Below are 144,179 nucleotides of genomic sequence, written 5' to 3'. Positions count from 1 at the left end.
TACGTTTTACGATTTACGTAAAACATTTTACTGTTGCGTAAACCTTTTAACGTTTTACGTAAAACTTTTTACATTTTACGTTTTACGTTAAAAAGTTTACGTTTTTACGTTAAAAAGTTTACGGACAGAGTTTCCTCTGTTTTTGGAGTAAGCCGACTACTCAAGTTGTCGTTATCTTTTCAAAACTCAACAATATAAACACAATATATAAAATTTCTATCAAAATGCCAAACGTAACAAGTCACTAAAGTATCGGTTCGAGCTCGGTGCGCGTTAACTAAATAAAATCTTAACTAACGTAATAATAACTCGCTACCGAACTGCCAGACCAGAATCGAGACCGAGCCGAAGCTTTACCCGAACAACTCTAAATCTAACCCGGTTTGACTGAGCCGTCGACCTGATGCTTCCGAACCGGGTGGAACCAAACCTGCACCCACTGACCCGAAACTCGACCCACGGCTGACCTGTATATTAGAACACATTAGTATACAGTTAGAAAATTATTTTGAACTACGTTTAAAGAGCAACAAATAACATATATTCTTTCAAATAAACAAAAGATTTTAACTCTCTGAAACAAACAAAAACAAGTCTCTTGAAGAAGCAATTCAACCAGAAACCCATGATAATACGTATGCGCTGAGCAATCACTAGCCATAACAAATGGATTTAGAGGTTAACACCTATAACAAAACAAAAATAAAGTGCAGAAAGTAATTTTTGCAGCACTCATTTAGGAGAAGGAAAAAAAGATAAGCGATGTTTCGAGGCTTACCCGGAGTGTAACGTCACTGCTTGTCGGCCAGACCCTGTAATCTGAACTACTTTTTTGAGCCGACCCAAAATGAGACTCGGTTCCCGAACATAACTCAAATCCGAGCCAAACACATCTCGAATCTTTGAACCGACTGAGCAAAACTAAAATACAACAAAAACCACCACGATCGTCGCTGCAAACAGATTTTTTTTTAATTTTTTTACGTTTTACGTTTTACGTAAAACTTTTTTAAAAAATAGATTTTTTACAAAAACAATTTTAAAAAAAACTACTTTTTTACGGGTTTAAACCTGTTTACAAAAAACAAAAAAAATTACGTCACGTTTCCCCATTTTTTATGCCCCCATTTAACGGAAAACGGATAGAGTTTTTGAACGATCCCGACAACTAAAATAAAAGATGGGTTTGATGTTAAAGGTTCTCACTTCGCCATCATGACCTTCACGAATTCCTCGTAGTTGATCTGACCATCACCGTCGACATCAGCCTCACGGATCGTTTCATCAACTTCCTCGTCGGTCAGCTTCTCACCAAGATTAGTCATAACATGGCGAAGCTCGGATGCAGAAATTAATCCATTTTGATCCTTGTCAAACACGCGTAAAGAAAATTTATATAAAACAAATAAATCCCTAAAAGCAAAAATGCACTGATTCTACTAAACAAAAACTAACTGTAGAAACTGACCCTTTAGCTTCGGGAATTGCTACTGTCTTCTGTAACATCTAAAGAAAACAAACAAGTTAATAAGCACACCACATATTTAGCTTGTCAACTAATACTATTATAACAAGAACAGAAGCTAAATTTCCCTATCTAGTGCCAGAACCAAATTGATCTTAACAGATCTGAAAGGAAATGGAGAATGATAAGGGGTTAGGCTTACCGGAGTGAAAAGATGCTTGCTCCGCCGGCTGCCGGAGCTGGAACACCACCGCTGGTGTCAAACTTCTTGCCGGAAAAATCGGCCCGACCGCCGTTCGTTGTTGTCGGTGTCAATACTTCTTGCCGGATTAACGGTTGTTTTACCGTGAAGCCCACCGCTGCCGTTCGTTGTTGTCGCTGTTTACCGTGAAGCCCACTGTCGCCGTTCGTTTGTTGCCGTTGTATTCCAACCGCCGTCGACCACCGTCACCATGAAAACACCATTACACTCCCCCCACCGTCTTCCCCGAACACCATCACACCACTCACCGTCGAACCACTGCCGGATCTTGAAAGATCTAGAAAGAGAGATAGGCTCTAGAGAAAAGAGAGACAGAGGTCTGAATTTTAATGGTGGAAAGGAGCAGGGGATTCAAAATGGTGAAAGAGAAAGAAGATCTTTATTTAAAATGGTGGAAAAAAGAGATAGAAGTATATGAGAGATGAGAGAGGAGAGAGGAGAGAGGAGAGAGGTATTTAAAATCAGGTGATTTTAATGAAGAGAGAGATAGAGATTGGACATTTGAGGTAAATGACCATAATACCCTTTGGGTTGTCAAATTCTGATTGGTTGAGAGTGGTTCTCGCGGTTCTTACAACTGGAGGTGGTTTCTATTTTAGCGGCTCCCTATATATATATATATATATAGGGTAATGCTAGACAAAAAACCCTAAAAATTTTAGGAAATTCTGGAAACTCAAAGCTCCCGACTTTTTTTTTTGAAAAAAATAACACATGTAATATACATGTTTTTAAGAGTTTTGGGCCAAAAAAAAAAAAACAAAAAAGCGCCGAGTACTTTTTAAAAAAAAAATAAACAAGTTCCAAAAACTTCGTTGACTAACATGTGTTAGACAAAAAAATGCTGAAAGTTGCTGAAATTTGTTTTTTTTTTTAAAAAACCCTTCGGCGCTTTTTTGATTTTTTTGGCCCAAAACTCTTAAAAACATGTATATTACATGTGTTATTTTTTTCAAAAAAAAAAAAAAAAAGTCGGGAGCTTTGAGTTTCCCGGGTTTCTTAAATATTTAGGGTTTTCTATATAGCCCAACCCTATATATATATATATAAATTAGTTATATTTAAGTAAAAAAAACGTAAAACATAAAAACAAAGATGCAAATATTATTTTAGTTATGATAAATTAGATGGTTACATAACCATATAGGGTACACGGCGCCCCAAGTTCCACGGCCGTGATGAGTTGTGATAGTGAAATCCAAACACGCCACATGCGGTTGTTTCGCGGTAGTAGTGATGAATTGCACCATAATATACATCACGATCGTGGAATGTGATGGTTATAATTGGGGGTGAAATGTGATGGAACTTGATTCAAGGGTTATGATTGGGTGTGGGTTAATGATTGTGGTTGGGTTATAGGTGTTGATAGTGAAAATGTGATGAAATGTGAAAAGTGATGTGGCAAATGGTGATTGGGTGAGTGTGATGAGGTGAAAGGTGCCCCAGCCACCTTAAGACGAATGAGGCGAGTGGATGAGGCACCCATCACAACCATCACACAATTTTTCTTCGCACTCAATCACTATTTTCACATTCCATCATATTTCACTCATCACACTTGCAACACGCATCACATTCCAAATTAAATATCATAACAAATCACAGTTTAAAATCCCATTTCTTTTTTCAATATCAAGGCCAACCCTACTCGATACGCTCTCTTCACACCGTCATAGCGATCATGAAAAAACTCATCCCAGCCGCCAGGAGCACTTGCAGTGGTGTTTCACATTCGTTACACCCGTGATGAGGAGTTTCATATGGGCGCCACTTGCACCCTAATAGTGTTGTTTTTTTTCTCTACCACTATATCTAACAAACATTACATATGAATACATATTTAATTATTATATTTAAAATTTGTTTTACATGGGGCGAGCCCATATACATTATAAAGACTAGGTTAGAGACCCGCATAATGATTGAATGAAAGATTTATCTCACTATTACATATCAAAATGGCTTTCACTCATAACATACTCTAGCTATGCTTTATTAATTTGTACCATTTGCTATCTGGTTTGTACATTTCGCTCTTTTAACTTTTCTTCTCTTAGACTCTAGTTAATAAACACTTACTAATGAAGATTTAGGATTATTAACTGAAATTCTAAGATAATATATACTTAAAAAATACAAAATATGAAAAAGTGAAACAAAAGAACCAAAAAATTTTGTATTTAATCTCATAATCCTATCACGTATCACAACCAAATCCTTATTATTTATATACTATGAATTAGTAACATGTATGTGTGATGGGTGTTTGTACTATGTCGTGTTGGGTTTGTTTATGTTGTTTGGGCTTATAACTTAGGCTTTTTAGGTTGTAATTTCGTTTGGTATTTAACTTTGTATTTTGTTGCTGAGTGGCTTCATTTGGAAGCCTCGCCCTCTCTCTCATCCGTGTGTTTCTCTCTCTCTTATCTAGCCACCGCATAACCACAATGTCACTGTTGCCGCTGTCATCTTTTGTTGGCTTTCTGATTACCGATATACGTTGGTTTTGGTTTAACGAGCAACATTTTGTTGGATTAATTTAGATGGTCGATTAAAGACTTTGTGTTGTTTGCGAGGTTTTCGATCTAGTTTTTTTGTAGATATGTGTTCTCCGGCCGCCGTAGCTTGCTATTTGGGCTTTGTTTACCGGTTTCTTTCAAGATTGTGTGTTTTTATTGAGTTACATGTTGTTTTTTATGGTATTCGTTGTTCCTATTGTTGTTTTTTTAAGTGGATTTCGTTGATTGTGATCCCTAATCGGAATGTTTAGGCTTTGTTGGTTACCCGAGACTATGTATATGCGTGTTTATCACCTGCTAACTGTCGATGAGGATGACTTTTTCTGGTTCATCCGAGACTAAATATGAGCTCTGTATCACTACAATTCGGTCGGTTTTGTGTTGGTGTTGATGGATTTTGTAGCTTATTCTTTTAGCTAGTGTTCGTGTCTATGATGATGGTGCATGTTTGTTCATCGGAGACTTGTTTGGGGACAACGGGTATTTTGTTTGTGTATAAGGTTTTTCTTGGTTAATTGATGTTGGTTTTGTCTCGATGAAGATACCGTTGTCATCTAAGAGCGTAGCTGCGATAGTAGTTTGGTTTTGGCATGGCGCTTTGTTGCAGCCGACTGAAGTTTCTGACCTTTGGTTTTTTGAGACAGTGTTCGGAATGTTCATGTGCTTTTGTATATTACTTGTTCGTAACATGTTTGTGCATATGGGTTGTATTATTGTGAATTAGTAACATGTTTGTGCAATGGGTGTTTGTACTGTGTGTTGTTGGGTTTGTTTATGTTGTTTGGGCTTGTAATTTGGCTTCTTGGGTTGTAACTTGGTTTGGTATGTAAGTTTGGATTTTGTTTGGTGGTTGGTTTCATTTTGAAGTTGTGGATTGTCTCGTTGGCTTGATGAGTGTGGCTTTGTACTCATCTGATAATGGTCATATTGATTGGGTTTCTTAGCTATGATGATACACGTCATATGGCGTGGCAATTTTGGTTACAACCGTGTCGTGTCTAAGCCTTATTATATATACATTCGTTTCGACCATTTGCACAAACATATTGCTAATTTATAGCATATAAAATCTTTATACATGGGTTTGAAGTCGATAATTGTATTATTGTCGCTTTTTCGGTAAGCGGGCAATGACTTCAAAGATCTTGTGTTAGGAATTTTTTAATCGTGATAGCTTTTTATAAGCAACCGGTGAAACTGAGATTTTTGAGCCTTACTAATACACGTTACACACACGTTAAAGCTTTTAGTATTTGTGACATTTTTCTCATTGCTTTTGTTTTTTTTTTCAAACTTATGTTATGTTTTCTTTGGAGATGACAATTTTGATCACAACAAAGAAGCCTAATAACATTATGTGAATGAGCCTTTTTTTCTTTAGAAAAATTAACTATCCTTATTTTGTTCCTACGTTTAATAGAAATTTCAATGACATATAACATATACATTAACTTGTAGGTAAATAATGGCTAACTCGAACGAAGAAGCTCACGTTTTTGAACAACTTGGTCAAATTCTGCAACAAGTAATAGATTCAAGAGTTAATAGCCAAAATGGTCTCTGAGGTTTGCTCACTTTTGTCACTTTGGTCCAAAATCCAAAATTTTTAAAACTGAGTCCCTAAGGTTTGCATTTTGTTGCCATTTTAGTCCAAATTTCAAAAACCCCATTTTTTGACTGTTGCAGCCAGCCTATTTTATCCTTTTGTGCAGGGGTATTTTGGTCATTTTTATGAGTTATTATAACAAACCCAAATCATTTCTTTCAAAGCAGATCATCAAACAACTGAATCATCATCATCTTCTCAAACAACTGAACATCAACACCTGCAACTATGACGAATCAACAACACTAATTAACCCCGAAAATATCAAGTCAAAACCCTTGATAAAAATAAAAACGAAAATATGAAAAAGAAGAATTAGAAGAGGCTCAGATCTGTTAATAATAATCAAAACAAAGAGGAACCAACCGCCATGGCTGCAAACATCGCGGCTGCTTCAACAGCCGGATATTACCCCGCCAAGATAAGGTAAGTCTCAAGCTTCACTCGATTCACTCAGACAACGAAAAAATCATCATCGCCTCTGATCATTGTTGTTGTATCTCATATCAAGTCAAAACCCTCTAATCGTTGCTGTTGTATCATCATCACCTTCGGCGAGGTTTAGAGAGAGAAAGAGAGGGTAAAAGCTATAGAGAGAGAGAGAAAAGAGAGAGCAAGGTGTGTTTAGAGAGAGAGAGAGAGAGGAGGTGCAGAGAGTTGTTATATCATCATCGCCTCCAGCGAGGTTTAGAGAGAGAAAGAGAGGGTAAAAGCTAGGGTTTTAGAGACGGGAGAGAACGGGGGTGGTTGTGCTCTGAAGAGGTGGTGCTTGTGGGGTGGGTGTTGATGGTGGTGGTGGCGGTGGTGGTGGTGCTATAGAGAGAGAGAAGAAAGAAAGTTGATCTGGGTTCTTGATCTGCTTTGAGAGAGATGATCTGGGTTTGTTATAATAACTCATAAAAATGACCAAAATACCCCTGCGCAAAAGGACAAAATAGGCTGGTTGCAACAGTAAAAAAAGGGGGTTTTTGAAATTTGGACTAAAATGGCAACAAAATGCAAACCTCAGGGACCCAGATTTAAAAATTTTGGATTTTGGACTAAAGTGGCAAAAGTGAGCAAACCTCAGGGACCATTTTGGCTATTAACTCTAGATTCAAATTGTAGAATAAATGAGAAGCTCGCTGAAGCAACTAAGCACACTACAACTTGAAATATATGCGCTTTGTGCGCGTTATGCTTCCCAAAAAGATGTAGTTAAAAATTAATATATTTAGTTGTATTAGTTTATATGATCGTTGAAGGTAAGTTTTGTTATAATTTATATAGCAATCAATGATATAATATGATGTTTTCGTATATGTTTACTGATTAAGTGTACAACCTTTATCTATTAAACAAATGAAACGCGACTAAGGGATGTTTGTTACGTATAATTATCCAATAGTTGGCCGATAAATAAACAAGTTTTTGATTACGTCTTATTTTGTAAGCCCATTGCCACACCACAACGAAGACTTCTTCCATCTGGTTATTATTTATTAAACCATCACTAGTGCTCTAGTGGTGGTCACGTAGAGGTGTACGAATCGGTTTTTTTGAAAACCGGTTATGGTTATTAACCAGACCGGTTTTTTTATCCAAAACAAAAACCGGTTTTTTTAATAACCGGTTTCGGTTACTAACCGATTTTCAAGTCCAAAACAGTAACCGGTGTAACCGGTTGGGATTGGTTTTTAACCGGGGTTTTTCCAAAAAAAAAACCGGTTTTCTTAAAACCGGTTTCGGTTATTAACCGGTTTTTCAGATCAATAATACTAACCGGTCACCAACCGCCGGTTCGGTTTAGTTCTAAAACCGGTTTTAAAAAAAACGGTTAAAAATAAAACCGGTTTCGGTTTTCTTTTCCGGTTACGGTTCTAAAACCGGTTTTTTTGTACACCTCTATGGTCACGAGTATTTAAGTTCCACCTATGGTGGGCCCGGTGAGTTTTCCTCTACAGGTCTCAAGTTCGAGCCCGGGTGATAGGGGTTTCTCATTGAGGGGTTTAAATTGGAGATCTATTGTGCGAGAGGGCTCTCTAGCGCAGACTCAGTTAAGACAATGTATGCTAGACCTTCCGACATTCGCGAATAATTCACACAATTAAAAAAAAATTATTATTTATTAGGTACTTGGTGCAATATCCCTTATATATTCGCTTTTTCAATCCGAGACTTATTTACGTATCACTTAGTCTGTGGTTTGTCGGAAAAGAAAAAGGAGGCGGATCGAGGCATCATTACGATTACCTGCTGGATTATATGGCGGACTAGGAATAAAGTCAAATTCTCAAATGGAACGGCCAACATCAATAGCATAGTCAGTGAAGTTAAGGCCTTAAGTTTTTTTTGGTTTTCAAATAGATCAAGGTTTAAAGGTTTAGAGTGGAGGGATTGAATGTCATTTGTAAATATGTAAGTTTGTTTGGTGTTGGCGGCCTGTTTTGAGTCGTCGTTTTTCTGTGAATGAAGTTTACCTTAAAAAAAAAAAAAAAAAACCATGAGAAAAAACCACCGATTTTTCCTAGTAAATGAATCCCAACAAAGTCACATGCATTGCTCTTTTTCGCTCCACCTGTTCATACTACAGAAAAAAAAAAAAAAAAAAAAAAAAACCATTCACTCTTCAATTTTCCCAATAATTAGGTATAACTAATAAAATATTAATTCAAACAAACACATTAATTACTCATCTTCCCCTTCATCTCCCCATATATATACAACCCTTCCCTCCACCTTCTTCCCCAACTCTCCATCTCTTTTCTCTCTCTAAAACCCACTTTAATCTATAAGTTTACACCCACATTGCCATTTCAGTTGAATTTGGTGTCTGTTTGTTCAATGGGACTTTGTTCAATGGCAAGTGCTCTGTTGTTTATGCTTGTGGGTGTTGTACCTTTGGCTTTAGCGGGTGGACATGATTACGGTGCCGCATTAAGTAAAAGCATTCTGTTCTTTGAAGCTCAGAGATCCGGTTATCTTCCTGGTAATCAGAGAGTTAAATGGAGAGGCAATTCTGGGCTCTATGATGGCAAAGCCAATGGGGTAACAATTCATTTCACTTTTACTTACATTTTGGTTCAAATTCAACTTGTTGAAATTACACGAGCTTAGCCGACTCTGAGTTTGTGCTTGTTTAACTTACGAAAGCTTGAGCTTTAGCTTTGCTTGGTTCAAGCTTTAATTTTCAAGTTTAAGTTTGGCTAGGTAGTAGTTTTTCATGTTAGAGCCTTGCTTGTTTATTATTTTAAATTAATTATATGTATTTATAACTACTTTACTTTTTTTTTTTCTAATTATAATTTTGTTACATAACATAATATATGGTATTTAGTTTTTAATGAATTTATACATAATCATTATTATTTATACAAATATATATTAATTTAACAGATAAATAATTATTTTGTTTAATTTATTTATATTTAATTTACATTTTGCCAATTTTAATTTTTATACCTAACTTAATATATATTATTTATTTATTTATTTATTTTTATATTATTTTTTATTTAATAAAATTATATAAATAATAGTACTGTTTTGGCTGGTGTGGTTTGAGCTCGTTTACTGAAGAAGCTTATTTTTAGGCTTGTCCTCAATTAGAACTTTTTAGCGAGCCGGCTTGACACCACGACCTAAAATCTTCAAATTCTCGAATTGGGTATTGTTGTAAACATGTAATTGATTAGAATTTTGTAATTGTGAAGGTGGATCTGGTGGGAGGATACTATGATGCAGGGGATAATGTGAAATTTGGGCTTCCAATGGCATTTACAGTGACAATGATGTCATGGAGTATTTTGGAATATGGTAACCAAATGGGGGCTACTGGTGAGTTGGGTAATGCAATGGATGCTGTCAAATGGGGTACTGATTATCTCATTAAAGCTCACCCTCACCCTCATGTTTTGTACGGAGAGGTAACTAACATTTGTTGTGTTTTTTGTTGTTGTTGTGACAATGTTGTTATTTGGTTTTATTGATGATGGGTTATTGTAGGTGGGAGATGGTAATACTGACCACTACTGTTGGCAAAGGCCAGAGGACATGACGACGTCTCGGTATGCTTATCGAGTCGACCAGAATAACCCTGGTTCGGATCTTGCTGGAGAAACTGCCGCCGCTATGGCTGCTGCTTCTATGGTGTTCCGCCACGCTAACCCCGCTTACTCTCGAGAGCTTCTTACCCATGCCGGACAGGTATTTCACCTCTCTTAGCTTTATTGTACATGAATATTTTTTCAAGCTTGACGTTGGCTTGTTCATTATCTATTAATTTTTTTAATTATTATTTGATGTATTTATATTTATATGTTTTTTTTAATAAATTTATAGTTATAAATTTTAAAAATAACAAAATATGTACTATTTTGTTTTGTTACCACAGTTTTTATACATCATAATTATTACTTAAATATTAATAAACATCAAGTTATAATATTAAATAATATTATACAAATAGCGTACCCGTTAGTCTCGCAAGCCTAGTTAAGTTTGATAAAAGCCTAGTTAAGTTTGATAAATAACAATGCGGTTCACACTCTTGTAAGCCCGACTCGATTCAAATTTTTAACAAGCGGATTTCAAATAAGCAACTAAATATAGTGTAAATTCAAGTTCTTATAATTGCAAAATTAGGCAAAGACAGTTTAAGTTACATATTAGTGATGCGTAAGTTAGCAAAAGACAGGCGTGTGTTAGATATTCAAGGTGTTGGTGTGAAAACAGTTACTGTTTTTAACTTTATTATCTGTCAGGCTTTTGGTCGTTTAAGTTAGCAGCGGTAGCTTGGTGTGTAGGTAGCACCCTTTTATCATACGCCTATCATACAACAACACATTTATTTCACTTTCTTGTTTTAGTTCATTTTCCAGAATATTAATGTACAACAATTAATGCATTGGATACAACTACAATCAAAAAGGGTAATTGTGGAATTGCAATTTTGCATGATAATTTATTCGGCGCACATGTTTGGTCATAAAACTTTAGGTATAAATGCTGTCCAACACACCGTACACATTTAATCGCTTACTGTCGGTGGTAGTACCGTACAACACCACAATGCACACCACATTTTTTCCTGTTTTACCCTTACAACCTGTCACTAATTACAACTCTTTTTCTCTTCAGTTGTTTGATTTTGCGGACAAGTACAGGGGCAAATATGACAGTAGCATTACTGTGGCTCAGAAGTACTACCGATCTGTCAGTGGATACGCTGTATGTGATTGCAATCTTTTTTAACAACTAATCTTAACTGTTTTACCTGCCTTTTTTTAAATTACATATTTACCCTTTTAACGTTTTTATTTTTATTTTTATTTTGAATATTGGCAGGATGAATTGCTTTGGGCAGCTGCTTGGATGTACAAGGCAACAAACAATGAGTACTACTTGGATTATCTTGGTGAGAATGGGGATGCCCTTGGTGGGACCGGGTGGGCCATGACGGAGTTTGGTTGGGACGTTAAGTATGCCGGTGTTCAGACTCTTGTTGCTAAGGTATTGATTATAGCGGTGTAAATAAGTTTAGCTAAGTCTAAGATCGTCTAAGCTTGAACCTGACTTGTTTAACTTTAATGAGCTAGACTTCGTCTTGTTTATAGCTCTGTTTTCAAAACTAAAGATATGTTTGTGAGTAATTTTGAAACTCCAACTTGGCTATGGCTCAACTCATTTAGTATTTATTATTAATTTAAAATATTATATAATATATAGTAAGTATATATAATTTTTTGTTATTCTTATCAACACATATATATAATAACAAAAGTTTTGTAAATATATATTTACTATATTGAATGCAAAGTTTATAAGCTCGATTCGAGTTTTGACTTGGCTCATTTACACATCTCCAATTGATTTTTAAAAAGTTCCAAAACAATTCTTGCATTTTATATATTTTTTTCTCAAAAAGGGTATTAAAGATTTTGTATTGTGGTTGATTTGATGCAGTTTTTGATGGGAGGGAAAGCCGGCAGCCATGCTCCGGTGTTCGGAAAGTATCAAGAAAAGGCAGAATCTTTCATGTGTTCATGTCTTGGCAAGAGTAGTCAAAATGTTCAAAAGACTCCTGGTGGTCTCATTTACAAGCAAAGATGGAACAACTTGCAGTTCGTCACAAGTGCATCTTTCCTACTCACAGTCTACTCAGATTACTTGACATCCGCCCGAAGAGACCTACATTGTTCTTCGGGCCCTGTCGCCCCATCAGAGCTACTTGCATTCGCCAAATCTCAAGTAAGAAAACTAGCCTTTTACTAATTTAAGTCATTATGATTGAAAATAGTCTAAAAGTTTTTTTTTTTTTTTTTTTTTTTTTTTTTTTTTTTTTTTACTTTTTGTTAGGTGGATTACATTCTTGGTGACAATCCAAGGGCAACAAGTTACATGGTTGGATATGGCAACAACTACCCACAACAAGTTCACCACAGAGGTTCATCAATTGTTTCGGTTAAGGTTGACCCGTCGTTTGTTAGCTGTAGAGGTGGTTATGCAACATGGTTCAGTAGAAAAGCGAGTGACCCGAATCTTTTGACTGGTGCCATTGTTGGTGGGCCTGACGCTTATGACAATTTTGCTGACCATAGAGACAATTATGAGCAGACCGAGCCTGCTACCTATAACAACGCACCGCTTCTTGGTATTTTGGCTAGGCTACATGGTGGTCAAGGTGGTTACAACCAACTGCTTCCGGGTATGTTTCAAGTTTGGTGCATTTGATGTTTTTGTTTAATGTTTAGGTTTGTTTCAACTAAACACGTTTGATATTGTTTGCAGTTGAAGTTCATGTTGCTAAGCCTATTGCCGCTCAACCAAAGCCTAATCCAGTTAAAGAAACTCCATTTGCAGGTAAATTTTGAACCCCTTTAGATCAAAGTTTTGTTTTTATTTACTATTTTTTAGGGATTATAATCTTTTTGACAAAATTTATTCAAGATCTTATCTTTAGTTATTTGAATACTAAATGAAAAGTCTTGATCTTTTTTTTATCAGTTTGTGGATAAAATGTAAAAGTAATGCTTTCTAGATTAAAAAAAAATGATGCATAATTTTGAATATGTAATAAAAATTTGTAATTTTATGAAGAAATGCTACAAATTCTGATTCAAGATTTTATCTTCACTTTGTTTAGCTCCGGTTGTCATTGAACAAAAGCCGACAACTTCATGGGTAGCAAATGGGAAAACATACTACAGATACTCAGCTATAGTGACCAACAAATCAGGGAAGACGATCAAGAACCTTAACCTATCGGTCTCCAACCTCTACGGTCCTCTATGGGGTCTAACCAAGAGCCCAAGTGGTTCATACGGCTTCCCAACATGGGTTAGCTCATTACCAGCTGGCAAAAGCATGGAGTTTGTTTACATCCATGCGGCTTCACCCGCACAAGTTTCACTCTCAAGCTACACATTGGCGTAAAAGGTTACGAATGTGATCATTAGACGAATTAATTTGAGGTATATTTTTCGAGGTTTTAAACATTTACGCAGCCATACAAGAAGCTACCAAGGGAAGTGGTTTTCTAAGTGTGATTTTTAGGTTATTTTATAATTTAAGGTGTGTAAGAATGGAGGAAGAAAGGAGTGAAGAGAGGATTTTAAAGAAGTGCTCATCCTCTTTCTCATCCTCTTTGATTAGCATAGGGTTTGAATGATATAGATTAGAGCTAATGTTTGTTTTCACTTCAAGTTAGCTTTTTGGAGTTATCTTCACTTGTTTTTTGTGTGTTTGGTTGTGAAAATTTGGCAACATCTCAAGTTCTAATATAAACATAGATTATGCAACACATTTGTGTTCTTGTTCTTGTTATTGCTTTTATGATTGGTATGTGATAAAATCCACACATTACTTTTTGGTATTACTTATTAAAAACTACCATAACACTGAACAAATGAGAGACAGATCACCACTAATTAACATTTCTTATAGTTATTTTATGTACAAAAAAACAAGATTTATTTTACATTAAAAGATTATATTACATATAACACAAATGTACAATCGCATACCGAAAAAAATATAGGGTGCAAAACAGATAGAGAATCGCGCTAAAGATGATAATGAACCGTTAGCCAAATAGAGAGAAGAAGATATCATATCTATGTCGTGATTCACCTTTTGTTTATAGTCTTGTACATGTTATCAATTACATTCTGTAAAAAGGATAGATATATTCATTAGAACACGATGCAGAAATTAAAACGATAGTAGTAGTAATAATAATATTACCTGGTAATATTTGAGCATCTGAGGTCGCTTCTTCTTAAATGTTGGGGTCAGAAGGTCACGTTCCAAGTCGAAAGGGACCGGGTCAAGATGAACAGTTTTAACAGATTCAAAACTTTTTAACTGCAAGACAAGACCTCTTAAAGATCGCTTCAAAAAATATGGAAGCATTAGTATAATGTTGCAGTGTTAAAAGAAAAAGAAAAAGAAAAATGACCTTTTTCTCTTTTCCAATTCTATTGAGCTCTCCCAGTATGTATTCTTTAATCTTGGGGTTTTCACATAAGGAATCAAAATCCCCAGAAATATTATGAGTTTCTGCATAATGTTCTATCGCTTGTTTATGCGGGTTCACAACACCAACAAGACAAGACTCAAAGCTGTTCCCATATATCCACACCTGAAGTAGTAAGTAAACGTTTCTTCATATCGCGTGCACAACCCGGGTTGGGCCCAACACCAGTCCGAAAAACTTTTTTGACCTGGTCCCCCAAAGCCCAAAGCCTAAAACCCCAAAAGACCGGTCCTTTTTTCAATAAGTCGGGTCCAAACAGCTACTTATTGCATAATGATCAAATTATAATTAACAAAATAAATAGAGGTACTTTTTTTTTAATCTTAATGGGTAATAGTTTATAATATCATCTGTCAAATTTAAGTAACATTATAATTTATGCTATAAACTTTACAATATTAGTTTGAGAAAAAAGCCCAATCAGGCCCAATTTTTTTTGTAGAAAAATGGGGATTTCTTAGGACCGGGCTTTCCGAACCCAGGCTCAGGCCCAATTAGAATGATACCATAAATTTAAAACGCATACCGCATCAATGTCGGGAACAAGTCCATAAACATTCTCTAGATATTCAACAGCCACATATTCTCCTTGAGAGAGCTTGAAAATGTTTTTCTTGCGGTCAATAATTTTCATGCTACCGTCTGGTTGCCACTCACCAATATCGCCTGTAACATAATACATAATACGATGCATATATTAATGTGTTATGAGCAAAATAATATAATTTAAACCCTAAACGCTAAACCCTGAATCTACTAGCTTCAAATATAGAGACACAAACCTGTATGGAACCAACCATCGACTAAAACTTCTTTTGTAAGATCTTCACGCTTGTGGTAACCTGCAAATAGAACGTCCCCTCGTATACATACTTCCCCTTGCGGTTTGCTTGAAAGTGCATCATAATTCATCTCGGGAACAGACACCAAACGGGCATCCAAATTTGGAATCGGTGGGCCCACTGTACCCAACATATCCATTTCGTTTGGCATCGAGACAAATGATCCACCACAGGTTTCTGTCAGGCCTACATTGTAGGTCAAGTGGAGATATTATATGTATCAATATTGGATGAAACGCGTAAATAAAAATAACAAAATACATCATGGGGGGGGGGGTTACCGTATCCTTGAAGGACATGAGAGCATGTGACTACTTTCAGGTAAGCTTCTACATGTGGAGCTAGTGGAGCACCACCAGATAGAATAATCCGCACTCGCCCTCCAAGCCCCTGCTTAACCTGCAAAAAATGAGTCATGACATAATCGCCTTTTAAAGGCACAAGAGCGAAAAAGGAAAAACATATATATTACCTTGCTAAAGATGATTTTATCACTAAGAGGAGATGCCTTTGAATGTTCTATCCCTGCGTTCATATTACGTAACTTGCTGCACAAGATCAACACGCAAATTCAAATGAATAAGACTGGAAACAAAACTAAAAAAGAAAAGAAAATGATGTTTAATCTTAGGTCATGTATTATACAAATGCTTACTATGAATACGCCAGATTAAATAAGTTGCGTTTGATAAAACCGCCAGCAGAAATTTTCTGTTGTAAACCTAACAAAGAATGGAAACGGTTACTAACAATAACATGAGTATCATACAAAAGAACTTTGTGACTAACAGAAAAATACCTGAATAAATTCTTTCCAAAACTCGAGGAACAGCACAGAAAATAGTAGGTTTCAGCTCCCCTATGTCTTCAATCAGCATTTTAACATCCTGCATATATGATACATCTGATATAAGTCGGGACAGATCATGTCATTAATCACTCCGATATGCTACCCTTTGAAAAACTGAATATAAAGTATTATTCAGTTAGTAATCAGCTTACCCCACGCCAAAATCCTATAGACGCCCCATGATTGAAAAAACATTCCTCAATCAGCCGATCAAATATATGTGCCAGAGGTAGAAACGAGAGATAGACGTCGTTTGTGTTTAACTGAAATAATATTATTAATCACATGTGTGAAAACATCATATAGGCTATATTTTCCATCAAACAAAGTGTGGGAACTCACTGATACTTGTGCACTATCCAGCAGATGATTGACACCAGCGATAAGCGTTACCATGCAGTTGTTGGAAATCCGTACACCCTTTGGATCACTAGTCGTTCCACTAGTGTACATTATGGTACAAATGTCGCTTTTCTTCTTTAGTGGCAAGTTGAAGTTTTTATCATCACCCTACAAGTAGATAAAAACCACCAACACTAAAATTTAAGTACACATCACTCATCTGAAAAGTGAAAATAGCAAAGACAAAGTAATAAAAATATATTAAAGAAGAGTCCATATTAATAAATAATAAATAAATTGATAACTAATAAATAATAAAAAATTAGCATACCAATGACAAGAACTGATCCCATGAATGAATTGCCAAACCAAACTTTTCAACTTGTTCTCTTTGTACAAGGGTAACTTTCCCAAAGCTCACAATTGCTAGAAGAATGAGATGCATGTTTGTATATTAGTATTTATAAAAATACATATATATGTTTAAGAAATGCCCCGCTTGCGGTATGTGCATATAATGTATATATGTGTTGGCGCTCGGGGAGCAAAAGTGAAAGTGCACTAATTTTAACGTTATTTTTCTAATATCGTGAAAATAACGTTAAAAAGGGGGATGGTTAATCATGCATCAAGTGGTGGCGTTGAAAGTGGTGGCGTTGATAGCCGAAAGACAAGGGAGTACATGCACTATCGGCCTTTGTCTTAATTGCTAAGTGTTATGTGCCTTATGTCCAAGGCTTAATGCAAAACTACTATCAAGCCGGGGGTCTTACTGGAAGCAACCTCTCTATTTCTACGGGGTAGAGGTAAGGCTGTCTACATCTTACCCTCCTCAGACGCTCTGTCTTAGCTTTGCTATTGGTATGATTTACCGAGTATGATGATGATGATGATGATGTATATGTTTAAGAAATTACTAAATTAGAGATGATGAGTAACTTACTTTTCAGATGTTCTCTAGCCTTGGGAATTACTTTTAACAACTGAACAATCAACAGAAGTTTATTAATTCAGCAACACAGTTAAATGATATCTGGTCATATTACTTAATAATGAGCATGACCAATTACCTCGCAGATCTTTTTCTCGTCTGCAAAAGCTATTGTAACCTCAGCATGACAAATAACGAATTCGATTGCATCAGCACCTATATGTACAAAAATGGTTAAGTAAACTAATAAACTATATATACTAAATAACACACAGAAATAAAGTAAATACACAATCTTGTGAAAACCAATTCAGTAACAACAATGAATACTTACCTAAGGTATCATATAAAGGTACACAATACAACCCATGAGCATTACATGCCTGCATTAAATTGTGAATATTAGAACAATGATCAGTTAGGCTCCCATGCAAAGTTAATTAAGTTAAAGAGAAAATACAAATAAAACATTACCAAACGATAGTTAAGAGAAAAACTAATAAAAGTTAAAAGTTTTTGGTATATGGTTCAGATAAACAAGTATATAATTTCGGGTAATTGGGCCGGGTGTCACCTAATTCCATACCCGTCCCACACCCGCAAAATATTTTTTTACCAATCCCATACCCGTCGGGTATATTACCTCCATGCTTATAACCCATTCTGCACAATTGGCACCATAAATCCCACACCGTCCCTCCTACATCATCAGAAAAAAATAAATAAATAAATAAAATTAAGATATGAAAAATTATTGTTCTTGCAATGTATAAATTTAACATAAAGGTCAAGCAAACAATACTCAAGAACGCGAAAATAAAAAACCAAATAGATGATGTTATAATCATTGTCATCAGCAGGTCACTCACAGGCTCGACGCCACATGAACGGATAGCATTTCCAACGTGTATCACCTTGTCATATACTTGTTTGTAAGTCAACCATTTGTATGCTCCATGCTGCAGGGTTAACAAGAGTTCTTTTATAACAAGTCAAAACGAAATCAATGAGAGGGAGGGAGATTTAAAAAAAGTTTAAGTGTCATCCATAGCATAGCATCAACAATGTACCTTTCCATTCACGAATTCACGGGTACCAAGCATTGGGTTATCGGGGTATTTCTCAACTGACAAGCTGTAAAAGTACCAAACAGACATTTTGGAAGCTGTCACAACAGAACAGATATAAAGAAAAATTAACAAACACACTATGATACTTCTGTTCAAAACTACACAAAAGCGGTTTTCTGTTATTTCCTCAACTGAAAAATTAAATAAGTCTATAGGACAACAAATAGACCCTCTGCTCTCAAATTTAGATTACCTGCAATTAAGCATTAGGGGTGTGAACTTTCGATATGACACGAAGCTAACACAAAATTCATGGACATAGCTTTAGTCTAAGGTAGCAGGTCAGGCTCAGTTTTAAGTTGACCAGGGAACACTTTAGCTAAACGGGCCGCGTTTCGATCAACACGATAAGTTTATATTTGTTTTTTAATATGTGTTTTATGTCATAACTTAGATTGAGTATTTTATGCCAAAATTTAAATAAACCTAAGAGAAATAAGCATCAAGATGTATTGTGACGCGTTCAGGCTAGATGGTGTAGATGGAGAGCATCTTCTGGGGTATTGTGTGACAAGAGATTCCCAACTAAATTAAAGGGGAAATTCTATAGGGTTGCAGTTAGACCTGCTATGTTATACGGTACAGATTGATGGGCCATCAAGAAGACACAAGCGTGTAAGCTGGAGGTAATAGAGATGAGGATGCTAAGGTGGATGCGTGGGCACACTAGGTTGGATAGGATAAGAAATGAGGTTTAGGGAAAGCTTGGGAGTGACTAGTATTTCAGATAAGATAAGCGATGGGAGATTGAGATGGTTTGGGCATGTAACGATGAGACAAGTGACAACTACGGTTAGATCAATAGAAACTCTCAATGTGAAGGGAAGGAGGAGTAGAGGCAAGCCGAAACTAACTTGGGAGGAGCGAGTTAGAAAGGATTTATTCACCTTTCTAAGGATATGGTCAAGGATAGGAGTTTGTGGAGACATAGAATTAATGTTAAAGATTTGTAGGGAGTTTCTTGTCTTAGAAGCTTTAGCTTTTGTAGTCATTTTTTGGGTGTGATTTTAAACCAAGTGTGTTTTTTCTGCTTTTTTTATGCGTAGATGCGTGCGTATGTATACTGTTGTGACTCTTATATCTTGATTTGTCTTTGGAGTTGCGGGTCTTGCAGAAGCAGCTTTTCTATTCCCTAGGATAAAGGTAAGGTGTGCCTATATCTCACCCTTCCCAAACCCTACTAATAGCTTTATAGCTATAGGTGGGACTAACTGGGTAAGGTGATTGTTTGTGGTTGTTTGAGATCCATCAAATTGTAGGTGTTCTTATTTCTTCCGGGATTAGAAATTCAACCTAGTAGGATTGTAAAAGACAAGACTTCTGAAATATCCTGTAGTTTATGCCATAAACTTTATGGATTCAACTTTAATTACAGAAGCCATTTAGATGAATGTAGCTTTGTAATATAATTCATCTGGCATAATCATATGATTTTAAATGCTAAAACAACATATTTTAGACTGAAGGCAAAACAAAAAATTATCTTTATCATCATGGTTTTTTCCTTTGATATATATTCAAAAGAAAGGTGATCTATAGGAATGAAAAAAAGGTCAAAAAACATGGAAACAATTTGATATGTTAGACTGATTTTGAGCAATTGCATATGGTCATAAGAGGAATAATCAGCTAGATCAAAGAGCATGCATGTAACATTTTTTTACTATTATCTCAACAAGATGATGTTCATCATAGAAACTTCACAACTTTCACAATCAAATGTTTGCAATGAAGAAGTTAATCTTCACAACAAGAGTGGAAACCTTTTTTTATTCAATCACATCAAGCCACGTCACCCATCTTTTTTTTATTAGATCATAACACACTTTTAACAAAACAAAGTTAGTGAGAGCCCTACATACAAGGTAGTGACGCATCAATCAATTTTCAGTTTTTAGTTAAACCATTACACATAGTCTAAGAGAGAGTTCAAATAAGCGCTCACCGGAAAATATCCCAACAGGATTCCAAACCGTCAACCGGAGCCGGAAAACCGTGTTTAGCAAACACACTCCGGTAAACCGGTCCCATTGATGGAGTTCCGTCTTTCACCGCTACCGCGGGCTCCACCTGGACTATGAACTTCTTCTGTGACATTCTCTGATGATCTCTCTACCTCTTTTAACAGCTTATATTGATGTGTATGTATATATGTTATAACAATTGTAAGTGTTTTAAGAACATGTTCTTATAGTAGTGTGTGAAGCTGGCTACCCCACTTGGAGAATAGTTATATAATTATTAAACTTGAGTTTGGAATAATAAAAAAAAAGGAGGCAAGATGAAGATATTGAAGGATATTTTATCCTTACAATAAAATATTATTATAACAATATTTTTTTAACTGCCGGTGTTTTTGTTAGAATATAAAACAGGCTGCCCATAGGATCATTATACCAAGAATTCTAATTCTAATCTAGATGATTTATTAAACGATAGCGACTTTGCGTACCACATGACTTCCTTTGGGCGTTTCACTTTCGTGTTGAAGATTATCCCATCCTTTTCTTTCCAAATACATCATATTATATTATTAGAGCATCCTCAATAACTCATTTTTAGGATGTTTTATGTTTTTGCTACCTCATTCGTTTTTATCATTGGTGGTTGTTTTTAGGGATGGTTTATGATGGTGAGTTGTTTTTACACAAAAACAAGTTAGTGGTGGGCCCTTGTAAATTTTTAATATGTCTAATGTACTAGTCGGGAGCTCGTACAATCCGGCGGACTGCAAATCACCCCATAAACTCCACCAACCTAGGGTTTTATCACACACCCGCACCTCACTCACACACACTATAATATAAATCTTATATTATAGAACAAGATGAATCGGTATCGAACGAAATACACTATAAATATTATATACATAAATAATATATTAAATAATCTCATGTGATTATCTGTTGCAGAGAAAGAAAAGCAACTAAGCCTAATGAATAGAGTGAAAGAATATAACAAAAGATAGAAACATAAAAGTCTAACACACATTAACACATTAATGAATAGAGTGAAAGAATATAACAAAAGATAGAAACATACAAGTCTAACACAAATATCATATACAAGGTCTAATGTCACAAAGTCTACATAATAAATATGAGGATGGATGATCAGAAAACTAGTTAAAATGAAAAAACTAAAAAACTAACTAAAAAAAGCGTAAAAACATTACATTTTTTAAAATTTTTTTAATAAAAATCGCTATATTTTATGTATAAAAAAAATTTTTTTTCAAAAAAAAAAGTTGTACTGCACATATTCATTAATGTGAAATCCCCTGTGCGATTCGGCGGGAATTCAATTTCGATCGATATCGGTTTAGTCGTTATGGTAATGACACTCTGTATAACAACTGAAAGAAAAAAACAAAGAAATAAAGTCGTTAAACTTCAGAGTATAAAAATTTTGCGGTCATTTTTAAAAATGTAAATGTCTTGTCATAAAAACATACAAGAAAATAAAATATTATATTAAAATGAAAACCGTTAATTAAGTTTATGCTCAAGCTGATGTTTAACATTTGGAAGTACTAGCATGTTATTCATGTTAATGTTCCATTTCAAATTATTTATAATTAAAGTTGTCTAAATCGTAAGTTTTAACTTATGTATTTAATAATAATTAGCAATAATTATCTGTTATATATTGGTCTTTTAATATGTGTAAATTTATTTCAAAATTATTATATTTTTCTTTAAATTACAAAGAAAAAACTTTGACATTTTCTTGATTATAAGTGGTTTTAAGTAATTTTTATACGATATTTTATCATCTTTAACTTATTAAGATATTTTATTTATTCAACCAATGTAATACATGGATCTATAACCTAGTACGTTAATAAAATTATATGTTTTACTTTAAAGATATTAATGACATGACATTTAAGAAAATAAAATAAAAAAATACATTTAAAAACAAATGACATGATTAATTTTGTATTTATAATTGTAATGTAAACAAATACAAATGAGTCTTAACATACAAAATATCGTTAATATGAGAAGAAAAGATTTTGTTTTTATGCTTTTTTTACTAACTACATAAGTAAGATGTTTAATGGAAAAGGAGTAAATTACGTTTTTGGCCCCTGTGGTTATATCACTTTTACTATATTAGCCCAAAATAAGAATTTTTAACATATCTGCCCCTATGGCTCTATAACTAACCATTTTAGCCCCTAAGTCTAACTATTTTGGTCCTCATGGTCTCTATAACTAACCATTTTGGCCCCAATGATCTCTAGATTTAGAGGCCTAATGGTTAGTTAAAGAGACCATGGGGGTAGATATGTAAACAATTCTTATTTTGGGCTAATATAGTAAAAATGATATAACCACGGGGGTCAAAAACGTAATTTACTCAATGAAAAGTGTAAAAAAGATTCATGATTTTACATTAATAAAGTAATTATGTAATTTTTATTGAGTAATTATAATTACTCTACTCTACTAGTAGAGTAGTAAAATCACTATTTTTTTGTTTAGATTCTGGGACTAAAATACATGCTTAATAAGTAGGACAGTTCATTTTTATCCAAAACCTGAAACCTGACCCGAATTTACGGCCACTCGAACCCGAATTGGCGAATATCCGGAAAACCTGAACCCGACCAGCCCGAACTTTAAATGATTCGGTTATCGGGTCACCTTTTCCCCACCAAAAACCCGAACAACCTGACACGAAAAACCCGAAAAAAAAAAACTGAACATTTATTGTTTTTTTTCTTGGTGTCTTTAATATATGAAACATTAAGTTTTGAGACTTATAAATATTATAATAGCATATTGTCAAATAATGTTTGAACTTTGATGATATTTTTAAAGTAACAATAAGAATTCTAATAATATCTTGTAAAAAAATAGTTATTTTTCATTTCACATCTAAACCCAAAAACCGAACAACCCGAACCTGAATAACCCGAACCCTGACTAACCCAAACAAATATCCGATATCAATATATTACTATATTTAGGGGACAGCCGGCATGGTAGAATGGGAATTTTTTATATATTTTTTTTGAACGGCAAATTTTTTTACTTTTGTCGTTTGTGGGACTTGAACCCAAGATCTCCCCCTCTTATGGTGTTTAAAGATATTGTCTGTCAATTGACCACCACCCCAATTGATAGGGAATTTTTTATATAATACACCATTTATATATATTTATATATACTCTAATTTGTAACATAAATAGGCAATAGGTGGTTGTAACTTATGTTTAATGGATTGTATGTGTATTGTGTAGTTGTAAAACAATTCTTCAAAAGCATGTGATGACGTGTTGTCTGTCGGTTTCTTCATATATGGATATACATATGTATGCCCACTGTCTTTTTCTTTCTCTCTCTAAAAATCACCCGACGTTGAAGACCTCCAGCAACACTGGCTGCGTTACCTAGCGGTAGAGAGAGTTTCTTTCACGAAGGACAGGAACGAAGAGTGAACCGCTGCTACCATGTTTCCAGTGTAAGATTAAATATATTATGTAATAATATTTAATCTATAGCCATTATAATCATTTACATGATAGAGATCAAAATATATTATAACCTATTAAATAATTAGTTGGTAATTGTTGATGGACCATATTACCCTTATTAACTAATTAGGTTTCCTCCTGGGTGCTTATATAAGGATAATTATGTGGAGGTTAAGGGGTTACTCAGTTACACAATTACACACACCCCATTAGCCATAACATCATAATTTCGACCTCCTCTCCTATAGCCGATATCCCTTTTCGGTTTTCTAAGTCCCCATCATTAGTCAGCACCCTAAGGAGGAACCAGATCACGATGACAAGCATGTCGAACTCCATTACTGGATTCTCCAACGCACTGTCTGCTATAACAGGTATGTTTTAATGTTTTCCTTCATGTATAAACAGAACTGAATCAACATGTGGTATCAGAGCATATGTTGATTAGTCAGTTCTGTTTTTGTAATCCATAATTCTGGGATTGAAACTTGGAAAACGGATTTTTTTTGTAACTTTAAAACTATAACAGCCGGTTTCGAGTCATGAAGATCGACTCGAGATCTCTGTTTTCGGGAAAAAGATTAATTATATGTTCACTCAAATTCAACTGGGTTATGTTTTTAGCCGAAATCTGTTTAGAAAAACTATTAATATTCAGGTTTCGGGTTCCAGAATTTATGTTTTATGTTTTTAGGGTTCATCACGTTCTTGGGAATATTCAAAAATTCTGTTATGTTTTGGAATGTTTTAGGATTAATGAGTGTTTTTCCATGTTTGATCCAATTTTATCTTTTAACTTTATTCGAAAACTGTTATTAGATAAACAGTTACAATTTTTTCGAAATATGTTGATAAAATTAGATCATCTTAAAACAGGAAATAATATCTCATAATCCCTTAGATTTCGAATTTTCAGTTATGTTATCACAATAAACAGCTGTTAACAGGAAGCTTCGAGATCATCAGATTACGACTCGAGACCATCAGTCTCGACTCGAGACCATAAGGTCTCGACTCGAAATCATCAGGTCCTTAGACCTTCACAACTCGAGACCAACAGATCTCGACTCGAGACCATAAGGTCTCGACTCGAAATCATAAGGGCTCAAAGGTCTGCAACTCGAGACAAAGGTCTCGACTCGAGACCATAACGTCATAACTCGAGACAAAGGTTGCGACTCGAGACCATAACGTCATAACTCGAGACCATAAGGTTGCGACTCGAGACCTCATCATGACTCGAGATCTCATAAGATGATATAGTAGTCGAGACCATGGTTCCGACTCGTGACAACAAGGTTGCGACTCGAGACCTCATAACTGACTCGAGATCTCATAACTCAGTAGAGACCTGACTCGAAACCTCATTATTTTAGGCTGTTTAAACCTGACTCGATCCATGCTAACGGGTAGTTTGCTATTAAATAATTGGTTTTCTAGTTATTTAGTTAATTAATCAGAATCAGATAATGTTTTGCAAAACCAAAATAGCTTAACTTGAATGAGCTTCTGATGTATCATTTCTGGCCAAAGCTGACTTGATACATCTACTTGTCATTCAAGTATTACGAAAGCTATGTTAGGTGTGCATCATAAGCATGAATGTTTTAATATCTGGCCAAAGCTGATTTAATTCTTTCATAGATGGCATACTTAACAAGTGCATAACTAAAGTGATTGTCTCAATTTCTGGCCAAAGCTGATTTGTTACAACCACTTTGCACATATGCTTAAATGATTACACTTCTGGCCAAAGCTGTTTTGTCTTCGTTTAAGTAGAATTTTAACTAAGTCTATTATTTTGATGTTAGTAATAGACAATATCACAGCTTCATAACGTAAAATGGTCATTATTTATGCCTGCCTTAGTTTAACGTGCCCTTAGATCACATTAGGACTTCTTCCTTAGTATCATAACTTGCTCATCTTATTTCTACTATCAGCACCAAATCAGGGGATTCCATCTTTGACTGGTGATAACTTTTCTGCATGGAAGGATGCTCTCATGCTTACGCTTGGGCTGCTGGATTTTGATTATGCTCTAAGGGAGAATAAGCCAGCGGACCTTACCACTCAGAGTACTGCTGCTGAGCAGATACTTCATGAAAAGTGGACTAGGTGTAACCGCATGTGTCTCATGTTTATGAAGCAGTCCATAAGCAATGCTATCAGGGGAGCTATTCCTGATTCTGACGATGCTAAAACCTACTTGGCTTCTGTGGAGGCACAGTTCAAGGGGACGTCTAAACCACACGCTAGTACCCTTATTCTCAAGCTAGTGACAACTAAGTATGATGGGAGGAGCGGCATTCGCGAGCACATCATGATGATGAATGACATGGCCAATAAGCTGAAGGGGCTGGAAATGGAAATCAGTGATGGTTTCCTTGTTCATTTCATCATTACTTCGTTTCCTTCGTCCTTTGAAGCATTCAAGATCAATTACAACACTCAGAAGGACAAATGGACAATGAGTGAACTGTTCGCTATGTGCGTACAGGAGGAAGAGCGTATGAGGATGGATCGCCATACTGATGTTGCAAACTTCACTACCTCCAATTCTAAGAAAAGGAAGAACAATTATCAGAGGAAGGATGCTTCAAAAGTCCAAAGGCCTAATCCTAATCCTAATACAAGTGCACCTTCCAGCTCTAAGAACTCCTTAGGCAGTATCCGCTGCAAGTTCTGTAAAAAGACAGGACACATGTAGAAGGAATGCCCTGACTTTAAGGAGTGGCTGGCTAAGAAAGGTAACAATTATTTTATGATACTTGAGTCCTATAATTTAAGTGTTCCTGCTAATTCTTGGTGGTTTGATTCTGGTTCTATGGTTCATGTTACCAATTCTACTCAGGGATTCCTTTCAATCCGGAAGCTGGAAAGAAACCAAAGAACGCTTAAGGTTGGGGATGATCGAGAATTAGAAGTGAAGGCCATTGGAACATTACAATTAGTTATGAAAACTGGTTTATGTATTAAACTTTATGATACCTTATATGTTCCTGAGGTAACTCGGAACCTTGTATCAGGACCAAAGTTAGACATGGACGGTTTTATTGTTTCCCATGGTCATCGCAAACTCTCTATCCTCTATGATTCTGTTCTTTATGGTACTGGTGTTCTGGATGGTGGTCTCTATAGATTAGAACTAGAAGATAACTTTTCCAAATCTTTGTTGTCATATAACATTAATGAATCACTCACAAAGATGGAAGAGAAACGAGACTTAGAGACTTCATCCATGTTGTGGCATCAACGTTTAGGCCACATTTCAAGAGAACGATTAAATCGTCTCGGAAAGGATGAAGTCTTACCTCCTCTCGATTTCTCTGATTTTGGAACATGTGTCAAATTTCTTAAAGGTAAAATGACATTAGCGAATAAGAAAGGTGCCACTAGGAGTTCTAATTTATTAGAACTCATTCACACTGACATTAGTGGTCCCTACCAAATCGCTGGCATAACAGGACATACTTCATTTATCACTTTCATTGACGATTATTCTCGTTACATGTACTTGTATCTTATTAAGGAGAAATCTGAATCTCTTACAACTTTTAAAGATTATAAGGCTGAAGTTGAAAAGCAATTAGATCGTCAGATTAAAGTTGTGAGATCAGATAGAGGCGGTGAGTATTATGGAAGACATACTGATGTGGGTCAAGCTCCTGGTCCATTTTATGAGTTTTGTAAGGGCCAGGGGATTGTGAACCAATACACCATGCCTGGTACACCTCAGCAGAACAGTGTCGCTGAAAGAAGAAACCGTACCCTTATGAACATGGTGCGCAGTATGTTAGCCAACACTAATTTACCATTATTCCTCTGGACTGAAGCGTTAAAAGCAGCTGTTCATATACTCAATAGAGTTCCTTCTAAGTCTGTCCCTAAAACTCCTTATGAACTTTGGATAGGAAGGAAACTGAGTCTTAAATATATGAAAGTATGGGGCTGCATTGCTGAAGCAAAACTTTACAATCCTTTCCTAAGGAAACTTGACCCTAAAACAGTTACCTGTTTCTTTATTGGGTATCCTGAGAACTCTAAGGGTTATCGTTTCTATTGTCCTTCCCATATCACCTGTATTGTTGAAACCAAGCGTGCCGTGTTCCTGGAGGATTTCAAGGTCAGTGGGAGCAGTACCAACCCTTACGAAGAATTGCAAGAAGTACAAGACGCGGGGGGGGGGGGGGGGGGGGGGGAGATTCGTCGCTTACCATTACTCCGATTACTCCTCTTGTACCCAATGCAACTACTGCACCTGAAGCTACTGCACCAACTCCAAATTCACCTCTACAATCAGAACCCATTATACCTCATGACGAAGGCACATCAAACGCTCATAACCAAGACAACGCTGCCACTCAGGAGGTCATCTAGGCAAAGAAGGCCTACTAATTGGGATGATTATGTTACCTACCTGACTAAAATGGATCCCGGAAAGCTCAATGATCCTATCTCTTACAATGAAGCCATTAGCAGTGATCAATCTTCTGAATGGAATAAAGCGATGATTGATGAGCTTGAATCCATAAAGAAAAATGACGTTTGGGATTTGGTAGAATTACCCAACGGAGTCAAACCCGTAGGATGCAAATGGGTGTTCAAAACAAAACTGGATCCGAATGGGAACGTTGAACGCTACAAAGCGAGATTGGTTGCAAAGGGCTACACTCAGAAAGAGGGAATTGATTATCAAGAGACGTTTTCACCCGTCTCTCGTAAAGATTCATTAAGGATCGTCATGGCCCTAGTAGCTCATTTTGATTTGGAGTTACATCAGATGGACGTTAAAACCGCTTTCCTTAACGGAGATTTGGATGAAGATGTTTACATGAAACAACCTGAAGGCTTTAAACCTGAAGGTCAGGAGCATCTAGTCTGTAAGTTGAAGAAATCCATTTACGGGTTGAAACAAGCATCACGTCAGTGGTACCTCAAGTTTGATGAAGTCATGAAGAGGCAAGGTTTTATGAAGAATCAAGTGGATCAATGCACCTACCTCAAGATGAGTGGGAGTAACTTTACTATACTTGTCCTTTACGTAGATGATATTCTATTGGCAAGTAATAGTTTAAACATGTTGCATGAGTCGAAGCGGTTACTTTCGCATAACTTCGACATGAAGGATCTCGAAGATGCTTCTTACGTCATTGGCATCGAAATTCACCGAGATAGAAACAAAGGGATCTTAGGATTGTCCCAAAAGGCTTACATAGATCGTGTCCTTACACGATATAACATGCAACAGTGCAAACCCTCCGTCGCTCCAGTAGTTAAAGGAGATGTTTTTGGTTCATTCCAGTGTCCGACAACAGAGGTTGAGAAGGAGCAAATGAGCCAGATACCTTACGCGTCAGTAGTTGGGAGCCTGATGTATGCTCAAGTCTGTACTTGTCCAGATATCGCTTATATTGCTAGAATGCTAGGCTGTTATCAGACTAATCCTGGCCTAGATCACTGGAAAGCAGCTAAGAAGGTACTTCGATATCTGCAAGGGACGAAAGACTATAAACTGACTTATAGAAGAAGTGATCATTTAGAAGTGGTGGCCTATTCTGATTCTAACTTTGCCAAATGCAAAGATGACAAGAAATCCACTTCGGGCTATATGTTAGCAGGCGGCCCTATCTCTTGGAAGAGTCATAAACAACAGTTGACCACAACTTCCACAATGATGGCGGAGTACATTGCTGTTTATAACGCAACCTGTCATGGAATGTTGCTTAGAAATCTGGTCACTGGACTCAAAATTGTTAATTCCATTTCTAGACCATTGAAGCTTTACTGTGATAATTCAGCTGCCGTTAGTTTCTGGAACAGTAACAGTTCGACTGGAGCTGGTTTATATCTCGATACAAAATATCTATTTGTACGTGAACGAGTTAAGGAAAATAATCTTTGTATCGAGTATATTAGTACTAAGGATATGCTTGTAGATCCGATGACTAAAGGTCTCCCTCCTAAGGTTTATGAAGAACATGTTCGGAATATGGGATTTAGTAAAGACCTTATTTAAGCATATTGTACTAGCTTATGTTTTATGATTAATGAAATTTTCCTCAGTTTGATTTTGTATGTCTGTTAGAATATGTTCAACCGGTATAATGGCATATAGACAAATAAAGTTACAAATCAAACAAAGGGCTTACGCGTATTTTGATCATGATGATTAGGTTTTAAATTAAGGCTATATGATTAATGGCGGTCCTGAGTCGCATAATGATTCAACGGCTGTATTTCTCTGCTATAGTGCTTGTTTAAGGCTAAAATGAGTGTTAACTCCTGATCAGGCTTATCTAATACTCATAGTAAATGATTACTCGGCTAGGTGGGAGAATGTAAGATTAAATATATTATGTAATAATATTTAATCTATGGCCATTATAATCATTTACATGATAGAGATCAAAATATATTATAACCTATTAAATAATTAGTTGGTAATTGTTGATGGACCATATTACCCTTATTAACTAATTAGGTTTCCTCCTGGGTGCTTATATAAGGATAATTATGTGGAGGTTAAGGGGTTACTCAGTTACACAATTACACACACCCCATTAGCCATAACATCATAATTTCGACCTCCTCTCCTATAGCCGATATCCCTTTTCGGTTTTCTAAGTCCCCATCATTAGTCAGCACCCTAAGGAGGAACCAGATCACGATGACAAGCATGTCGAACTCCATTACTGGATTCTCCAACGCACTGTCTGCTATAACAGGTATGTTTTAATGTTTTCCTTCATGTATAAATAGAACTGAACCAACATCCAGCAGCAGCGGCGGGTGGCAACCGCATTTGTCACGGTGACCTAGGGTTCTGACTTCGATCATAGGCGAAGGTTATGAACTCTGATGTTGATGAAGATGTCTTAGAAAGGTCGAGCGGTGTCATGCAGTCGAACTTAGGGTAGATCGGAGATGGTAACCGGTTGTAACGCCCGGCTCTTTTGTACTTTCCATTTATAGAAAGTTTTATTCGTATTTCTATTTTTGGAAACCTTGTATTCTTGTAATCGTTCCTTTCGTTGTAATCATTGTCAAACCGAGACTGGATCATTAATGAAACTTGTATTTTGTTACATTTATGTTGTACGCACTCTAATTATGCTCGTATGTTCGATTGGTGAATCAAATTGTGCTTGAACGTTATTCTTGGAAACTATGTGCTAAACTTGTAATTGAACTAAACTTATGCATTGAACGTGTTTTGAACGAGAACGATACTTGGTTATGACATTTATACGCTTAATTATACTTTGATTATGATCTTCGTACTTGATTACACCTTATACTATGCCTTTATGACCAAACAAGTCCCTAAACTATCAAAAAGGCATCAAAAAAGAATCAAACTCAAACTTCAGGGGCCTAAATGTCAAAATATCAAACTTAATTTCAGAACCCATGTGCTAGCGTAGCGCGACGGGTAAGGCCTGGTTGCTAGCGCTACGCGAGCGCCTTGTTTCGGCAGAAAGTGTGTTTCTTGAGCTGTTGTGCACGAAATCCAACTCTCCAACCTCACCCAATCACCTTTAATCCACCTCTAATCACCTCCAATCACCTTCTAACTCATTCATTATAAATACCCACCTTCTCCAACCCATTTGACACTTTCACAACTCTCTAATCTTCACAAATTCACTCTCAATCTGCAACAAATCTGAGTTTTGGACAGATTCTTGTAACTTCACTAAAGTGAGTGTAACTTGCTTATTTCTTAGCCAAATCACTTGGTTCTTCTTTCTATTGCTTTGTTATGTCCTTGGGTTTGAATCCTTGGTTTTTCCTTGGAAGAATCAGGCTTGGATTTGCCCTAAAATGGACTAAAACTTTCTGTTTTGTTTACTATTAATCAACAACATGTTATTTCTTATCCAACTTGTGTGAAACACATCTCAAACCAATGTCCTAATGCTTACAACCCCTCTTATGGTTGGTTAAGCTTAAAAACATGGTTGAGACATCTAAATCAGAGGCTAAAACCTCATAAACTTTCTGTTTTTAATTAGGGTTTTACCCACAAGTAATGTTCAAGTGTGAAACTTGTTGAATGTGTGATGGTTGGATTAGCTTGGGCTATCCTTCATAAGAATCCACTCATTACTTGATGTTTTGCTATAGATTAGTTGTTGTTAATACCTTGATACTTGTATGTTCATGACCCTCCTTGTTGTTTATAACAACAAGTGTAGTGGTGAACAATAAAGGTGCCTAAATGGAAGCTTGTTCTTCCTACCTCATGTATGTATTCTATGACACAAAGAGGTACCTAAATGGAGACATTAATCTCCTACCTCATGCTTGAATCATAAGACTTGTAAACTATATAATATCTAAGTTATTCTATATGTATACATCTAAGTAACTAAGACTTGATGATGACTTAATAGTTATTTGTTAAGTGGACGTTACATCATCTATGACCATGCTCTCATTACGACTCTAATGGATCTTGGAATCCATGAAATCATACCAACTCTTTTGAGTTTAATAGTGTCAAGAACAAGAGTTATGTGTACAAGATGATTATTTTCACCTATGTTACTTTCTATATATTTTAAAAACTCCGAATCTATAATCTTCCGTTATACGCCAAACTCACACACCTACGTTTCCTTGTGTAGAAGGACAAGGTGCTCCGAACTAATTCATCTACAAACTTGCTCTCGGAACTTCAAGTCACCACTTGTAAACCGTGAGTATACTCGTACGTTTCCCCTTTTTTCTTTTACCACTTTTGGGGTGTAACATGTTTACCTATTGAAACTTACACATGAACTTTTGTCTAAACACATGAACATTCCTATAACATGCTTGTATATGTGATGGCTTGATACTTTAAATTTGGGTGATTCTTATGTGTTGAACTTATCATTAACTTCGTACGAGCCAAACCTTGACATATGTAGCGCTATAGGATTAACGACCCGCCTCTACTGAAACTTTGGTTATGTCATGAGCAAGTTGCGTTTTCTTGGTTTGATATGTTAGACACATGCCATATTTAATGTTTATCTTGAATCGCATGCTTGCTATGAGGGATTGTTCACACTTTTATCTTATGCTATGTATGTACCAAACTTGTATACTCGCCTTTGCTTTTGCATTGAATTGTATTTTAAACATGTTACAGGTTGATGATGATGAAATGAAAGAGGTAGCACGATGCCTAGATACACACTTTAGACGTTAGGTTTAATATGTTGTATCGAATTTTGGTTATGTTGGTTTGTTATTTTGATTAAACTTGTTGTTATTTGGATCTTGTATTGATGACTACTTGAAGTTTGGAAATGAAATTTGGATTATTAAATTATTGTCACAAATAGCGTTATGATGTCTCGAGCAATCTTCACACTTCGTCTCATCCCGATGTTTCCGCCATTGGTTGGGGTGTGACACCGGTGATCCTCAGTCTTCCGGCGCATCAGGTAAGATATATTTGTTGTATTGGTATTTGGTCTTTCGATTTTAAGTTTTGTAGAGTTGTTGATTTGGGGCTATTAGATTTCCTATTTTGTTGTAGATTTGATTTAGGGCTGCTCTTTGTTGAAAGTTGTTTGCTTACTGTTTGTAATGGTGGTGACAAAGTGGCCCTTGCCGCTGGTTCGCGACGTTAGCGGTGTTTTGAGCTTTAACAGGTCCAAACGAGAATAAGGTGCCGACATAGGCGGAATTGAAGCTGGCACCGGACGAGTTGAGGAGATTAAGGAGTTTGGGGATTGCGATTAAGACGAGGTTGAAGATTGGCAAGGCTAGGATTACTAAGGGGATTGTTAATGGGATACATGAGAGGTGGGGGAGGACTGAGCTTGTGAAGATTGTTTGTGAGGATTTGTGTAGGTTGAATATGAAGAGGACTCATGATTTGCTTGAGGTTAGATGAGTAATATGTGTTGTTTTTAGTAGTGTATCATTGTTGTGAATAAAGAGCTTCAAGCATACTTCAATGTGAGAAATTATACATCCTTTTAGAATCATTTTGTAACATTTTTTTCACAGAGAAAAACCGGGGGTCTGGTTATTTGGAGAGCTGGAAGTATCATAATATTGTACAGAGGAGCTGATTACAAGTATCCTTATTTCTTTATTAATAAAAAAACCAAATGATGCATCTGCTGATGACCCAACGAGTCCAGCTACAGACTCTGAAGAGGGTGGTGGTGAAGAAAGCGACTCAATCGGTTCATAGTGAAAAACTGTGGTGGTTTGCCCTTGGCTTTGATAGCACTTGGGAAATCACTTAGGGCAAAAAAAGATGAAGATTCTTGGGAGGAAGTGTTAGAAAGTGAGATATGGAGGTCAAACGATGGAGGGGTAATTGTCCCTGCCCTTAGACTGAGCTACATTGATCTTTCTGCATGCTTAAAGCAGTTGTTTGCATACTGCTCCTTGTTCCCTAAGGATTTCCTGTTTGACAAGGAGGAATTGGTTTTATTGTGGATGGCGGAAGGGTTTTTGCACCATTCAACTCTAAGCGATTCAATAGAAGAAGGACTGGGCCATGAATACTTTGACGAGCTGTTGTCAAGATCATTTTTACAATGTGCACCTAATAATGAATCATTGTTTGTGATGCATGACCTCATGAGTGACTTGGCGACATTTGTTGCTAGCAAGTTTTATGTAAGGTTGAGCAATAAAACGGGGGAGAATATTAGGAAGGAGACGCTGGAGAAGTACCGCCATATGTCATTTGTTCATGAGTACTATGTAACTTACAAGAAGTTCGAAGCATTTAAAAGAGCTAAAAGTTTGAGGACATTCTTGGCTGCGTCTGTTGGGGAGGCGAGAAGTAGGCAACACTTATCGAACAAGATATTGGTTGACTTACTTCCTGAGTTACAGTTATTAAGGGTTCTAAGTTTGAGTGAATTTCAAATACAAGAGCTACCCGAGTCCATTGGTACTTTGAGACACTTGAGATATCTTAATTTATCTCGAACTAGTATCACACATTTACCAGAAACTGTTTGTAATCTCTATAATTTAGAGACGTTGATCGTACTTGGTTGTTTGAGTTTAGCTACGTTTCCCAACAACTTCTTGAAGCTTAAAAACTTGCGACATCTTGATATTAGGGACACCCCACTTCTGGATCAGATGCCCTTAGGGATTGGTGAGTTGAAAGGTCTACAAACTCTCTCCAAGATCATTATTGGAGGTGAAAACGGATTTGAAATAGCCAAACTTAAAGACTTCAAGAATCTACATGGGAAAATTTCCATTTTAGGTTTGGACAAAGTGCAAAATGCAATTCATGTACGTGAGGCGAACTTTTCACAAAAGAGGTTTAGTGACTTAGAGGTTGTATGGAGTGATGTGTCAGATGGTTTTCGAAACGAAATGCTTGAAAAGGAGGTCCTAAATGAGCTAAAGCCTCGTAATGATAAGTTAATGCAACTCAAAATTCGGTCATACAAGGGATTAGGGTTTCCAAATTGGATTGGAGATCCCTTGTTTCTTCGGTTGAAACATGTAACAATTCATGGCTGTGAAAAATGTGTATTTCTACCGCCTCTCGCTCAGCTACCGTCACTTAAGGAGTTGTTTATCGGGGGTTTACATGGGGTGGAAGTTGTGGGTTTGGAGTTATTTGGAACTTCTCTTGCATTTCCTTCACTTGAAATTCTAAGTTTTGAAGATATGTCTGGGTGGAAGAAATGGTTAACCAATAATGGGGTCATGTTTCCGTGCTTAAAACAACTGGTTATAGAAGACTGCCCTAATTTGGTTGAAGTCACACTTGAAGCACTACCTACACTGAATGTTCTAAATATAATAAACTGTGACAGTGGTGTGTTGAGAAGGATGGTTGAAATAGCTTCAGCAGTCACTAATTTAAAAATAAGGGGTGTTTCAAGGCTTAATGATTTGATGTGGAGAGGTGTTACAGAGTTTCTTGGGGAAGTTGAAGTATTAAGCATCAGTGATTGTAACGAAATAAGATGCTTGTGGGAATCAGAAGCAGTTGCGAGTCAGGTTCTTGTGAATTTAAGGAAATTGGAAGTGACAGGTTGTGACAATTTGGTGAGTTTAGGAGAGAAAGAGGAGGATAGTTGTAGGAGCGACTTCCTAACATCTCTGAAGATGTTGGATGTAAGTGGCTGTAGAAATATGGAGCGTTGCAGTTGTCCGGATAGCATTGAGACGTTATATGTAACTCATTGTAGTTCAATTACAACTATCTACTTACCAACAGGAGGGCAGAAGCTCAAGTCCCTTTACATTATTCATTGTAATAAACTATTGGAACAGGAGTGGGGAGGACAAAAGGTGAACAACAGAAGTGGAATGCCAATGCTTGAAGATGTGCGTATATATGGATGGGCAAATCTGAAGTCAATTACTGAAGTGAATCACTGGGTTCATCTCACTAAATTGACAATATGCCGTTGTGAAGGGCTCGAGTCATTTCCTGACATTGCGCTGTCTAGTTTGACCTCTTTAAAGTCTCTGCTGATATGTTATTGTCCAAGTATGGATGCTTGTTTTCCTCGTGGGGTTTGGCCTCCCAATTTGAGGTCCTTATCAATTGGGAAGTTGAAGAAGCCCATCTCAGAGTGGGGCCCACAGAATTTTCCAAAATCGCTAACTGCACTAGCGTTACACTGTGATGAAGATGGAGTACGTAGTTGCAGTCAAATTTCTCATCTTCTTCCTTCATCTCTTATTTATCTTCAAATAATAGAATTTGAGAAACTGGAATCACATTCAATGGGACTCCAACACCTCACCTCCCTCCTACACCTCTGTTTTAATGATTGCCCAAACATGATGGATCTACCAGAGGTGTTGTTTCCTTCACTTTTGAGTTTAAGAATCTGGGGTAACTGCCCAAATTTGAAAGAAAGGTACAGTAAAAGAGGCTCTTACTGGCCCCTCATCTCCCATATCCCGTGGATCCCACACATAGACCCTGAACCATGAAGTTGATATGAAGGTACTTCTCTCCCTTTAGTGATTTAAAGCTGATTCATTTTGCTTTTTTTTTTTTTTTTTTTTTTTTTTTTCAAACAAACAGTTTTAAATATGAATTCAATATCTGATTGTTAACTTAACGTGGACATGCTTATCGATTATTCATTTTTCTTTGTGAATATGATGAGAATAGATGATAAATTAAATTAAATTGTTTGTTTTATTTATTTAGTTTGTGAATATGTAGAAATCGTGAGAATGCCACTCCGTGTTTCGTTGTATGAGTAGTAATCTCTAATGCTAAACCAGTACAACCTGGTTAAAGTCATGTTGGTCAAGTGGATGGATATTCCATCAAATTTATCGATTTTGGCACTTCTAAACATGATTTTATATATTTGTATATCTTTCTGTTTTTCTGAAGATGATTTATTATATGCGTTTAACTGCATATGATTCATTATCCAATTCTGCCTTTTTATTGGTATATTGAGTTCTGAATTCATTTATTTTCTGCCTTTTTATTGGTATATTGAGTTCAAAAAGAGGTAGCGGCGCAGCTTGTAGCCCGTTTACCAACTGTCTCGATGTAAATTATTTTTCCATGCAAAACCGTATTAATTAAACAACTTATAGAATTAGTGGCACTGCTCACTCACTGCATATTGATTTCATTATAATAATATATTTGGGGCTTTTCGTGCTTGTAAATGGTCTGACTTTGTAATTTTACACAGAAAGAATAAGAAAAGGAAGTGAGAGAATTCGAAAGGAACCAGGCAACAGAATCATTATTGAAGCAGAGGATTCGGAAAGTTATTTTGATATACTAGGGACATTTTGTGATGTTACATAGAGGAAGGTGAAGAGCGCAAACCAATGAAGGTAACATTATTCACATATGAACAAATATGGTTACAGTTTACTCGAATCTTATGTTTTTATGGGTTTCAAAATAACTAATATTACAGGGGCAAATATGACAGTAGCATTACTGTGGCTCAGAAGTACTACCGATCTGTTAGTGGCTACGCTGTATGTGATTGCAATCTTTTTCAACTACTAATCTTAACTGTTTTACCTGCCCTTTTTATGAAAATTACATATTTACCCTTTTAATGTTTTTATTTTTATTTTATTTTGAATATTGTCAGGATGAATTGCTTTGGGCAGCTGCTTCTATGGTGTTCCGCCACGCTAACCCCGCTTACTCTCGAGAGCTTCTTACCCATGCCGGACAGGTATTTCACCTCTCTTAACTTTATTGTACATGAATATTTTTTCAAGCTTGACGTTGGCTTGTTTATTATCTATTAATTTATTTAATTATTATTTGATGTATTTATATTTATATGTTTTTTTTAATAAATTTATAGTTATAAATTTTAAAAATAACAAAATATGTACTATTTTGTTTTGTTACCACAGTTTTTATACATCATAATTATTACTTAAATATTAATAAACATCAAGTTATAATATTAAATAATATTATACAATGTTGCAGAAATCGGCCCAGGCGGCCGATTAATCAGCGCCTAGGCGCTAGGCGGTGAGTTACTGACTAATTTTTAGCTAGTCGGTCCAATTAGGTGGATATGGTCAAAATCGGTCTTAGGCGGTCAAAATCGGTCCCAGGCGGTCAAAATCGGACTAATCGGTCCATGTTTTACAGCCCATTAAACACAAAATTTGACCCATTTTTGAATCTGGCCCATTGTTTTACAGCTCAAATATTACTTATAAACCTATTTTAACATTTAATTTTACGTATTTTAACATTTAACCCCCTCTATCTTTCACTAGTTTACATATGGTTCCTAAACTTTTAAATTTATTAATAAAAAGTATAAAGTTATCTCCTAAACTTGTAAATTTATTAATAAAAAGTATAACGTTATCTATATATATAAAAAAATTTGTAAAATTATACTTAAAAAGTCCAATCCGATTAATCCCTATTAATCCCGGTTAATCCCTAGGCGGTACCTCACCGCCCGACTAGCGCCTAGCGCCTTCTACAACATTGATATTATACAAATAGCGTACCCGTTAGTCTCGCAAGCCTAGTTAAGTTTGATAAAAGCCTAGTTAAGTTTGATAAATAACAATGCGGTTCACACTCTTGTAAGCCCGACTCGATTCAAATTTTTAACAAGCGGATTTCAAATAAGCAACTAAATATAGTGTTAATTCAAGTTCTTATAATTGCAAAATTAGGCAAAGACAGTTAAAGCTACATATTAGTGATGCGTAAGTTAGCAAAAGACAGGCGTGTGTTAGATATTCAAGGTTTTGGTGTGAAAACAGTTACTGTTTTTAACTTTATTATCTGTCAGCCTTTTGGTCGTTTAAGTTAGCAGCGGTAGCTTGGTGTGTAGGTAGCACCCTTTTATCATACGCCTATCATACAACAACACATTTTTTTTTTTGAAAGATCAACAAAATTTTATTCCATTTCACCTGGGCAACCAAAACGTTAGCCAGATGATATCCCATTACATTACACCAAAAACCGACTACTACCTTTCACTACACACCAATACTTATTAAATTAAACTCACACCAATCCTCCCATGATATATTTGTACCCTTGACTCTACTTTTTAACCACATGTACCCGAACATCTTTATTTCCTCCTTCATCCTGTTTACATGAGGTTGCTTTCCTTCAAAGACCGCACCATTCCGACTTCTCCAGATTACCCATATAGCCGCTTGAGTCACCATGTTAACTACTTTTTTCCACCTCTGTGATCCTCTATTACTTTTATGGATGTTTGCCAAGTCTTTTAATTCTAACGCAAAGATTTGACGTATTCTACACCATCGAGAAACGAACTCCCAAATCTGCTCCGCAATCGAACACGAGACAAACAAGTGGGCCGTCGTTTCTGCCTCACATCCACACATTTTACATCGGTTGTCTTGAACGATAACATTTCTCCTAGCTAATGCCGAACATGTCGGGAGCTTGTCTTGCACCAGGCGCCAAATCAGGAAGTTAACTTTTTTGGGGGCCCAATTGTTCCACTCAAAGGCCAGGTTTAAGTCTACAAAGATTGAGTTTTGGAGCTTAACTTTGAGGCTATTCACCGAGAAAGAACCCGAAGGATCCAGCATCCAGCTCCACTTGTCCTCTCCCGAACCGAATACGAAACTTGACAAAGCATTTGAAAGCTCTTGTAGTTCCGAAATTTCCATCGACGAGGACGGTTGCCCAGCCCACACGAACTTTGATTCCACTCTTCCAGCGACAAACTCCAGCCGATCCATTATTGTTGCATTCTTATGACTTTCCAACAAAAACAAAGCTGGAAATTTCTCGCATAAAGGGACCTCAAATAACCACCGATCCTTCCAAAAAGCTATGATGCTTTCACTACCCGGAGCTCCCCGAAACATCGATTCCAAGCTTAATCCCAAAGTCTCAAAGTCATCACTTATTTTACATATTTGCTTCCACGGACTTGTTATGGATAATTTAACTGGAATAAAACTCCATGTTCTCGAATTTTTATGTATCTCCCAAACCACTTTTTTCCATAGACTATCCCTTTCCACTTTGAACCTCCACCACCACTTTGCTAATAGCGCCAAATTCATTACCCGGAGTGATCCAAACCCCATCCCACCAAAATCTTTGGGCGTCATCATATTTCTCCATGTGACCCACTTCATTTTTTCTTTTTCCGGATTCGAACCCCATAAGAATTCTCTTCTCAACTTTTCAAGCTTCTTTATCACTCCTAGTGGTGCTTTAAATAACGAAAAATAGTACGTAGGTAAGGCATTAAGAACGGAACTTACTAATGTGATACGTCCACCAAAGGAGATTGTGTTAGCTTTCCAAAGGGCTAGTCTTCTCTTGAAAATTTCCACGACTGGGTCCCAATTTTTTGTCAAATTCATGTTGGCACCCACTTGCAACCCCAAGTATTTGAACGGAAGCGAGCCTCTAGCACACCCCAGCATATTTGCCATCAATTGGACTTGATTATCATCCACCCCGACTCCGTAAAGACTGCTTTTTTCAGATTCACTTTCAAACCCGAACTCAAATAGAAGCATCTGAGTAACCGCTTTAGATTTATCATATTATCATACGACCAATCGCCTAAAAAAACCACATCGTCTGCATATAGAAAGTGAGATATTGATACCCCGTTTGCCGATAATCCCAAGCCTTTAAACATCCCTGTGTCGCATGCCTTTTTCATTATGCCTGTGAGAGCCTCCATTGCTAATACAAATAAAAACGGTGATAACGGATCTCCCTGTCTCAAGCCTCTCGAACACGTAAATTCCTGCGTAGGGGACCCATTCACTAGTACAGAAGCACGGGCCGACGATACAATAGACATAATCCACCTCTTCCACTTTTCTGGAAAATTCATTTGACCAAGCATCAAGTTCAAAAATTCCCAACTTAGAGAATCATACGCCTTTTCGATGTCCACTTTTAATATCATTCCTTCACGTTTGTTTTTCTTTAGCCATGGAATTAGCTCATTCAAAATGATGACCCCATCCAATATACTTCTTCCTGATAAGAAACCCGTTTGCTCCTCCGAAACCAACTTATGAATAACAACTTTCAGCCTATTCACTAATACTTTTGATACCACTTTATTGATGCAGCCAATCAAGCTGATCGGCCTATATTCATGAAGGCCGCCTGGATCCGACCTCTTCGGAATGAGAGCTAAAAATGACGACATGCAGCCGCTATTTAGCTGTTCTGATTCAAAAAAATGCTGAAATAGTCCCAAAAAATCTGCTTCCAATTCATTCCAGAACCTTTTTATGAACTTTAGATTTATCCCGTCCGGACCGGGAGCCCGATCCCCATCACACTCCCAGACCGCATTCTTAATTTCAGATAGAGTAAACGGACATACCAGTGCATTTGCTTCCTCATTGGATAATTGAGCTAGATATGGACATTGCAGAACCGGTCTGGCATGTAGTGGCTCCACAAACTTGTCCGCAAAAAAGGAGAAGACGTGATCCTTTACCAATGGCGGATCCGCGACCCAAACACCATCAATATGCAGACCGTGAATCCTATTACTGCTTGTATTTGCATTGATAACCCCGTGAAAATATCTCGTGTTTTCATCACCCTCCTTTGCCCATCGGACCCTAGACTTTTGTTGCAGATCCATTGTTTTCAATCTATCCGACTCTGTGATGAACGTTTTACATCCCATTCTCTCCTCCAATTCATCCTGATCCAGATTCCTTTGCTCCGCCATTGTCTCGAGTTCTTCAAGTCTCTTTAACTTTGCGTTATATGAGCTATCCAACTCTGATTTTTTATCAAACACCCATTCTTTTAACCGTCGCTTCACCCATTTTAACTTCACATCTAATGCTAAATCGGGTAAACCCTCAAATTGAAAGCTCCCCATTAATTGTACCGCTTTTTCAACCGCCCCCGGGATTTCAAACCAAGAGTTAAACATTCTCGATGGAATCTTCCCATAGTCCGTCTGAACCGTTGATAATAGAATAGGACAATGATCCGACACCAGATTTGATAGTGCCATACACGATGCCATAGACCATTTCCCCATAAAATTTCGGCATACGAGAAATCTATCTATCTTACTCATTTTGACCCCATTATCGGACTTATATGTATACTGTCTTCCCCCCATTTGGTATTCCACTAAATCGGCCTCCGATATAAATTGGTTAAAGAACTCTGCATTTACAGCAACAAACTCCGAATTCCATCGTTCTTCCGGGCTTCGAACATCATTAAAGTCTCCCAAAAATACCCATAACCCATTAATTGATCTTTTTAGCTGAACCAATTCCGCCCAAAGGCCTCGTCTTTCCCCCGGGTCGTTAGGTGCATAAACATTAACAATAACAATTTCTTCACCCGTCGAGACCATGTTACCTGACACTGCTAGATAATTCCTATTTTTTACACTTCCAGATTTGGAAAACAATGATGGATCCCAAATAGTCAACAGGCCGCCCGATCTACCCGCAGACTCAACCGCATCGTACTCGAAAATTGATCTACCCCAAAACCGGTTTACCATAAAGCTAATGTTACCTGGGACTTTTGTTTCTTGTATTGCTATAAAGTGTGCTCCGTGTGTTGTCTTTAAACCTCTAACCCAGTCCGCCTTTCTGGAGTCCCGAACTCCCCTGAGATTGATTGATAGGTAATTCATGTTAGATTGTTTCTTCCGCCTTCTTCCATAATTACCTTCTCCAACTGCTCTTTGGCTCCATTTAGGTCAAAGCCCAAAATCCTTCCTATCTCCAAAGTTTCTTTGATCTCTTTTACTATGCCGGAATCCGCCATCGGTTCTTGGGCAGTTGCTTCTGTTGTTCCGGTTGCCCCCTTCCGAGTACCCGCACTTGCTTCCGATTCTGCAGTTTGGACTTCCTGTGCACCGTCTCCTTCCCCTGAATTCTCTGCCCCTATACTCTGATCCATGTTCAAATCATTGTTTCTATCGATCGGGTCTGCCCTAACCGGATCATTTAAATCCAGCCCATCAGGGAGTTTGTACTTTTGAGCCCATACGTCATCCTCTCCTCTATCTGATCTCACTGGGCTTCTATTACACCTTCTCCTTTTCCTTGTGTTGGGCTCTTGTCTCTGGCCCAATTCTTTATTGCAGCCCATGTGGAATTTATCTCCAATATTTTCATTCCCAAATAACCTGGACCCACCTACATTTAAGTCAGCCGCCTTTCTAGGAGGGAAAGATACTGGTCCCGAGTCATTTGCTTCCCCATGCAATCCATTCGTATTCCCATGCATGCTCACCGACTTCTCGACTACCCCCACCCCTTCTCCCACCATCATCTCCGGCCTATTTTCCGGCGGGTCTGGACCGACGGACCTGATTTCACCTTCCTCCATAACATCATTATCTCCGGCCACCGACTCTTCCGAACATTTCGACTCCGACTCTTCCGACACTCTTTCTGACGTAAGATCCACCAGAATATGGTCAATGTTGTGCTCGTTAGTCTCAGATACCCATATACGAAAATTACGGTTCTCCCACTCCACTTCAACTTGTTCCTCAATCCGTTCCCCTCTATCTACCACGACTGCGCACACCGCCTCATGTGTTCTTACCGTTTCCCATGAGAATTCTGACCTAATGACGACTTTTCCAAAATGCTCCGCAACTGTATTGTAGAACTGTTCATCCCTTAGTTGTAAAGGAGCACCTGTGATTCTGATCCATACCACTCTATCGTTGCCCACGTCCTGCCCTTCCCATAATACTGCAGACACAAACATTTTTTTCCACCAATCCTCTTTCTCCCTTATAAAAATCAAAGCCTCTCTTTTTCCTTTGAAAATGATTAAAAACTTTAAACCCCCGATGTAAGTAATCGCATTATCTTCGTAACCTTCTTCATCCAGTGCACTTCTCAATCGTTTTATTATATCCAAAGATATGGCTTCAACCACGACGGATCTCATCATGCAATGGTTTGGATATAACGCTGCTCTTCCCTTGTATTCTATTTTCTTATCACCACCTCCTCCCTCCTGTTTCTCGCCTGGCTCCGTCGACGTACCCACTAACGACTCCTTAAAAGATACCCCTTTTTTAATGTAGTTATGCTTCATATTGTTATACGTTGCCTGCTGTGCTTTGTGCGGATCAGGTGCATTCCTATACGACTGTCCATGTTGATTCACCTGTTGGTTAACCCTTTTATTGCCTTTGCCAAACTTTGCCGGAAAGACCTTTAGCTTTGCTTCGTAGATAGTAACCGTGTTCATACTCTCCACTGTTCTCTCCATATTCACAACCCCTTGGAGTCTTATGAAGCCAAAGAAATTTCCCCGGGCGTCTCTCTTCTTTGCCACATAAGCATCCTTTACTATCCCATGCGGCTGGAATGCCTTCCATAGTAACGACTTTGATATTTCCCCCGGAAGATTTCCCACGTAAAAAGTCGTCACGTTTTGATCCTGACCACCATTATAGTAAGAGCTCCCCATTCTGACCAAAATCAGCCAAACACTCCTATCCCCTCCAGTAAAACAAACGAAAACAGTGGATTCCCGACTCTAAGGGTGTTAATGGGATTCGAATCGATCTAGCTTAACTATACTCGGATAGCCGCGACCAATATCAGACCCACTAAGCCCCGAAGAAAAATCGAAAAAAAAACCACTGCGGGAACGAGGGGAAAAAAAGCGTAATACAAGAATCACGATAAGAAGGATACCGGCCGAAGCAAGGAGACGCTGAACTCGAGAACAAGATAGAAGGAGAGGTCAGACCGAAGACCAGGTTGTGGAAGCGGGACCTTTCGCTCTATTTCGACGAAAAACAGCAGTTCTCCGGTGAAGGAGCTCCGGCGACGGTTCAGTTTCTCGAGAGGAATACACGAGTACGCACTCGGAAGCTGTTATTTTGAGTCATTTGAAGCAATTGTTCCCACCAATACTGGTATGTTATTTTAACATCGACTTCTCTGTTTTTGGTTCAAATCTTTTGGTTTTTGTGTTTTTATTTCTGGGTTTCATTGTTTTTCAAAAGAGATTCTTGTTTAGATGTATACAACAACACATTTATTTCACTTTCTTGTTTTAGTTCATTTTCCAGAATATTAATGTACAACAATTAATGCATTGGATACAACTACAATCAAAGGGGTAATTCTGGAATTGCCTTTTTGCATGATAATTTATTCGGCGCACATGTTTGGTCATAAAACTTTAGGTATAAATGCTGTCCAACACACCGTACACATTTAATCGCTTACTGTCGGTGGTAGTACCGTACAACACCACAATGCACACCACATATTTTCCTGTTTTACCCTTACAACTTGTCACTAATTACAACTCTATTTCTCTTCAGTTGTTTGATTTTGCGGACAAGTACAGGGGCAAATATGACAGTAGCATCACTGTGGCTCAGAAGTACTACCGATCTGTCAGTGGATACGCTGTATGTGATTGCAATCTTTTTTAACAACTAATCTTAACTGTTTTACCTGCCTTTTTTTAAATTACATATTTACCCTTTTAACGTTTTTATTTTTATTTTTATTTTGAATATTGGCAGGATGAATTGCTTTGGGCAGCTGCTTGGATGTACAAGGCAACAAACAATGAGTACTACTTGGATTATCTTGGTGAGAATGGGGATGCCCTTGGTGGGACCGGGTGGGCCATGACGGAGTTTGGTTGGGACGTTAAGTATGCCGGTGTTCAGACTCTTGTTGCTAAGGTATTGATTATAGCGGTGTAAATAAGTTTAGCTGAGTCTAAGATCGTCTAAGCTTGAATCTGACTTGTTTAACTTTAATGAGCTAGACTTCGTCTTGTTTATATATAGCTCTGTTTTCAAAACTAAAGATATGTTTGTGAGTAATTTTGAAACTCCAACTTGGCTATGGCTCAACTCATTTAGTATTTATTATTTAATTATTATTATAATTTAAAATATTATATAATATATAGTAAGTATATATATTTTTTTGTTATTCTTATCAACACATATATATAATAACAAAAGTTTTGTAAATATATATTTACTATATTGAATGCAAAGTTTATAAGCTCGATTCGAGTTTTGACTTGGCTCATTTACACATCTCCAATTGATTTTTAAAAAGTTCCAAAACAATTCTTGCATTTTATATATTTTTTCTCAAAAAGGGTATTAAAGATTTTGTATTGTGGTTGATTTGATGCAGTTTTTGATGGGAGGGAAAGCCGGCAGCCATGCTCCGGTGTTCGGAAAGTATCAAGAAAAGGCAGAATCTTTCATGTGTTCATGTCTTGGCAAGAGTAGTCAAAATGTTCAAAAGACTCCTGGTGGTCTCATTTACAAGCAAAGATGGAACAACTTGCAGTTTGTCACAAGTGCATCTTTCCTACTCACAGTCTACTCAGATTACTTGACATCCGCCCGAAGAGACCTACATTGTTCTTCGGGCCCTGTCGCCCCATCAGAGCTACTTGCATTCGCCAAATCTCAAGTAAGAAAACTAGCCTTTTACTAATTTAAGTCATTATGATTGAAAATAGTCTAAAAGTTTTTTTTTTTTTTTTTTTTTTTACTTTTTGTTAGGTGGATTACATTCTTGGTGACAATCCAAGGGCAACAAGTTACATGGTTGGATATGGCAACAACTACCCACAACAAGTTCACCACAGAGGTTCATCTATCGTTTCGGTCAAGGTTGATCCGTCGTTTGTTAGCTGCCGAGGTGGTTATGCAACGTGGTTCAGTAGAAAAGCGAGTGACCCGAATCTTTTGACTGGTGCCATTGTTGGTGGGCCTGATGCTTATGACAATTTTGCTGACCATAGAGACAATTATGAGCAGACCGAGCCTGCTACCTATAACAATGCCCCGCTTCTTGGTATTTTGGCTAGGCTACATGGTGGTCAAGGTGGTTACAACCAACTGCTTCCGGGTATGTTTCAAGTTTGGTGCATTTGATGTTTTTGTTTAATGTTTAGGTTTGTTTCAACTAAACACGTTTGATATTGTTTGCAGTTGAAGTTCATGTTGCTAAGCCTATTGCCGCTCAACCAAAGCCTTATCCAGTTAAAGAAACTCCATTTGCAGGTAAATTTTGAACCCCTTTAGATCAAAGTTTTGTTTTTATTTACTATTTTTTTAGGAATTATAATCTTTTTGACAAAATTTATACAAGATCTTATCTTTAGTTATTTGAATATTATAAATGAAAATTCTAGATCTTTTTTTATCAGTTTGTGGATAATATGTAAAAGTAATGCTTTCTAGATTAAAAAAAAATGTTTCACTAATTTTGAATATGTAATAAAAATTTGTATTTTTTATGAAGAAATGCTACAAATTCTGATTCAAGATTTTATCTTCACTTTGGTTAGCTCCGGTTGTCATTGAACAAAAGCCAACAACTTCATGGGTAGCGAATGGGAAAACATACTACAGATACTCAGCTATGGTGACCAACAAGTCAGGGAAAACGATCAAGAACCTTAACCTATCGGTCTCCAAGCTCTATGGTCCTCTATGGGGTCTAACCAAGAGCCCAAGTGGTTCATACGACTTCCCAACATGGGTTAGCTCATTACCAGCTGGCAAAAGCATGGAGTTTGTTTACATCCATGCTGCTTCACCCGCACAAGTTTCACTCTCAAGCTACACATTGGCGTAAAAGGTTACGGATGTGATCATTAGACGAATTAATTTGAGGTATATTTTTCGAGGTTTTAAACATTTATGCAGCCATACAAGAAGCTACCAAGGGAAGTGGTTTTCTAAGTTTGATTTTTAGGTTATTTTATAATTTAAGGTGTGTAAGAATGGAGGAAGAAAGGAGTGAAGAGAGGATTTTAAAGAAGTGCTCATCCTCTTTCTCATCCTCTTTGATTAGCATAGGGTTTGAATGATATAGATTAGAGCTAATGTTTGTTTTCACTTCAAGTTAGCTTTTTGAAGTTATCTTCACTTGTTTTTTGTGTGTTTGGTTGTGAAAATTTGGCAACATCTCAAGTTCTAATATAAACATAGATTATGCAACACATTTGTGTTCTTGTTGTTGCTTTTATGATTGATATGTGATAAAATCCACACATTACTTTTTGGTATTACTTATTAAAAACTATCATAACACTGAACAAATGAGAGACAGATCACCAATAATTAATATTTCCTATAGTTATTTTATGTACAAAAAAAACAAGATTTATTTTACATTAAAAGATTATATTACATATAACACAAGTGTAGAATCGCATAACGAAAAAAAAAATATAGGGTTCAAAACAAATAGAGAATCGCGCTAAAGATGATAATGAACCGTTAGCCAAACAGAGAGAAGAAGATATCATATCTATGTCATGATTCACCTTTTGTTTATAGTCTTGTACATGTTATCAATTACATTCTGTAAAAAGGAGAGATATATTCATTAGAACACAATGCAAAAATTAAAACGATAGTAGTAGTAATAATTGTTAGGGGTATTGGATCAGAGTAGGCTCGAGCGAAAGCAGAACAAACACACACACACTAGCAGAAAATAAAGAACACGAGAATTTACGTGGTTCGGTCAAGGTGACCTACGTCCACGGGTTGCAACTAGGGTTATACTTTTATTAGATGCTCACAACTGTTTTCAGAATGATACAGACTACAATTACATAATAGGTATTTATAGAACAAGATTAGGGTTTCCTACTTGGTCAACAAGTTAACTAAGTGGGCCTAATAACTAGGGCCGGCTACCCTAAAGCCTATGAACCCAACAATCTCCCACTCGGAGGCTTTGCATAGTCCAGAAAGTGCATCCAAGAAACCCATCGCCAGTAACTTCAGTAATCTTTACGTTCAAGTCTTTCCAGCCTCCAGTTCCAAGAACAAGCTAAGACTTCATTCACATCCAAGCCACCTAGTTGCAACCACACCTCTCATCAAGTAACTGAGAGACCAGTTGAAGCTCCCATAAGCTCCAACCCAACAGTCTTATCAGACCCACTCTCTATCTCAACCGGCTTGCACGATCCACCAGCTCCAGAGATACACCGAGAATTAATACCACTCTCCACATTTTGCAAACTATTTCCAGGAGAGCTTTTTTCTTCAGTCGGAATCTTCGTCTTCAAAACCCAACGGTTCTTTGTGATTGTACCCGGAACACGACCCATGCTCCCACTATCACCAAATCCCCTGACTGGCTTAAACTTAGACCCCCGACCACATTCAACTGACATCCCCAAAGCACCAGGTTTCAAGTTCGCAAATTGAACCCTCTTCCGCTTACTAGATTCAGTGAACCAGACTTTTTGTTGTACATGGACGGCTACTCCCTCAACAGGTATCTCAACTAGATACAACGATCCTCGTCTCCTCCCACAGGCAACAACAAGATTTCCATCAATCACCTTCCACTTCGCACCACCAAACTTAACATCTAGTCCCTGTTTATCCAGTTGACTAACAGAAATAAGTTTCTTCGTTAAACCTGGAATTACCCTGACATTCTTTAAGTTCCATGTAGTGCTCAGTGGAGTCTTCAGATTGACATCTCCCATACCCGTAACATTAAGAACATGACCGTTAGCTAATCGTACCTTTCCAAAGTCTCCTTTTTTCAGATTCACCATCGTCTCCCCGCTGTGCATGGCGTGAAACGAAGAACCAGAATCCATAGCCCAAGAATCTATAGACTCTTCACAGCAAACCAGTACGTCACCGTCAGATTCATCTGACACAACACTGTTTACATGTTGCTTACCATCCTCATTCTTAGGCTCGGGACACTCGTTTTTAACATGCCCCTTTTCACCACAGTTCCAACACCTCACATTCTTCCCAGCTTTAGACAAGCTTTTCCCACGACTCCCACTGCTTCTGTTTTTACCTCTTCCCCTGCTAACACTGAGCATACCAGAAGTAGATCCTCCACTAGTGTTCCTCTGGCGAACGTCTTCACCCAAAACACTATCCCGGACCCGATCAAACTTCAAATTTCCAGTTCCAGCAGTTTCAGTGACCGTTGTCACAAATCCTGACCAACTATCAGGTAAGGAAGATAACAAAACCACAGCCTGAGTGTCATCATCCAACTTCATGCCCACAGTTGCTAATCTGGACAAAATTGAATTGACCTCGTTAATGTGATCAGCAACTGAACTGCCTTCGTTCATCCTCATATTAAACAGTTCCCTCATCAAGAACACCCTATTACCGGCAGACGGCTTCTCATACATATTTGACAGAGCTTCTAACATATCACGAGCAGTTGTTTTTTTCATGATATTAAATGCAACGCTCCTCGTCAAAGCCAATGTAATTTTACCTCTTGCCTTTTTGTCCTTTGAGTTCCAAATTGCCTCGGCAGCTTTATCCATTCCAGCAGGTTTTTCTTCCAGTACCACATCCAAATCGCATTCACCAAGCAACGCCTCTATTTGCATTCTCCACGAAGCAAAATCAGTACCGTTGAACTTCTCGATTCGGAACTTCCCGTCTTCAGCCATAGCAAACGAGAAAAACCAGAAAAAACCGCAAGGAACCAAGCAACCGAAACCCGAGCAACTTTCAATAAACCAGAAACCCGAAGTACCCGAACCAACGACTTCTCTTGCAAACCTGAGCGTAAAATCAGCGAATAACCAGGGTTCAAGAACCGAAACCCTAATCGCCAAACACCCCAAAACCACCAGATCTGCAACAGCAAACCCTACGGCGCAAACCCTAGACCTTACGAGCCGTAACCAGAGAATAGGTACGGGCCGTAAACAAGTCAGCGGCGACGACAGCAACAGCAGATCAAGATCTCTCGTCCAGCTCTCTCCTTCTCCTGCGATAACCGTGTGAACCGTGTATTTTACTGAACCTGGCTCTGATACCACTTGTTAGGGGTATCGGATCAGAGTAGGCTCGAGCGGAAGCGGAACAAACACACACACACTAGCAGAAAATAAAGAACACGAGAATGTACGTGGTTCGGTCAAGGTGACCTACGTCCACGGGTTGCAACTAGGGTTTTACTTTTATTAGATGCTCACAACTGTTTTCAGAATGATACAGACTACAATTACATAATAGATATTTATAGAACAAGATTAGGGTTTCCTACTTGGTCAACAAGTTAACTAAGTGGGCCTAATAACTAGGGCCGGCTACCCTAAAGCCTACGAACCCAACAATAATAATATTACCTGGTAATATTTGAGAATCTGAGGTCGCTTCTTCTTGAACGTTGGGGTCAGAAGGTCACGTTCTAAGTCGAAAGGGACCGGGTCAAGATGAACAGTTTTAACGGATTCAAAACTTTTTAACTGCAAGACAAGACCTCTTAAAGATCACTTCAAAAAATATGGAAGCATTGGTATAATGTTGCAGTGTTAAAAGAAAAAGAAAAATAACCTTTTTCTCTTTTCCAATTCTATTGAGCTCTCCCAGTATGTATTCTTTAATCTTGGGGTTTTCACATAAGGAATCAAAATCCCCAGAAATATTATGAGTTTCTGCATAATGTTCTATCGCTTGTTTATACGGGTTCACAACACCAACAAGACAAGACTCAAAGCTGTTCCCATATATCCACACCTGAAAAGTAAGTAAATGTTTCTTCATATTGCGTACACAACTCGGATTGGCCCCAACACCAGTCCGAAAACTTTTTTGACCCGGTCCCCCAAAGCCCAAAGCCTAAAACCCCAAAAGACCGGTCCTTTTTTCAATAAGTCGGGTCCAAACAGCTACTTATTGTATAGTTATCAAATTATAATTAACAAAATAAATAGAGGTATTTTTTTTAATCTTAATGGGTAATATTTTGTAATATCATCTGTCAAATTTAAGTAACATTATAATTTGTGCTATAAACTTTACAATATTAGTTTTAGATAAAGCCCAATCAGGCTCAGATTTTTTTGGTAGAAAAATGGGGATTTCTTAGGACCGGGCTTTCCGGACCCAGGCTCAGGCCCAATTAAAATGATACCATAAATTTAAAACGCATACCGCATCAATTTCGGGAACAAGTCCATAAACATTCTCTAGATATTCAACAGCCACATATTCTCCTTGAGAGAGCTTGAAAATGTTTTTCTTGCGGTCAATAATTTTCATGCTACCGTCTGGTTGCCACTCACCAATATCACCTTTAACATAATACAATGGATATATTAATGTGTTATGAGCAAAATAATATAATTTAAACCCTAAACGCTAAACACTAAATCTACTAGCTTCAAATATAGAGACACAAACCTGTATGGAACCAACCATCGACTAACACTTCTTTTGTAAGATCCTCACGCTTGTGGTAACCTGAAAATAGAACGTCCCCTCTTATGCATACTTCCCCTTGCGGTTTGCTTGAAAGTGCATCATAATTCATCTCGGGAACAGACACCAAACGGGCATCCAAATTTGGAATCGGTGGGCCCACTGTACCCAACATATCCATTTCGTTTGGCATCGAGACAAATGATCCACCACAGGTTTCTGTCAGGCCTACATTGTAGGTCAAGTGGAGATATTACATGTATCAATATCGGATGAAACGCGTAAACAAAAATAACAAAATACATCATTGGGGGGGGTACCATATCCTTGAAGGACATGCGAGCATGTGACTACTTTCAGGTAAGCTTCTACATGTGGAGCTAGTGGAGCACCACCGGATAGAATAATGCGCACTCGCCCTCCAAGCCCCTGCTTAACCTGCAAAAAAAAAATGAGTCATGACATAATCGCCTATTAAAGGCACAAGCGCGAAAAAGGAAAAACATATATATTACCTTGCTAAAGACGATTTTATCACTAAGAGGAGATGCCTTTGAATGTTCTATCCCTGCGTTCATATTACGTAACTTGCTGCACAAGTTCAACACGCAAATTCAAATGAATAAGACTGGAAACAAAACTAAAAAAGAAAAGGAAATGATGTTTAATCTTAGGTCATGTTGCAAATGCTTACTATGAATACGCCAGATTAAATAAGTTGCGTTTGATAAAACCGCCAGCAGAAATTTTCTGTTGTAAACCTAACAAATAATGGAAACGGTTACTAACAATAACATGAGTATCATACAAAAGAACCTTGTGACTAACAGAAAAATACCTGAATAAATTCTTTCCAAAACTCGAGGAACAGCACAGAAAATAGTAGGTTTCAGCTCCCCTATGTCTTCACTCAGCATTTTAACATCCTGCATATATGATACATCATGTCATTAATCGCTTCGATATGCAACCCATTGAAAAACTGAATATAAAGTATTATGCAGTTAGTAATCAGCTTACCCCACGCCAAAATCCTATAGACGCCCCATGATTGAAAAAACATTCCTCAATCAGCCGATCAAATATATGTGCCAGAGGTAGAAACGAGAGATAGACGTCGTTTGTGTTTAACTGAAAGAATATTATTGATCACATGTATTAAAACATCATATAGGCTATATTTTCCATCACACAGAAATGTGGGAACTCACTGATACTTGTGCACTATCCAGCAGATGATTGACACCAGCGATAAGCGTTACCATGCAGTTATTGGAAATCCGTACACCCTTTGGATCACTAGTCATTCCACTAGTGTACATTATGGTACAAATGTCGCTTTTCTTCTTTAGTGGCAAGTTGAAGTTTTTATCATCACCCTACAAGTAGATAAAAACCACCAACACTAAAATTTAAGTACACATCACTCATCTGAAAAGTGAAAATAGCAAAGACAAATAAATAAATATATATTAAAGGAGTCCATATTAATAAAAATAAATAAAATGATAACTAATAAATAACAAAAAAATTAGCATACCAATGACAAGAACTGATCCCATGAATGAATTGCCAAACCAAACTTTTCAACTTGTTCTCTTTGTACAGGGGTAACTTTCCCAAAGCTCACAATTGCTAGAAGAATGAGATGCATGTTTGTATATTAGTATTTATAAAAATGCATATATAGGTTTATGAAATGCCTCGCTTGCGGTATGCGCATATAAGTATATGTGTGTGTGTGTGGGGGGGGGTACTAATTTCGTGAAAATAACGTTAAAAGAGGGGATGGTTAATCATGCATCAAGTGGTGGCGATAGCAGAAAAACAAGGGAGTACATGCACTATCGGCCATTGTCTTAATTGCTGAGTGTTACGTGTCTTATGTCCAAGGCTTAACGCAAAATTACTATCGAGCCGGGAGTCTCACTGGAAGCAACCTCTCTATTCCTACAGGTTACCCTCCTTAGATGCTACCTTAGCTTTGCTATTGGGGTGATTTTGTTGATGCAGATTTTGTGTCCGATGCTTGTCGAATAGATTAGTTTTATTTTATGCTGAATTTGTAATAGTTAGTGAAACGGTCAAGCGAACGTGTATAGACCCGCTCGTTTGAAGTGGTCAAACGAGAGGGTTGTTGGTTTGACTGTGTGTGTGTGTTGCTAGACAAAGTTGCTGTGTTGTCATTGGTGTCGAAGGATAAGGCATCGAAGGATTATGAATATCCTTCGATGAGCTCGAAAGATACCCATCGAAGGATGGACCTCGAAGGATATCGAAGGATATCATTCGAGGTATGTGAGTATCTTTCGAAGACTGTCTGATCGAAGGATGATGTTTCGACCAGTCAGTCTGATCCTTCGACCTGCAACCTGTGTTTTAGTATAAATACCAACACTTTGTCATTTGCAACATAAGAGTGAGAGCACAAGTGTGTGCTAGAGAGAGAATGGAGGTCTGAGACCTCACCGGGAGAAATCACCACTTGGTTTCTCCCCGGATGTATACTTCTTTGGTATTAGTTCGGTTGTCATGTAACCGGGCCGACTTGTAATGTTTACTACCGGATTAATACAAAGTTTGTTATGTTTATCCTCTCTTATCTCTTCCATCTTTGAACATGAACACGAAAATCACGGGTTGGATCCCGAAACTGGACCTACAAGTGGTATCAGAGCTTGGCTCTTTACCTTGTTTAAAACCGGGTTTTTACAAGTTTTGGTGTGTTGAAACACTTGGTTTTGCACCTGTTTTTACTGGTTTTCTTGCTTTTTCTTTGAGTAAAAACGTGTCTAAACTAACCGGGAGTGTTTTAAAGTGGGTTGGGTAACTTGAAAACTTGTTTTTGAGTGATTTGGTGAATTCCGGCAAATATTCCGGTTAAGGTTCCGGTCACCGGTTTCTGGGTTAAGTTTTCCTTTTTGGGTAAATTACCTTTGAAAATCTTGGTTGGTGGGAAAGTTGTCAGCCTGCCATACCATTCTGCCGAAAGTTGACTTACCTACCCATCACCTTTTCACCAACCCGTCACATCTGTGTCAGTGTGTCAGTGCACATTCGAAAGATATCCTTCGACTTCGAAAGATATCCTTCGACATCGAAAGACCATCCTTCGATCAGTGACAGCTCGATAGATAAACATCTTTCGAGTAGTCCTTCGAAGTTCGAAACATATCTTTCGATCAGGGAATCTTTTCGAAAGATAGTTGTTTTATCTCGAAAGATAAGGATCTTTCAAGTGTGAATCTTTCGAGATTTTGAGTCTTTCGAAGCCAGTGCTCGAAAGTCAACAGTGATCCTTCGAACACTGTTGATCATTCGAACAAGTGTGATCCTTCGGAAGTTAGCTATTCGAAAGATAAGTGTCCGAAAGATAGGGATTTGACTCGAAAGATAAGGATCTTTCAAAAGGGAATCCTTCGAGTTCTTGAATCTTTCGAGATCATTGTTCGAGAGTCAACAGTAATCCTTCGAGTACTGCTGATCCTTCGAACAAGATTATATCTTTCGATTGTGATCTGTTTATTGTTAACAACTTTCTGTGATTGCAGATCTTTCGACCAGGAACCTTCGGTTGTGTGATCTCTCGGATTATTCACTTAGAATTTATTTTTCTTGTCAAAGATGAATCCGAGTTGGTGGAATCCTGCTCCAGATAGTGGTAAATATACAAGTTCAGGAGTTACTCCTTCATGGTGGGGTACACCGGCTCCTGATAGTGGAAAGTACACGTGTACAAGTCTATCACCATCATGGGCCGAATCTCCAGTATCTACATCTTCACAAGTAAATGCTTTACCATCAAATCAATGGGCATTAGTAACGGGTCAAACTCCGAGTGTACAAAGTATCTTATTAAGCGAAAGCGAAACAGGAAGTTTGAATCGACCCCCAAAACTGATGAGTTTGAATGAATATCCAGGATGGGCTGAGAGGTTTAAAACATATGTTCTTGGTCAAAATACGGAACTGTGGATACGTTTCACCACAGATTTCGATCAAGCCATAGAGGTTGCTGCTTCAGAGACTGCGTCATTTGCTGATCTTCCCGAAGATAAAAAGAAAACGTATGATCTGGAAAAGAAAGCATACGCCATTCTCACCCAGGCTTTGAGCAAGGATATTTATCACCAGTTTGTCAGCTTCAAGACAACTAAGAAGTTGTGGGACGGGTTGAAAACAAGAGGAGTAGGGAATGAAGCAACACGTCAGCTGCGTCATGACCTACTCAAGAAAGAATTTGACAGCTTCGCTTGCATGGATAAGGAGTCTCTGGGAGACATGACAAGTCGTTTCTATCACCTGCTTACTGAGTTGAACAATTTTGGAGTTACAACAACTCAAGCAGAGGTGGTGAAGAAGTTTGCTGATGCCTTACCTCCTCAATGGAGTAGTTTCTTGGAAATCCTTAAGTATAACGGAGCGTTGAGAACTACAACTTTTAACGACTTCGTGCAGCTTTTGGAAAACAAGGATCAGGAGGAAACCTTGAAGGCGAAGAGAGTTCCATTGCCACAGAATCCAGAAGTGTATTATGGAACTTCCAGCTCTTCGTCTGCAAGAACTGGTTCACATGCTCCAATTCAAACGGCGTTTGTCACAAGTACAGATTGTTTTGGCAATCCAATACAAGTTCCTGTTAAGCCGCCTCCCACCACAGACATATTTGGAAATCCAATCCAACCACCTCCTCCTCCGCCTCCTGCTCAACAACAACGTGCATGTTATGGAGGAACATCATCTGCTGGTCAACAATCAAAGCCAAATACAGTACAGCTCGACACTTCAAGCTTCTCAAAAGTCAGTGTAGAAGTAGCCAAGGAACACATGGAGCTACTTAACACTATAGTGAGCGCGTACTGTGGATTGATAGAAGGTCAGATTGGCAACATTAATCTGACACAGGAAGACTATCGGCAGATAGATAAAGAAGAGATGGACTTGATGGATATCAAGTGGGCCTTTGCTAGTGCTGTGAGAAGAGCAAAGGATTGGATGGAAAGTACTGGCAGAACCAGCTTGGAAAGTAAGAGAGACACCAAGTATGGGTTCGATAAACAAGCAGTAAGGTGCTTCAACTGTGGTGAACGGGGTCACTTCAAGAGGGAATGTGCAAAGCCAGCACAGCATGGAAACCAGAACCCCTTCAGAAACCAGGGCAACCAGCAGAACCAGAACAGGAATAATGAACGTACATTAGTGCCTGTCAACAATCAAGACAACCGGGCACTTGTAGTTCAGATGGATGAAGGTTGCGACTGGACAATCCAGTTTGGTGGTGATGCTCCTAATGGTACAGCTTGCTTTGCTCAAGTTGTGAAGGATGTGGTTAACACCAGTGGTGGAGAATCTTCCGCCAGTGGTGGTGAATCGTCTGAAGATGAAGACTCTTCTGGGTACAGCAGAAGTGTTGATGAAGATTCATCTGGGTCAGGCGATGAGAATATGGGTGAGACATCTGGTGTCTCAGTTGATGCTGATATTGATGAACTTTTGGAAGAAGCTGCAGCAGAAACTCAAAGAAGATCTGTTCTGATGGATCAAGCTGCTTGTACTTCGTCTTCTCTCCATTCAGCCTTTATGGCTAATGTCGACAGTTCTTCAAGTCAGGTATGTGTCGATGAACCCATTGCTGTAAACTGTGATAACTGTGATAGCTTGCAGGCTAAATGTGCTGAGTTTGAGGCAAACATGTCTGAGTTGCAAGCCAAACATGATGCTTTACAAGCTAGTTTGTTTGACTTGCAAGACAAACATGATTCCTTGAATGCTGAGTGGTGTGCATTGCAAAGCAAACACGAGGCTTTGCAAGAAAAATATGATGTGACATTCATCCACAATCAGAAGTTGACTGTGGATCTTTCAAAATGCACAGAAGCCAATATGTTTTATGAAAACCATGAAAAGGAATTTAAGTCAATGATTGAGACATTAAAGAAAGACAAAACTGAATTGACTAAAATGGTTTCCAGAAAACAAACGGACATTAATTTGTACATCTCACGTCTTGAGGCAATGCAAAAAGAAATGGTCTGTGTAAAAACGGAAAGTGAGGCAATCCAACTCAAGCTAGACAGCTATTTGAGCTCTAGCTACGTGTTGGATCACATCATTGACGTTCAGAAAGAAAAACGGGATGTCACATGCATAGGATACAAAAAATGTCCACCACCAGTCAGACACAATTATGATGCCATGCCTGATGAGGAGGATAGAGTGTTCTTCGAACCATCTGTTCCTCTTGATGTGAAGGAGTTTGCAGCAGGACTCGGATACCAGAAAGAAGTATCCTCAGATTCGGATGTGTCAGCAGATACATCTGTAACTGCTGAACAGAAACAGGATCCTCCAGTTGAGGTTGAGGATGCTGATTCTTCAGATGATGAATCTGATGATGCTGCTCCAGCAAAGTCTGATGCGGTAGTCAAAAATGAGGACATACCTCTTGAGAATCACATTCTATGTGATCCCCCTGTCACACCCGCTAAGACTGTTGCAACTGAGTCCTCGTCTGAGAAGGAGTCGGAGAGTGTGACCTTGCTGTACACTTTGGTTGGTGATGATAAAATTTACTCAGACAAAGATTTTCCTATTAAGAACGTTAATCAATCCTTAATCGATAAAGTCTTTGAAAATTCGACAAGTAAGTTTTTGGGGAAGAAAGGACCACATGTTACAGTTACACAGTGTCCTCCAATCCCAAAGGCTGAAGTTCGAAAGCAATTTGGCAACAAGAAATTGCCAACAGTGCCAACACAGCAAAATCACACCAAACCCAAAGGTAAAGCACCGGCTCAAGTCCAGAAGAAGCCGAATCAAAAGAAGAAGAAAAATGTTAACTTTGTGAAATCGACGGGAACGGACAAAATTGAAACGTTTGAAAATAAATCTAACTTAGATTTTGTCAAGAAAGCTACTGTTTTGAAAAGGAATGAACAAAACAGCTCAAAGCCTAGTACCTCGAGTTCACAAGGTTCAACATCATCAGCTAAGAGAACACATGATTCTTCGAGGTATGTTGAACGAAGATCATGTTTTGAGTGTGGAACCATTGGGCATATAATTCGAAATTGCCCTTACCTTCATAAGCAAAAAGGGAAGGTTGATGATCCCCGTGACAAGACTGACCGTAAGCCATCTACTTCCACAAAACAAGATCCCCGACTTGTAAAAGAAAGGGAGAAGAAGCAGAAACGCCAACAGGTCAAAAGGATTGAAAAAGCAATTAAAACCGATGTGGTTCAAAAACAATCTGTTTCTGTAAAATCAACAAATTCAAAAACTTCAAACTGTAATGAAGTTAAAATTTTAAAGAATGACACTGATAAAACAAAACAGACATGGAAACCTAAATCGGTTACTGAATCAGGGGGACCATCACAATTTACAAACCATCAAAGACAAGAAGTTATTGTCATTGATGAAAATGGAAGACCCAAGACCACAATGGCTTGGGTCCCCCTCTCCAACTAATCTCTGAGTGAGTGTGCAGGAAGTTCCAGGAGGAACTATTGATAGTCTTAGGATTGTTGATAGTGGAATGTCCTTGCACAAGTCAGGCGACAGAAGAAATTGTTGCCTTTGATGGAGAGAGAGGAAAGAAAAAGAAAATGTAGCTGAATGAAGTTGCAAAAATTCGACCAAATGAAGAATGTGTCAAAATTTGGTCATTCTGGTTTTTGATCGGGTCCTCAGGAACGAATGAAGTGAAATGTGTGCCGATGCCTTGGCATGGATTGAACATCCGCACACCATTTCTGAAAGAGAAAGTCAAAGACCTTCGCTGGTACAATGTGGAAGACCAGCCGGACCCGGAGGTTTATGAGCTTGTTGCTGTCAAGAGATTTTTCAGTAGTTGCAAATTCGACTTTGAAGTCCACACCGGGTGGATATCCAGTTGGGAGAGTGCTTAGATTCCTTGCAATGCACGGAACAGTTGCAGGATACGCCTTTAAATTCTTAATCTCTCCTATACTTGTCGATATTTAAGCTACTTTGTAGATTTTTATTAACTCGAACAGCACTCTTTGACCTGACACGTTGATCTCGGATATCACCTCACACGTGATTGTTTCAATGTGAAACTCATCAATGTTGTCATGGTCCGCACCGCTTACCGACATGCCAACTCATTTTTTCCAAAATTTGTTAATTTTTCCAAAATTTGTTAAATCTTTTCTGATAAAACTTAATTTTGGTAAACGGCATTAAGGTCAAGCACAAGAGTAACACCAACATCGGAAAATCATTTTTGTAAATATCTATGTGTGTTTTTTAAATTTATCTTAGTTTATTGATTTTAGGGGGAGTAAATCCAAAATCTGAAAATCCAAAAACATCGAAAAATTTCAAAAACACAAAAACAATAGAAAAACAAAAATGAGTTTCCTGGCGAGCAAAAGAGAAAATGATAGTACATCAGTGGTCTATCCAAACCTCTTTAAACCTTAAATGAAAAACGATAAGCAGCTCTATATAAGATGTATCGGTAGGCTCACAATCATTTTAAAGTGTGCAGGGTGATATAAATCTTAATCGACTGAAGATCAGGTGGGAACCATTCATTGGCATATGGTCTTAGTACCGAAATTTCGTTTGATAGATTGCCGAGGTTCTGAGATATTCGGTCTTTATGCTGCTTATCATCTGAGTATCATGGTTGTATCTTTTACCGAAAAATAACGGGGACGCAAGTCTAGATCTTCCATGATACTATACATACGTGTACATATTACATACTGCATTCGACCTCAATAAGTGATAAACAATCACATGTCCAAATCAAATAAGTGATAAAATATCACATTTATCCGGGTGTCAAGTTCGTCTCTCTGCTGTACGGAAGTACTGACCTGTTCACGGACTTGCACCTGTGCCCTCATGCATACGAAAATCAAGTTCCTCATCAATAAGTGATTATATCACAAAGGACTTGTTTTCAAATCAAAATAAGTGAGTATCTCACAATTTATACGGTCAAACAGATGATAATCGGTATACTCACCGGTAAGATGAACACTCGTGCATACCTTGATACGGGAATGTGTCGTGATGTGGATGAACACCGGTCGGTAAGTATAAATCATACCTTAACGTATCCCCTCGCCATGATTACATCTGATAAGTTGAGCTTAAGTGGACAACAATACCGATAATTGTTATAGGATGCTTATCTTAATATTAACTAACTGAACAACAAGAGTGTTTTGGCATGACCGTACACTGATATGATTCTCTTACCCTCGAAACTCGCAAAAAGAATGTTTGTATATATTTATTTATTTACTGCTTAACTTTTATTGTTTTTTTTTAAACAGTTTCGTCGTTTGGTGCATATCAGCACGACATTAGCGGTGATGTCGTTTGATAACACTCAAAGGATTTTAAATTGTTATCTTTTAATTTCAAAAACACGCCTAAAATCCGTGTTTTAATATAAACTTTATAAAAGCCAAAAAGATTTTATTTCTGTTTTATTTTCGATCGTACGATGTTGGAGCTCAAGTCTTCGTTACCTGAAACCTGACTGAAAACCGAACTGACTAAATCTTCATAAACGGTCAAAATTTGCAGATTTTGAAAGTTAGAATTTAAAATTGATAAATTTATTAAACTTTCAAACTGTCGGACGGTGTTTGATTTTGACATGGTCACTCGTGTGTCATTTGTTTATACTATTCCAAGCAGTTGTTCTCATTACGCGTTTAGATTTCTTGCATGTGCAGATTCTAAAGGCTAGGAGAACATGGTCGATGACAAGCCTTGGAATGAAGACACGACGAGAAGGCGCTCAAAAGATGAAGATGATCGAGTTGCCGCTGGCCATCATCAACACCACAAGGATCTCACTTCATAAAGATAAAGTCTTTTCACGAGCATAACTCAAGGGGGAGCTTATGTTAAGGGGGAGTTTGTCAACACACTTCCTACATGATACGGGTAGTTTGTTGATACACTCTCTACTTTCAAGACGTGAAGACTTTGAAGATCCTCCGACATTGAAGACATGATAGGACATCAGAGTCTTGAAGACTTGAAGACCAAAGACCGTCGAAGTTCAAGACGAGTCTACACTTTTAGAAGAACAAGACAAAGATTAGAGATCAAAGACAAAGCTACAGCCAAGGGGGAGTTTGTTGGTGCACTTGTGTCTGTACTTTGTCTGTATTGGGTCTGTATGTAAACGATGTCCTTAGTAGTCTGTAAGTTGACCAAGTCAACCATCCTCCGGTTTGACTTGGACAACATTTGAAAGATGTTCTGATCGAAGGATAGCCTCGAAGGATACACCTGATCCTTCGAGGTGATCGAAAGATATGGTTCGACCATGGTTCGACCATTAGACCTCGAAGGATGATCCTTCGAGGTCCATGCTGATCTTTCGTGTAACATGTGGTCGACAGATGATCCTTCGGACCATCTGTCGAATCCTTCGAGCAGACATGCTGAGCTGGGTATATATACCCATGCATGTGTTGAGTGTGAGTTAGTTCTGGAGTTCTGCCATTTTCACACACCCGAGAGATAGAAGCTTAGAGAGCATTCTGCCCAGAACTCACTCACACACTTAGAGAGTTTATAGAACACTTCTGTAAACATTGAGCTTGTAACCGAACCCTCATTGCATTAATACAAGTTGTGTTAATCGGTGAATCTTTGTGTGTTTGTTTCTCTACTTGCTACTAACTCGGTTTGCTTGCTAGCTTGGATTCCGCACTCGCTAGTAGGTTTGTATAACAAGGTTTAGGTTCGTAATCCTCCGCGAAACAGGGACCTACAGATTTACTTAGTATGATGATGATGATGATGATGATGATGATGATGATGATGATGATGATGATGATGATGATGATGATGATGATGATGATGATGATGATGATGATGATGATGATATATATGTTTAAGAAATTACTAAATTAGAGATGATGAGTAACTTACTTTTCAGATGTTCTCTAGCCTTGGGAATTACTTTTTACAACTGAACAATCAACAAAAGTTTATTAATTCAGCAACAAAGTTAAATGATATCTGGTCATATTACTTAATAATGAGCATGACCAATTACCTCGCAGATCTTTTTCTCGTCTGCAAAAGCTATTGTAACCTCAGCATGACAAAATAACACATAGAAATAAAGTAAATACACAATCTTGTGAAAACCAATTCAGTAACAACAATGAGTACTTACCTAAGGTATCATATAAAGGTACACAATACAACCCATGAGCATAACATGCCTGCATTAAATGGTGAATATTAGAACAATGATCTGTTAGGTTCCCATGCAAAGTTAATTAAGTTAAAGAGGAAATACAAATAAAACATTACCAAACAATAGTTAAGAGAAAATACTAATAAAAGTTAAAGTTTTTGGGTATATGGTTTGGATAAACAGGTATATAATTTCGGGTAATCGGGCCGGGTGTCACCTAATTCCGTCCCATACCCGAGAAATTTTTTTTTACCAATTCCATACCCGTCGGGTATATTACCTCCATGCTTATAACCCATTCTGCACAATTGGCACCATAAATCCCACACCGTCCCTCCTACATCATCAAAAAAAAAAAAAAAAATTAAGATATGAAAAATTTAACATAAAGGTCAAGCAAACAATATTCAAGAACGATAAAATAAAAAATCAAATAGACGATGTTATAATAATTGTCATCAGCAGGTCACTCACAGGCTCGACGCCACATGAACGGATAGCATTTCCAACGTGTATCACCTTGTCATATACTTGTTTGTAAGTCAACCATTTGTATGCTCCATGCTGCAGGGTTAACGAGAGTTCTTTTATAACAAGTCAAAACGAAATCAATGAGAGGGAGGGAGATTTAAAAAAAAAGTTTAAGTGTCATCCATAGCAGCAACAATGCACCTTTCCATTCACGAATTCACGGGTACCAAGCATTGGGTTATCGGGGTATTTCTCGACTGACAAGCTGTAAAAGTACCAAACAGACAATTTGGAAGCTGTCACAACAGAACAGATATAAAGAAAAATTAACAAACACACTATGATACTTCTGTTCAAAACTACACAAAAGCGGTTTTCCGTTATTTCCTCAACTGAAAAATTAAATAAGTCTATAGGACAACAAATAGACCCTCTGCTCTCAAATTCAGATTACCTGCAATTAGGGGGTGTGAACTTTTGATATGACACGAAGCTAACACAAAATTCATGGACATAGCTTTAGTCTAAGGTAGCAGGTCAGGCTCAGTTTTAAGTCGACCAGGGAACACTTTAGCTAAACGGGTCGTTTTCCGATCAACACGATAAGTTTATATTTATTTTTTTAAATGTAAGCTTAGATTGAGTATTTTATGCCAAAAGTTAAATAAGCCTAAGAGAAATAAGCATCAAGATGTATAGTTCAAAGTTTAAAAGTAATTATTTTATCCACATTTGTATTTTTGCTGTAAATTTGTAACTTTAGAGTATTAATACGCAAAATAAATAAATAAAAAATAAATTTCGGCTATATAGGTCGTGTTGATGACACCCTCGTAAATCCATGTGGTGTTCATGTTCGTGTTAGGTTTGACCCATGAACATGACCCATTAAATACCCTTGCCTGAACAAATATATACTATTGAGAAGTAAAGAAAAACAGATCCATCAAATTATAGATGAGTTGAGCCCGTTTCTTTTTTGCGGGTGTCATAGATCAGTTATCAAATTTGATTCGGGAGACAATTCCGTGGTGCTTGCTTTTTGCGGATGATATTGTGTTAGTAGCAGAGAGTAAACAAAGACTAAATGCAAGGTTAGAGGAGTGGCGTGCAGCTTTAGAGGGTAAGGGTCTAAGGATTAGTGGCACTAAGACTGAGTATCTTTACTGTGATTTTAGCGGTGTAGGCGATGACCAGGACACTCAGATCACCATTGAGGGGTAAGTGGTTCCGGAGGTAACTAAATTCAAGTACATAGGATCGTTTGTACAAAATGACGGGGAGATAGATAGTGACGTAGCCCATCGCGTCCAGGATGGATGGTGTATGTGGAGAACAGCTTCTGGGGTATGTGTGACAAGAGGTTCCCAACTAAATTAAAGGGGAAATTCTATAGGGTTGCAGTTAAACCTGCTATGTTATATGGTACAGATTGTTGGGCCATCAAGAAGACACAAGCGTGTAAGCTGGAGGTAGCAAAGATGAGGATGCTAAGGTGGATGTGTGGACACACTAGGTTGATAGGATAAGAAATGAGGTTTTTTGGGAAAGCTTGAAGTGACTAGTATTTTCAGATAAGATAAGGGAGGGAAGATTGAGATGGTTTGGGCATGTAAGAATGAGACAAGTGACCGCTACGGTTAGATCAATAGAAACTCTCACTGTGGAGGGGAGGAGGAGTAGAGGCAGACCGAAACTAACTTGGGAGGAGCGAGTTAGAAAAGATTTATTAGACTTACACCTTTATGAGGATATGGTCGAGGATAGGAGTTTGTGGACACGTAGGATTAAAGTTAAAGATTTGTAGGGAGCTTTCTTGTCTTAGGAGCTTTAGCTTTTGTAGTCATTTTTTTGGATGTGATTTTAAACCAAGTATGTTTTTCTGCTTTTTTATGCGTAGATGCGTGCATATGTATACTGTTGTGACTTTTATATCTTGATTTGTCTTTGGTGCCGCAGGCCTCGCAGGAAGCAGCTTCTTTATCCCGTAGAGGTAATGTGTGCCTACAATATCTCACCCTCCTCAGTCCCTACTAATAGCTTTATAGGTGGGACTAACTAGGTAAGGTGGTTGTTTGAGATCCATCAAATTGTAGGTGTTCTTATTTCTTCCAGGATTAGAAATTCAGCCTAGTAGGATTGTAAAAGACAAGACTTCTGAGTATCCTGTAGTTTAAGCCATAAACTTTATGGATTCAACTTTGATTACAGATGCCATTTAGATGAATGTAGCTTTGTAATATAATTCAGCTGGCATAAACATATGATTTTAAATGCTAAAACAACATATTTTAGACTGAAGGCATAACAAAAAATTATCTTTATCATCATGGTTTTTTCTTTTGATATATATATTCAAAAGAAAGGTGATCTATAGGAATGAAAAAAAAGGTCAAAAACATGGAAACAATTTGATATGTTGACTGATTTTGAGCATTGCATATGGTCATAAGAGGAATAATCAGCTAGATCAAAGAGCATGCATGAGCAGATAGCAGGGATCCATGTGGGCATGCATGTAACAATTTTTTACTATTATCTCAACAAGATGATGTTCATCATAGAAACCTTCACAACTTTCACAATCAAATGTTTGCAATGAAGAAATTAATCTTCACAACAAGAGTGGAAACCTTTTTTTATTCAATCACATCAAGCCACATCACCCATCTTTTTTTATTAGATCATAACACACTTTTAACAAAAAAAAAAAGTTGGTGAGAGCCCTACATAAGAGGTAGTGACGCATCAATCAATTTTTAGTTTTTAGTTAAACCATTACACATAGTCTAAGACTAAGAGAGAGTGCAAATAAGCGCTCACCGGAAAATATCCCAACAGGATTCCAAACCGTCAACCGGAGCCGGAAAACTGTGTTTAGCAAACACACTCCGGTAAACCGGTCCCATTGATGGAATTCCATCTTTCGCCGCTACCGCGGGCTCCACCTGGACTATGAACTTCTTCTGTGACATTCTCTGATGATCTCTCTACCTCTTTTAACAGCTTATATTGATGTGTATGTATATATGCTATAACAAATGTAAGTGTTTTAAGAACATGTTCTTATAGTAGTGTGTGAAGCTGGCTGCCCCACTTGGAGAATAGTTATATAATTATTAAACTTGGGTTTGGAATAATAAAAAAAGGAGGCAAGATGAAGATATTGAAGGGTATTTTATCCTTATAATAAAATATTATTATAACAATATTTTTTTAACGGCCGGTGTTTTTGTTAGAAATATAAAAGAGGCTGCCCATAGGATCATTATACCAAGAATTCTATTCTAATCTAGATGATTTATTAAACGATAGCGACTTTATGTACCACATGACTTCCTTTGGGCGTTTCACTTTCCTGTTGAAGATTATCCCATCCTTTTCTTACAAATACATCATATTATATTATTAGAGCATCCTCAATAACCCGTTTTTAGGATGTTTTATGTTTTTGCTACACCATTAGTTTTTATCTTTGGTGGTTGTTTTTAGGGGTGGTTTATGATGGTGAGTTGTTTTTACACAAAAACAAGTTAGTTGTAAACTTTATGTATAATGTACTAGTCGGGAGCTCGTACAACGCGGCGGACTACAAATCACCCCATAAACTCCACCAACCTAGGGTTTTATCACACACCCGCACCTCACGCACACACACTATAATATAAATCTTATGTTATAGATCAAGATGAATCGATATCGAACGAAACACACTATAATTATTATATACATAAATAATGTATTAAATAATTTTATCTGTTGCAGAGAAAGAAATTCAACTAAGCCTAATGAATAGAGTGAAAGAATATAACAAAAGATAGAAACATACAAGTCTTAACACAAATATCATATACAAGGTCTAATGTCACAGTCTACATAACAATTATGAGGATGGATGATAAGAAAACTAGTTAAAATGAAAAAAAACTAAAAAAAGCCTAAAAACATACCATTTTTTTTGAATTTTTTTCTTAATAAAATCATTATATTTTATGTATAAAAAACATTTTTTTCAAAAAAAAAAAGTTGTACTACACATATGCATTAATATGGAAAAGCCTAAACCACCTAAACCACCCAACCCACCCCCACGGACACCCCCAAAAACCTAAACCCCACCTCTATGGATCCACTAAAATTACATAATACTTACGATGGTAACTATAAACTGGGACTAAAATATAAAGTCAACGAATGTGACTTGCTTCTTTTTTTTTTTTTTTTTTGAACGGCTACTTTCATTAGAAAACGCCCCCTAGCAAGCAACTAGGAACGGGCCCAACCCGACCACATTACAAATCAAAATCCGACCAACGATTCCAATCTACATTACGTAAAGGTTTTTAACACATTAAATAGAATATGCCTAATGACCAAACACATGAAGACCAATCGAAACTTGGTACCTATTTCATACTTCCTACATTTCATAGATACAGTCTTCATTTCTCATCCCACAAAAAAAACATAACCCACACTCACCATTCAGGTTCGTCTCTCGGCCTGTTATCTAGGAAGGAGTGTCCATCAACTCTTTTGGCACAAGCCTACCTATCAACTTAAGCATACTTCTGTCTAATGAACCAGCTGCAATTTGATGTATTAACAACGATAAAGTAGAAGCATCAAGTGAGTAACCTCTTCCATCCATTTCATGTAAAAGCATCCCTACATCATCATAATGCTGGTTTTTAATATATCCTTGGAGAAAAACATTGCAAGTAACAGTATCTGGTGGGAAGCCACTCTCATCCATTTTAAGAAACATGTCCTCTGCTTCCTTTAGCTGACCTTCTCCACAGAGGCCACTAATCATTATGTTAAATGTTCGCGCACTAGGTTGCACACCTTTTAAAGCTAGGTCATGGAAAAGAGCCTTCGCTATATCAAGCTTCCCACGTTTGCTTGTTTGTACCTTCAATAAGAATATTGTAAATCACGATATTAGAATTAAGCTTGCTATCACCCACCAAATGAAACAAAGAGAGCGCCTCGTCAACTTGACGGTTGTTGCAAAGGCCATCTAAAACTATTCCGTAAGTGCATTCATCTGGAATGTGGCCTTGTGCTCGCACCTCATCGAAGAGTTTACGTGCATCTCCTCAACGCCCAACCCTAAATAACCCTTGTATCATGCTGCTGTAAGTGACGATATCAGGTTTCAAACCTTTTCTTTTTTATCTCATGAAACATATGCATGGCCTCTTCTATTTCCAAATTCTTTTCAATAAACTGCCATAAGTAACAACATTAGGGACAAGACCTTTAGAAGCAAGTGAATCAAAAAGTGTCCTTGCTTTGATCATTTCACCTCGCAGACATCAACCGTCTATCGGTGAATTGTATGTCGCTATGTCAGGAACCTCACCTCTCTCAACCATGATGTCTATAACAGCCTCCGCTTCTTTCACCTTACCTTCCTTGCAAAATGCATCAACTAATATGCTAAAGGTTTGAGTATCAGGTGAGATCTTTTCATCCTTCATATCTTTTAGCAGCTTGAAGACCTCGTCCCAACGACCTCAGTTGCAAAGGCCATGAATCAGAGAGATGTATGTGATGACACTTGGTAGAATGCCTTTGTCAGATATCATTTCTTTGAAAAGCTTGAAAGCATCATCTATCATTTTGTCCTTGCAGAGAGACTATCAATGATGGTATTATATACATAAATATTAGGCTTACAGCCTCTTTCATCCAATAGCCTAATTAGGCAAGCCAATGGCATTATCATTATTACCAAACTTAAAAAGCCCTTTAATCATTGTGGAATACGTAACTAACGACATTAGGGTGAACGGGGCGTTCTCGGGGAGTGCCATCGGTGAGGCCTTTCCCCGACCGGGAACACCGCCGCCATCACCGCGGGGTCCCGAATCGGGGTGGGTTTTGATTGTGGGTTCACCGATTGATTTTGCGCGTGGATCGAGATATGACCGTTGATAAACGGTCGAATTTATTAAAAAAAAAAATCAATTTTTTTTAAACAATATATATAACCAACCTAATTCATATTTTTTTACCACATTCACAACTCTCAAACCCACACCAAAACTCTCAAACTCAAATCTTTCAAACACAAAATGGATTCCAAGTTTCCGTTTCTTTCTACCCTACCCGACTGATGAAACAATGGTTAACCGGGCAGGGTTAACACACTGGTCTCGTCAAGAAGGGTTAATCCCTTCCTCTCGGAGATCGCTGGCTGGGTCACCGGTGGATGATCTCCTGCACAAGGAAACAAGCCGTGACTCGTAACAAGGAGGATGGGGTGGGGGGTGCTCCTTGTTACCACTCTCCGGCGTGAGAATCAGTAGTTTGCTTGGGAAGCAAAGTAAGATAGTAGTAGTAGTGAGAGAGTTGTCCAGAGATACCTCAAACTTGGTTTGGGGTCGGTATTTATAGCCGAGGAGTGAAGGAGGTGATTGATGGATGGGCTGACGACGAGCTGCACCGTTGCAGGTGTGTCAGTCTCGCCAGCCGTGGGGGTCACGCCACGTCAGCCCATTGCTTTAATAGCTCTGACAAGGGACTGTCGCCGGCGCCACTTGCCTCGTGGTGTCAGCCACTTGCATGGCGTGTCAGTCCACTTGTTGGATATGCAGGGTGCGGTGCGAGCCGCATCGCTGCATGCGGTAACGCCTGAAGTCACCGCGTCTCCTACTTGTGATCGAGAAATACGCGAGATGCGGTGTTGGCCGCATTATCGCCTGTGGAGACTATTTGCTCGCTTCCCTTGTCGTGACGAAAATGCCCATATGATGCGGTGCCAGCCGCATCGATATGTTCATCTTCTTCTGTACTTAGGTCAAGCTATCCATCTTCGGACCGAATGGGTTCGAAGGATGTGACCGCATGGGTGCGGTCTGACTACTGGTAGGGGTTTGTTTGATGCGGGTAATGGTCATTTTGGGACCATACCCCTTCAAGTCCCCCCAGTCTAGTGTTGCTGTCTTGTGCAAGTTGCACGTGGGAGGAGCACTGGACTTATAGTGTAGGAAGGTAATTTGGCAGTCTGGAGAAAATTCTAGGCCAGATCAGACTGGTGATCTGGGAAGAAATCCGGCTATGCCTCTTCCGTATCGGTGAAGGAGTTCGCTTGATGCGAAATTCTCAGCCGTTGTATGTCATCAGGTGGGTTGCCACCTGTTGTTGTGTTGAAGGTCTGTTAGAGACCTTCATAGTAATGCTGCACAAACTTCGAACCAACCTCTAGGATGGTGGTTCGAAGGTCTGCACATGTTTCGAACCTCTTGGAGGTGGTTTCTTCTTCGAACCATTTGCCAGAATGGTGCACGAAGAAGAAAAGAAAAGCTTTTAAACCAACCTTTGCGGTCGGGTTTGAAGGTTTTGGATGTTGTGTTAGAACTTTGCTCAAGTTCTATGTTCAGCATCCTATGATGAGATGACCATCCCTTTTTTGTGGGGTGTTCGTGTTCATCTTGATAGCTCTCAAGTAACCGTACGTTCTTTGCGGTTACCTCGTTGCGTCATTGTTGGCCCTGTTTGGTCGAACAATGTGGATCTAAACTATGGGTAAATAAACATGGTCATAGGCAAGGGGATGCCCATCGTTGTTTATTCCATGCGGTCCATTGGTAGGTAAACAAAGTCATAAGCAGACTTGTTACCGCGGTCCGTTGGCAGGTAAACAAAGTCATAGGCAGACTTGTTACCGCGGTCCGTTGGCAGGTAAACAAAGTCATAGGCAGACTTGTTACCGCTGTTCGGACACTTGCTGCTTGATAAGTGCTTGTTTAGAGCACGTATCTGCGTTCTTTCTGGAGCCAGTTTCCTTCACGCTCCAATACCGAGTTTACAACGAGGTAGCCTCGTTCGGTGATGTGGAGTGAGCTTTGCTCTTCCGTAGCAACCACTCTGCGGAAGCTATGGTTATGTCTGTAGCTCTTCATGGGTGTCTGCGATGTTTGCAGTCCCATTTTCGCTCAAAGTGTGCTTGTTGCACGGATGTAACTCTTGAAGGTTCAGTAGTCAGGGCTGCTGATGTGCGGTCGCGTAGATTCTCTTCCTGCGTTTTGCTGAAGAAGTTGTTCATGCACCCTCTGTGGTTGTGAACCGGACAGGAGGGATTTGAAGCTTGAAGAGAATGAAGGCAATGCGCTCTGCCTGTTCCTGAGATGCGGTTCAGTCCAAAGAACAACACTGGTTCTGAGCATCTGACACATCTGAATGGGTTCATGTGTGTCACTTCCGCATATTTCACGTGTGCTCGTGAGTGATGCGGAAAAGGTAATATATCCCTTTATAGTATAGATAGATATATTTCTACCTATTTTTTAGGGTATATAAAAAAAACGACATGCGGTATGGGTTATGGTGCGGTAAACCAGAGAAACCGCATGCCGCTTATGTTTTGTGTGGATAATGTTGTCGCTTTTCCTTGCCTACGTGGCTTGATGCACGTGTGAGTTGGTAGAAGTTGGTGAGACGTTTCTGCATGTGCTGAAATGAAAGGACACTTGCACTGCCCGAGGCATTAAATGCACTGTAGCAGGGAGTGTAAACGTCTTCTTTGTCAGGCGCGTGGGCGGCCACGCGCGCGTGATAACCGTCAGCTAAAACGGCGCTCGACACGTGTTGTTGCAAGATACGCTCTTTTTGAACGTGATGATTTGCTTTCTCCCTCCGCATTAATTGCGATGGGTATATAAGGGGAAAACCGTTCGTGGTTTCGTCTCACTTTGTCGAAAATTCAAAAAATTTGCCGTTTGAGAGAAAGTTGTCATCTGTCTTCTCCGACGATTTTTTCTGAAATTCCGGTGAGGTTTCTAGTGTTTCTGTTCACCATCTTCTGTTTCTTTGATATTTTTGATGGCTGAACCATCTAGTCCACATAATGTGGAGGGTGAAAACCCTGAACAGCCTTTAGTGGCCGAAGAAGAAGAAGAGGGTGCTGCCGGTGGTGGATTACCGGCGCTGAAGTGGACCAGAAAAAGCTTTGATCGCCTTATGCTTGAGGTCCAAATGCCCTCGGAGTATGGGGCTCGGTACCCATCAGAGGGTGATACTGGTGCCGACGCTCCGGCCGGTTATGTGACCATGTGGTCCGATTTCTTCGGAGATTGTAACCTCCGATTACCGTTGACGGTGTTTGTTGTGGATATCTTGGAGTGGTACAAGGTCCACATTTCTCAAGTGAGTCCGTTTGGGATGATTCGGATTCGTAATTTTGAGTTTACCTTCCGTGCTCTTGGCATAGAGCCTACCGTCGGAGATTTCCGACGGTTTTATCAGATGACAGTGTTCATGGGGTTCTTTTCTTTCCGTCAACGAGACGGTACCCCCAAGCTGATGACTCCCCCTAAGGGGATGACGATGTGGAAGAAGAAGTTCTTCTATATCAAGTCTGCTGCCCTTGCTGTGGATATGACGTTTCGGAATGTGACCGAGACGATCATAGCAGAGACCATTGCGATGCCCAGTTTGAAATCAGTGCAGTGGTTCCCGCAGCTGCAGACTATTGAATCTGTGAAGTTGACTAACACGCAACTATGGCTCTTGCGTATGATGTTGAGGAGGGGCAAGAACTCGAAACCCGTGGTGCGGGAAAAGAGCGGTGGTACGTACTTTTTGTTTGTTTACGTTCTTTATCCTTACGTGTGTTACTGACTTTTGTGTCTACTATCAGAAGATGCTCCCGCATGGAGGATGTTTGCTCCGGATTTCGAGGGTACGGTTGAGACCGTAGTTTGTGCGGATGGTGAACAAGATCACAATACTATCATCCGTAGTAACTTCCGGGTGCCTACTGAGGCTGCACTGGCAGTTGAGTTGCCAGTAGGCAAAGGTATACTATCGAAGCTTTGCTACTTGTGTTGATCATGTTGTGTTATTGACTTATTGATTCCATGCAGGTGATCTTGGGGCCTTGGGGGACCCTGAAGCGAAAGGTGTGCCAAAGAGGCAAACTGTGAAGGGCGTGCGCTTTCGCCAAAAGAAGATAAAGGAGGTCACTATTGTGCCTCATCTGGTGCCGCAGGCAGCAGGTATCTCTCATTCCTCTTTTCGTCGACACAAGGATTATGTGATAGTATCTGATACCCTTGAGGGTTTGGGTACAACCGCGGAGTCACGCTCTGGTGCTGCGAAGAAGCATGCAGAAGAGGTGGCTGCGGGAGGGACAGCTGCGGGTCCCCCTGTGATTGGTGAGAAGAGGAGGCCAGAGCAGAAAGCTGCTGGTGGTGTTGAACCCAAACGTCGGAGACTAGTAACGAAAAGGTCTGCTCCGACGCAGAAAAAACCTGCGGTTGTCGTTGGTAAGTGTAGGCTATCTAGTATTAACTGTTGTGTAATTAGTTTTGATAGCTATTTGACTTTTTTGCAGAGCCTCAAGATGAAGATTTTTCTATCTTCGATGCTCCGGAGTCCCCCCCGCGTGCCACGGGTGCGGGTGCAACGGAGGTGCCGTCGACACCTCCCGTCAAGGTGGTACCTGAGTCAACCGTGCAGAAGGAGGGTAGCGCAGAGAATGCTGCGGCCCAGATATTTGATACTGTCGACTCGTCCAACAATCTGATCTCTCCCAATGAGGGAGACGATTTGAGTGTGCGGTTCACTGCTACTGGGAAGCAACATTCTGATGCTGAACCGCAAAAAACTGGCGCTGAATCGCGGCAGCATGATGCTGGGCCGCAGAAGTCTTCGGTTGATAAGGGTACCAGCTCGTCTGCCGGTGGTGCGGGGTATGACGGGCCTCCAATTCAGCCTGGGGAGTCTGAATTGGAGTATTACTACCGCACCTACTCCCAGGATCGCAGTACGCTGTACCATCGACCCCCCTGGACTGTATTGCAGGGGGATGATATTGCTAACGACCCTGCGGCCTGCAGGGAGATCTTGGGCGGTCTGGGGACCCCCTTTGAAGTTGATCGGGCTCGTGCCGCACCGCGGGAGCTGCGTATAAACCAGCTCTCGACCATGTTGGTAGGGACTTCCATTGTGGCGAATGCCATGTTGGAAGACTATAAAGTTCTGAGCCGCCGTGAAGAAGAGGCTGTCCGCCTGCGGGCAGAGGCGGAAAAGCTGGTCCGAGCTGCTCGTGCGGGTGCAGAGCAGCTGGAAAAAGATAAAGCTGCTTTTGAGAAGCAGAAGCAGACCTCTGAGTGGGCTGCCACTGTCCAATTGAAACAGGTTCGTACCCTTGCTAAACTCCTTGCTGATGAGCGTAAGCGTTGGGAGGAAATTTCATCCAACGAGCGCAAGAAGTGGAACGAATCTTGGGCTAAGCAGAACAATCTTCTGTTTCATACTCGGCAGGAGCTAGCAAACGCCAAGGCGGCAAATGTTGCCTTGGGCAATGAAAAAGCTGCGGCTGAGGCCGCGTCGGCTAAAGCGCTGCAGGCGAAGGACGAGGCCCTGAAGGCGCTTGAAGAGGCCAAAGAGGCCGGGGCTCGTGCTGCGAAGGCCCTTGAGGAGGCAAACGTGGAGCGCCTCCGTTTAGACCAAGTCGTTACCAGCTTGCAGGTATGTCTCTTTAACTGTGCTTGATATTTCATCGCTGGTCCGTAAATGTTTACCTTGTGAACTGCTTGCTATTGTTGACAGGCTGATGTTCAAGCCCGGGAGGTCGCGGTTACAGATCTTACTGCCCGCGTGTCTGCTGCGGAGGGACGTGCTGACTCCGCTGTGGAGGCCAAGGATGCCTTGGTGTCTTCCCTTAATCAGTTGGAGGCTGACCGTGAGTGGATGCGGTCATGCGGTATTTCGCGCGTAAGTATCTTCGTGTTTTAGCTTTTTGTAGACTAACACATGGGACTTACGTTCTGGTTTGAATTTGCAGATTGTCGAGGCTATTATGAATGCCCCTGAGACTGCCGCTGGTTTGAATCTGGTCCGGGATCGCGCTCGGGATGCCGGTTTTAAGGCAGGGTACAACCGCTGCATTGGTCATCTGAACGTGATTACCAAGGGTAGTCATACGGATGAGCGATCGGGGTTCCGTGGCGTGGATACCGAGTCGCGCCTGAAAGCAGCCGAGGCCTCCTTCTATGACACGTCCCTTGCCTGTATACAGGAATTGGACAGTTGTTTGGATGCCGCGGACTATGTAGACCGCTTGCGGATGCTGTATCCGGATGTGGAAGAGGACGACGCTGCTGGTAACGCTAGAGATGATGCGGGGACCAGTGGTACAAAATAGGGTTTAGGTTGGCCGGTGTGCCCCTTTTTTGCTGTCCTCTTGTATAGAATAGGAAACCTTATGTAAATCTTTGTAAGCATCATGTTGGTGCCTTAATTTTTTGAATATAAGGTGTTTTGTTCCATTATACAAGTATTGTCAGTTCTTGTATGTTTGAAACGTATGTATGCGGGTCTCTACCCATTGTGAATGGGGTTGAGTATACTCTATACTATTGCGGTATGAGCATGTGTCAATTCCATTGTTTGCCTTTCTGGGCTCAGGAATTGTATTAGGTAAGAAATATGTTTATCCGGTTGGATAGCACTTAAGTCTTTTTTGCCTTGTGTTGGCCTATTACAATAGTTGCGTGTGGCTACCACTTTGTATAGGTATCGTAAATGAAGATTTTGCCAATCTGTTTTTTGGATACCGCGAAGTGGAAACACGCATTTGTAATAGTAGTAAACAAACAATAATGTATGAAATGACTTGTTTATTTATTTGCAAATGACCTGCGGTCCGATAGGTTACATGGGGAGTGTAAGAACATAGCTTACATATAGCAGCGTCTAAGCTGTTGTGCGTTCCATGTTCTGGCGATAGGTTCGCCCTCTAGTGTCTGTAACCTGTATGCGCCCTTCCCTAAGACCTCGCTGATGAGGTAGGGTCCTTCCCACTTGGGGGCAAGTTTTCCTGGGCGTTCGGCGTTAGATGCCTCGTTGTCACGTAGGACGTAGTCCCCTGGATTGAAAGTACAAACGCGGACTCGTGCGTTGTAATACTTTTCCAGTTTGGATTTGTATTTGGCCTCGTTGATGGCGGCGTTCTCGCGCCTTTCTTCTAGGAGGTCCAAATCGATCCTACGTTCCCTGTTGTTGTCTAGCTTTTCGATAGCCAACATTCTAGGAGATGGGAGGCCCATTTCCGCGGGTATCACCGCTTCAGACCCGTAGACGAGGCTGAAAGGTGTTTCCCCATTGCTTGTTTTTGGGCTAGTGCGGTGAGCCCATAAGATGCTTGGGAGTTCATCAACCCAGCCACGCCTGGCTGTTCCCAATCGTGCTTTGATTCCTTCGACTAGGCCTTTATTTATACTCTCGACTTGGCCGTTCCCTTGCGGGTGTGCGACTGACGAGAATATGTGTTTGATGTTCAGCTCTTCTAGCCATTTTTGGAATTCGTCGGCAGCGAAGTTGGTGCCGTTGTCGGTAACAATGTACATTGGTAAACCGAAACGGCAGATGATGTGCTCCCAAATGAACTTTCTTGTTATCATAGCAGTGGTGGAAGCGAGTGGTTTCGCCTCTACCCATTTTGTGAAGTAATCAACCGCCACTATGATAAATTTAACTGCACCTGGTGCGTCCGGGAATGGTCCCACTACGTCGATTGCCCATTTTTGAAAAGGCCATGCAGTAGTGACGGGGACCAGATTGTTCTTTGGTCGCAAAGTTTTTGGAGCATGGCGCTGGCAGTCCATGCATTTGCGTAATTCTTTGACGGCGTCCAGGTGCATGCCGGGCCAGTAATACCCGGCATTCATTATTTTTGCCACGACCGTGCGTGGTCCAGCATGTATGCCACATATGCCCTCATGTATCTCTCGGATGAGGTATGTGGCATCTTGTGGATTAACGCATCGGAGGAGCGGTCCGAGGTATGACTTTCGGTATAAGATACCGTCTCCCATTTGATAGTGGCACGCTTTGTATTGCAACTTACGTGCCTCTGTTTTGCTCTCGGGAGTCACACCTGACTGAAGGTATGCGATAATTGGTGTCATCCATGACGTTGTTCCGTATTGGATGACACTGACCTGGCGTAGAGGAACCGAAGGATTTTGCAAAATCTCGATACGTACCTCCTTTGCCAGGTGTTGGAAGCTGGTGGATGCAAGCTTTGATAGTGCATCCGCGGATTTGTTTTCGCTTCGATTAATGTGTCGAATATTGAATGAAGCGAATTTGGATTTTAGCTGCAGGGCTTGCTCGAGGTAGAGGATCATGATATCCCCTTTGGCGGCATAGTCGCCGCGTACCTGGCCCGCAACTAACAAGGAATCGACGTGCGCTTCCAGATGTTGCACGCCGATTTTGACTGCTAAACGTAGCCCGGCTAATAGTGCTTCATATTCTGCCTCGTTGTTTGTGCTTTTAAAATCGAGGCGGATGGCATATGTAAGCTCTTGGCCGTCAGGGCTGACGAGTCGCAGACCTGCGCCCGCGCCTTCCTCGTTGGATGCACCATCGGTAAATAGTGCCCATACTTCTGAGGAGGGCGGTGGGGGCGCAGGATTTTGGGATTCTTCGCATTCTTGGATGCGATCCGCTGGTACTTCAGCGGCGAAATCAGCTAAGATTTGGCCTTTGATGGCAGGGCGCGGTTTGTAATGTATCGTATGTGCGCCCAGCTCGATTGCCCATTTTGCTAATCTCCCAGAGATGTCGGGTTTGGACAGGATCGGGCCGATCCTGTAATTGGTTAGCACTGTGATGATGTGGTTTACGAAGTAGCGTCGTAACCGTCTTGAAGCATGTACCAGTGCTAGTACCAATTTTTCCATGATTGAGTACCTCGTCTCCGGGTCGTTGAGCATTTTGCTGATATAATAGATGGGTGTTTGAACCCCCGCTCGTTCCACTATTAATACCGCGCCCACTGCGTTGTCTGCAGCGGATAGGTATAAGATGAGTGGCTCATCTTTGCATGGTGCGGTTAGTGTTGGGAGTTGTATCAAACACTCCTTCATTTCCCGGAAGGCCTTTTCAGCCTCTGTGGTCCACTGGAACTGTTCTTTCTTTGAACAGCTTCGCAGGGTCTTGATGAAAGGGTATGACTTGGCTGCGTGGTTAGCTAAGAACCTGTTGAGTGCCGCCAGCCTTCCGGCCAGGCGTTGCATATCTTTCATCGATGCAGGCGATGGCATGCGCTCGATCGCCTGCACTTTTTCCGGGTTTACCCTGAATCCATCTTTGGTGACGATGAACCCAAGGAATTTGCCTTCTTCCATTCCAAACGAGCATTTCCCTGGATTGAGCTTCATGTTGACGCTTCGCAGAGTTTGTAATGTTCTTTCTATATCGGTGAGCATGGTATCTTCCTCCATGCTCATGACGACCAGGTCGTCCATATAGATTTCGACACTTTTGCTTATTTGACCGCGGAAAGTGTCGTTCATCAGTTTTTGGTAGGTTGAGCCCGCGTTGCGCAACCCAAACGGCATTTTTGTATAGCAGTAATTTCCGGTTGGGGTCCGGAATGCCGTTTTGTCTTCATCCTCAAGTGCCATTTGTACCTGGTGGTACCCTTTGTAGCAATCGAGGAAACACTTCCACCGAAATGGCGCGAGGTTATCGACCTTTTCGTCGATTTCTGGAAGCGCGTAACAATCCTTGGGGCAGGCCTTGTTAAGGTCCTTGTAATCGACGCACATTCGCCAGCCCCCGGATGGTTTTTCTACCATGACAGGGTTGGATAACCAAGTCTGGTACTTGACTTCCCGCAGTATACCTGCGGAGAGCAGTTCTTCGATCTGCTCTTGCATCGCCTGATTTTTAGCTGACCCAAGGTGGCGTTGGCCTTGGATCACTGGCTTGATACCTGGTTTGGTATTCAAATAGTGCTGCGCTATTTCGCGTGGGACCCCTGTCATGTCTGCGGGAGTCCACGCGAAGATGTCTTGGTTCCTGAAGAGGAGCTCCTTCAGGTGCGCTCTGGTGGTCGAGGATAAGGCGTGACCCAATGTGACCTTCTGTTCCGGATGCTTTGGGTTGAGAACCCATTTTTCCGGTTGGCCGACGGGGGTGGGCCTTGCGACCTTTGTCGGACGTGCTTCGTCCGTCATCATGACGTCCTTGCGGGCGTAGATGATTGCAACCCCCGATGCGGTTGGGAAACCAACCGCGGAGTGGGGGACGGATGTGATCATATTGAAATCTCCTTGGGATTCTCTCCCAAGGAGGACGTCATAATTGGAGGTGTGGGGTAAAACCATGAAGTTTACCTCCTCCGTCCGCGTGTGTTTACCATTGGTAAGACGCACGGGAAATGTAATTTGACCTAGGGGAAAGACTGTTTCCCCTGCGAATCCGGCCAGCGGGTAATCTACGGCTTGCAGCCGATCTTTGTCCTCTTGGTCAAATTGATTGAAGCATTGCTCGTAGATTATATCGGATGTACTGCCCGGGTCAATGAACAGACGCTCGGTGCAGTAATGGGCCAGCTGGCCTGAAATGACGACGGCGCGTCTATCACGCGGTCCGCCTCGGACTTTTGGGAAGACGACTTGCTCGTCTTTCCAATCATTGTCCGGTCTTCGTGCCGCTTTGCGCGGCCTACCCTTGCCTCCGTAGATCATGTGGGTGGAAGCCACGTACATGGCTTTCTTCCCGGAGGAGGTACCTTCGTTGTGAGGGGTGATATGCTTGGTGGGCTTTTGTCCACCTGGCAAGAGGTGTTGCAGTTTCCCCTCTTTCAACGCCCGCTCAATCTCCAGCCGGAGACTGATGCAGTTGTTGGTGGTGTGGCCCGAGTCCTTGTGGTACTCACAGTATAGTGTGAGGTCCTGACTTTTCTTGGACTTCATTGGTTGGGCCGGTCGCAAGAATTGTGGGTCTGCGAGGAGGACCTCTCTTGGCGACTGGTTGATCTCGGTCCACTTGCGGTCCCGAGATTCTTTTCTTGGTGCCCGAGTGTCTCGGGCAGGGTTGTAGCATTGTGGGTCAAACGTGTTGGGTTGCGGGAAATACGGTTTAGTAATATCCCGATTTCCTGCATCCCGGTTTCGTTTGTTGTTACGTTTGGACCCTTGGTGGGATGTTTCGGCTTGGGGCTTTGCCTTTTTGACGTGCGGTTCGAGCGACCGCTGTGTCTGGGCATATGTCTTGACTGCGGTCATGACATCCTCCCATTTTTTAGGCAAACCCTCCTTGCCAGAGATGGTCATGATCATCTCTCTGTCTTTGACGGCCCGAATAAAATGGTTTCGCGCCATTTGGTCCGCCACGTCGCCTATCTCTAGGCATTTTTTATTGTAACGGATGACGAATGCCTCGAGCGATTCGTCATCCCTTCGCCAGATGTTCATGACGTCCAACGAGTCGCGTTCGTGGCGTCGCTGCTGGCTGAAATGGGCGAGGAACTTGGCGCGCAAGTCCTCGAAAGAATCCAGTGATCCCACTGGCAAAGAATCAAACCATGCCCTCGCCAGACCGATAAGGGTCTGGGGGAAAAAATTGCACCAGGTGGGTTCGTCCCACCTGCCATTGACGCCTGCGCCTGTGAAGATGTTCATGTGGTCGTCTGGGTCGGTCGAGCCACTGTATTTCCCAATGTTGACTGGGAATTTTGTGGTGGTGATATCGGCGTTGGCGATGTGCGGGACGAATTTTGAATTTTCGGCCGCGGCCCTTGGCCTGTATGGTTCGTGCACAGGGCGCTTTGCCGCCCTGAGGTATGTAGTGCGGGGGTGACTGGGAGGAACATAGTTGCGTCCCCCCGGTCTGTTGTTGGTGTCGTGAGACTCCCCGCGGTAGGTTTGATCGTCAGGGTCGGTATGACCGTACCCTTCCGTGTAAGGTTGCGGGCCCAGTCGGCTCTGGATGCCTGGGCCGCGCCTGGAGGCTGACCGCCTCCTATCTTCGCCATAGGGGCCCAGGCGGGTATGCACTGGCCCTCTGGAGCGGGACTCATATGAGGAAGTATCCTCGTTGAGTGTATTGACTGAACAGTAAGATGATCCACGGTCGTCATGTCGGCTTCTGGAAGCCGGACGTGAGTGTAACCTGCCATCGTATTGGAGTATACGGTTGGCAGGTGTGTGTTGTATTGGAGTAGGCCCAGCTTGTACGTTTGCTTCCGTACAAGCGCGGTTGTAAGCCGCTATCAGCAGGTCAGTCTGCTATTGGTACCAGGAGTGTAAGTCCACGCCTGGTGGGAGCACAGTTGGGGCCTGTGATAAGTCGTGTCCGAACGCAAAGGATGGGATCCTTTGGGTGGACGTGCCAATGTGTCCGGGTTGGGGGGTCGAAGGGTGGACCCCTGTTGGGATCGGGGGATTTGGATTATCCGCATTGGTGTTTTGGTTATCAGTCATGATCTTGAGAGGGAGAGGGATGGATTAAAAAGTGCTAAGAGTAGCGGTGGGCGCCAATGATGAAACAATGGTTAACCGGGCAGGGTTAACACACTGGTCTCGTCAAGAAGGGTTAATCCCTTCCTCTCGGAGATCGCTGGCTGGGTCACCGGTGGATGATCTCCTGCACAAGGAAACAAGCCGTGACTCGTAACAAGGAGGATGGGGTGGGGGGTGCTCCTTGTTACCACTCTCCGGCGTGAGAATCAGTAGTTTGCTTGGGAAGCAAAGTAAGATAGTAGTAGTAGTGAGAGAGTTGTCCAGAGATACCTCAAACTTGGTTTGGGGTCGGTATTTATAGCCGAGGAGTGAAGGAGGTGATTGATGGATGGGCTGACGACGAGCTGCACCGTTGCAGGTGTGTCAGTCTCGCCGGCCGTGGGGGTCACGCCACGTCAGCCCATTGCTTTAATAGCTCTGACAAGGGACTGTCGCCGGCGCCACTTGCCTCGTGGTGTCAGCCACTTGCATGGCGTGTCAGTCCACTTGTTGGATATGCAGGGTGCGGTGCGAGCCGCATCGCTGCATGCGGTAACGCCTGAAGTCACCGCGTCTCCTACTTGTGATCGAGAAATACGCGAGATGCGGTGTTGGCCGCATTATCGCCTGTGGAGACTATTTGCTCGCTTCCCTTGTCGTGACGAAAATGCCCATATGATGCGGTGCCAGCCGCATCGATATGTTCATCTTCTTCTGTACTTAGGTCAAGCTATCCATCTTCGGACCGAATGGGTTCGAAGGATGTGACCGCATGGGTGCGGTCTGACTACTGGTAGGGGTTTGTTTGATGCGGGTAATGGTCATTTTGGGACCATACCCCTTCACCGACTTTCCCGACGATGGAGATGCATCGTCAAGCGATAGTAGCTTAATTTTTTTTTCTAGTTCGAATGTTTTTTTTTTAATTTAATGAAATGTCTTTTATTTAATTTTTAATTTTATTAATCTTTTTTTAATTTATAAACATGCATTATTTTAGAAAAAAAAAAAAACCAACTCCCCTAATAGGGGAGTGCCGCCATCAAAAAGGGGTATTAGGGGAGTGTATTAGGGGAGTTGACGTGGCTTACTCTGGTTGGTTACGTGTAAGATGGGGGACTCACCTATTAGGTGAGCACCCCTTACACCCTTGAGGTGTAAGGGGTGCTCACCTAATAGGTGAGTCCCCTCTCTTACGCCAAACCAATCCTCGTGTGCCACGTCAACTCCCCTCTTAAACTCCCCTAACACCCCAATTTGATGGCGTCACTCCCCTCTTAACTACCCTTGTTTTTTTATTCAAAAAAAAAAAAAACAAAATGGTTTGATTGGTTGGAAAAATGGGCCCCACCATCTATCTCCCTCCCCGCTCGCGGTGAACAACCACCAAATGTGGTCCCCGATTTCCCTCCCCAAATGGTTGGCAACACCCCCCATTTCGGTAAAAGGGGTCCCGATGGGGGTTTCGGTGGGTACCCCGCCCAGCCTGAAAATACCTTTGAAGAAAGCATGATGAAGATGAGAATTGGTGCGAGTCATCATTTGTCGCAGCCTCCAACAGAGAAGCTGAATTGCTTGTGCTTATTTCAGTGACTTATTACCTTACTTTTTAAAAAGTTAAAATGTTTAAATGAGACTATTTTGTGAGGGAAAAGCCAATAAGTCACTCTTCTGTTAATTTTTTCAAAAGCTAAGCCAAACATGGCCTCACCCTTAGAAGAACCAAAATGTACCTGACCCTTTTGATTTGGAAGGGCCGGTTCGCGGGTTGCAGACAGGAGCAATTCTAGGCCACTTTTGTGGGTTCTCAGGAACCCATTCGGTTTAGAAAAAATGGGAAAAAATAGTGAAAACCTCGTATGATTTGGAAAAAAATAGTGACAATTTATCAAAATGAACCCAATGAAAAAAGTTCTTAGATCCGCCACTGGTTGCAGAGTTCTCAGAAAAATGATTCTGAGTCGGCTTCAGTAGGGGGGCTGGCATACCATGTCAACCCGACCTGTTAAGACCTGAACACGATAAGACACGAACCCGAAACAAGTAAACACGAACACGACACGAAATCTTATCATGTCAAATTTTCCAAACACGAACACGAACCTGATAATAAACAGATTACACGAAACGACCTGTTAAGAAACGGAAAATTTACCAACGTATCATACAACCTGTTAAGACATGAATACGACCTGTTACTACATGTTTGATATTTAGCCATTAACAAGTCATATCAGGTATTGTATAATGGTCTTAAATCTTAACAGGTCATATCGTGTGTGACATGACCTGTTAAGACATGAACACGACTTGTTAAGACATGCACACGATAAGACACGAACACAAAATAGGTAAACACGAACACCACACGAAATTAAATAGGTCTTATCGTGTCGACATGTTATAGACATAAAACCTGTTAACTTCGTGTGTGTTTGTGTCAGAATTGTCAGCCCTAGGTTCCGGTTCCTACCCGTGGGTATTAAAATAGAACTACAAGAACCGACTTCCATTAATAATACTTTTTTATTATATTTTGGTAGATTTAAAAGAAAAGTGGTTAAAATGATAATTTTATTAATTCAATGAAGTCTCTTTTATACATTATCATTTGTTTGTAACTAGAATTAATTAAAAAAATTAGGAAAAGAAAGATATAGTACTAATAAAGAAATATTTGAAATTTCGTTCGGTTAAAACTTATATGAACCCTTTAAGTATGGAGTAAACTTTCGTTTTGTTCTCTGTGGTTTAGTTACTTTAACGGTTTTGCCTCAAAACTTTAGAAATAGTCATTTTCCTTCAATAGTTTGCTATGGTTTTTCCATTTTGCTCCCCGCCTCTAACTCCATCCAAATTGTCTGTTTTCCATTTTGCTCACCACAGGGAGCAAAATGGAAAAACCATAACAAACTATTGGAGGGAAATGACTATTTTTAAAGGTTTGGGGCAAAACCGTTAAAGCAGCCAAACCACAGGGAGCAAAACGAAAGTTTACTCCATACTTAAAGGGTTCATATAAGTTTTATACAGCCGATGTAATGCAACCGAACGAAATTTCAAATATTTCTTTGCCTCTAACTCCATCCAAATTATCTGTTTTTCCATTTTGCTCCCCACAGAGAGCAAAATGGAAAAACCATAGCAAATTATTGGAGGAAAATGGCTATTTTTAAAGGTTTGGGGCAAAACCGTTAAAGTAGCCAAACCACAGGAAGCAAAACGGAAGTTTACTCATAAGTATATAATTGTGGTCTGTATGTTCATGTATGTATGTCTCTATCTGTTCATGTATATATGTTTCTATATATAAGCTGATTTGAACCCCTTTTGCATGTATTATATATGAATTTGGTGTACAAAATATGGTTTGAAAATTTTAATATGTTGCAATTTTATTTGGCTATTGTTGCTATTTTTTATCATACATTACAACCCAAAATAATGACTTAGACAACAATGTCAATCATTATACATTAATCGTCTAAACAGTTCCTGTGGGTCAATTCCATACACACATGGCAAGGACCACATCACCTTTTTTATCCGACATGGCGCCTACATCAGCAAGCGTATCCAGAAGCTTCTGGAAGATATCAAGGTGGCACCAAAGATGCTCCTCCAGACAAAAAGAACAACACGTGTCACCAATAATCAGACGCCATATGGACCTGCAACACGATCTAAGGGCAGACCGACAGCTGCAGTACTAATTCTCCTACCTGGACGAAAAATGGCGCGCCACGTCACCCACTATCCTGACCACAACAGAGGAGACCAAGAGGATATTCCTCTTGGTCGGACAGCTGGCGCCCGGTGGTAGCTGGCAAGGCCTCTCCTCCCTCCTTCATCCTTTGGCTATAAATAGGACCCTTCCACATTCAGGTAGAACATTCTGCTCTCCTTACATTTCACCTACAAAACACACTATTTCTCCTCAAAGCAGTACTTATTCTCACGCCGAAGGGTGGTCACAAGGAGAACCCCCCTATTCTCCTCCTTGTGGTGAGTCACCGGTGTTCTGTTTTGCAGGATCTTAGTCATCGGCGAGTAGAGAAGGAGATTGAACCCCACATACGAGACGACCCAGCTGGTTAGCCCTAGTGTTAACCAGTGTTTCATCATTGGCGCTCACCGCATCTTTTGCAAACTATTTTCATCTCTTTTCTCTTCAAAAACACTTTCTGAATGGCTGAAGAAAACCCTTCTCTTCACGTGGACGGAGAAAGCTCTTCCTTTGGGTTGCATACGGACACCGCTCACGTCCAAAGGCACCAAGGGAACGGACCGTCAGAGAAGGAAAAGTGAACAATGAGATACCTGATCTCTTTGGAAGAACTTCCAGAGTTATCAATCAAACCACGAACGGAGCTAACTTCCAAACAACTCCGGGAGTAGTCAATCAGACAACTCCAGAAGCTCAAACGTCAAACCATGGGGCTGGTCCTTCATCACAGAGGTTCATCGATTGTTTCGGTTAAGGTTGACCTGTCGTTTGTTAGCTGTAGAGGTGGTTATGCAACATGGTTCAATAGAAAAGCGAGTGACCCGAATCTTTTGACTGGTGCCATTGTTGGTGGGCCTGACGCTTATGACAATTTTGCTGACCATAGAGACAATTATGAGCAGACCGAGCCTCCTACCTATAACAATGCACCGCTTCTTGGTATTTTGGCTAGACTACATGGTGGTCATGGTGGTTACAACCAACTGCTTCCGGGTATGTTTCAAGTTTGGTGCATTTGATGTTTTTGTTTAGGTTTGTTTCAACTAAACGCGTTTGATATTGTTTGCAGTTGAAGTTCATGTTGCTAAGCCTATTGCCGCTCAACCAAAGCCTAATCCGGTTAAAGAAACTCCATTTGCAGGTAAATTTTGAACCCCCTTTAGATCAAAGTTTTGTTTTTATTTACTATTTTTTTAGGAATTATAATCTTTTTGACAAAATTTATTCAAGATCTTATCAATTAAAAGTCTTGATCTTTTTTTAGTCATTTGAATATTATAAATTAAAAGTCTTGATCTTTTTTTTTATCAATTTGTTGATAAAATGTACAAGTAACGGCTTCTAGATTAAGAAAATATGTAGCACTTTTGAAAATGTGATAAAAATTGTAATCTTAATGAAAAAAAACTTACAAATTCTGATTCAAGATTTTATCTTCACTTTGTTTAGCTCCGGTTGTCATTGAACAAAAGCCGACAACTTCATGGGTAGCAAATGGGAAAACATACTACAGATACTCAGCTATAGTGACCAACAAATCAGGGAAGACGATCAAGAACCTTAACCTATCCGTCTCCAAACTCTACGGTCTTCTATGGGTTCTAACCAAGAGCCCAAGTGGTTCATACGGCTTCCCAACATGGGTTAGCTCATTACCAGCTGACAAAAGCATGGAGTTTGTTTACATCCATGCGGCTTCACCCGCACAAGTTTCACTCTCAAGCTACACATTGGCGTAAAAGGTTACGAATGTGATCATTAGACGAATTAATTTGAGGTATATTTTTCGAGGTTTTAAACATTTACGCAGCCATACAAGAAGCTACCAAGGGAAGTGGTTTTCTAAGTGTGATTTTTAGGTTATTTTATAATTTAAGGTGTGTAAGAATGGAGGAAGAAAGGAGTGAAGAGAGGATTTTAAAGAAGTGCTCATCCTCTTTCTCATCCTCTTTAATTAGCATAGGGTTTGAATGATATAGATTAGAGCTAATGTTTGTTTTCACTTCAAGTTAGTGTTTTGAAGTTATCTTCACTTGTTTTTTGTGTGTTTGGTTGTGAAAATTTGGCAACATCTCAAAACGTTGGGGTTAGAAGGTCACGTTCCAAGTCGAAAGGGACCGGGTCAAGATGAACAGTTTTAACGGATTCAAAACTTTTTAACTGCAAGACAAGACCTCTTAAAGATCACTTCAAAAAATATGGAAGCATTGGTATAATGTTGCAGTGTTAAAAGAAAAAGAAAAATAACCTTTTTCTCTTTTCCTATTCTATTGAGCTCTCCCAGTATGTATTCTTTAATCTTGGGGTTTTCACATAAGGAATCAAAATCCCCAGAAATATTATGAGTTCCTGCATAATGTTCTATCGCTGGTTTATACGGGTTCACAACACCAACAAGACAAGACTCAAAGCTGTTCCCATATATCCACACCTGGAATAGTAAGTAAACGTTTCTTCATATCGCGTGCACAACTCGGGTTGGGCCCAACACCAGTCCGAAAAACTTTTTTGACCCGGTCCCCCAAAGCCCAAAGCCTAAAACCCCAAAAGACCGGCCCTTTTTTCAATAAGTCGGGTCCAAACAGCTACTTATTGCATAATGATCAAATTATAATTAACAAAATAAATAGAGGTACTTTTTTTTTTAATCTTAATGGGTAATAGTTTATAATATCATCTGTCAAATTTAAGTAACATTATAATTTATGCTAGAAACTTTACAATATTAGTTTGAGATAAAAGCCCAATCAGGCCCAAATTTTTTTGTAGAAAAATAGGGATTTCTTAGGACCGGGCTTTCCAGGCCCAGGCTCAGGCCCAATTAGAATGATACCATAAATTTAAAACGCATACCGCATCAATGTCGGGAACAAGTCCATAAACATTCTCTAGATATTCAACAGCCACATATTCTCCTTGAGAGAGCTTGAAAATGTTTTTCTTGCGGTCAATAATTTTCATGCTACCGTCTGGTTGCCACTCACCAATATCGCCTGTAACATAATACGATGTATATATTAATGTGTTATGAGCAAAATAATATAATTTAAACCCTAAACGCTAAACCCTGAATCTAGTAGCTTCAAATATAGAGACACAAACCTGTATGGAACCAATCATCGACTAAAACTTCTTTTGTAAGATCCTCACGCTTGTGGTAACCTGAAAATAGAACGTCCCCTCGTATACATACTTTCCCTTGCGGTTTGCTTGAAAGTGCATCATAATTCATCTCGGGAACAGACACCAAACGGGCATCCAAATTTGGGATCGGTGGGCCCACTGTACCCAACATATCCATTTCGTTTGGCATCGAGACAAATGATCCACCACAGGTTTCTGTCAGGCCTACATTGTAGGTCAAGTGGAGATATTATATTTATCAATATCGGATGAAACGCGTAAATAAAAATAACAAAATACATCATTGGGGGGGGGGGGGGGGGGGTTACCATATCCTTGAAGGACATGTGAGCATGTGACTACTTTCAGGTAAGCTTCTACATGTGGAGCTAGTGGAGCACCACCAGATAGAATAATGTGCACTCGCCCTCCAAGCCCCTGCTTAACCTGCAAAAAAAGAGTCATGACATAATCGTCTATTAAAGGCACAAGAGCGAAAAAGGAAAAAACATATGATTTTAAATGCTAGTGGATTCAACTTTGAATACAGATGCCATTTAGATGAATGTAGCTTTGTAATATAATTCATCTGGCATAAACATATGATTTTAAATGCTAAAACAAAAATATTTTAGACTAAAGGCATAACAAAAAATTATCTTTATCATCATGGTTTTTTCCTTTTATATATATTCAAAAGAAAGGTGATCTATAGGATTGAAAAAAAAGGTCAAAAAACATGGAAACAATTTGATATGTTAGACTGATTTTGAGCAATTGCACATGCATCAGCAGTCAGCAGATAGCAAGGATTCATGTGGGCATGCATGTAACCTTCACAACTCACAATCAAATGTTTGCAATGAAGAAGTTAATCTTCACAACAAGAGTGGAAATAAGTACGTACCTCTAGTCTTCTATGTCGATGTAGGGGATATGAGAGATGAGGGGCCAATAGTGGGAGTCTTTTCCATTACACCTTTGGTTCAATTTATGGCTATCATATATTCTCAAACTCAAAAGGGAAGGTAACAATGTCTCTGGTAGATGCATCATCTTAGGGCATGTCCAAATGACGAGATGTTGAAGGGATGTAAGGTGTTGGAGTCCCGTTGAAACTGATTCCAGTTTATCAAATTCTTGTATGCAAAGTCGAGTAAGAGAAGAAGGGAAAAGGTCAGACAATTGACTAAAATTCCTCACACGGGGTTCATTATATAACCATAGGTCAATGAGGGAAGCTGGAAAATTCTGATAGCCCCATTCTGAGATAGGCTTTTTCAACTCCCCTACTTTAAGGGTAACCAATTTGGGAGGCCAAAGCCCACGAGGAAACGAAGCATCAATCATTGGACACTTTCTGATTGTTAGATCTTTTAACATGGCGAGATTTGATAGCTGGTGGTCAGGAAATGACTCCAGATTTTCACAATCTTCTATCCTCCAACTGATTAGATTTGGTAGCTGCAGGTCACGAAATGCCTTGATGTTTTTGCAACCTGCTATGTTTAGATGTGTGAGATTTGGCAGCTGGAGGTTAGAAAGTGACTCTATGCTTTCACAGCTTGTTATATACAACGAGGTGAGATTTAATAGCTGAAGATCAGAAAATGATTCCATGCTTTGACAGTTGTGTATGGTCAAAGAAGTGAGATGAGTGGAATTACTCAGCTGAGTTATTGATTTCAAATTTTGCCAGCCATTTATGTATATAACTTTAAGCATTGGCATGCTTGTGTTGTTGATTGTTTCCATGTGCACGTGATGAGCCATTATAGTAAGTGACTTGAGATTCTGCCCTCCTCCACCTGTTGCTGTTGCTCTTGGGAAGGACACATGTCTAACTGAACTACACCAACTGATGTTTAACCTCTCAATGCTATTTGGACAACACAAACGCTCCATACTCTCACATGACTGTATATCCAACACCCTAAGAGACGAAAGGGGGTTGCTCTTGCTCCCAATGTTGTCCGCATCCTCCTCTTTCTCTCCTAAACTCACCAAACTTTTACATTTATATACCTTCAATTCCTTTAAATTTACTAGAATTTTACTTGCCTCTGCATCTGATTCCCACATGTATCTTATTTCATGACAACTTTGTATGCTTAGTTCTTCTAGTGCCCCAAAATTTTCTACAACACCTCTCCACACCGCATCCGTAAGTCCTAAAATCGATCTTATTTCCAATTTAGTGGTTGATGAAGCTGCTTGAACGAGACTTCTTAACACACTTTCACAACATCCATCTATTATTAAAACTCTTAATGAAGGTAATGCTTCAAGTGAGACGTCAATCAAATTGGGACATTTTTTTATTTGAAGCTCTCGAAGGCATGGAAACATTACCTCGCTATTGGTTGACCATACCTCCCAACTCGACATAGCTTTAAACCTTAGAATTTCAAGTGAAGGGAAGGTAACATCAGTAGTCCGAGGTAACTCCAAACCTATGACTTTAACCTCATCCAGGTCTTCAATCAACAACTCCTTAAGCGAAGGTAGCTGCCCAAGTGGCGGTAGAGATGTACATTTTCGACAACCGCGTAGCGACACATGAACCAATTGATGAAAAGACGGATCCCCAACCCAATTTGGAAACTCCATTCCCTTATAGCACTCAACTGCAAGCATTTTCAACTTACCAACATGGGGCTTTAACTCATTCAGAACCTCCTTCTCAAGTGTTTCCCTTCCGGAACCATCATCCCATTTCAACTCCAACTTATTAATCCCTTTTAAAGATAAGTTTGCCTCTCGTGCATGCATGGAGCTTTGCACTTTGTTCAACCCCTCGATGGAAATTTCCCCATGGAGATCCTTTAATCCCTTAAGCTCGGTTATTGCAAAGTCACCATTTCCTCCAACGATAATCTTGGTGAGAGTTTGAAGGTTTCTTAACTCACCAATCCCCAAGGGTAGCTTCTCTAAAAACGGAGTGTTTCTGATGTCAAAATGCCTTAACTTTTTTAGGTTTAAGAAGCTTTTAGGCAACGTAGTCAAGCCATCGCAACCAAAAACTATCAATGTTTGTAAATTATAAAGATTACCAACATTCTCTGGTAATTTTGAGATTCTTGTTTCAGACAAATTAAGATACCGTAAGTGTTTCAAACTACAAATGGAATCTGGTACTTCACTTATGTTAAAACGCCTCAAAGAAAGAACCCTTAACAGTGGTAACTGAGGAAGTAAGTCAACCAAAATTTTATTGGATATATAAAACTCCTTCCAGCTTTGTTCTACCCCAACAAATACAGCTAATAGTGTTCTCAAACTTCTTGCTCTTTGAAATGCCTCAAACTTCTGGAAAGCTACATAGTCCTCGCGAATAAATGACATATGTCGATACTTGGCTGAAGCTTGCTCCACTATGTCTATCTGATGGTCAAACCTTAAAAAATATTCTGCAGCAACAAATGTGGCCAAGTCGTTCATGAGATCATGCATCACAAAAAAAGATTCACCATTTGGTGCGGGTTGAAAAAAGGACCTTGATAGCAATTTCTCAAAATATTCATGGCCCAGGCGTTCTAGTGACTTGTTTGCAGTTGACTCGTTTAGAAACCCTTCAGCTATCCATAATAATATCAACTCCTCCTTGTCAAACATAAAGTCCTTTGGGAACAAAGAGCAGTATGCAAACAAGCGCTTCAAATCAGCAGAAAGATCATGGTAGCTGAGCCTAAGGGCCGGAACAATTTCATCAGCATTTTCTAAATTCCATATTTCACTGTTCAGCACGTCATCCCATTCTTCTCCTTCGGTTTTTGTCCTTAGTAACCTTCCAATTGCCTTTAAAGCTAAAGGCAAACCACCACATTTTTTTACAATACCTTCAGCTTGTGGTTTAAGTGTTGCATATGAGTCAAAGTTATCTACACCCAATGCATGTAGAGCGAATACAGACAAAGCATCTTCATGCGACAAACTCTCGAGATGGTTTAGATGATTAAAACCTAGCTTTTTAAGCAGTTGCTGCTGGCGAGTTGTCATGATTACCCTACTTCCATGAGCCCCTGAATAAAGCGGGCGTACTAGGTTTTCCCAATCATCATAGTTTTGATTCCACACATCATCGAGTACTAATAAAAAACTTTTGTCCTTTAGTTGCTCTCTAAGAGCAATCTGAAGCTGATTTATATCTTTAAACTGTTTGTATTCTGTTGCCATTGAGTGAAAGATGGTTTCACTTATTTTAAATATATCAAACTCATCAGATACACAAACCCATGCCATGAGTTGAAAGTGATCCTTCACGCGTGTATCGTTGTACAATATTCTAGCCAGAGTGGTCTTGCCCACCCCACCCAAACCAACTATGGGTACGATAATAAAATTTTCTTTAGATGGCTCATCTTGTAACAACTTCTTGATCAACATCTCTCTCTCAGCCTCTCGTCCAACAACATCAGATTCTAGCAAAGATGTTTCGTTTCTTCTACTTGTGCTTTTCCGCTTTTCATCTTTCACAACTAAACCCAAATCAGACTTTTGTTTTTCTAGATGTTGTAACTGGGTGGTAATACTATATAACTTGGGACTCAACCTATGACTTAGTGAGAACTTTGTGCAGCAAGTTGGGATGAGCTTTCTTACCATGCTGGTGCTTGCTTCTGATTCCTGGGTCAGCTCACGATGCATAGCTTCGGTAGCCACATCATCTAGTACGTCATCGATATCATAAGCCAAATGTTGGAGACTATTCAGCCATAATCTGACAGATTCATAAGTTGTTTCCTTGTGAGAAGCATCATTAAGCAGAGCTTGGATCTGGGACAATGTGATCCCCAATTCCTTGAGCTCCGAGTGAATATTCTGAGAGCGAGCATATTTCTTGAAGGCGTCGTCGGTTAGCTTCTGAAAAATGACATTGAGGAGGGCAGAAGCAGCACTTTCGGCCATTGTTAACTAACAGTGAAGAGATAGGCTGGAAATTGGAATGAGAGTAATTGATCTGTATGCTATGAGTGTATGTAAATAAGATGAGTGGAGATAAGATATGAGTGGACAAAAGAAAGATGATTTTTCACAGACATTTCAACAAATTCTTTTGCATATTGTTCACTTATTTATATTCTTTGATGTCAACTGTCAAGTTGCCGACATTTGTTTTTACTAATTACTATCTTTTAAAACTACATTTCTTATACTTAAATATTTTTTGCAGTAAAAAAATTCCTTTACTATGTGTCAAAATCCTTTACTTAAGTGCCTATATCAAGTTGAAAGTTGTCGGACAATACTGGCTGTTACATAGTTCTAATGTCAACGGATTTGATGGTTTTCAATCAGCATCCTTATTAACGATACTGGTTGTTAAATAGTTCAGAATCAAACAAAATTTGCAGATTTCTTTGACGGCGGTTATGTGTTTCATTGCAAAATTCTACCTTTTTTATTATCGCGGCATGTTTCTTGATCCCATATCTTCACTTTGATCTGCTTTGGTTATACTTTCTGCGACTTATACATGAACCTCGGCAATGCACAGTCCATACAATTGTCAACAGCACGATCAGATTATTTCACGACAGTTTTTAAATATCAGTAATTTCTGTGGACAAAACTCAACAATGCATTTGTCTTTACTATTGTGCATACATTTTTAGTTGAGTCTCACTTTTACACAAGTTCTTCAAAATAATTAGATGGCTGGGACTATCCGGACACCTTCTCCGCCTAATTTCACACTTTTTGTGCCCTAGACGCCTCGTATAGCTCTATACGAGGCGTATATGCACTGAATTCAAGGGGGTCTCAGAGGGTGTCAGGCACGATGTTTAAGGAACCCTATATGAAGGGTACAGCCCTATACGAGGCGTCTATGCTTGGTTTTTTTTTTTTTGCTGAAATGATGGGTGTTTTGGTGGGTTTTGGTATGGTTTTTTGGATAGTTTTGAAGATGTGTTTATTTGTTGAAAATTTTTATGGTTTTAAAAAAAAGTTTTGTTTTTTTTTTGTTTTTTACACTATAAAAAGTTTTTGTTTTTTAAAAATCAACTATTTTAAAAATCAACTATTTTAAAAATTGGCTCTTTAAATATATTATATCGATTAAATATTATATTGTTTTTAACATTTTACTTTTTTAAATATTATTCTTTCGATTAACATTTTATCTCTTTCAAATATTGTTTCCGTATTATATTCAGGGGATATATTGTTTCCGTATTATATTCAAAACATATTTTGTTTCCGTATTATATAAATTTAAGACAACAATCATTAAGTAACCGAATAACTGAAAACAAACATAAATATGACATATATAAGATAACTTTTTACATCCATAACAAAAATATATAAGATAAGTTTGTACATCCATAATAAAAATAAAAACAACAACAGGTCTATGCATCCAAATCCGAATCCGAATCCTGCTGCTGCGGCTGCTGCTGATGTGGTGCTCGAACCGGTGGAAGTGGTATCGGGGGTAATCCATCTCTTTCTCTCTCGTCTATCCTGCTCCGCCCGTACCAGCCAACCTACCAAATCGTTGAGCCTGTCAAGCTCGGCTCGTACATCCGGATGTAGCGCAGCTCCGGGGGCATGACCTGGAATAATGTGTCGTGGAAACTGAGGTGCCCCGGCAGGTGGCGGTGGTTGTGGCACCGCTGCACCGTCTACATCCTCCGGAGGGTCCTCCACGGGCACTGCATCAGCAGGATCTGCAGGAGGATGAACGGGCTCGAAATGCTCTGGTAGGGCCTCCTCTGTCCATACGCCCCCCTCGCGGTTTTTAAACCGCGGGCCAACGGCGAACCTCTTGATTACCTTCATCCCCCACAGCGTCTGAAAACCCATCCGTATCGGCATGACTGCCGGCGTCCGTAGATGTGGGTCCTAGTGTGGTACGAGGCCCAATGAACGGGCAATGACGGTCACGTACGCCCCGCCATACAAAAATCCGCGCTCCTGCCGGTGATGGGCGGAGGCGTAGTACTGGGCTAGACCGTGTGCTAGCGCGCACGGCCTCCTATACAACAAACAATAAAGGAAAAAAAGATCGGTGGTCGTACACCACTCACGGCTATAGCCGCGCGCTGAAATAGAAGTAGCGAGCAAATGGTGCAGATACCTGCAGATAGTGTTAGCGAAATACAAAAACAGAGATTAATAAAACTGTGCATATAATCACAATAATTGCCATAATAAACGTACATACCTGTACAGTGGGTCCCTAACAAACGACACCCTCCCCTTCGACTTCTCGTGCTCCCAATGATCCGCCCCCGCAATCACCTGCTAAAACCCTACAAGAGTGGGTTTTTCAACCACCACTAGCCCCGCTGTGTAAATCTCAGTCTCGATCTCCCCCTGCATGTATAAACCACAATGCACCGCAAACTCTGCTAGCGTCATCGAACGCATAACGCCAGCAAGCCTGAAAGAAACCTCAGGCGGAGGAGGAGCACCTGGGTGCGGAAGCTGCACTGGGACCCCAGGAGGGTGAAATGTGAATGACGAAAGGAACTCGACCAGCAGCTCCCTGTAGCTCGGCGTATGCGCCAAATCAAAAAGACGATGCCACGGCGAATCGACAGGTATAAACCGACGCACTCTCGGCGTCTCAGCAATCCCGTCGATCGCATCCCAGTCGATCGCTGCATGCGATCCAATGTACATCCTCCTAAGCTTCTGGCAATAACGGGCGGCGTCGGTGCCATCGGGAAACTCTAGATATGGATGCCCCTGCAGCGTATCCACAGGCGGTCGCCGTCTCCGTCGTGGACCCTGCTGAACCGGCTCTACGTGAATGTCATCGCCCGGAATCAGATCGTCCTCCATAATCAATCTGCAAATAAATACCGTACACGTATAAAAAATAATAAATAAATAAATAAGTAAATAATTAATTAATTAAATAATAATAACAATAATAACATTAATAATAATAATAATATTTAATAATAATAATGTTTATAATAATAATAATTAATAAATAATAATAATATTAACAATAATTAATAATAATAATAATAATAATAACAATAGATAATAATAATAATATTTATAATAATAATAATTAATAAACAATAATAATAATATTAACAATAATATTTAATAACAATAATAATAATAATAACAATAATAATAACAATAATAATAATAATAATAATATAATAATTAATAAATAATAATAATAACAATAATAATAATAATAATAATATTTATAATATAATAATTAATAAACAATAATAACAATAATAATAATAATAATATAATTAATAAATAATAATAATAATAACAATAATAATAATAATAATAATAATAATAATAATATTTATAATATAATAATTAATAAACAATAATAATAATAATAATAATAATAATAATAACAATAATAATAATAACAATAATAATAATAATAACAATAATAATAATAACAATAATAACAATAATAATAATAATAATAATAATAATAATAATAACATTACAAAAAAAAAAAAAAAAATCAGAGCCTCGTATAGCCCTCGTATAGGGCTATACTCGGCGTCCTATTCTACTGGTTCATCTTCAACATTATAGTCAAACCCCCAAAACCCAACAAAAATCAAATTTCAGGGCAAACCTACGGTCTAAAGGCAAAAACGAGGCAAAAATACTTAACTACGGGATGAAATACGTACCGGTGATGCTTCAAATCTTCAAAAATACGTTCGAAATACGTACGAGGCGTATAGCTTTGTCTTGTCCGTATGTATGTGTGTTTGTTGTTTGGGGGTGTAATCAGTGTCGTCTAGCCCCCCCCCCCCAGACTTATACGAAACATAGACGACTCGTATAGAGCTATACGAGACGTCTATACTTTTTGTTAAATGACTATTTTACCCCTGTATAGCCCCCAGTATAGGCATTTTTCAGGGGCAATGGTAATTAACCAAACCAAAAAGATATTTTTGGAGTGGTTAATTACCATTTTCCCCCTGAATAATGCCTATACTGGGGGCTATACAGGGGCAAAATGGTCATTTAATAAAAAAAATTTTAATAATTAAAAAAGGAAAAGGTGTTAAAGTTGTCGCCTCAGTTGTACTTCTCGTACAGACCTATACGTGTCGTCTAGGCTTCTAAATTACCTTTGAGCCCCTGTTAAAGGGCTATACTGGGGACTTTCAGGGGTAAAATAGTAATTAACATAAAATATTTTCAAAATTCAAATTTAAAGTAAAAGAATTGTTACCGCTCAAATAGACGACCCGTACAGGTCTATACGAAGCGTCCATTTTCAAAAAATTCAAATTTTGAAATTCAGATATTCAAAATTTAAATTTTCAAAAACCCGCTCAAATAGACTACCCGTATAGCTCTATACGAGGCGTCTGGTTTAAGTAAAATTACTTTTTAGCCCCTGAAATAAGCCTAGATTGGGGGCATATCAGGGGCTAAATGGTCTTTTGGTCAACCATATACGACCCGTCTAGCTCTATACGAGTCGTATACTTGTATTTTTTTATTAAAATTTTATTAACCTGTTTTAATGAATTCTAATTATAGAATAATGATAGAAATTATAATAAAAATTATAGAATTTGTAGAAAATTATAGAAAAATACTATTAATTACAAAAAAATACTATTAATTACAAAAAAATACTATTAATTACAAAAAAATACTATTAATTACAAAAATCATTCTTCCGCATAACTATCTATGTAATTAAGACTGGGGTTTGATCTTGGCCGAGGATTCATTATCGATGTATACCATTCTAGACGTGGCAAGTACATATCTTCCCATTGTTCTGTATGGGGTCTTCGGTGGGTCAACCATAGCTCGTGTGCTGGTGGCATAGGATAATCCCCTTCCAGCTTAACATGTATGAAGTGGTTCTCGTTAACATGTGTAAGCGTTATGAATAATGGTTGTTGATTAGCCGGAGGACTTAGTATTGGGAAGTAAGTGGAATCGCACCCATGGTTGTCGTTAACAGGTGCACCCCGATACCGTACGTTTGTGCAATAAGAAGTCCTGCAAAGGGGAAGTCCATCCAGTGATTCTCCCCACAACCGGCCACTGAATCCCAAATTAGGCCTTGACGATGCGTGTAAAAATAACCTTCAGCCCATGCTTCAAATATTGGGAACCAGATCGATTCGTTCTGATCCATTTCTTGGACAAGGTCCCTTCTAATAAGCCCCCATGAACTCTGATCCATCCCTAAGTGATGCGGGCCCAAGTGTGGAGAAACGGGCTATTTTGTATTTGGAGGCCCAAGACCGCGTAACAAAAGGGGCCTCACTAAAATGGCTCTAACTTGGGCTACGGGGGTCCGTTTGGGACGTGCGACCAGGCGATTCGAACGTGAGAACAAGCTCTATCTTGCTGCAAACGGCCTACGGCGGTTTGGGTCATCGTCCGGGCTGAAAAACGCTTATTTCTATTAGTTTTTTCCATTTTTATGTTTTTTCAAGTATTTTGGGCATTTTGTTTTTGGGCTTGTGTTTGGCCCGTTGTCTTTTTTAGGCCCATTTCGAATTTCTGTCTCTATTTATGTGTTGCCCTAGTCATTTGAACAATCAGAATTGAATTTTGAGAAAACAGTTTTTTCACTTCAAATTCCGTGGCCTTTGGGGTTACAATTTGGGGGTTGGGGAAGAACTACACGGGTATTCGTAGAATCAACGTGTTTGATCTTCATTTATCGTACCACGCACTACATCACTAAGCCCACAGCCACAGACCGAAACCCACAATGACCGTCCGGCATCACATCTCGTATGCACGAGACGTACGGATGGAACACTGGCGGAATGGCAGACTTAAACCGTTCGATGATTCCCACGTACTCGTCCCCAATGATTAAAGGAAAACCGAGATCATCTCGTGTCTCTTTCTTCTTAGAACTCTTTGAACGGCTTAGGCTCGCTTTGGGTTTTTGGGACCTTATAACCGACTGTTGTGAGGCCTGAGACGGAACGTACGAGCTGTGGTGAGGTTTATCGTACTTACTTTGTCGTGAACCTTCAAAGCACGTGTTTGCATCACCGAAGGAGCTTCTCCTCAATTCTTCATCTATACGAGAGGCCTCGTCCAACCTTTCTTGTACCTGCTTTGTTGTTTGTCGGCCACGAGTATTTTGTTGGACAACCGGTGGTTTCTTGGTAGATTTCGTTGGAGTCAACACCGCTTTAATCTTTGAAATCAGGCTTTTTTGCTGAGCTGGGGGGTGCGACTGTAATTGTTGTCTAACAACATCTAGCTCTTCGACCACGTCAACGGAGTCGTCTATCAATTTACAACTTTGGAAGTTAAGTTTCCGCCAGAAGACGTCTATGTCTTCGAGTTGAATCGGACGCTCTGCACGGTTAAAAACAATATTGTTTAAGTAAAATGAAAAAAGGAAATATATCACACAAGTGTTGTACGTTTAACAATTATTACCTTCACGCATGTACTTTTCTATACTACAAGCACAGGGCAACCCACAGCTGTGCCACATTTGGCAACCACATGATGAATTAAAGCGCTCCAAGACATCTAGCTTCCTAATTGCCTCTCCATGCAACAAGTCAAGGGCTGTATGGGATACTTTTCCAAGTAGGTGTTGAAACATCGGGTGTTTGTGGTGTTTCATTGTTTTTTCGATGCTTTCTCGAAAAGTCTTCCTTATTTCACCGAACTGTGTCTCAACTATATCCCGGACACAACCAACTACACGGTCCAGCGAGCTCCTATCTAGGACGTATCTCTTTAAGTTGGCGTGTTGGCTCTCAACTCTGTTTGTAGTACGATTACCAAAGTTGCGCCTCTTATCAGTCCACGCAAAGACAAACATCTCCTTATAGTCTTTTAGCCAGTTATCGTAAACGTATTTGAAGACTCCTAAAAAGTAAAAATAATTTAATAAAATTTGCATAGGTGAGTCGTATGTTATTAGAAAAACTTACTAGAACGTTTGCACTCCACAAGTCGCTTTCGCATGTTGCGCAAGTGGTAGTCGTAGATGGGTATGGATGGAGACTCAATCAATGTCCCCCAGAATGACAAAAATTTCTTCCAGTCTTCGTCTGTGAAGGCACCCTTGCAGTGCTTCATAACATTCTGTTGTATGTGCCACCTGCAAAGAAGCCTGGAGGCGTCTGGAAATACTTTAGCACACGCGCCCATAAGGGCTAGGTCTCTATCCGTTAAAATCACACGTAGCTCCATACATTCATCCAACATTGACTTAACCCTCTCAAGCACCCACACAAAGTTATCACCCCATTCTTTACTAACAACGGCATGCTCGATAATAAACGATTTGTTGGTAGGCGTCATACCAACAATCTGGATAAAGGGCATATTGTATATGTTTGTCTTGTACGTTGCATCGATCATCATGACGTGGGGGAATGCACGCCACATGACTCTCGAGTCCCGATGAAGAAAGAAGATCTCTGTTACGATCTCTGTTCCGGGTTCTTCCCGTGTCTCGTAAATAAAGTCGTTGTTTATCAGCACATTTTCTAGTGACTGCATGGGAGTCAATCCTTGTCTTTGTTCGGCTCTAATCTTCGCTACAACGTTTTGAACGTCTTTCTGAACATGAAACCTGTCGGGGTCCTGCTTCCTTATCGTTTGAAATATTTTGCGCGGCTCCATGTTTTGAGCTGTCAGTCGCTCGATCAGTTTCATTTCGCTTGGAGTAAACCTTCGCACAAACGCGTGGGCCGACAGGTCCTCACAAAGTTCGTGGTTATGTTAATTGTTCCGTCTTTTATCTCCCAGGTTTCATACGGGTGGTTTCGGACAGCCAGCAGGTAAAACGGGCAACCGGTTTTTTTGCTTCCAGCTTTTCTAAGTGTTGCTGTACTCTGGTGCTCACCACCACGATCACATTCAAGCCATACCCTCCCGGTTCTTCCCCCGATTTTCTTTGATCGACGGGTGACAATAACGAAACCATCCGCGTTTGCTATTTCTTGTATCCGTTTCTTTAGTTCATCTAAGGAGTTGAAAACCTGTAACATCGACAATAATATTAATAATAATAATAATAATAATAATAATAATAATAATAATAATATAATAATAATAAAATAATAATAATAATCATAATAATAATAAAATATTAATAATAAAATATTAATAATAAAATAGTAATTTATACCGTCTTTTTTAAGTACGGACTGTCCAGAATGGGAGGTGCTTCACCACCATATCTACCATATCCACCATAACCACCATATCCTCCAACGTCCGAATTGTTTTGATGAACGTAAGGAGTGCCCGGGGAAATGAATTGCTGATGATCACCGTCTCCTCCGTATCCACCGTATCCCCCGTATCCACCGTATCCACCATATCCACTGTCTCCTCCGTATCCACTGTCTCCTCCGTATCCACCGTCTCCTCTGTATCCACCGTCTCCTCCGTATCCACCGTCTCCTCCGTATCCACCGTCTCCTCCGTATCCACCGTCTCCTCCGTATCCACCGTCTCCTCCGTATCCACCGTCTCCTCCGTATCCACCGTCTCCTCCGTATCCACCGTTTCCTCCGTATCCACTAGCATGGTATGAGTCATCTACAGGGGCTGTTTCATCAACAGGAGGATGCTTGTTCAAATCTAGAAACGGGCTGTTTTGTTTTCCTTGTATACTAGACACAACCTCCTCTTGCTCATTAGAATCGGGAACGCCAGACTCCTCCAAAATAGACAACCGTATCATCATTAGTAAATAATAAACTAAAACAACAAGTAATTAAAACATTTAAGCTAATAACTGTTACCGGAACGCTTTCGTGCCCCCACTTTTCGCTAGAATACTGCCCGAAGATATAGTTGCCGTCCCAATATGATGACATTTCAACACTTCGGGATGATAAGAACGCAAATACAAACAACAAGAGTCTTTCGAATAAATACAAGAAGAAACAGAATGTGTGAATGTGAGTGTTTGTTGAATGCTCGGGTGTGGACCAAGAATGCACTGTAGGTTGCATTTTATGTGAGCTAAAGACGCCTCGTATAGGTCTTTACTCCCCGTATGCCTTTAAGTCATGTCAGACATAGTCTCATCATAGTCAAATCGGTCAGCCCAAGACACCTCGTATAGGTCTATACGAGGCGTCTAAGTACCCTCGTATTGACCCCTCGTACAGGGCTAGACTCCCCGTCTGATGTGACTGATGTGACGTTGTACGAGGTGCAGAAGCTGGTCGGGAAAAGCAACCCTATACGCCTCGTATATGGCTATACGAGGCGTCTAGAAGGGTGTGGAAATAGGGAATAAGGTGTGTGAATATGTAGACCCAATTAGATTTGATAGGCATATAACTAAGAAGTTATTGTAATAAAATTGATTTATGAGTAAATATCTCTTTTCGTCCATGAGGCTTGTCCATTTTAGCTAGTCTAATCCAAAAATCTAATTTATAACAAATTCAGCCCTGAGGTTTACATTTCTTAATGTTTTTCATCCAAATAGCTAACTTGATTTGTTTTTTCTGTTAAGTCTTGACTAATTGACCAGAATACCCCAGGGACTGAAATGAAAGTTTATTCTTATATAGAAAATTATTATATATATTTAAAATTGTTAATGCTTAATGTTTAAAATTCTTTTGTATAAAAATATTATATACATTTAAAATTATATATATATATATATATATATATATATAATTTATTTTTTAATGTCTAAAACTTTTGTGGTGTTACAAAGATTAAATAATCTAACCTCTAAAGAGATATACTAAGAAAAACACACATACATAGAAATTATACATGTACAGTAATAAATAACATATCATATATGGCCTAAAACAATCATAAGTAACGGTATAAAAGGTTTGATGAATTGTTGATTTTTTAGAATATTTTTGAGTTTTTTAGATTTTTTATATTTTTCATAATCTTTTTTTTTTTGACTTTTTTAGAATTTTTTTATTTTTAGAATTTTTTGATTTTTTTAGAATTTTTTTGAATTTTTAAGATTTTTAGAATTTTTTTAGAAATTTTTTGATTTGTTTTAGAAATTAATGTTTTTTTTTAATTTTTTTGTATTTTTTATTTTATGTTTTTTAATTATTTTTTCATCTCATCTTTACCCAAACTTATATTAACCTAAACCCATCCTAACCCAAATCCATCTTGATCCATTACCCATCCAACCCCGTTTTTAAAATACTCATCATGACCTATACCCATTCTAACCAAAACCCATCTTGACCCATTACTCAAACTCATCTAACTTGCCCACTTTGCCACCGCTAAATACAAATCCATTATAAATATTTGTTCTCACTTATGGAAAAACCTTCATTATTGTCATTTCACTAAACACAAATCTTAGCTTTTTTATTTTTATTTATTTTTGTAGTTTTTCTTTGAAGGGCGAACTAAATCACCGGATGAGCATCCTAGGATGCCCTCAATCGAGCAAATGTCTCCCCTCCTCCACAACGGTCAGAGTTAGATGCATACCCGAGCCACCAAGCCACCAGTTTCAGGGAAAACCCGCCCGCCCGAAGGCCCAATGCGGTAAAACCCGGTTGGGCTTGGTTTTGAACTGGCGAACTCTAGAGATGCATAGTTCTAAACTTCATTGTCACCACCAATGTCCTTCAAAGTGATGCTAGTGGGAGTCAGTGGCGAAGCTTGAGATTTCCGATCGGGGGGTCTAAAATGTATACACCCAAAATTTTCTATAAAATTGGGGGGTCAAAAACGTATATACCCAAAAATTTCTATACGGAAACTACATATTCTCCACTTCTGAGCTAAAACTTCGGAGGGTCGGTCGCCCCCACTATGCTGGGCCCCTGGTAGAAGTTGAACTTAGAACCTTAAAGAAAGAAACCAATTGACTAACTGATAGACAACTTGTATTTATTTTTGTAGTTAGTAGCCAAGATAGAATAAGACAGAGTAGGGAGGCTAAAGCATTCAGAAGAATTAGATTATTGGGATATGCGTGCATAGTATAATACACGCAAACGAACAAATGACAACATTGGTTATGAACAAGCAACATAGAACGGTAGATATCGAATTATTGATTGTCTTGTTTTGGTTATGAACAATGATGGATTTTTCTAAACGATCACAACAGTACGGTTCGGTTATTGTGGGCCTAACCGGAACAAAAATCGAAACATCGGTTAATCCAAAACCATAAAAATGAATCATCTTTGTTAGTTATAGGCCGGTAATTGGTTATTCGGTCTTTGGTTGCTTGCCTCTAGATGGCATATTTGGACCACGTTTCAAGTTAGCAAAATTTCATGAAAGTGCTCCTTTGTTCCCAGCTTGTAATTTCATATCATGTCTTTGGTTACTTGAATCATTCAAGATCAGAGGAAAAGCTACTAATGACATAATAAATTATCAAGACAAGTATACCTAAAAGATACAAGATGAATGATCAATGTAAAAAAATCTATTGAGCAAACACACCATACTGATTTTCCCTATAATTGAAATATTCGTTAATATAACCAACCAAAAAATCTCATAAAACTCCTGTTCTATTCAATACACATTTCAACTGCTAATTAAATTTGCAAAAATAATTTCTAGAGTACATAAATTCACTTCTTATATAGTTACAAAAAAAAATAATTAAAACATGATTTATTTGACACTAAAAGTACATTTAACACAACTATACATTCGAATATCGATAAAATATAGCGTTCAAAAGAAATCCAGAGACACCAAAGGTGAGAGTAAACCATTAGCCAAGGGGAGAAGAAGATGTCATATTTTGTATGGCGATTCACTTTTTGTTAATAGTCTTGTACATGTTATCAATTACATTCTGCAAAAAAACAAGGCATGTTCATTAGAAAACGATACAACAACGCCGACAACAGCAACAACAACAATAATAATAATACCTGGTAATATTTGAGCATCTGAGGCCTTTTCTTCTTGAATGTTGGGGTTAGAAGGTCACGCTCCATGTCGAAAGGGACCGGGTCAAGGTGAATAGCTTTCATGAATTCAAAACCTTTTAACTGCAAGACAATGGTTACAAGACCTCAGTTAGAGTTAAAAATTACTTCTAAATATAAAAGCATACATTGAAATGTTTGAAAATAAAAGAAAAAACCTTTTTCTCTTTTCCAATTCTGGTAAGCTCTCCCATTATGTATTCTTTAATCTTGGGGTTTTCACATAGGGAATTAAAGTCCCCGGAAATATTATGTGTTTTTGCATAATGTTCTATCGCTTGTTGATTTGGGTTCACGACAGCAACAAGACAAGACTCGAAGCTGTTCCCGTATATCCATACCTGAAATTGTATGTAAAGGTTTCTTCATATCGTGTGCACACAACTAGGGTCGGGCCCAATAAGAGCCCTAAAAGGCTTGTTCGGGTACCCCAAAGCCCGGCCAAGCCCAAACACTAAATACCCAAAACCGAGCACAGCTAGAGTTGGGCCCAACAGCAGTCCTAACAAGATTGTTTGGCCCAGGCCCCAAAAGCCTGGGTAAACCCAAGCCCAAGGACCAGTCCTTTATTGAAATAAAAAAGAAAAATGTAAAATTCTTTTAACAATAAGCCAGGTACTAACTCATGAGTCCCAAACAGCGATTTTATCTTATTTTGTATTGAATAGCATTTGAACTAATTGTTCACAAAAGTAATGATTTAAATTATTTGCTAACTTTAAGTAATATTATAATTATGCTTATAATTTACTTGCAAATTTTCTCTATTTTATCTTATGATTTAGAACCAAATTTAAATTTATGTAACTAGTATAAAACAGAATTTTTCTAACGGCTGAAATTTTATAAACCAACTAGCAAGAAACTAGACGGGAAACACATTAGATTAACATGATATAATAAGGATAAACCTAAAGAAGGCCCAAAAGGGTTAACACTAATCAAGCCTAATCAGGCCCAGATTTTTTTTTTTTTTTTTTTTTTTGTAGAAAAACACATCTTAGGGGCGCGCACGCTTCCTGGGCCCGGACCCAGGCTCAATTAGAAAGATATTCTAGTGCTAAAATGCATACCGCATCAATGTCGGGAACAAGTCCATAAATATTCTCTAGATTTTCAACGGCCACATATTCTCCTTGAGAGAGCTTGAAAATGTTTTTCTTGCGGTCTATAATTTTCATGCTTCCATCTGGTTGCCACTCGCCTATGTCACCTGCAATGTAATATATAACATATAAGAGAAATGTAGGGGTGTTAATGGGCCCGGTGCCCAGGTATAAAATACGTATTGATAATCTCAGTCTTATACTTTATTAAAAAAAACCATGTTCAATATCCGGTTCACAAGTATACTCGTTTATGGTCTTGCATGGATAAACATTACCTGTATGAAACCAGCCATCAACTAGAACTTCTTTTGTAAGATCCTCACGCTTGTGGTACCCTGAAAACAGAACATCCCCTCTTATACATACTTCTCCCTGTGGTTTACTTGAAAGGGCATCGTAATTCATCTCGGGAACAGACACCAAACGAGCATCCAAGTTTGGTACCGGAGGGCCCACTGTACCCAACATATCCATTTCATTTGGCAATGAGACAAATGATCCAGCACAGGTTTCTGTCAAGCCTACATTGCAGTAACAATAATAAAATCAGTAGATCTTCAATAAAAGTTTTGATAAATACATCAGAAAAGGGGGAGAGGGGGGGGGGGGGGGGGTACCATATCCTTGAAGGACATGAGAACAGGTGACTACTTTCAGGTAAGCTTCTACATGTGGCGCGAGTGGAGCAGCACCCGACAAAATAATGCGGACTCTCCCTCCAAGCCCTTGTTTAACCTGCGGAAATTAAATAAAATTTAGTTGTGGCATAACCGTGTGTTTAGAGCACAAGGGTAAAAAAGGAAGAACGTATATATTACCTTACTAAAGACGATTTTATCACTTAGTGGAGATGCCTTTGAATGTTCTTTCCCTGCGTTCATGTTACGTAACTTGCTGCACAAGTTCAACATGCGAATTCGAATAAATAAGAATGAAAAAAAAGAATTGAAAGAAAATAAAATGATGCTTAATCTTAGTTCATATAATGTTAAAATATAGAGTAAAGTACATAGATGGTCCCTGTTGTTTACCAAAATTGTGGATTTAGTCCCTAGCTTTCCAAAAGTACACGGATGGTCCAGTGGTTTGCACTTTGTAACGCATTTGGTCCCCAACTTTGCAAAAAGTACATGGATGATACTAAATCCAAAATTTTGATAAACCATAGGGACCATACGTGTACTTTACTCTAAATATACTTACTGTGAATACGCCAGGTTAAATAACTTGCGTTTGATAAAGCCACCAGCGGAAATCTTCTGTTGCAAACCTAATAAAAAAGGGAAGCGTTTTTACTAACAGAAACATAAAATTATACAAAGAAACCGTATGACTGACTAACGCCATAATACCTGAATAAATTCTATCCAAGACTCGAGGAACAGCACAGAAAATAGTAGGTTTCAGCTCTCCTATATCTTCAATCAGCAATTTAACATCCTGTATATATAATCATAACAATTATGATACGTACGATATAACTATTTTAATATGAAGTAAAAGAAGATTTAGTAATCAGCTTACCCCACGCCAAAACCCTATAGATGCCCCATGACTGATAAAACATTCCTCAATCAGCCGATCAAATATATGTGCCAGAGGTAGAAACGAGAGATAGACGTCTTGCGAGTTCAACTGAAAGATTATCATTTTGATTCATAAGTATGAAAACAGCCTGAAAATATTTTCATGTATACATCAAACAGAAGTGTGGGAACTCACCGATACTTTCGCGCTATCTAGCAGATGGTCGACACCAGCTATAAGTGTTACCATGTTGTTGTTGGAAATCAGTACACCCTTTGGATCACCGGTTGTTCCACTAGTGTACATTATCGTACAGATGTCGCTTTTCTTCTTTAGTGGCATGTCAATGTTTTTACCATCACCCTGCAAGTAGATAAAAACAACCAAAGTTAAATTTACGTACATGTCGCTCATCTGAAAACCGCAAGATTATGATTGAAGAAGAATCCATATTTATAAAATATATAAATATTAGAAAAGCATACCAATGACAAGAAATCAACCCATGAATGAATTTTCAAACCGAACTTTTCAACTTCTTCTCTTTGTTCACGAGTAACTTTCCCAAAGCTCACGATTGCTAGTAATAAAATATGCAAATTAGTATTTATAAATTGCATATATATGTTTGAGAAATTCCAATATTAGACATGATGAGTAACTTACTTTTCAGGTATTCTCTAGCTTTGGGAATTACTTTTATCAACTGAATGATCAACAAAAGTTTATTAATTCAGCAGCAAATTGAAAAAATAAAATTCTATGCATTTAAATTAATTACCTCGGAGATCTTTTTCTCTTCAACAAAAGCAATTGTAACTTCAGCATGACATATAACGAATTCTATTGCATCAGCACCTATTCAAAAATGGTTAAGAGTAAATTATATATATACACTAAATAGCAAATACACAATCTTGAGAAGACCCATTGAGTAATAACAGTGAATACTTACCTAAGGTATCGTATAATGGTACACAGTACAACCCATGAGCATTACAAGCCTGCATTAAATTGTGAATATATTAGAACAAATATATGTTAGGTTTCCATCAAAAGTAAACAACCAAACAGAATGTCCTGCTTCTGGGGCTGACAGTATATTACAGACCATAACTTATGTATTAACTATTCAGCAGAAGATAGAACGCTATATTACCTCCATGCTCATAACCCATTCTGCACAATTGGCACCATAAATCCCGCAACGTCCTTTCTACATCATCAATAAATTTTTAGTAAGCACGAATACCTGTTTATTAAGAAAATACAAAAGTACATTTTTTTTTCTTTTGCAATGTAAAACTTAAACAATAAGAATAAGGTCAAGCAGGTCACTTACAGGCTCGACACCGCATGCACGGATAGCATTTCCAACGCGTATCACCTTGTCATATACTTGTTTGTAAGTCAACCATTTGTATGGTCCATGCTGTAGGGTTCACAAGATTACATATAAAAAAAAGTTGAACAAAAATAAAAAATGAGGGAGTGTCAATGTGTCATCCACAGCAGGCGCCAGTATACCTTTCCGTTCACAAATTCACGGGTACCGAGCATTGGGTTATTCGGGTATTTCTCCACTGACAAGCTGTAAAGGTACCAAACAAACATTTTAGAAGCCGTTACAACCGTAGAACAGATATAAAGAAATACGAACAGAAACTCAAATTCAGATCTTTACAACTGATAACATAAAGGAAGCAAAACAACCAGTCAACCACATTAAAAAAAACTGATAACTTGTTGTTTATGGATTCAACTTTGATTACAGATGTCATCTATATGAATGTATCTTCTTAATATAATTCATATAGCTTTATCATATGATTTTACATGTTAAACAGGCATTGCATAAACAAAAATTATCATTATCATCTCACGTCATGGTTTTTGCCTTCTAGATATATTTAAAGGAATATTGGATTTTAATAATCTCAACTATTCGTCGTTGGCCGCCAACAGTCCCAACTTTAAAAATAACCACTGACAGTCCTAACTTTTAACATATTGGCCTCCAATGGACCCTGACTAACAGAACCCTAACGTCGTTAGTCTCCGGTCACCGGAAAAACGTTTTTTGACCGGAAAACTCAACATTTTTGTCCCAAACCTCTTTGTAACCTTATTATGGACCTTTGGGAACCTTTTTCTAGCAAAGTCCCAATTATTAAAGTCTCCAGAAAACTCCTTTTTCACTGGAAAACTCCTGTTTCGCCGGAAAACTCAAGTTTTTGGCCGGAAAGCTCAGCATTTTCATCCCAAACCTCTTTGTAACCTTAGATCGGACCTTTAGAAACTTTTTTTCTGGATAAAAGCGGTTTTCCGGCGACCGGAGACTAACGACGTTAGGGTTCTGTTAGTCAGGGTCCATTGGTGCTTTGGTGGCCAATAAGTCAATAGTTGGGACTGACAGTGGTTATTTTTGAAGTTGGGACTGTTGGCGGCCAACGGCGAATAGTTGGGATTATTAAAATCCAATATTCCTTGTGATCAATGAAAATGAAAGAAAAAGTCAAAAAAAAGCTGGAAACAATTTAATTTTATCACATGGTTTTAGGTATTAGATTGTTTTTGAGCAATTGCATTATAGTCAAAAAAAACAAGCAGCCAGATCAAAAAGCAGATAGCATAAATTCATGTGGACAACTAGACAAGCATGCAACAAACTTTGGCTTCGTATATTTGGTTCCGTTGTAGATCTAAATTTAAAATTTTGAATTCGAGTAGATGATGTAATTTCAATGTTCGCGATGTAATTTTGTTACTTGCTGGCTCGGTTTCTATATTTTATATAGAAGTTTTTGCGGTCCAAAAAATGTAACAAACTTTGACTATCATCTCAAGAAGAAACATGATTTTCTTAGAGAACTTTACAACTTTGAAAATAAACCTTTTGCAAAATATTTGACTATTTGTAACTAGTTAGAATTTCTATGTAGACTTATTAATATTGTCCAAATGAATTTTTTCCTTTAATTAATGCCTCAACGTTAGATAATCCAAACTACACGCATCACATAAGTACAAGAATCAATTAACTAGAATCAAAATCAAAATTATTACTATAAAAAAAAGTCAAACATGATCGAAAAAGTCAAAAGTCAAGAAAAGCTAAAGTCAGAGAAACATAACTACAATCGGAACCGGATCAATTCTGCAAAGAAATTATTCTAAACAAACTCCTATTCCGATTCCGATTCCGAATCATTATACAACTTCAATCCGCCTATAGTAATCGTAACATGAAGCAGTTTTCATTAAAAAAAACACCTATTCGATTCCAAATAACTATACAACTTCAATCTGCTTATCGTAATCGAAAACACGAAGCAGTTTTCATATAAAAAAAATAAATAATAATAACAAAAACCTCCAATTCGGTTACAAGTCGTTGTACAACCTATCATACTCAAAACACGAAGCAGTTTTCAAAGATTCAGATCTAAACAAGAAGCACTCACCGGAAAATATCCCAACAGGACTCCAAACCGTCAACCGGAGCCGGAAAACCGTGTTTCGCATACACACTGCGGTAAACCGGTCCTTTTGACGGATGTCCGTCTTTCGCTGTTACCGCTGGCTCCACCTGGACTATAAACTTCTTCGATGACATTTTCCGATCGATAATTCTACTTCTTTAACCGCTTATATTGATTGATTGATGTGTATGTATGTATATATGTTATGATAAGTGTGGTGCTGTGTAACCTGTGAGTGAATAATAAAATAACCGCCGGTAGTGGTGGCAGAGAGGGTGGCGATTGGTGGCGGAGGAGCCAGAGGACGTACGTGTTTTTATACACGCGGACGCGGGGCTGGCCTTTTGACTTGGGGAGGAATTCTATAAGCCACCATGTTTTACTTTTATAATAATAAAATATTATTGTTTGAATTTTAAAACTATAAAAATGGACACATGATATCGAAACAGATTTTATCCTTTTATTAAAAAAACAGCATCAACAACGGGCGAAGGATAGTTGGTGCCCGTAGTGCATCCGTCACCTCCAATGTTTCGATTAAAAATGTATAAGTTTTGATTTTTTATCCGAAACTTTTAAAATTATATAGAACCCCCCTCCAGATTATTTTTCTTAAATTGTATTCAAAAATCGCCTTCGCAATAAAATGACAGATAAAAATCTCACAAATAGCTTGTTGATTTACATAGAAAAAGAAATTGCTGATAAGTTTGATACGGAAGACATAATTGATGAATTCAAAAATCTTAAAGGTCGTCAGGCTGAGTTGTAATTTTTCGTTCAGGTTCCATTTATCTCGTATCATTACATATATATATAGGTAAAGAGTAAAATACAAATGCACTTATCGTACGATACGTACGCGATCATCCCAGCCGTTCGATCAGGTGCAGATCTGGTGCGAATTCAATACCTATCGCATGTGAAAAAATGGTTAGCATGGGGTAGTGTGAAAAATGGCATGGGGTGTGTAGATGGACAAAATCGCATGTGGAAGATTTGAATATCGCATGTGAAAAAATGGCATGTGGTAATGTGAAAAATGGCATGGGGTGTGTAGAATCGCATGTGGAAGATTGAATATCGCATGTGAAAAAATGGCTAGCATGGGGTAATGTGAAAAATAGCATGGGGTGTGTAGAATTGCATGTGGAAAATTGAATATCGCATGTGAAAAAATGGCATGGGGTAATGTGAAAAATGGCACGGGGTGTGTAGAATCGCATGTGGAAAATTGAATATCGCATGTGAAAAAATGGCATGGGGTAATGTGAAAAATGGCATGGGGTGTGTAGAATCGCATGTGGAAAATTGAATATCGCATGTGAAAAAATGGCTAGCATGGGGTAATGTGAAAAATGGCATGGGGTGTGTAGAATCGCATGTGGAAAATTGAATATCGCATGTGAAAAATCTGTGTGTGTGTTACTGTTCATCTTCTTCGATTGTTGGTCGATCATTGTCAGTCTTCTTCCGTTTGATCCTTACAACTCCCAAATTAGTAGTTCTTATTATCGATATCGCACTAAAAGAAACGAAGGGAGGTTGGGGAAGAAGATTTTCAGGTTTTTGAATTTGATTTAGGGTTTGATTTTGAACTATCATCGGTCAATTACAGAGATTTATGACCTCGCAATGACATTTAACCTTCGTGGTATGATTTAGATATATTAAAATGATTAATTTAATCATTTAAATTAGTTTCGCTCGCGTTTGATCGATTGAAGATCGTACGGCTGAGGGCATCGCGTACATAATGTATGATAAGAGGTATTGTACGTTAACCGGCCTCTCTCTCTCTCTCTCTCTCTATATATATATATATATATATATATATATATATATATATATATATATATATATATATATAGGTCTTTTGTTTATTATACAATATTTAGTTTTCCTATATGCAAGAACGAGTATTTTGAATGAATGAAATTTTCTAGTTTTATTTGGAACTATTATTATTTGACCCGACCTGAATCGAATAGCCGATCCGACCCGAAACATAATGATAGGAAAAAAAATTGGATCCCATCACTTACGCCCCCTCGAAACTTTTGGTCAAGCTCTGCCGCCATTAACAATTTGCAGACCTTGTTAAGCGTCACATTGATTATATTTTACAAAATTCTAGGGGTGTAAACGAGCGGAGCCGAGCCCGAGCCCGACTAGGCTCGAGCTCGGCTCATTATGTTTTTATGAAGCTCGAGCTCGAGCTCGGCTCGCGAGTAAAACCCAAAGCTCGAGCTCGGCTCGACTCGGCTCGAGCTATTTTGAGAACAACCTCAGATGAGCTAAAAGCTCAGCTCGAGCTCGTTTCAACAGCGATTAAGTGAGCCAAAGCTCGGCTCGAGCTCGGCACACCAATATTATCATCATTATTATATTATATATAAAAAACTAAAATTTTGTTTAGGCTCGGTTGGGCTCGCGAGCCTAAACGAGCTTTGTATTTCAGGCTCGAGCTCGGGCTCGATAACTAAATGAGCTCTATTTCAGGCTCGAGCTCAGCTCGGGCTCGGGCTCGTTAAGGCTCGGCTCGTTCGAGCTTTTAACCGAGCCGATCACGAGTAGCTCTCGAGCCTCTGGGCTTGTGTACACCCCTACAAAATTCCTTTAAAAACCCTCATTTTTTCTCATAAGAGAAAAATGCTCGGATAGTCCCTGTGGTTTGCCTTTTTTCACCTTTAGTCCCTAACTTTCTAAAATTACAGCTATCACTTTTCTAATTTCGTTCCCGGATAGTCCCTGAGACGGATGGAGATTAGTTTTTTGTGTTAAGTGAGTGTGAAATGACAAGATTGCCCTTACTAATAAAATATTGATAAAAATAATATTAATAATCTAATAATAAGGGACCCACTTTTACCCACCCCACCCCACTCCATCCCTCTTCTCTCTTTCTTGTTTATGTCTGCATCTTCACCCACATTCAGATCAAAACCAAAGCACCATCACCACACCTAAATCTCAATCGCCACCACCCTCTAATCTCCACTACCGCCACCACCTCACCCCGTAATCAGGCCGTCGGCACCACCGCACCCTGTCATAACTAGCAGACCATCGCTTCCAGACAAACCCACCCACACCATCGCCGGAAAAACGACCACCAAATCCACCATTGTGACCTTCTTGTGAATACATTTCCTATAATCCTATCAATCAACTTAACAAGACAAACACACAACTATTTCAACAGTCAACATGAATAATGGTATATATGGATGTGCTGCTTCATTTGCCATCTCTAGACGATTAAAATCCAATCGACGCAACCTACCCAATCGGTCTCTCATTGGAGGTAGTTTTGGTGAAGGTGAATTTGGTGGTCGTTTTTCCGGCGATGGTGTGGGTGGGTTTGTCTGGAAGTGGTGGTCTGCCGGTTATGACAGGGTGCGGTGGTGGCAGCGACCTGATTACGGGATGAGGTGGTGGCGGTAGTGGAGATTTGAGGGTGGTGTCGGTTGAGATTTAGGTGTGGTGGTGGTGTTTTGGTTTTGGTCTGAATGTGGGTGAAGATGCAGACATAAACAAGAAAGGGAGAAGAGGGATGGAGTGGGATGGGGTGGGTAAAAGTGGGTCCCTTATTATTAGATTATTAATATTATTTTTATCAATATTTTATTAGTAAGGGCAATCTTGTCATTTCACACTCACTTAACACAAAAAGCTAACCTCCATCCGTCTCAGGGATTATCCGGGAACGAAATTGGAAAAGTTGGGGACTATAGCTGTAATTTTAGAAAGTTAGAGACTAAAGGTGAAAAACGACAAACCACAGGGACTATCCGAGCATTTTTCTCTTCTCATAATATACAAACATCCATAAACAATATTAAAATTAAAATAATATATTATATACATAAAAACCCTCACTTTTCTCATATTATAGTACAAACATCCATAAATCATATTAAGAAAATATGATATACATGTATGTATATATGTATGTATGTATGTATGTATAAGTGAGTGTGTGTGAAACTAGTTTAAAAATGTGAAAATGGGTGAGCACCACCCACCATACCTACTAGTAAGGGGGAGCGGGGCACCCTCGGTGACCCCGTGCGGGGACCAATTTTGCCGAGTGGGGGCTGTGCCGCCATCCAGGCGGGGAGCCAAATGGGGGACCAATTTCGGGGAGGAGGCACCAAAGAAGGAAGGAGAGAGAAGGTGGGCCAGCCTTTTTTTCAACCAATGAAAACTTTTTTTTTTTGAATAAAAAAACAATTCCCCTAAGAGGGGTGCACCCCGTACGTTTTTTGACAAGAGGAAAGTTATAGAGGGGAAATGACATGGCAACGTATGATTGGGTTACAAAAAGTTTTCCCTCACCTCATTAGGGGGTGCCCCCTTCACCCTAACTAGTCAGTTCCATAGTCACCATGCCCATCCCAGTTGATTGTTGCCACCGCCTACTTTCTTTGTGTTATGCATCAACATGTACGGTTATCCGGCTATTCTTTCTATTTTTTCATGTACTGCCACCCCAACGAACGAGGTAGTCACTGGCAGTAGAGATCGTAAGTGAAGATTCATGTTGTATTTGTTGGTGATGGTAGAGATCGCAACTGGATTTGTGGTTTTGACGGTGAAGCAAAACAAGAAGGGGAGGTAGTAGGATTTTTTTTAAACAATTTGAGTTTAACGTCAAAAAGCAATCATGTTAACTTGTTGGACCATGGATGAGAAAGAAAGGATGTGTTAGGGCATAAATCCGTAGCGTTTGAAGTTTAGAGACGAAATCCATAATTTAAAGCAAATCATAGAGAACATGCGTGTAATATCTTTTCCTATATTTTTTAAATCCCCAATGTATTAACTTTTGTTCTGTATAAGTTTTGTATATAACCAAATTAAAAATGTTGAGAACATGTTTACATATATACTAAAAATGCTGTTAATACTTTTATTATTTACAATTACGGACATGACATTTTCAAACAAGAATCTAAAATAACACGTAAGCATTAAAATTTTATACTAAAAACTCAAGATTGTATATATAACTAATGTTATGCGCCACCCGCGTTGCGGGACACTAAACCGAATATTTCTTAGTTTAATAACATGTATGTCTTTATTTCGGTCACTTAAACATGCTACTTATAACACGATCTAAAAAAAAGATACATCGAGTGAACCAATTAAACCAAAACACTACTATAGTTTTGCCAAAAAAAAATAACTAAAACAATGGCAAGCATATAATTTAGAGCTGGGGCAAAACAATAATTTGTTATGACCAATTAGCGAGTGCTAAGCAGCTGTTTGTCACGAATAAAAACTACACTGAGTCAACCAAGTAAAATAAAACACTACCATAGTTTTGTCCAAAAAAAACGATGGCAAGATTTCAATTTTTAACTGGGGTAAAACCGTAACTTTGAAATGGAGGCAAAATCATATTTGAACTGAGGGCAAAACCATATTTTTATTTTGAACTGAGGGCAAAATCGTAATTTTTAACTGAAGGTAAAATCGTAATTTTTAACTGAAGGCAAAATCGTAATTTTAAGCTGCGGGCAAAAACAAAATTTTATTTTGAATTGGGGCGAAATCGTAATTTTAAACTTGGGATAAAATCGTAATTTGGCAGGATCACAGCTGGGGGCAATACCATAATTTTATTTTGAACTGGGGCAAAATCGTAATTTTTAACTAAGGACAAAATCGTAATTTTAAGCTGGGAGGAAAATTAAAATTTTATTTTAAACTGGAAGCAAAATCGTAAGTTTAACTATTATATGATAACCTAAAAAAAAAAAAAACTTGTATTGGTTGCTGCAACTTTTGGCAAATCAACTAACAAAACTATTCCTGTCAGGGAAATGTATATTTTGGATAATATTCTTTGGACAAACTTGACTTGTTGGAACTTTCCAAAAACTGTGTACTTTTTAAGCTTTTTTCAAATGAAAAATTATTGATATTTAAAAGTTTTTTCTATTTAAATCAAACTTTAGATAACAAAAATTATAAAATTTGATAAGTCGTGGCCCGTGGGCGACCATTTCAAAAGAACGCGTCTTGATGGGCTAGAATTAATAAGGCTCAACAAATTGAATAAATGAGTTTATTTTGGTCAACCCTTTCATAAAATAACAACTCTTTATAGCCTACATTTAAAATAACAACTCTTTATAGCCTACATTCTAAAGATACATGTGTGATTTATAGGTTTTAAAACTAGTGGTTGGATCATGTACAAGACAACAAGCTTATTGTATAAAACGTATGGGACAATTTCAATGTGACAATGTGTCTTTTTTTAATTTAAGAGGAAAAATGCGTATTATGGTTTTTTCTCGCGTGACCTACTTCATCCCTGGTTTTCTGATAGGCATAACTTTTTCATACGATAATATTTTTTTTTTAAATTACACTGTATTAACAAGTCTTTCATTCTCTTAAATTTGTGTAAGCTATTGTTGTAGTTTTCTTACTTTAAATTTTTTTTTTTACAAACTATAAAGTTACGTGATTATGTAATGTTGCATGATTATGTTCCAGTAAGTAATTACGTACCATATATGCAATTAGTAACAAATGCTCAATGTGACCCTATAATGTACCATATGTAAAGGTTTTGCCTTTGCCAATGGAGTCAAGGGGTGAGCAATAACCTAACCGTTAACCGAAATTGAATCGAAAACCGACGAAACCGAAGTGAAATTAACCGAAATTGAATTAACCGAAAGTCGGTTATCAGATATTTTTTGTACCATCTGTTAATCGATACTAACCGAACCGAACCATTTATATCATTTATTTATAGCTTTTATACTTCCACTTCATTTATTTATTGTTTTATACCTCCATTTCATTTATTTATACCTCTATTTCATGTATTTATACATCTATTTCATGTATTTTTACCTCTATTTCATTAATTTATATATCAATTTCATGTATTTATAGATCTATTTCATGTATTTATACCCCCATCAAATTTATTTCTAAACAAAAAAATCATGCCATTCTTTGATTTGGTTATTAACCGAACCGAACTGAACCAAAAACAGATAAATTAACCGAATAAACCCAACTGATTAACCGATGACTTTGATTACGGTTTCGGATAATGCTAATAATCGAACCGAATCTTGAACACCCCACCACCACCTCATTGGTAGGTTATTGTACAAATGAGTCTTTTAACTTTTTTCCCATATAATAATCAAACATGTATGTACAAATTCAAACATGTATTTTAGTTAGGGGTGAGCAAAAGGTAAAACCCGACCCGAGAACCGAAAATCTATCAAATCACTAACCGATTCACTACCCTAACACATAGATCGGTTCCGGGTATTTTTATTCTAGGGTAGTTCGGTCCAAGTACAAAAACCGGACCCGAACCTATATAATTTTCCTCATATTCATGATCTGATGCCAAATCATGAAAAACAAACAGTCAAACACAACATTCAATCCTTGTAATCGGCTTGATACATTTCAATCCTTATTTCTACTTCAATCCATTAATGGTGGTGAGTTATTTCTTGTTTAATTTTTATTCAGATGTTATTCATAATTTGAACTCATTCTTTGATAATGCAAGTATGAGGTATAGTTTTTTTTTTTTTTTTTTTTTTGGCGTATATTGCACATCAAGTATGGCATGAAATGATTCTTAAATATTTTATCAATTTTGCATTATCTCTAAAGTTCTTTACTGATAAAAGAAATCAAGTGGTGTAAGTTATAACTAAATTTTTATTTTAAATAATCATGAGAATCTGATTGTTATTTTAGATATATGAATAAATCATTCAAAATTCTTAAACAATTCGAAGTTCAAACATAAAGATATACAATCAAATCTTGAAAAATAGTGAAATAATTTTATTTATATGAATGAACCAACAAGTAATATTGAATATGTGACAACTCGAAATTTCAAGGCTTTTCTTTTACGCATTACTTGTTCCACAATTCAGTTGATGATGCTGTAACTTGTATTAGTATGGTTAATGTTAATACATTGTTATGTTTTAATGGTTGGTGTATTATCATGTTTGACTGCTACGTGAAACTGTGTAAGTATTGTCTATTGTGTAATGTTAGACATAGCAGTATACCACACTTGATCCACACTTGGCACACGACGAAAATCCAGGACTCGAAGAAGGAGTCTTTCGTCACCAACCCCCTCGACGAAACTTGGTCTTTCGTCAAAGAGGTCTTTCGCCGTTAAGGGGCTTAGGCCCAGGATAGTTGCGGCCCATATTCTAGTTGTTTAAAAACTGGATTTGTTGAACGAAGTAATGACCGATCGAACGACCTAATCGATTGGTAAACATTACTCTTCGGATCATGAGATACTATGCTTCAACACTTAACCGATTTTCAACTCGTTCGACGCATTGGGGTGCCACCCGATCGAACATGCTATCAGAACGAACAGACTGTTCGATCGGATATGCTGCGCGATCGAGTGACAACCTAATGAGGGCTACTACTGAAGTTCCTAACCGATCGGATAAGCCGACCGATCGAACAGACTGTTCGATCGATCGACCTGAAAGGTAAGAACACTTCAGTGTTCTCAAAAGCTACAACGAAAACTTCAAAAGTTCAAATTCTCCCACCCAAACACATCAAAGGAAGAAACAATCCACTCGAACAGTCCAACCGATCGAGCTTACCGGCCGATCGGGTAGGTTGTCCGAACGGATTGTCCAGCCGAACGAACAACCCACCCGATCGAACCTGTCGTTCGATCGACTAGGCTGTTCGACCCGTTTACACTTGTCTTCATTCTATGTGCATTCATCGTTATGCTATCGAACTGTTCAGGCTAACCCTACTCTCAAGCGCTCCCTTCAATCCATCAGCCAAACGCTGTGAGTATACTCGATCCCTTTTTGCTTTTAGCACTTTTGGGTGTTACATACGTTACTCATCAAAATCACTATCGAACACACTACTCGATTATTTGAACGCTAACCGATTCGCATGTATTACGTGATTGAATGAATGCTTGTTGATTGTGTTTACACGTGGAATGCTGTCTACCTGCCTTAACGATGTAGTACTATAGTTTGGACTCAGTACCCGTTCACACGTGGGTTGTTAAGGACAATTACTTGCATGGATTACAGTGGTAATCATGTATTGCGAACCGTCTCGGACGGTCAACCCACAGTCATTGGTATCGATAGATCCATGTCGATAATTAACATGCTTCGTCTTCCTCTGTGTTCGTGCTGGTTATGCGTAAACTATTCGAACTTTATATGCTATATCAAACTTGTATGCTCACCTTTACATTTATGTATTGACTGTATTTTAACGTATGTGACAGGTGTTTAAGATGTTTGCTTGCTAGGAAAGCGAGGCTAGAATAAAGCTCTAGAGGCCCCCAACAAATAGTTGTCTGTCAGGAAAGAACAACTAGAGCATAGTTGTCTGTAGATCTTGTCAGGCTGGGTCTTTAGGAGCATTCGAACAATGTTTATGTTTTGTATTAAATTAAATCTGAGTTGTCGGAACATAATTACTTGTTTGGATGTTATCTGTAATAAGGTGTTTGTTTATTCGGGATACGGTATGGGACGTATCTTTAACTGAATTATATAGATAGTTGTTATGGAAACTTCTGGACAATCTGTTTCGCTCAGTGTCATGCCCCGATGATTCCGCCATCGATTGGGGTGTGACACATACAAACCGACTCATGTGTCCCTTCGTACGAAAGGACTCCCTTCGTACGAAGGTACTGTTACATCACAATACCTTTTAGTTCGTACTGGATTTCACTCTAATCTATACAATATTCGACACACGCTCTATCTAGCCTATTCGCACAGTGGCAGACATACATAATATGCACCAACAATGATCTCGACAGGTTTCTCCACGAAGTGCAGAGTCTCGTTGATTTGAAGATCTTCGAGTGGGACTTGAAGTCCTTATTCAGCTAGACATTTCTTCAAGTTTGAGACGTGGAACGTAGGATGGACATCATTGAGTTCTTGAGGTAGGTCCAGTCGATACGCTACCTTGCCAATCCTTTCGAGAATCTTGAAAGACCTACATAGCGAGGAGCGAGTTTCCCTTTCTTACCAAATCGAACTACACCCTTCCAAGGGGATACCTTGAGAAGTACAAAGTCACCAACGCTAAATTCCAAAGGCTTGTGTCGCTTGTCAGCATAACTCTTTTGTCGGATTTTGGCTTTGAGCAAGTTATCTCGAATCTGCAAGATCTTGTCCGACGTCTCTTGTATAAGCTCGAGACCGATGATTTGAGCTTCTCTGATCTCGTGCCAACAAATAGGTGAATGACACTTATGACCATATAATGCCTCGAAATGTGCCATTTGAATACTCACGTGGTAACCATTTTTAGAATTGTAAATAGTGTAGAGATTACAATGTAAATATTTCTTTTTTTTTACCTCTATTGAATTATTATATATTGGTGAGTTATACAGAACCCTGGATTTCCACAAATACAATTTTTTTACAATAATTTTTTTTCCTATTGTATGTGGGACTTGAACTTAAGCCATCTCCCTCCTAACCCTAGATATTTAAAGGCCTTAACTTTGCCACAATAACAGGGCAAACCTCATTGATTCATAAGGGGATGTTTGTGACACCATAGGCAAATTTCCTGTCGTTCCTTCCACATAAAAGATATGGAGACGTAAGGAATATACAAGTGTGTATTTCTCATAGTCATATATATGCTTATAGTTGGTCTTGTATTGAACGGTTGTCAATAATTATTCGTATACTTTGTAATAAAACAGGAACGTGTCTCTTGTACATATAAGTACGTAGGGGAATGATCTACTAAAAAGTGAATTTTGCCTAAGTAGCATAAGAAGGATTGTGATGATGACATGTGGCACTCCTAATAAGTAAGAATGAAGGGTATTTCGGTCTTTATAAATAGGAGTGAAAATGACATGTTGCACCCCTTTTGTTTTTTAAAAATGCAACAAAAAAAATCTACTACAAAAAAATCTAGCACAAAAATTTAGTACAAAAAAATCTAACACAAAAAATTTAGTACAAAAAAATATAGCACAAAAAATGTAGTACAAAAAATATAGCACAAAAAAATCTAGTATAAAAAAATCTAACACGAAAAAATTCAGCAAAAAAATGTAGTACAAAAAAATGCAGCACAAAAAATTGAGAAAAAAATTTAAGACAAAAATTCAGCACAAAAAATTTAGCACAAATTATAGTACAAAAATCCAGTACAAAAAAATGTTATACAACATAGAAATACAACACATTTTAGTGGGTTTTTAGTCTTCATATTTTATATAGCAATATGGTACTCAACTTAAAAATAAAAAAAACGCTCGATTTTACGGTGAAATTTTTATAAAAAAATAACGTCGTATAAAAAAATTATGAACGTTAAAAAATGAGGGTGGAATATGCATGTGCCTTGCATGTAGAAAGAGAAAGTCCATAAATAAGATTTTTTTTCCAAGATACCCTTACACTCCTCCTTTTTCCTACACTTTCATCTTAACCATTGATTTGAAAAATGAATGGTTAAGATTCTTTCTCATCCTACTTAGACAAAATAAACATTTTATTTAATTTTACCCTAATTACATATAGGGTAAGGATAGTGTAAAAAGGGCCTAAAGTGTGAGAAGTGTAAGAAGTGTATTATAACACTATATATAATACTATATAACACCATATAAACACCGTATAACAATATGTAACACCATATAATACCATATAACATTATGTAACACTATATATCATTATATAACAAATATAACACTATAGGTTGTCTGATAGCATGTCTATGATAGATGTATAGTGTTATATTTGTTATATAATGATATGTAGTGTAACATAGTGTTATATGGTATTATATGTTGTTACATATTGTTATACGGTGTTTATATGGTGTTATATAGTATTATATATAGTGTTATAATACACTTCTTACACTTCTCACACTTTGAGCACTTTTTACAGGATCCTCTATCCATATATACATATCTAGTTTGATCATTTAACTATTTAATTAGTGTGGTTACTTATCCGATCCAAACAAAATTATGTGATTGCATATTGCTTTTTTAACGAGATATATCAAATGAAGAAAGCACGATGTTGGTTCTTATAACATCTAATAACTCGTCAAAAGTTTTAATAGATGTTATGCTTATTTCTCAAATGTCTACCCTACCTTTATTAATTAACGTAAAAAGATGGATTCCCGATTTAGTATTATTTCAACCATATTCAAAAGAATAAATAATCGTAATATATATATATATATATATATATATATATATATATATATAGGGTTCATGCGAGAACCACCTTTATTGCGAGAACCGCGAGAACCAATGTGAACATGGGGCAATTTTGTAAATATCCAAACAATTATTAAAACACGCACCTGATGTCGGACTTCAATCATATATTCAATTATAATCAATATAGCCTTTCACGTCCAAACTATCCACAGGCTCTACACATTCTCTCAATCTCTCCACTCCATTTATCTGCATTTCATTATGATTACATACGAATCTCTCAACATTTCACCATCACCAGTTCGTCGATTACAATCGATTCACCGTATCGAAGCATTTGGATTGACATTCTATCGGAGATTTGAGATTTACAAGCATATATTTCAGATTTTGTCATACAATCGAGGTTAGTTCCCAAAATTTTGAACAAAATTAGTCGTATAAACTTTGTTACAAACATAATCACAGATCGTACTTGTTTTCTTACATTCATAATTAGGGCAACGTGATTGTAAACACTGTGGATTTATAATCCGTTCGCAATTAGGGCTAATTAGGGCAACGTGATTACAATAATAGTCAATATGACAATATATTAAGGGATAACCATCGGAATCGCAATACAATCGCCGGAATATGTGGTGTATCATTGATAATGTGCATTGTAACATAGATATTGTGCAATGTAACATATATACTTTGTGCATTATAACATTTATATTGTCATCTAAATCGAGCATGTTTGCAAGTTTATACAAATCATTTGTGCTTTTTTTATATGTTATATATTACATCGTTTGCATATTATTTGCATATTGTTGATACGGAATTCGTGTTGTATTATGTGATATACTGGTATGCACATGTGCATATGTTGACATCATAAGTTTATCACAGAATATGTTATTAAGGTAATGTTTGGTATTATATATGCACATGTGCATAAATTGTAATAATAAGTCAATATGCACATGTAACAACCCGCACCTTCGTGCGTTGTTACTACTCGATACACTCGTTACGCCTAGCACCGGAGATTCGGATCATAATGTAACTATATCAATTATATCGCTAAATCGAAGTACAATCGAATAATTACGCATATTCTATCGCTATTACAAACCTATTTCGCATAACACTCACGATGATGTCGAATATGGGCCTAAACTACCCTTCTCGATGAGCGTGAGGTGTCAAAATGTGAGTAATCAACGCTAACGAGGGTTATCGGGTGAGTACTATGACTCTAACCGTCATGACGATGATGGCAATATGAGTAAGTGGTGCCCCGATAATCATTGTGGCACATCACATCGTAGAACGCACTCAAAGGCACGCGTAACTCGATCACCGCACTGAGAATTGGATACATAAATACGTATATACGGCCCTTTTGTGATTAATAATAATAAATAATTTAATAATTATATAAATATATGAAAATATGGCTCAAACCGTCGAAATCGCACCAAAAACGGGATCAAAAGGCTTCCGAACGGATCAATTCGATCAGACTAGTCCAACTGGTCAGACCGGCCCAATCAGATAGGCCAGTCCGATCGGATGGGCCAGTCCGATCGGATGGACCAGCCGATCGGATGGACCAGTCCGATCGAATGGACCAGCCGATCGACTGGGCCAGCCGATCGACTGGGCCAACCGATCGACTGGGCCAGCCGATCGACTGGGCCAGCCGATCGACTGGGCCAACCGATCGACTGGGCCAGCCGATCGACTGGGCCAACCGATCGACTGGGCCAGCCGATCGACTGGGCCAGCCGATCCAGTCGCTGTTTTGCCTTCCTTTCCCCTTCCTTGCCTATAAATACCCCTCCATTCACTCCCAAACACTTGTTGTTGCTGCCACTACTCGACCAAGACGCTCCAGCCCTCAAATCTCTCGATTTCTTCCGATTCTTGTAAGTTTTCAACCCGAATCTTGTACTTCTTTGATCCTTATGCAATCCTTCATCTTTCTATCTTTCAAATTTCACTTTTTAACCGTGAAATCAACGGATTTGGGGTGTTCTAAGGTGATGTCACCACCAAGTTCTTCAAAGGTGATGTCATCCCATGAAGAACAACTCAGATTCGTATGATTTACGTACGATTCCTCAGGAATCTCAACCAAATCAGTGTTTTCCTATCAAGATGGTCATGGATCTGAGATGTTCTGACTGATTTCATCACAAGTTCTTATGAACTTCAAGGTGTTGACCTCATATCAGCAAGAACAACTTAGATCTAGGGCATTTCCTAAGTAAAATCAAGGTTTTTACATCAGATCTATACATAAAAATGGTAAAACCAGAACTTAGACCAATCTCCTACACATTTCTAGTGATAAAATGATCGATTTCGAGTTAAACACTGAAAAACCGACAAAAACGACCAGTTCCGACGAACGGGGTGATTCCCGGCCGATGAAACAGGTTGGAATTGACGGGATTTCAGTTGCTTAACACCTCATCGTAACGTCTCGACCCAAAACGCTGAAAAACGCTCGAAAAATCATCGAAAACAGCCGAACAGGATGGCCAATCGAACAGCTAGTCGATCGAACATCTAAGTCGATCGAACAGCTAGTCGATCGAACAGCTAAGTCGATCGAACAGCTGGTCGATCGAACAGCTGGTCGATCGAACAGCTGGTCGATCGAACAGCTGGTCGATCGAACAGCTGGTCGATCGAACAGCTGGTCGATCGAACAGCTGGTCGATCGAACAGCTGGTCGATCGAACAGGCTGTCCGATCGATCAGGACCAAGTCTGTCCGATCGACCAGGCCCACTCGATCGAGTGGCCTGTTCGACTGGGCCAGCCCAATTTCATCATTTTACCCGATTTTTAACCCAATTTTGCCCGATTTCACGCAAATCGATACCGTTTAACGCATAGTAATCTATCACTCACGTAAATTATCTGAAATCAGGATATTCTCCGGCACCGGTTCCGCAAACCTAACCGAAAACGCGCTGTGAGTATACTTGACCCCTTTTATCGAATTTTGGGTGTAACATACGTTCCATAAAAACCAAACTTATCAAACGAATGATTTAATTGGACTATTTATCACTTGCGAATAACTGTTTGCATAGATATACGTGATGCTAGTACATGTATGCTAGGACTTATACTCGTGACGTCCCACCAAGACTAGTATAGTACTATTTCGCCCGACGGGGTCTAGTTATGCCATCAAGAGTCGAGCATCGAGGACTTAGCTGGTAGTATCAGTTTTGTGAGTATATATGTTGTGTACTACGTTTATGCATGTGGAAATTCGCAGCACTTTCAATCTATCACACTATCACATATCAAACCTGTATACTCGCCAATACTTTTGTATTGACAAAGTTTTAACGTATGTTGCAGGTTTAGCCGAAGTTTACACCAAATCAAGCTAGGAAGTCTAGAAACTCATCTAAAATCTAGGTTGTCGGATTTGAATTGTTCGAGAGGACAAGAAATCTGTGATGACTTACGTGATTGTATTGTTTGTTAGTATGGGATGACAAATGTAATAAATATTATCGCAATATAGTTGTTATGGATTCTCTTGAGCAATCTGATTCGCCTAGTGCCGCGCCCCGATGATTCCGCCATCGGTTGGGGTGTGACAGATTGGTATCAGAGCCATAACTATAGGGAATTAGGCAAAGTTTAAGACTCGACCTAGTCCGGGTCGATGTCTTAGAAAAATTGACCTAGTCTATAGTCCAAGTACCAACAGGCCGACTCCTACGAACTCGTTAGGGTTTGTTTGGGCCAACTTGCTACTCTCGATCGAATTTGTTGAAAAGTTACAACTATTGTGTGAACACCGCATACTACAACTTCACACAAAGAGCCTTTCCTAAGGCTAGAAGGTTACTTAGCCTTTCCTAAGGCTGACACAATACACATGTTTTCAAAACTACTCGCATAACAAAACCGAGTGATCTAGTCGAGACCAGGTGTGAAAACCAATAACTCTCGATAGGATCACTCACTCAGCGTATTTTTCTAGCACGAGAACTCTTTGGGAGCTAGGAGTGACATCCACATCTCGACAAAAGGTCTCCATTTCGAAATTCTGGTGGAACTCTCGGATTTATTCGATGAGCACAACCACAAATGGGAACGAAGTTGTTAAGCCAGGGGTGAAACCCATACCTTAATCAACTGTTCCACTCTATAAAATGGTTTACAAAAGCTCTCACCAAGGTCACGACCATAACAACGACTCAGGCTACGCGAAGACTAGAGAGACGAATGCCAGGAGCTGCATCCCAGTGGAAGCATGAGTCCCCTAGGTCAACGCGTATGCCCGAACTTGTTGGGTATAGTCGGGTTACTTGGGTAGTCAACGCCTAAACACCCAAGGCATTCTATCTAAACTGTTACATATATGGTATCAATTACGTCTATGAGTTTTCAAATTTAAACTTTACGATTTATCGATTTCTCGACTTATCGGATTTACAATCCTAGATTTACAAAGCGCACAACTTGCACAGCCATCGCAATCTAAAACAAAGACCAAATGATCGCAACAAAACAAACGCCTAAGTACTCGAATTCGCTTACGCCATTTCTCTCGTCGCATCGTCGCGAATTCTGAATCAATATCTATGTGTAACCTACAACTATATCTATATGTACTATATACAAAACGAATCAATTATGTGAGAGTTTAGGAACCTAGAATTTTCCTATGTGGCTCCTATGTGTTTAATTAAATTCTATACCGAGTTTTGATCAAATCAAATCGCATCAAAAGTTCAGAAATCATTATGATTGAATCTCATTCCGAATCCTTCTGTCTAGATGCCTTCCAACAACTCGAACTCGAGACGAGTAGCTAGGAGAAGAGCCCAACGACGCGCCGATAAGAGGATTGCCTCAATTGTAACCAAGGAGGTGGTCAAGCTCATTCCTCAAATTGTCGCGCAAGTGCACTCTCAAGGCCACTCTCGAGCCCCGGAAGACGTCAAGACGGAATCTGCATTCCTCTACAAACACTTCAAAGCCTGTGATCCGATGCCTTTCACGGGTGAAGGAGATGTTTCTCAATTACTCCAGTGGTTCGACGCCATCGAGGTTACCCTTCGTCAGAGTGGGTGCCCCGAGGACCTTCAAACTACTTGCGCCACCGGAGTATTTCAATCACGAGCACTCGATTGGTGGACCGCCGAACGCAACAAACGTGGGATCTCCGCAGCTTACGCCCTCTCATGGGGCGAGCTGAAGGAACTCATGAAGGAAGAATATTGCCCTCCTCACGAAGTCCAGAAACTAGAGAACGAATTTTGGGAAATCAAGCAAACCGAAGGTGACAATGCGAGCTATACAGCAAGGTTCAAACAGCTCAGCATAATCTGCCCAAGTCAAGTCGACACTCCAAAGAAAGCTATCACGAAGTATATTCGTGGCTTACCAGAGTGTGTGGGTGATTTTGTCGAAGCTGCAAAACCTACTACCATCGAAGAAGCCTACCGTCTAGCCGCAGAGCTCAACAGCAAACGAGTCGTAAACGGATCCTTCACCAAGAAGCCTGTCACACGAGCTCATCAAGCAATCATCACCCACTCATCCGACGATTCCTCTGGAGAATCGGTCGATGGTTCATCTGACAGCTCCTCGGAGGATTCTTCTAAGAATTGCTCCGACAGTGCCTCCGCTAAATCGTCAGGCGAATCCGAAGACGACGCCGCATCAACTCAGGAAGCCCAACCGAGCCGCAAACGAAAGACCGTGAGCCCAGACTCTTCAACAACTGGATTGCCACAACCCGAACCTCTCCGATCAGTCCCAGTTCAGTCAAAACGTGCTTATAATGGATCTCATCCCCTGTGTTTCACATGCACGTATCATCACCCGCTAGAAGCAAAATGTCGCTTTTGCGCAAATTGCAACTGGTATGGGCATTATACGTCGCAGTGCCGTACAAGACCGTGACCTGGAAGGAAGTCATCAGCAACCGCCGTCTCCGCAAGTATCCACAACGACGTTATTTTGATCCTAATGTTGTTGTAATAATGCGACTTAACGCTATCATTTCTGGAACTCATTTCATATATCATCGTGTGTGGATTCTATTTCTCTTACAATCGAGCACTATCTAGACGCTAGCACTATGTACTATATTATGTATTTTATCCCTAAAACACTCTTAGAACGAGGTACGGTATACGTGCAAGGGACAACTAATCACGGGTGCACACGGGATTATCTTGGTCAGTGCACGGAGATCGTAGTGAAGTTCTAATGGTGCCATAACGTTTAAAAGCACGGTCAAGGTCGTGTCAACAAAGTGTGACACCAAAGCACGGGGCATAAGTAGTAGGGGTGACGCGGGGGTACGCTTTACCATACTACCGAAACTTCGTGAAGAAAGTGCCATGTGGAGTTGGACGTTATTAGACCTATTATACTATTATGGTTAATTTGACACTCTACCATCAATCACAAGGCGTAACAAAACTAAACCGCATCACTGCGAGGCTTCTCGTAAGTCCGCGTACACAAATTGCCACATCGATGAACTTAGGTAAGTTCACCCCGAAGAGCAATTGGAGCAACGCGAGACTGGTCGTAAAGTCTAGAACGCAACTTAATCGCAGTTTTGCCGGATCAATCTCACAATCAAATCATTCGATAAGTGGCTCGAAATCGCAATCGCATCATGTGTTTGTCTAGAAACCTCTAACGCTAGTTGTTGTCAATTGTGTGAACTTCTATCAGCTGGTGTGGATCGTCTATTGTGGATTCGCTAGACGAGTATCGAGAATCACTCGCCGCCTTCCACTCTTAACGCGCCTCGCACCTAATCCACCAACTCGATACTCTTATCATGGTTCGCTATTACTTATCAATGCACGCATTCTACATGTCATGTTAGCGCGCACGACCTCGCTTCATGAGACGAAACTAATGAGGCTGAAACATGGTGATGTTTTGACCATATTAGTTGACCTTCGTGGAAAAAGGGCGTGTGGGTTAGCATTAGTACTATTGTGGTGTAATCAGTTCAATCAGTCGCCTATCACTCGCAACGCAACAATCGTCGCTTATCAATCTGTGGAAATCTATTGTCTATCGATGTTCGAATGTTACTTGGAAGTCATCGCAGGTCGTGTAATGTTAGGGTGCATGACATTGCTTCACAAGATAAAACTAATATGGAAACATGGTGTTTGTCATATTAGCAAGTCTTGTGGAAACGTGCCATGCGAACTTCGTGTGGAATCAAATCGAAATCTCATTTACCCGAATCAAAATCGTGTCATTCGTTGCCCAACCAAGCATACCATATCAGCGTTGTGCGACCGGACTACTCGCACCCGCCGCCTACGCTTGGTTCGCATCCAACTTATTTCTATTCAAAACTCGGTCTAGCACCTCATCGCTAGGATCAAGGGAATCGAAATTCTATCTGTGTCTTATCGGCACGCATGACACTGCCTCATGAAACAGAGTTAATATGGGTAAAGCATGGTGGATACGCCGCTGGTACTTCCTATATATAAGTGTTTTAACCATATTAACGAACTTTTGTGGGAAGGTGCCACGTGGGGCCCGATGTAAGTTATTTTTCCATAGTATTAAGGAAAACCTATTTTTTTATAAAAATTTTTACTAAAACCGTTGGACAAATGAAATTCCTTACAACATGGAGAAAACATTGAATCAGTTTGGCTCCGTGCCCAATGAAAATTTCATAAGTCCAATTCTTTTCTTAAAAACCTTTGCAATGACCGACAGGAATCTTCCCGAGAACGAGAGTTCGGCAGTCGAGTTCCGCTCGAACCCACGTTGTAGGAAAGTTTTCTTAAAACTTATTTTGCCACCTGATTCTTTTAAAATGTAAAACTCAAAACCTGTTATCAAATAACAAAACCCTCCACATAGCGCTGGTGTGGACATCAAAGCGGTCGACACCGCGCCATGAGGAGATTCTTCTTAATTAACTTCGGAAATTAATCGAGTATTGGTAAGTTTAAAACGCTATGGAATTGCTTTTTGTGTGTGTTATCACTTTTAACTACTCGAATCGTATGCTCTCTCTATTTTCACTCGCCAAATCGTAATCGAACGCTCGTTATCTAGACGCTAATAATCTCTACTCTCAATCGCATCAACTCTTACAACCCTACTATTGGATTAATTTCGGGACGAAATTTCCTAAAGGAGGGGATACTGTAACAACCCGCACCTTCGTGCGTTGTTACTACTCGATACACTCGTTACGCCTAGCACCGGAGATTCGGATCATAATGTAACTATATCAATTATATCGCTAAATCGAAGTACAATCGAATAATTACGCATATTCTATCGCTATTACAAACCTATTTCGCATAACACTCACGATGATGTCGAATATGGGCCTAAACTACCCTTCTCGATGAGCGTGAGGTGTCAAAATGTGAGTAATCAACGCTAACGAGGGTTATCGGGTGAGTACTATGACTCTAACCGTCATGACGATGATGGCAATATGAGTAAGTGGTGCCCCGATAATCATTGTGGCACATCACATCGTAGAACGCACTCAAAGGCACGCGTAACTCGATCACCGCACTGAGAATTGGATACATAAATACGTATATACGGCCCTTTTGTGATTAATAATAATAAATAATTTAATAATTATATAAATATATGAAAATATGGCTCAAACCGTCGAAATCGCACCAAAAACGGGATCAAAAGGCTTCCGAACGGATCAATTCGATCAGACTAGTCCAACTGGTCAGACCGGCCCAATCAGATAGGCCAGTCCGATCGGATGGGCCAGTCCGATCGGATGGACCAGCCGATCGGATGGACCAGTCCGATCGAATGGACCAGCCGATCGACTGGGCCAGCCGATCGACTGGGCCAACCGATCGACTGGGCCAGCCGATCGACTGGGCCAGCCGATCGACTGGGCCAACCGATCGACTGGGCCAGCCGATCGACTGGGCCAACCGATCGACTGGGCCAGCCGATCGACTGGGCCAGCCGATCCAGTCGCTGTTTTGCCTTCCTTTCCCCTTCCTTGCCTATAAATACCCCTCCATTCACTCCCAAACACTTGTTGTTGCTGCCACTACTCGACCAAGACGCTCCAGCCCTCAAATCTCTCGATTTCTTCCGATTCTTGTAAGTTTTCAACCCGAATCTTGTACTTCTTTGATCCTTATGCAATCCTTCATCTTTCTATCTTTCAAATTTCACTTTTTAACCGTGAAATCAACGGATTTGGGGTGTTCTAAGGTGATGTCACCACCAAGTTCTTCAAAGGTGATGTCATCCCATGAAGAACAACTCAGATTCGTATGATTTACGTACGATTCCTCAGGAATCTCAACCAAATCAGTGTTTTCCTATCAAGATGGTCATGGATCTGAGATGTTCTGACTGATTTCATCACAAGTTCTTATGAACTTCAAGGTGTTGACCTCATATCAGCAAGAACAACTTAGATCTAGGGCATTTCCTAAGTAAAATCAAGGTTTTTACATCAGATCTATACATAAAAATGGTAAAACCAGAACTTAGACCAATCTCCTACACATTTCTAGTGATAAAATGATCGATTTCGAGTTAAACACTGAAAAACCGACAAAAACGACCAGTTCCGACGAACGGGGTGATTCCCGGCCGATGAAACAGGTTGGAATTGACGGGATTTCAGTTGCTTAACACCTCATCGTAACGTCTCGACCCAAAACGCTGAAAAACGCTCGAAAAATCATCGAAAACAGCCGAACAGGATGGCCAATCGAACAGCTAGTCGATCGAACATCTAAGTCGATCGAACAGCTAGTCGATCGAACAGCTAAGTCGATCGAACAGCTGGTCGATCGAACAGCTGGTCGATCGAACAGCTGGTCGATCGAACAGCTGGTCGATCGAACAGCTGGTCGATCGAACAGCTGGTCGATCGAACAGCTGGTCGATCGAACAGCTGGTCGATCGAACAGCTGGTCGATCGAACAGGCTGTCCGATCGATCAGGACCAAGTCTGTCCGATCGACCAGGCCCACTCGATCGAGTGGCCTGTTCGACTGGGCCAGCCCAATTTCATCATTTTACCCGATTTTTAACCCAATTTTGCCCGATTTCACGCAAATCGATACCGTTTAACGCATAGTAATCTATCACTCACGTAAATTATCTGAAATCAGGATATTCTCCGGCACCGGTTCCGCAAACCTAACCGAAAACGCGCTGTGAGTATACTTGACCCCTTTTATCGAATTTTGGGTGTAACATACGTTCCATAAAAACCAAACTTATCAAACGAATGATTTAATTGGACTATTTATCACTTGCGAATAACTGTTTGCATAGATATACGTGATGCTAGTACATGTATGCTAGGACTTATACTCGTGACGTCCCACCAAGACTAGTATAGTACTATTTCGCCCGACGGGGTCTAGTTATGCCATCAAGAGTCGAGCATCGAGGACTTAGCTGGTAGTATCAGTTTTGTGAGTATATATGTTGTGTACTACGTTTATGCATGTGGAAATTCGCAGCACTTTCAATCTATCACACTATCACATATCAAACCTGTATACTCGCCAATACTTTTGTATTGACAAAGTTTTAACGTATGTTGCAGGTTTAGCCGAAGTTTACACCAAATCAAGCTAGGAAGTCTAGAAACTCATCTAAAATCTAGGTTGTCGGATTTGAATTGTTCGAGAGGACAAGAAATCTGTGATGACTTACGTGATTGTATTGTTTGTTAGTATGGGATGACAAATGTAATAAATATTATCGCAATATAGTTGTTATGGATTCTCTTGAGCAATCTGATTCGCCTAGTGCCGCGCCCCGATGATTCCGCCATCGGTTGGGGTGTGACAGCACATGTGCATAGTTTGCACTAACATGTGAATAATGTATTTTAGTTCTATTTTGATGTAACGTATGGTTATGCACATATGCATTTCATGTTAAATTATGTTAATAGGATGTTGTTGTGTGATATATGCATATATACATATATGCACATGTGCGTAGATTTACAAAATATGTTATTATGCACAGGCGCATAATTTGTGGTATTATGTTATTGATATATTTAACAGCTATTAAGGTATTTAACATTTTTGAACATGTTAATTGTAGATCATCAATTGAAAAAAAAATCGGAAATTTTTTTTTTGAAGAAAGTCACATATGTATTAAAATCAAGAGATGAAGGATCGTCAAAAATGCTAGACGCAGACACGTCAGAAAATGCTAGACGCAGACACGGACGCAGACGCAGGCGCAACGAAAGAGAATACGAATAATAAACAAAAAGGTTATATTATGTTGATTATTTATAATTCTTATTTTGATTGATCAGTAATTAAATATGTTTTTATGCACATGTGCTTCATTGTATTAATGTTTTTTTGCTGATAGTATACTGTGTATAAACATGTTAAGTTTATAAATGAAGATGTAAAAAAAGCGAGGAAGGATGTGCACGAGGACATTAATAGGAGGATTAGCAAGCGGAAACAAGAGGAAACAACAAATGAAGGTTTTGTTGAAGTTCACACGACAAATAATAGTAGGTTATCAACATTAAAAGCCAATAGTGACAAGGATGTCAATAAGGCAGATAACACTGTTGTTGATGGTATGTGTTATTTAATTTTTTTTTAAATAAACTTTAAGATGCACATGTGCATTAGTATGTAAGAACATCTCATAACATGTGTTATTGCGTTTGCACATGTGCATATAATGTGTGGATAAACATGTTCAATGAAAGAAGGGATATCATCAAAAAGAGTTAAGAAACTAGCAAAAAGATCAACATCACAAATAGTTGAAACAATCGCATAAAAGACAGAGAGTAAAGAAATTGTTAGAGGGAAAGAATGTAAAAAAAAATTGTTAGAGCTGTCAACTGGATATATATACGGACACGTTTGTTGCCACATCAAATGTTGATGGAGTTGGACGCAATGTCTAAAAAACAAAAGGTTGTAGTTAAAAAAATGGGGTTTGGTAGTATTTTGAATTTTAAAACGGACAACTTACCATCAAATTTGTCATAGTTTGTGGTGGATAAGTTTAGAGGGAAAGAGATGGTCATTAAATTGGATGTTGGTAACAAAAAGGTGGACGAGGATGTAATTAGTGGGTTGTTGGGGTTAAAGAACAGTGGGGTTGTTTTGAACTGTCAACGGAAAGAGAAAATGAAAGGAAAAAAAAGGACGAAACAAAGAAAGACAAAAAATGTGCATAGTTATGTACATCTGCAAACTTTGACAGAATGGGTTATTAAGGTCATTCATGCTGATGTACATGTGCATAATTTCCAGAATATGTTAATAAGGTCGTTTATGTTGATGCACATGTGCATAATGTATATAGTGATAATAAACTTAAAGTTAATGCACATATTCATTGATAATTTATGTTTATTGATCCTACTTTTTATTTTATTTTATTTTATTTTGTTTATTATTGTAGATCAACAATGGAAAAAAATTGAAGAAAGCATCTTTTTTTGAAACCAAGGGATGAAAGGTCAATTAAAATGCCGGATGGAATGGAATATGATTACACGACGGTTAAACAAAAAGGTAAAAAGGTTAATTAATGTTTGATGATCCAGATGGGAGTTTATGCACATGTCATCCCTTTATTAAATTCATGTTAAATGATATCGCTTATGTAAACACATTAAATATATCGTGCAGGTGCGCGCAGGTGTGCAAGAAGAAACAAACACAAAAAAAGGGCGGGCAATTAAGCGAACTCGTGATGAAAGCCCCCAAAAAAGGAGGTTACGTGTTGAAACGTAAAAAAAGGAGGTGATGGAGTGCGTGCGGTAAAGAACAAGAAGTTGGCAAGATCAACGGTAACGGCGACGGTTGATACTGATGACCATATGGTTGTATTCAGATTCAACATAGGGTATCCAATATAGCATGCCATTAGGTGTAGAATGTACAATATTTGTAATTGTTCCTGTAGTGTAGAATGTACAACACTTGTAATTGTTTGTAATTGTTCATTTGTAATTGTTCATGTATACATAAAAAGTAAAACATACAACATTCTAATTAATAAGGTATATGGCGTGTGTACGCACGTGTTCAACATTTATTCGGTGATGATTACGGGGCGTTGGTAATGTGATGCACATGTGCATAACGTTATGTACTGATGGTTAACAGTTTATTTGTGATGATCATGGATTGTTACCAATATAATGCACATGTGCATGATTATGTAATATATGAAAATAAAAGTAATGAATGTAAGAAATAACAGTTATTGTTTAATGTTTATTAGTGATGATTATTGGGTGTTAATAATGTGATGCACATGTGCATAATTATGTACTGTTGGTTAACAGTTTATTTTTTTGATGATTACATATGGTTGTCAACATAATGCACATGTGCAGGATTACATGATGTATGAAAATATAAGTAACTTATTTAATAAACCAATTGTTTGTTTAATGTTTAATGATAAAAAAGAAAAGAGTTGATAATTAAACATGGATTATGGTGTAAAATTACAAATTAAAGCCTTGAAAAGAAACTTGGAAATCTTAGCTGAAAAAAAAAACAGAAAAAAAAAACGATAGAAAGCAAATTAAAGCAATAGGGGATCATGTATCCATAGATTCATAACATCATTTCTTTCTACAACTCCTCTTTTTATTCTTCATGCCCTTCCCTTTTTTTGTATTTTACTTCCTGAGTGTTACAACCTGCACTTTGATTTTCGACCACACCTAGATCGTCACCCGTTAGAGCTGCTGCTTGCATTCTCATTTCCATGGCCTGCAGCTTGACCCTGTCCACCACCATCATCTTTCTTAATCTCCACATGTGGGAAGCTGTTCTCCAGCGTCTCATCACCAATATCGACATCTTCTTCCCCTGCTTCTTTCTTTTTTTTCTTAATCCCCTCAACCTGAATTCAACACAACCATTCAAATAAAACAACAAGCAATTCTTCCAGTTTTCCAACAATTGAAAAGCTTACATCATCAATGTCGACCGTTGCGTTGTTTACTAAAAGTGCTTGCCTTTTCGTCTTGCTCACTAGTTTCTTACAGTTGGTGACAAACCGATCGAGTTCCCAGAGCGTTTCTGTGTCCAAAGCCTCTATGTCAAGCTCTATTTCATCACCCACTTGCGCCAACTGATCGCTCCTCTTACGTTCCTCTTACGTACGATCTGCAACAACTATGGCATCTTCTCTGGTGGCATACGTTGCAGCCATAACCCCAATTTCTGTTTCTCTTCCATGTTCATATCCCTCTTGTTCGGATCCTTGGCTCTAGGCTTGGGCAGCTTCGGCACAGTTCCTCGTGTCGCAGTTGATGACGGTTTGATCTGTTCTGGTTCTGGTTCCGCAGCCTGCATTGGCGATGGCGTCCGCATAGGCGGCTGAACAACAGGTGGGACGATCGGTTTAGATGTAGTCGAGTGATTTTGCTTGTTTAAAACAGGAACAACCGGGTCACTAAATTTTGGCTTCTTGGATCTCTCAGGCGTCTATATATCGTCCCACGAACTTCAATCGAATTCATATACAACAGAAAACTCATTCACACGCTGATTAGTAGGCAATTTCGCCTGAATCGGTCTAAAAAGCATCTCGAAATAGGACAGCAGCTGATGAGCCATTCCATGAACCTCATTCGTCTTGAGGTTATAAAGCATCGCATTCTCAAACACCAACGGAACATCGGAGGCAAAATCAAGTGGACTAGAATACATATTCTTGGACAAATTCAACTTAGTCAAACCCAAGTCCAGTAGTATAGGTTTATCTGTAAAAGTCGACTTATTTTCCGAGTGCCAACCCCACCCATATTGACCCGTCTTCATTCTGGTGTCTCTCAGCAGTGCCAAAAGCTGCATAAACTCCACCCATGCCTCCCCGGTTGCTGGCTTGTTCTTCCATTTGCAATCCCACATAGTCAACTCCCCTATTTTTTGTAGTTGTCCGCCACCCAAGACCCTTTGTTTGCTGCCATTCTGTATATAATTGGATAGTTATCTATAAGATTCAATACCACTCGAGGAAGACGACTCGCCACTGCTTGAATTGCTCGATCCGCTAGAGCTGCTGCTTGCATTCTCATTTCCATGACCTGCAGCTTGACCCTGTCCACCACCATCATCTTTCTCAATCTCCACATGTGGGAAGCTGCTCTCCAGCATCTCATCGCCAATATCAACTCCCCTATTTTTTTGTAGTTGTCCGCCACCCAAGACCCTTTGTTTGCTGCAATTTTGTACATAATTGGATAGTTATCCATAAGGCACTTGTTCATAATCCATACATCAATGACATAGTCTAATTTTCAACATAATGCACATGTGCATATAATTTAATACAATATCATTTGCAATCAACATAATGCACATGTGCATATAATTTAATACAGCATCATTTACAGTAAATATAATGCACATGTGCATATCATTTAACACAATATCATTTACAAAGTATACACATCATTTACAGTCAACATAATACCTTTTAGTCACAAATCAAATGAATTGCAACTCTTGATGTTATGTATTTATAGGTGTATTGTGTCTGTCAACTGTATTATCGGAAGATGGACCAACAATGTCACCAACAATGTCTGCATCAGATGTATGAGGAGGATTATCAGAGAATGTATGAGGAAGAACATCAGATGTAAATGGTGATGTAGAGGATGCTGTAAACACCGTTTCCGGCTGCCACCGCTGTGAAATCCGGTGTGTTACATGATTGTCGTCGTAAACATCGTGCCTAATTTATTTAGCTAAATCCGATGTAAATTAAAGATTTATATATGAACCTTTTACCTAAGAAGATACCACTTGGCTAAAAATTCACCATCACTTCTGACCTGCAACTACCACCAAACACCAAACAAGAATGCCTAATTTATTTGGGATTCAAATAGAATAAAACCTGCTGGAGTATGCTATATATAAAATTGAATTACTTACAACAGCCATCATCCTGTCATTGAAAATTGTTTCGATTCTAGAACAACCAAACAATCTTTTAAAACGAGATTCGAATTAAGGGCAAATCATAAATTGAAATCATAGCATAAACATCTGAATTGGATTCGAAAACTAAAACCTTCAGATGCCGTAGGTTCAACTCCAACACGAGATGAGTCAGACGAAGCCATTTGTAGCCGAAATCAGTATCCCAACGCCGTAATCAGTATCCCAATCGAATCCCCTGTAAGATCGCCGCCGTGAAACTCACCGCCGTAGATCTCCGTCGAAGATTAAGCAAAATCTCCAGCGAAACCCTAGATTGTGATTGACGATGGTGAACAGGGGCTAAAATAAGAGGAGAGCGTGTTTTTTTATTAAATGTCATTTAATTACAAATTTGCCATGTGTTCACATTGGTTCTCGCGGTTCTCGCAATAAAGGGTGGTTCCTAACGGATCTTTGTCCTATATATATATATATATATATATATATATACAAGAAACTTTTAAAAACTGAATTTCAGGTGAAGAAACACGTAACTAATTTTAGGGATAATCAGTTTGGTTTATGTTTCTACCATAAGGGTTAATCTTCTTTAAACTCCTAAGCTCTTTAATGACCGGCTAATCCTGCAAAACAGAACACCGTTAGCTCGTTAAGAGGGGAATATGGGGGTTTCCCTCTTAACCAGACTCCAGCGTGAGAATAAGCGACTGCTTTAAGAATATAATGAAGTATTAAGAATGAGAGTAGAGGGAACGGAATGAATAACCTGTGAACCAAGGTCCCCATTTATAGCCGGAGAGGTGTAAGAGGAAGTGGGCTGATGGGCCTTGGGCCAAAAGGCGACAACATAGCGGATATGCTCCTTGTCTCACTGGTGTCGACCATTAGTGACTTCTAGAAGTTTTCAGATGCTGGCGCACCGTGAATGGAGCCACGTGTCACTGTTGTCGGCCTTGTTGTCCCTCTGCCATCAGCAGGTAAGTGTAGATCGTGGGGCAGGTGTCTCTGCCCTGTGATTGGTGCCACGTAGGCGTCCTTACGTACTTTTTTCCTCCTACACGTCAGACGATCGTGGAGCACGATTGAGCAGAGCCTGGAGGGTGTGGATTGGCTCTTTTCATCTGCCACTTGTACCTTCGTACCTTCTTCTGAAGTGGTCATGCGCTATAGATCATGCGCGACCTTTGCTAAGCACGTTATTAGCCCACGCCGGATTATAGGTTTTGGAGACTCATCCAGAATGCTAAGTGTCGAAATCAATGCTCTTCCTTGATTAGACCTCACGCGAGGTCAGTCCTTACTAAAGTAACCCGCGCAAGGTTGGGATTGAACATCTTGTTGATTAAGGAGTATGGTCCTGCGCGCGACCTGTAAGAAGGCGTGCGCAGCTTTTTAGGACCATACCCCTTCAAGTCCCCCCCAGTCCAGTGCTGCACCATGCGCGAAGTAAGTGGTTGGAGCTCTGGACTTAAAAAAAAAAGAAGTGTTAATGCTTGAAAATGCTTGCTTGATCCTGGTTGACGGCGCGTGTGTAATTGCTTGTCAGTAACTACGACGCGACTACCGGGTTTAGCTCTTGGTGATTCACTGCCTTTAAGGTTGAAGCGCGCAGGGTTATTGATTAATTGTTGATGATGCGCGGCCTTAGTAGCTTCTGCATGAAGTTTGTAATAACTTCGGGCGGGAAAACTTTCGAAATTTGAATTCTGACAAGTTTGTGCAAATGTCGTTGATGGCGACGTTCGAGTTGACCGCTGACACGGCTGTCATCAAGTTGTCCCTGACGGTCCGGCTTTCCATCAGGCGAGTGAGGCCCACGCGCTCGTGGTAGCCGTCACTCCGAGAATCCCGCCTTACGTGGCATTCTCTGATTGGTCACGTGCGCGGTGATCTCGGCACGCTTACCCATCGCATTAAATGCGATGGGTATATATATCTGATGAAAGGTGAGGGCATATCACTCTTCCTTCTTTAACTGTTTCTGTCTTCTCTCTTTCTTCTTCAGACCTTCAAATCTTCAAGTGATCTGTAGTAGAACTTTTAAGATTCTTCATCACACCCTCAAACTTTTTCCAGAATATCCATGGTTGAAGAACATCAGGAGGAGAATCCCGGTGAAGAAGGTCCCGTTCCTGTCCTTAAGTGGGACTTAGGGTTATTTGAGCAGATTACACGGAGTTTCCAGTTTCCACCGGAATGGGATGCTCGGTACCCCGGCCAAAATCAGACGGCCCCTGATGCATCGCCGGTTACATCACCCTCTTTGAAGACTTCTTCGATCAGGGCAACTTTCGGTTGCCGGCAACGGAGTTCATGGCCCACATTCTTTAGTTCTATGGGTTCCACATTTCGCAAATGAGTCCTCCTGGAATGGTTAGGGTTCGACACTTTGAATTTCTTTGTCGATCCCATGATATTGAGCCGACTGTGGAAAGGTTTAGAGTTTTCTATCAACTGATCGGAAACATGGGCTTTTACTCGTTTGCCAGTCGAGGTGTTGCGAATAAGATACTCCTGAACCCTCCTAAGAGTTTTCATGACTGGAAACCAAAGTTCTTTTTCATTCGCGAGGAGGTGATACCAATTGCCATGACCTTCCGCGCATGGTCCGAAACGATCACAAAGGAGGATTTGGCGATTCCAAAGAAGGAAGCTTGGTATCTGAAGCTTACTGCCACTCCCAACCGGGTGTTTGGTGAAAATGTTCTAGTCGCGGCGCAAATGAGTGACTAATGGTCGCACGATAGCGAAGAGGTGCCGACTTTGAAGTTTGAGGATAAAGTTAGCTGCTTCCTTAATTTTCTGCTTACTTTTGATGCGCTTAACTGTTTGAATTTTGAATGTAGAGGCACAACTTTACCAAGCCGCCTTCCCCACTTTTGATGGAGCTATAGGCGTGCGCCCGTTGGAGTCTGGGGAGCAGTATTGGTATGATAGGATCAAGTCGCGCTTCATGTATCCAGTTCCTGGGGCTTTCGCCAACCCACCTACTGCAAGCGAAGGTGCGCATATACTTAACCCTCGACCTCGGCACGCTTTGACTTCTACTGGGAAAGAGATTGTCTTATCTTTCCAGCGAGGAGTCTGTGGGGTCTTCCAGTGGAGAGCTAAGTTCCTGGTCTAACATATTTGCAGGTGTGTTGCGTGACCTGGGTATTGATCCCGAAGAGAAGAAGAAGAAGAAGACGAAAAAGAAGAAGGTTATCACCATAGATGCTGAAGTGGCCAACAAGAAGGGTGGTAGCAGTCGCACAGCGACCGGAGTTGCTGATAAAGGTACTGTATGCTTTCGCCAGAGTAACTTGGAAGATTATGTGATTATCAGGGACTCACTTAAAGGTTTGTCGCACGTAGGCGAGAAGAAGAAAGGAGCTGCTGGTTCAAAGAGCTCAGGAAGCGCGGGTTCTCGCAACCCAGATGCTGGAGCTACTCCATCCTCCATCGCGCATGATGAAGAGGAGGAAGAAGAGGAAGAGGAACCTACAGCCAAATTGGTAAGCAGGAAAAGAAGTAGAATT

At 39.3% G+C, this 144,179-nt stretch overlaps 8 protein-coding genes, 2 long non-coding RNA genes, 1 other non-coding gene and 1 pseudogene across 13 annotated transcripts; 4 read left to right on the top strand and 8 right to left on the bottom strand.

Moving 5' to 3' along the window:
* Positions 1-186: 186 nt before the first annotated feature.
* Positions 187-2,090, bottom strand: LOC110901826. Of its 2 annotated transcripts, XR_004876226.1 has the most exons (4): positions 1,668-2,089; positions 1,469-1,506; positions 779-1,367; positions 187-467 (listed from the first exon to the last, which is right to left on the bottom strand). It is a non-coding gene; the product is annotated as an uncharacterized LOC110901826 (transcript). The 2 variants fall into 2 exon arrangements; XR_002571831.2 differs by having other exon boundaries at positions 779-1,506; positions 1,668-2,090.
* A 6,365-nt stretch (positions 2,091-8,455) lies between these two features.
* LOC110899497 (endoglucanase 6) lies at positions 8,456-13,637 on the top strand. The gene is made up of 9 exons (XM_022146383.2): positions 8,456-8,882; positions 9,548-9,760; positions 9,840-10,040; positions 10,974-11,063; positions 11,181-11,345; positions 11,799-12,083; positions 12,192-12,540; positions 12,624-12,695; positions 12,979-13,637. Exons 1-9 carry the CDS (start codon positions 8,679-8,681, stop codon positions 13,266-13,268), a joined length of 1,869 nt encoding a protein of 622 aa, XP_022002075.1. The 5' UTR covers positions 8,456-8,678; the 3' UTR covers positions 13,269-13,637.
* A 114-nt stretch (positions 13,638-13,751) lies between these two features.
* Positions 13,752-20,628, bottom strand: LOC110899498 (long chain acyl-CoA synthetase 4). Its single transcript, XM_022146384.2, has 19 exons — positions 20,411-20,628; positions 18,406-18,469; positions 18,205-18,294; positions 17,979-18,035; positions 17,670-17,718; positions 17,475-17,551; positions 17,348-17,387; positions 16,736-16,830; positions 16,405-16,572; positions 16,215-16,325; positions 16,012-16,099; positions 15,868-15,934; positions 15,685-15,760; positions 15,494-15,611; positions 15,153-15,398; positions 14,897-15,036; positions 14,293-14,475; positions 14,079-14,198; positions 13,752-14,002 (listed from the first exon to the last, which is right to left on the bottom strand). The coding sequence occupies exons 1-19, from the start codon at positions 20,560-20,562 to the stop codon at positions 13,961-13,963; spliced, it is 1,983 nt and encodes a 660-aa protein (XP_022002076.1). The 5' UTR covers positions 20,563-20,628; the 3' UTR covers positions 13,752-13,960.
* Positions 20,629-33,707: 13,079 nt separating this feature from the next.
* On the top strand, positions 33,708-34,061 carry LOC110901827. The gene is made up of 2 exons (XR_004876224.1): positions 33,708-33,836; positions 33,962-34,061. It is a non-coding gene; the product is annotated as an uncharacterized LOC110901827 (long non-coding RNA).
* Positions 34,062-53,354: 19,293 nt separating this feature from the next.
* Positions 53,355-94,449, bottom strand: LOC110899499 (putative disease resistance RPP13-like protein 1). 2 transcript variants are annotated; one of them, XM_022146385.2, is made up of 5 exons: positions 90,327-94,449; positions 89,749-89,866; positions 89,399-89,644; positions 89,150-89,289; positions 88,523-88,727 (listed from the first exon to the last, which is right to left on the bottom strand). In XM_022146385.2, exon 1 carries the CDS (start codon positions 94,325-94,327, stop codon positions 90,329-90,331), a length of 3,999 nt encoding a protein of 1,332 aa, XP_022002077.1. In that variant the 5' UTR covers positions 94,328-94,449; the 3' UTR covers positions 88,523-88,727; positions 89,150-89,289; positions 89,399-89,644; positions 89,749-89,866; positions 90,327-90,328. The 2 variants fall into 2 exon arrangements, with proteins under 2 accessions (XP_035837484.1, XP_022002077.1); XM_035981591.1 differs by lacking the exons at positions 88,523-88,727; positions 89,150-89,289; positions 89,399-89,644; positions 89,749-89,866 and adding exons at positions 53,355-53,393; positions 53,471-53,558.
* LOC110899501 (pentatricopeptide repeat-containing protein At1g12300, mitochondrial-like) lies at positions 63,605-69,801 on the bottom strand. Its single transcript, XM_035982391.1, has 8 exons — positions 69,679-69,801; positions 68,885-69,230; positions 64,517-64,611; positions 64,319-64,408; positions 64,125-64,181; positions 63,821-63,869; positions 63,698-63,726; positions 63,605-63,610 (listed from the first exon to the last, which is right to left on the bottom strand). The coding sequence occupies exons 1-8, from the start codon at positions 69,799-69,801 to the stop codon at positions 63,605-63,607; spliced, it is 795 nt and encodes a 264-aa protein (XP_035838284.1).
* Positions 74,185-76,625, top strand: LOC110901829. The gene is made up of 5 exons (XM_035981785.1): positions 74,185-74,190; positions 74,385-74,592; positions 74,661-75,799; positions 75,881-76,045; positions 76,116-76,625. Exons 1-5 carry the CDS (start codon positions 74,185-74,187, stop codon positions 76,473-76,475), a joined length of 1,878 nt encoding a protein of 625 aa, XP_035837678.1. The 3' UTR covers positions 76,476-76,625.
* LOC118485370 (endoglucanase 6-like) lies at positions 87,004-88,373 on the top strand. The gene is made up of 3 exons (XM_035981425.1): positions 87,004-87,289; positions 87,366-87,437; positions 87,746-88,373. The coding sequence occupies exons 1-3, from the start codon at positions 87,004-87,006 to the stop codon at positions 88,033-88,035; spliced, it is 648 nt and encodes a 215-aa protein (XP_035837318.1). The 3' UTR covers positions 88,036-88,373.
* LOC110901830 (long chain acyl-CoA synthetase 4) lies at positions 88,370-89,976 on the bottom strand. Its single transcript, XM_035982390.1, has 6 exons — positions 89,968-89,976; positions 89,749-89,866; positions 89,399-89,644; positions 89,150-89,289; positions 88,545-88,727; positions 88,370-88,456 (listed from the first exon to the last, which is right to left on the bottom strand). Exons 1-6 carry the CDS (start codon positions 89,974-89,976, stop codon positions 88,370-88,372), a joined length of 783 nt encoding a protein of 260 aa, XP_035838283.1.
* A 7,665-nt stretch (positions 94,450-102,114) lies between the features above and the next one.
* LOC118485465 lies at positions 102,115-102,690 on the bottom strand. Its single transcript, XR_004876225.1, has 2 exons — positions 102,522-102,690; positions 102,115-102,372 (listed from the first exon to the last, which is right to left on the bottom strand). It is a non-coding gene; the product is annotated as an uncharacterized LOC118485465 (long non-coding RNA).
* A 3,159-nt stretch (positions 102,691-105,849) lies between these two features.
* On the bottom strand, positions 105,850-112,864 carry LOC110899500 (long chain acyl-CoA synthetase 4). Its single transcript, XM_022146386.2, has 19 exons — positions 112,412-112,864; positions 110,475-110,538; positions 110,290-110,379; positions 110,107-110,163; positions 109,903-109,951; positions 109,729-109,805; positions 109,614-109,653; positions 109,433-109,527; positions 109,143-109,310; positions 108,945-109,055; positions 108,773-108,860; positions 108,624-108,690; positions 108,239-108,314; positions 108,038-108,155; positions 107,696-107,941; positions 107,385-107,524; positions 106,470-106,652; positions 106,255-106,374; positions 105,850-106,175 (listed from the first exon to the last, which is right to left on the bottom strand). Exons 1-19 carry the CDS (start codon positions 112,561-112,563, stop codon positions 106,134-106,136), a joined length of 1,983 nt encoding a protein of 660 aa, XP_022002078.1. The 5' UTR covers positions 112,564-112,864; the 3' UTR covers positions 105,850-106,133.
* Positions 112,865-138,433: 25,569 nt separating this feature from the next.
* On the bottom strand, positions 138,434-139,062 carry LOC110901831 (annotated as a pseudogene).
* Positions 139,063-144,179: the final 5,117 nt, after the last annotated feature.

The sequence above is a fragment of the Helianthus annuus genome, chromosome 13, assembly GCF_002127325.2.
Source record: "Helianthus annuus cultivar XRQ/B chromosome 13, HanXRQr2.0-SUNRISE, whole genome shotgun sequence".
Taxonomy (NCBI): domain Eukaryota; kingdom Viridiplantae; phylum Streptophyta; class Magnoliopsida; order Asterales; family Asteraceae; genus Helianthus; species Helianthus annuus.
This window is presented reverse-complemented; position numbering and strand designations above follow the sequence as displayed.

Bases quoted from the DNA above. Each gene is read 5' to 3' on its own strand.
- LOC110899497 (XM_022146383.2), top strand. From the start codon at position 8,679: ATGGGACTTTGTTCAATGGCAAGTGCTCTGTTGTTTATGCTTGTGGGT. The intron at 11,346-11,798 runs GTATTGATTATA...GATTTGATGCAG, and splicing joins TTCAGACTCTTGTTGCTAAG to TTTTTGATGGGAGGGAAAGC. The intron at 12,696-12,978 runs GTAAATTTTGAA...CACTTTGTTTAG, and splicing joins TAAAGAAACTCCATTTGCAG to CTCCGGTTGTCATTGAACAA.
- LOC110899498 (XM_022146384.2), bottom strand. From the start codon at position 20,562: ATGTCACAGAAGAAGTTCATAGTCCAGGTGGAGCCCGCGGTAGCGGTG. The intron at 15,761-15,867 runs GTAAGCATTTGT...GATCTTGTGCAG, and splicing joins TTTAATCTGGCGTATTCATA to CAAGTTACGTAATATGAACG. The intron at 14,199-14,292 runs GTCATTTTTCTT...CTTGTCTTGCAG, and splicing joins GAATTGGAAAAGAGAAAAAG to TTAAAAAGTTTTGAATCTGT.
- LOC110899501 (XM_035982391.1), bottom strand. From the start codon at position 69,801: ATGAAGGATGAAAAGATCTCACCTGATACTCAAACCTTTAGCATATTA. The intron at 69,231-69,678 runs GTTCCTGACATA...TTCTTATTGAAG, and splicing joins TCATGGTTGAGAGAGGTGAG to GTACAAACAAGCAAACGTGG. The intron at 63,727-63,820 runs GTAAGTACTCAT...AGGTTACAATAG, and splicing joins ACCTTTATATGATACCTTAG to CTTTTGCAGACGAGAAAAAG.
- LOC110901829 (XM_035981785.1), top strand. The intron at 75,800-75,880 runs GTATGTCTCTTT...TATTGTTGACAG, and splicing joins AAGTCGTTACCAGCTTGCAG to GCTGATGTTCAAGCCCGGGA. The intron at 76,046-76,115 runs GTAAGTATCTTC...TTGAATTTGCAG, and splicing joins GGTCATGCGGTATTTCGCGC to ATTGTCGAGGCTATTATGAA.
- LOC118485370 (XM_035981425.1), top strand. From the start codon at position 87,004: ATGGGGCTGGTCCTTCATCACAGAGGTTCATCGATTGTTTCGGTTAAG. The intron at 87,290-87,365 runs GTATGTTTCAAG...TATTGTTTGCAG, and splicing joins TTACAACCAACTGCTTCCGG to TTGAAGTTCATGTTGCTAAG. The intron at 87,438-87,745 runs GTAAATTTTGAA...CACTTTGTTTAG, and splicing joins TAAAGAAACTCCATTTGCAG to CTCCGGTTGTCATTGAACAA.
- LOC110901830 (XM_035982390.1), bottom strand. The intron at 89,290-89,398 runs GTTTGTGTCTCT...ATTATGTTACAG, and splicing joins CGATGATTGGTTCCATACAG to GCGATATTGGTGAGTGGCAA. The intron at 88,457-88,544 runs GTTATTTTTCTT...CTTGTCTTGCAG, and splicing joins GAATAGGAAAAGAGAAAAAG to TTAAAAAGTTTTGAATCCGT.
- LOC110899499 (XM_035981591.1), bottom strand. From the start codon at position 94,327: ATGGCCGAAAGTGCTGCTTCTGCCCTCCTCAATGTCATTTTTCAGAAG.
- LOC110899500 (XM_022146386.2), bottom strand. From the start codon at position 112,563: ATGTCATCGAAGAAGTTTATAGTCCAGGTGGAGCCAGCGGTAACAGCG. The intron at 109,311-109,432 runs GTATGCTTTTCT...ATCTACTTGCAG, and splicing joins GGGTTGATTTCTTGTCATTG to GGTGATGGTAAAAACATTGA. The intron at 106,653-107,384 runs GTATGCATTTTA...ATACAATTTCAG, and splicing joins TTGTTCCCGACATTGATGCG to GTATGGATATACGGGAACAG.